Below are 142,985 nucleotides of genomic sequence, written 5' to 3' on the forward strand. Positions count from 1 at the left end.
GGTTGATATATTTTTTTAATGTTTGACCACATTGTCAGGTTTTAAATTTATCTAAGAATGAATTACCATGCTGTATGGTATTAACAAGCCTGTTTGTCACATTTGATGTTTTTTTTATCGTTTAAAAAGTAGTAAAACGACATTGTTGATTTTTTGAACAGATTTTTAGACGGCCTTACTCCAATTTATTTGGATTGAATTTTTCCAGAACGGAACCAAATGAAACCGATGTTAAATGTTGACAATTGAAAAGCGTTTTTTTGACGTTTAAAAGACACACAAATTCAAAACTCGGTAAAAAAAATTCGCCCAAATTGTAGGTTTGTACAACAGACTTGTGCGAGACGGGACGAAGCGGCCATATTGGGGGTCGGCGATAGCCGTGTCGAGTGTTCGAAACGACGCCCTACTCCAAAGATTTTTTAGACCGACGGGACCTTGATTTCGAGGGCGCGGACCAGTCAACACTTGTACGGATCCGGGACGAGTCTCGACAAGCAGATCCTAAAGTTATTATTATTTTTTTTTAATTGAAATTTCCTTCAGAAGCCGCTCGTCTCTCAGATAAATCCTCTTCGTCCCAAAGTATCTCTCGTCTTGGCGAAATACGCTGACATGTACGTCGAACGCCTTTTATGACGACCACTGGACACAGCTCATCCCGTACAGCCTTGATCCGACACAGATCCGTACATTTAGAATAGATGAGGAAAATGGAACGTACTCTGCTCATTTTGACCGCCGTTTTCACCTCTTTCATCTTAATGGTGAGTCGACCTATTACCCAATTAAGCCAGTGACTTTTTTTTAAGTTTAAGACGTATTTTTTTAAAGTTCAGTCTTGATATAACGCAGTTATCAGAAGCACAATGGTTCGATAATTATCCTTTTCCCAGGCACTTAAAAATGAAAAAATAAAAAAAAACGACTAACGGTCGATTGAACAGATTTTGAGGTAATTCCGAAATTGCTTGTTGTTTTGAAACTTGTTATGCTCACTAGAATTCCAAGGCGTTTTTATCGATGACGAATGATAAACTGAATTAGTTTATTACGTTGTACAGATTTTACATACTTTCTGTATAAATAACGTGTATAAGGAAATCTTTTTAAGTTTACGTATACAAGTGGGTGAATCAAGTACATTTCTATCATTTATGCTATCGCCTGGTCGATAAGCTTTTAGTTTTGGGTCGTGGTCATAGTAAACGAACAAAACAACTTTTCTACTCACCTTTCAATGATAAACAAGTTTCAGGGATGTACAGTGTAAATTTATACCTCAATTTTCTTTCCGTTTTTGGATCCGGACACGTTTTGTTCAACAATTTATTTTCAGTATTTTCTGAAATGGCCCATTGACGAAGACTTTTGGCATCGGGCGCCTGGCGTAAAAGAAAAGTCTTCGTGGATGAATGGGTGAGGCGCTAGGTGAAGTTTCAAGGATGTACAAACTTTGATTTTTTTTCCGTGTTTGGATCCAGACACGTTTTGGTCAACAGTTTATTTTCAGTATTTTCTCAAGTGGCCCAATCATAAATACATTTGGCCTTGGGCGCCTGCCGTCTTTGCGAATGGTTGGGGTGAGACGCTAGGTGCCAGGCGGCTGGCGTACAAGTGAGAGAAAAGTCTAGGTGAGTTGGGAAGATGCCTGGCGACAGAAGATTAGAGGGTATAGAGGTAGTTCATTTTGTTTTTTGGGGTTGTGTAGTCCCTTTGTATCAGTTCAAACGAAATGAAAGTGGAAAAACTTTTTGTTAAGCTGGGTTTCCACTATGCGATAAAATCATTCGTGCAACTAAACGCAAGAATTGCTTGCCAAACACCTTGGGTTAACCATTTCCACGAGGTGAAACAAGGTTGCGTGAGACAGACATGCTATTTATAACTAGACAAACTGCTGTAACAATGTTCGCTATCATGGCGATACTTTATGTGTTATCATGACTTTGATCCACTCTGACACCGGCTCTTCATCTCAGCCTACAACCTTTAGTATTTTTCCTCTTTTTGCCATTTTGAAATGTGTAATCAGGATCTGAATCTCAGCGTCTTATGAAGTGGCCATGGGGAGCTGTTAGCAAAGTGATTTCTTCTTTAATTATTACATTAATCTATACATGCTTAGTGGTAATAATTGACCGTATGAATTATTACAATTAATTATACTTTTTATCTAAGGTCTTGGTTGGGACAAAAAAGCTAGTGTCATGAGTGGGATTTGAACCCACAGCCTTCGGCTCAGTACTGCTGCTCTAACCACTTGAGCTATCGTGACTTCGGTCCACTTGGACACCAACTCCTCATCTCCATCTATAACCTTTCAAATTTTCCCTCTTTTTGCCATTTTTCACTTTTGTTTATTATTATTATTTTTTGTTTATTATGCATTTTATCTTTAGCATCCCACAAAAATGGGTAGCTGTGATACATTCGATAAGTCGAATGCAGTCTTCCTGGTTCATTCTCGTACTCGAGACAAGTAGTACAAGACAAGTTACACAGAGAGAAACAGACAACGCGACAGACTTTGATACAAAACTGTCAGCTATGGAGTATCCTTGTGCCAAAAGTTTTGCAGCCCCGGTTAGCTCTCCACAATGCGAGACAAGTTTCGTGAGTGAGTTTTGCGCAGTGGAATCTCAGTTTAAGAGTTCAATGAAAAATATAGAAACCCATGCCTATGGAAGGTGAAATCCAGAGATTACTCATATAATACATTAAGGCAAAAGGTATGGGAAGAATTAGTTTTGTTTTTGAAGAAAAAAAGTCAATCCGAGTGCGAATATTGAGTAATTTTATTCATAATCTGATTGGGTACCAAGTTACATGCCGAATGTAAATTGAGGTGCCAAAGCAAAATGTGGCATCACCGTGAATAGGGGAAGGAAGTTGGACTCCTGAGATGCCAAAAGTCCGGCATTACCGGAGGCCTTAAGGCATTACCTGTCTGGTGTGTACAGTCCTGAGTATTTGAATTAAATGAAAATCGGTATGACTTGTTGATGTACAGTGGAGAGCAAAACTTCTTTTTTCAATGTAAATGGCTTTCTTCTTTCAGTCTTGTCCTCCACTTTTTGTAGCAGTTTTCCATAAGCTCAAGGTGTTCTTGGATGTTGGAGAGAGTTTGGATATTATTCAAGTTAGAGAACAAAATTACGGTGTCGTCCGCATAGATGGTGATGTGAAGTGTGTAGATGGTCAGCAGTATGATATACAGGATCGGACCAAGAATGAGGACTCTGTCTTGTATCAGTCTGACTTCTGAGAACTCGTTGACACACCTTACTCTGAATCAGCAGTTGATTAGATAGTATTTCAGGATAAGATAAGAAGAAATGAGTTAAAAGTGTTTAAGTTTATAAACCAGGCCGGGTGCCTGACTATCAAAAGTCTGTGCTACATCTAAGAACACCCCTAGCAATACCCTATTTTTCTTGAACAGAAAAGATTGTGCGAACTCTGAAACCTTGTTGGATTGTCGATTGTGGACAAGCAGAATTAGTGAAATGGAATGATTTTATGAATATCTAGAAGAGCTTTAAAATGAGTCTTTTGATAATTTTGAACTTTGTAGGAAGAAGGACGATGGGTCTATAGGAGGATATGTTGGGAGGTTTGTAAGTTTTAGGAGTATAATGACAGAATATTTCCATAAGTGAGGATAGTAGGTGGTTCGCACAATGACGTTATGTATATTGTAGTTGGGGATTTATTAATTTAACTTCAGGAGGATTAAAAGGAGGAGGCGTCCACTGGAATTAGCATCTCTGCTTCCTCATTCCAGATGCTTGGCATTTAAATCTCGCCTAGATATAAACTATATATCTTAATTACTTTTTGTACAAAAAACAGAGACTTGTATTTTCATAATTTTTTCACGTTTTGAACCATCTTAATATTGGAATAAACAATGCAAGTCAGCTGTAACTCTAACTCTGGGGATGAGCTTTTTTACATAAAGTACTTTGGCTGTACGAATTTTTTCGTTGAGTCTCGTTGATTGAGTCCTCTGACCCTGGCTGACTGACAGTCCCCTCAGTGAGACTGTCGAATTTTCCACTACTTCCGAGGTGATTGACAGTTGACTATTTGTCCTGATGGCTGTATCTTTCCTGGCTCTGGCTGACTTGAGTTCTCTCACTTTCCGCTGCTTTCAAGATACTTGATAGTCAACTCAACAGCATCATCCTGCTCTCCTATGAACTACTTGATTTGGTCTCAACTTTTTCGGCAATCCTAAGTTTATGGTTATCCTCAGCTTCCCTCAATAAATAACCCATAGTTTTTATTTATTTATTTTTTTTATTGGGGGTTATTTACCTGTCACTTTTCTTGGGTAACATTTCTTTGCTACTAGGTGGGCGACGTAGTAGGCGATTTAAAGCACCTTACAAATCATGTTTAAAATTCTTTACAACTATGTTTAACTTCTATTAAAAACTATTCCTACTTTATACTAAGACCGCTTACAAAACTATGTAATATTAGTTTGCAAAATATGTGTTTTTGTAATTTTCAGTTGAATGCACATGGAAATCAACTAGGATCCATATTACTACATCAGATCTAAAGAACGTTTGTTACAGAAAAACTCTGACTAAAGTCATATTTCAGAAGTAACAAATTTTGTTTGTTTCTTTTTGCACAAAAACAAAAATCAACTAAAATATGCTGTTTTGAAACTGTTTCATAAACATGTAGCCTATTTACATCCAGACCTGTTTTACTGCTTGCTTTTACTTTATTCAAGTTTTTAGGCCAGGCTAGTGGAATCGTAATATATGTGATATCAATCACGGCAGGAAAAACCTAATCCACATATTGCAATTGTCCGACTGGATGAATTTGGATAATAATCTGGAAATTTTGATCATTTGAGGAAATGATTTTTTTTTTAAAGAAGCAACTGGTTCTACTTAGTGAACCAATTTTGCTGTTGGCAAAGATGGTATTAATTTGATCATGTTGAAGATGTTTGAATTATTTAGATGAAAATTGGCCCAGTTTATTATTATAAAAAAAGTAAATATTATCATACATTTCTTCTATTATTATCATACATACGTCTTAATTCTTATCACCCATTGGGTGACATGGACAAGGGGCTAAACCACTTTACAATACTTTTTTATACTATTATCAATCCGCTGAGCTTCGAGCCCATAGCCACTTTTGCGGCGAATATGAGTCGTATGCCCTAAGTACTAAGCTACTGCTGCCTTCATTATTGCCAGCACCAAGATTTAAAAAATACGAATATGATTAATTTATAAGGAACGATACCAAGAATAGTAAAGCTTGCAAATTGATAGGGTGAATCATAGCAAGATAATGCAATTTTTTATAACTTAACAATGACAAGTATCTGGTACACATTTTTCTTTCTCTGATAGATTTATACTATCCCAAGTACAAGACCTTTATAAAAAAAAAGTTGTTTTAGCCTCGTTTTGTTATTTTATTTGAATAAATTAAGTATGTAAATATTCAATTAATTATACACAATTTTTTTTTAATTTCGAAAAAAAATTGTGTATAATTAATTGAGTATTTATATATTTAAATAGAAGCTGATAAAATTTAGTATTAATCTAGAATCACACCTGTGAATCGTACACAGTCCCACTAATCTAGTATAATCGTTAATAAAAAGTGTTTCTATATGAAGCCACGATTTGCTTACAATTAGAATAAAATCGGGTAGTCGAAATGAGAGGTTTGTGGCATGGGTGATCGAAGTCACGGTAGCTCAAGTGGTAGAGCAGCGGCGTATTTAGCCGAAGGTCGTGGGTTCGAGTCCCGCCTGTGGCACAGATTTTTCATTTAGGGAAAAAAAATTGTGTATAATTAATTGAGTATTTATATATTTAAATAGAAGCTGATAAAATTTAGTATTAAATTAAGTATGTATTATCTTCATCATCCGTCCTGGGGATTTGCTCTATGTGGTCATTGTAACCCCATGGGCTCGGGGGTTTTGGGGGAAAAGGCCATTTGGAAGTTCATAGTATTTGAATTCAGGACTTCAGGAACTGGGGCCTTCCAGCGATGATTCACCTTGTCAATGCTTTAACCGTTGCAACCACCAGTACAGGTGTTCTTTATAAATAATGTGTGGTGATTAGTGACAGTTAATCGATAATTATTTAGAAATCGTGAGATGCGGTCTGGTGTGATGTAGGTTTCAGAAAAACATTTTCTTTATCGTGCCAACGTTTCGATCTTTATTGAGATCATCTTCAATCATCTCAAGATTTCTAATATTTATAAATAATAAAAGAAAATTGTAATATTAGAGTCTAACATAATTCTTTGATTATCTTCATTTTTGTTTAATTTAATTTTCCATTTTAACTAGTTAAAATACTAGAACCTATTCCGTAAATGTAGGCTACAAATTTCTATCGCCTGTAACTATTTTTAAGCCCAGTAATTCAATCCCTCTCAAGTACCAGTAAAAATTCAAAGTCTTAAAGTTGAAACTATAAGAACATCCAGCTTTTACTCTCTTCTTCCACATTTAGGAAAAAATAATGTACTGGAATAAGTGGTAATCAGAAGCTCAGGGCCGCAATAAGAATTAAACAGAAAAGTTCAAATTGAGTTGAGGTTGCCTAATGTGAAACGTGAAGTTTACAGGCTGTCTAGGGGAGTGTTTACAGGCTAACAAAGATGGTTATTTTTAGCAGAACAGTGTACATGACCCTCTTGAATAGAGATCAATTTATCATCAAGTGAGGCATATAAAATAAGCAATAATGAGTATTCTAGAATGATCAACTATCTGGCTTCATTGTTGAACTTTATATTTTCGAGTGATTTGATGAAATTTAAATCAGGATTATTTAAAAGAATTTCACAGTTTAACTTGATGTATGGATTGCTGAGGCAGTAGTCAGCTAGCTACACTGAAGCTCTTGAAAATTCAGTGCTCTGAAAGTGTGTGTTTAGTTGGAAAGTACTAGCTCCTACAGACCCATCAGCCTTCTTCCTGCAATATACAAATTCCTCAAAAGACTTTTTTTATAAGCGAATAATACCCATCCTAGAAATTCCTAAAATAATTCCATCTAATCAATTCAGCTTCCATCCTTATCATTCTATGATCCAATAATGTTGCAGTTTTGTCCTGTGCTCTAGAGAATAAAGAGTATTGTTTGGGTGCATTCCTCGATGTAGTGTAAGCTTTTGATAACTGTCACCCGGGCATGCTTTATAAATTTAAACTCTTCCTACCCAATCCTTGTCATCTTATCCTGAAATCCTACCGACTGCTGCTTCAGAGTGAGGTGCAGTAACTAGTCCTCAGAAGTCAAACAGATACAAGTCACATGAGGAAGCATTCTTGGTCCCATCCTTTTTATCATCTACATGTACACATCGACTTCTGACCGACCTATTCACCCTAATACTATCATCATCACCACTTGATGATACCACAATTTTGTTCTTTAACTTGATTCCTATTCAAGTTACCTCCAACATCCAAGAACACACCTTGAGCTTATTAAATACTCGTAAGTAAAATGTACTCGGCATTTGTTCACTTTGGGGGGGGGGGCAACAGTTACCCTTCACTATGCATCGACAACAAAGAGATCCCAATTTCTGTTCAAGTCAAAAATTTAGGACTATACCTATACAGCATACTGGCATGGAATGCCCACTTAGAGATTTAAGAGACAACTTAACATAAGACTACAAAGAATTTTAGGATGAAAAACTGGTTTGATCATCAAAACTAAACTAACCTTATACAAGACTGCTGAGACCACTTAGGTCATATGGAGTGGAACTGTGGGGTTCCACTGTCATCCAGCACATCCGATCCTTACAATCAAAAATTTTCGGACAGATTTTGAAAGCTCTTTTTGAAAGACAAAAGTTTCACACCTCTCAACACATATCGTCGATGACCTCGAGACCTTGCCCCTTAATCTTTCACATGGTTGCCAGCATTGGCTGGTTTCTCATGGTATATCTTCCGGGTGCAGTACTGACATTTAGTGTTAGTGCTGCGACTGAAAAAACTTTTTTGATCTCATGTAATATGTACAAATATACATAGGGAAAATAATTTAAAAGAGTGTTTATTTATGAGTTCTAATTGATTTCAGGTGAATGGTAACTGCATCTGGTATGGTAAATGCCACACCCGGCCAATTACTGGTCTGCCACTTAATTGCAATTACACTGGACCAGCAAAGAAACTGAATAATCCAAAGGGACTTGAGTACCTTAAGAAGTGGTGTCCTGAATTTGTCAGTGAGTAAAATTTATTCTCATCCTTATAATATATTCCAATTAATTATTATTTTTGTCTAAGGTTTTTGGTTGAGATGAAAAATTAGTTTTATTAGGTTTCGTGGTCCGCTTGTCTAAATGAATTCTTTTCAATTAATTAAGGTTTTTAGTTGAGATAAAAAAGTCAATGGCACGAGTGGGATTCGAACCAACGATCTTCGGCTTGATACGCCGCTGCTCTACCACTTGAGCTATCGTGACTTCGATCCACTCAGACACTAACTTCCCCTCTCAACCCCACCTTATGCCAACCCCAACTTATCTCAACCAAAAATCTTAATTAATTGAAAATGAAAAATTAGTGTTACAAGTGGGATTTGAACCCACAACCTTCGGCTCAATACGCCACTGCTCTAACCACTTGAACTGTTGGGATTATTGTTACGGGTCACGGGTTCAAATCTCGCGTGTGACACTTATTTTTCATCTCAACCAAAAACCTTAGACAAAATTGATAATCAATTGGAATAATTAATATGGTCAATTATGACCACTAAGCAAATATGAATTAACCTATAGTATATTATAATCATCCTTATGTATGCCTCAGTAATGCTTTTTGTACTAAAGTATTATTTGCATTACAGTTTTTAATTTATTGCAAATCAGTCTAATAATAGCAACTTTTTAAAACTATGTACTTTGATTGTGATATTTTTCATACATACAGTGCCATTGCTTCCTTTTTTTTACAATTTTTCTCTCTAGAGAAAATTGTATCTCTTTTTATGGTTTATGATGAATGTGTCTTCTCCCAACTGACTTACAAATCATTACTTCATTTGAAATTTATATTTCAAAATGAATAATTTTGATCTAGTTTAAAAAATGCAAGACGTTTTCGACTTCAAATCGGCGAGGCCACTGTATCTAATTGACTAAAGTATAACCCCCTTCTGCAAAACTTGGGATTACAATAGCATTTTCGTTTTTGCTGTGTAATTCTAAATCTAGATTTTTAAAACATAAAGTTGATTTTGTTTGGGCAAAATAATTATTAAAATGCTTTAAAGCCTTGACAAAATAAAAAATACAGGTTTGTTACTTTAATAGCTCTAAGAATTGCAAATTCTTAATCTATAATAATTAATGTTATTTCAACTTATTAAAATTAAAATATCTCGTACTTGCCAGCGTTAGACCTTGACCTTTCGTCCCTACTAAATCTTGGCTCTGGGGCTAACAACAACTAGGTCATTTCAAAAAATTTCAAACGATATATTCTGTATTTTGTTTTCAAACATTTTTTTAAATGAATTTTGAGACTTAGTTGAACTTATACATGCTCATAGGAAATAATTGTGTGGAGAAATGACAGGAATTAAAAGGAAATTTACTACTAATCAATGATAACTATTGAGTCATAAGCATTATTTTTATAATTAATTTCAAGCTTGTCTAAATTTGATAATAATCAATTTCAGATACTGCCCAAGAGACTGAGACTGAAATATGTTGCGACACAATACAATTGGAAGATTTTGATAAAAACATAAACATAGCTAAAAGTTTTCTTCAACGTTGCCCTTCATGTTTCCATAATTTTCTTGCTCATCTCTGTGCTATCACATGCTCACCAAGACAGTCAGAATTCATTAATGTTACATCGATTGAAACTAATGAAAAAGGAGGTAAATATCAAACAGTATTTTTGAATTAAACTATGTGTTAATTTAGTCAACACTAGTTAACAAATTTTATGTATTATCTTTGTTTTAGTCTTAAGACTAACTTTATAAGACAGAGGGCGGCCATTATGTTTCTTATCCCATTCACTGAATATGTTATTAATTATTAAATTGAACTCATTTATTGTATTTGTCATTGCCTTTTTTGTTAAATTTCTGATCTTAATCAAGAATTTAAATAATTTGAATGAGAGACAAAAAAAAATCCCTCATACTACATTCAAGATGCTGCTTCAAACTGCTTTATATACATAATACATTTTTATTATCAATTTTTTTGAGACGATAAGCCGCCAAGCAGTTAAACCTTTAGACTATTTTTATCGGAATTTATTAAAGAATTACAGTGCTCTCTCAACTATCTGGAAGAATCGTTATAGAAAGGTTTATTTGGTTTTATATTTTTATTGGAAACTTTATCCTATTACCTACAATATTCTATTACATGGAAATTTATTTTTATTACATGCCAACATTTTGATCAGTATTTAAAAATATGCATGTATGCCACTGATAACATAAATCTCTAGAATAAGCGAGTTCAGACTGTGATGTATTATTGTTATTAATAATTGTATTATTATCAATTGAGTTTAATACATTTTTTTTTCTTTTCAGTATCTTTTGTCAACAGTTTAGATATTTTTGTTACAACAAACTATTTGGCTGGCACATTTAACTCGTGTAAAAACGTTAATGTACCAGCAATGGGTAATCTGGCTTTAGATGTAATGTGCGGTGATCATAAAGCCATAGGTTGCAGCCCCCTGATGTAAGTAATTTTTATCTTGTTTATTCTCATAATTAGGAAAATCTTCTTGATTTCCTTGAGAGAACAAACAGTAAGTCAGTCATTCAAAATTATTGGTGCAATATTTATAAGACTAAAATAAATTAATTCAAAATTTTTACTAGGTATACAAAATTACTACTAATTCCTATATTAAATTTGTAGATTTACAATTATTTAGTTCTATAAACATTGGTGAAACCGTTAATGTAAATTTTGTATTAAGAAATAAAGATATACTCATGAATAAGTGACAATTAATTAAGGTTTTCAGTTGAGATGAAAAAAGTTAATGGCACGAGAGGGATTCGAACCCACGACCTTCGGCTAGATACGCCGCTGCTCTACCACCTGAGCTATCGTGACCTTGATCCACTCGGACATCACGATAGCTCAGGTGGTAGAGCAGCGGCGTATCTAGCCGAAGGTCGTGGGTTCGAATCCCTCTCGTGCCATTAACTTTTTTCATCTCAACTAAAAACCTTAATTAATTGTCATGTATTAATTGGTCAAGCGGACCACGAAAGTAGTGAACTCATGAATAAGCTTGGGCATGATGATAAAACACATTTATATTTAAATAATTTTTAAAATAACAGCAGATTAAAGTTTTGGTAATTAATTTCAAATAACTATTAATAAGTAATAGCTAAAATAAATTTATTTCATTCAGGTTAGTGGGTTAATAAATTTACGTTAGAAAATTTTGTATTATTAAATAATGAAAGTTCAATTATCAAGTGTACTATACTACAGTGAAATTTCCCTTTAACGGACACTCTTGGGGAATGAAATAGTATCTACTACACAGAGGTATCTGCTTATGGGAAAAAAAAGAAGAAAAAAGTTTAGTATTACAGGATGGGATCTGGACTACAAGGTATTGAGAACTTTGAAACATCGAGTATTTTTAGCTTGAGGGTTTTTCAAATTTACCAAACAATACTTTTGAAGTTTAACACTCCTTTGAGATGAAAAATTTAGAGACATGAGAAGGATTTTTCATCTCAACAATGAATAATTAATTGAACTAGCAGTAGGTTTTCAAACTCTCCCTTGCCATCTCAAGTGGAAAATATGTGGTTAACAAGTTCTGTTTTCCCACCAGCTATCAACAATACTTAGTCAACGGATTTCAACAAAATAAAACTCATTTAGTTCATCCATTTTGCTAGGAGGCAGAAATATACTATCAGAAAATGCACCCAATGTAACCACCTTGTTCTTAGGATTTCGGATGTACTCGTCAGAGCAAAATTTTGTCAGAACTCGCATCTGCTGTAACCTTAGCCTAGTGGTCTTAAAAGAAATCTTATGTTGTATGTTGTGCCAACTTGAAGATGCTTTAAAATTGATTTGCCCTAAATGTTTTGTTGGAGCTTCTAAACCTTGTCTCAGATAAGCAGGACCAAACAGTGGTATTTTACAAGCCTGAACGCAGTAAAACTTGGTCTATGGCTGAACAACCATTAGGATTGGTCATTTCCATGTTTGTAAAATTTAACCAAAAGTCCCTTTTTGTTTTTTAGAATTTCACTTCCCTGGATCATTCCAATGTAAAATTTTGCAGCCAAGTCTCGCATAGTTAGTTTTTTACTTCCACTCACTTTAATTATATTAATTTTTTCTTTAAGTATTACACACACACAGTGGCATAAACAAATTCTATGAATATTAAGAAACTTTTTAAAGGCGAACAAAACACTTAGGGGGGACAGAGTTTCTCAGTAAACATTAATATTCTGAAAGCTTCTGTTTGTTTTTAGGGATTTTTAGAATCAAAATAAGAACTGTCCATGTCCATTATTGCACTGTCCATGTCCATTATTGCGAGTGTTTGCTTTAAAGATTTTGATGTGGGGAAATTAATGTGATGTTGCAGGGGAATCAGAATTTGTCTGTTCAAGGGAGGTGTCTGTTATGGGAAGTTTCACTGTATATGCTGCAAGTGACTGGTTTTACCTAGGATTGCCGATATTTCCCTTGATAGAATGGTTTTATTCTAATATTTTCTGTATGAGGTACAGGATTTTTCCCCTTCTTACTAAGGAAGTTTTCTTAATCTTCGAGAAAATAAACTTCCGGCTTATTTTATCCCCCTGAGGATTGAACATTGTACAAAAAATTCTTGTTTAAGGTGCTCCCAGATATGTGGGATTTGCCGAATGCCAAGCAAAGCTTCCTGAATCTCAACTAGTTTAGATGGGTGTTCGGTTAATCACCTAGCAACAATAGTCCGAGCTCGGCTCACTCAGCTGCACAAATATTCGCTGTTCCCGCACAAATCGGGTAGTTGTACAAACCCTATATGTGTGTTTCTCAAATGCTAAACCGACACTTGGCAAATATTCATCATTGGGCGAATCCCGCATGTCTGGAGGCATTAAGGATTAAAATGAGGTTTTAATATTCCTTATATTTTTAGATGGTTTAATTTTATGGGAGATCCTGACAAGAATGCTTATGCACCAATCTTAATGAACTATATACCTACAGAAGAGCCTACTAAAAATATAATCCCATTTAATCCAAAAATAATACCTTGCAATGTAGCTCTTGATGTAAGTATAAAATAAAACATTGCTTGTTTTGAAATATTGCTAATAATTTTAACCAAGTGATTTTTTTTTTTTTTATATATAAGTTTATTTTTGCTTAAATTACACATTTACTTTTTTCTTTGTGCCTTTAGTTTCTAGTAAGCCATTTCCTTTCATATTTTACTTTATCCCATTTATTGATTTATCGTACTAGTGAATCCACATTATAACCTACACATCCAACCTATTTTCCTTTACTTTTCCCAATGTGTAGTAGCTAAAATTTAAAATGCTGCAACTCCTCGTACAATGATTTACTCCATATTTATTCACATATAATGAACCATGCTTTTTTACTAAAATTACGCTTAAAAGTGAGCTTAAATATAATAAAAAAAACATTACTCTTAAACGTTAAATAATTTTTTTTTAATTTTTAGAAACACACACCGCCTTGTAGCTGTGTGGACTGTGAACAGAGCTGTCCGTCACCTCCACCACCAAAGCCACCATTTGAACCATTTATGATTTTAGGCCTTCCTGGCTTACCACTTGTGATGCTTCTTATCTTCGTAGGAGGGACAAGTCTGTTTCTTTCAGCTGTTTGCTGGGGCTCATCTATCTCGGCTGGCATCGGTGAGATTTTTGTTGCATCATTCTGGTTTGTTCTAAATAATTAACAGCATGATGGGCCGCCCAAGGGAAAAGGGATTTGAGTATTAATTTGTTTATATTATTTCCTAAACTTTTTGATAAAATGCACATAAGAATATTTTGAGTTTTTAAATTTAATTAATAGGAGTGTTGATGACCTGCTTACTATAAAACTAATTTTTGATTTATTGATATGGTGTATCTATACTACCAGGTAACCGGAGAATTTTGTGCAGGTTTAAAAGATTTAATAGTTCTCATAATTAAAATTAGTTCAGAAATATTTTATTGAGCTAAACAGTCTCCATCAGCATCTATAACATTCTCCCGAGTTACTAGCCCAGTTATGCCCTTTGTTACCCCTCAGAGGAGATTTTTTCCTGGAAAAAATAAAATAATCGGCCAGCACACTGTTTTCTGTTTTTTAATCCTTTTTGGCAAACAGTAAACCCCCAGGGTGAATTAACAAAACAGTATTAAACCTCATCCCTGTTCTTTTCCTTTCATTCTAGAGCATCCATGGCGATGAGAAAATAAAGTCCCTTTTTCACCTTTCTTTTCAACTTGTCTGTGCCGACCTGTCCAAGCTCGATCTGTCCCCATTGGCCAGCCCCACTCCTCGCTGAGCCCTGGCTGGGCCTCCTTCAGCTTCCAAATATCGGCCATGTGTCTTCGGCCTCTTCCAGTCCTCACTCAACCTTGCCGAGTCTGGTCACCTCAGGGCAAAGAAAAAGTTTTACCTTCAAATTTTCACTTGTACACCTTCTTATAAAAGTTCGGATCATTCTCCAGCTGTTAATGATTATTGAACTCCTGATTGTGCATCCATTGCTAAGAAAAGGTGCAAGTCAGATGAGGTCAGATCCAGAGAGTATGGAGGGTGTGCTAGGATTTCCAGACCAGGCTTCATTATCATCTCCTTTATCGTTCTGGCTACATAAAGTCACGCGATGTCCTGGTGCACCTTGTTCATGAGAACAGGTTGATTCTGAGCCAGGGCAAGACCCTCATTGCAATTGGCTTGAGTAGATTTCTGCAGTATGGTCAGGCCATGTGGCAGGAGCTTTCTTGTGCACAATGCCTTGTATATCACCAAACACAAAGCAACACTTGTTGTTGGTGAATATTTGATTTTTGTGCTTATGGGACAAGTTCATTTGTGGACAGCATGTTGTTGTTTACTGGATCCATTATTTATCCCATATGACAATGCGGTAAAAAAAATTTCTACTTTGGGTCATGAAAGTAACGAAAAGCAAATGTTTAGATGCTGAAGTTTGTTCTTTCCTCATCCTCCATGTCTTTTCTCAAGTCGATGCTGGAACGAATGGTTTTATCGTTTCAACATTGGCAAGCTTCTGACATGTTTGACTCTAATCAAGTTCACTGGCTTCCCTTAATTTGATGTCATTCAGGGCAGAAGGTCTACCATGGTCCAGATCATGGTTCATCTCATTCCCCTCATCATCATTCCCAGAAGCAAACTATTCTTTTGAGCATTACACTCACTATTTCATTGCCGAACTCAGGGCAAATTTATGAGCTGCATCCACCCTAGTTCTGAGCTTAAAATCTTAAATAAGCGCTGGGTTTTGAAGCCATGAGAAAGAATATTTTATATTTTACAGACACTTTTTCTTTATGAACGATGCATTTTCCTCTTAGTATTATGTGATATAAACATCTAATCTTTCTATCTAAATATAAAATGATGATTAGTGGTATTAAAACAATAACGAAAAACAGTACAAACTTGTCTGGTTACCTGTTATTTTAAAAAATTGAGTAATGCTGTTAAAAGGTTAAGGGTTTCCTGGAAGGAAGAGTAGATGTAATTAATTTCCTTTATTTAACCAGATCATTTTGTTATCATGGTCGGAAAAAAAGCTAGTAAAAATGCTATAATTTCGATCACAGTTCATAAGATATACATATATCATATATGTCAAAACAGAAAGTCAACAAAAGTTAGACTTGTTATTTGAATTGTCCACATGTGTTAACCAGCTAAAAGTAAAAAGTTTTATTTAATATATTTTTTAACGAATATGATGTTGCAACATAAATACCATACCACAATAGTAAATGCATTTCACTATATTCATATTTTTTCATTACTAAATGTATTTTTATATTAAATAGAGCAGTATAGAGGAATTACTATAAAAAGTTCTATTTTTGCAAATATTTAAAAAAATTACAACTCTGTTGAAAAATTAATTAAGTTATACAATAATTATGTAGCCTTCTAAATTCACAACGTTCCCCGCCATGCTGAAGCATTTTTCAGGACAATTTTTCAAACATAGAAACTAAAGATAAATACCTACAAGGTAAAGATAGAACCTAATAATTAATTGTAGTCATTGCTATTTTTTTAAATTTATTTTTTATTTTTTTTATTTATTTATTTTTGTTTTTGCGATGTAATGTTTCCTGCTGATAGTAGTACATGCAGAGCAGTAATTAGTTTTCAGTGAGTATTTCATTCATTAGTGCTAAAATATTTCAAGAATATATCTTCCATAAATAAGACATATACGTAATGTTTTCATAGATAATTACATACATTTTGTGATCAGCTCAGCTCAAGCAATGGATGAAGCGAACATGGCCTTTAAAATGCCCTATTCAATTTCAGTGTAAGTTGTTATTGTTAATAGTTAACTCATTGAGGATGGTGAGCGTGATATCGCACTCTCTTCAAATTTTGACTGAAGTTTGAAGCAGAAGAACCTACGAGAGGTAGGGATGAGTGTGATATCATGCTCTCCCTACCACCTCACTCGGGGAACAAAAGCTGACCGTCCTGAAAGGGTTAAGTAAACTAGTTGAACGGATGTTGGGTGTCTGAACCACTTTTCAAATTTTTTACTCAAAAATTATTCTCGTATAAAATCAAAAAGGCTATGCTAGGATATTTTATATTTATAAATACCTGGAGTTTTATTATTTGAATATTATATTATGAAAAATGTATAAAAGTAATTCCTGTCATACTCATTGGTTGTTACGGATATCAAACCATTTTACAATACTTTCTTTTTACATTGTTTGTTCCAACACACGTCCAAACTGCGCAGTTGAGTTTGGCTGTTCCAACATGCTACAAATGCAAACTCAAACTGTCAAGGCTGTTTCAATATGGTTTCAGGCCAAGTTTGTAACCCGTTGACCGTCAAAACAGTCCGAGCGATCAGAAACTTGCACGGACCCTGTGCTTTTGCTTTCATCAACTCAGAAAATTCTTATAACTAGAGCCCGGTATTTATTTGCAATAACAGTCCTCAAAAGTGCAAATTTTCTTTAAAAATATTAAAATACCCAGGATAAATGTCAGAAACATTACCCAACAATAATCGAATATTTTCTTTTTAATATGCAGTGAAACTTCTCTTAGTAGACACCTCTCTTGAAGGGAAAAATACTGATTCTCCCATTAGTTTCTTCACATTAAAATCTTTCTTCTATAATGCAGACACTCCTAGTAACAGAAGCAGACAGCTTTTTAAACTATATTCTGACTGTAAACTCTCCCCAGAGCAAACTGAAGCCTCCAGAAAATGAATTGTTTCCTTTTTAGTGTTTTGTTCACCTTCCAATATTTTCCTAGTATACCTAGATTTATGCACTTTTCTAACATGTTTAAGAATTTCTTCATTGTGTTTGACAATTAAAGAAAAAATATAATTAAAGTGAGTGAAAGTTAAAAACCAAGAGTGCCAGATTTTCTGTGAAATTTTCCATCGGAAACACCCAATCAAATGAAATTCTAAAGAATAAAAAGAATCCTTTGGTTATAAAAAAAAACTAATAATCAGTGTTTCAAAGGTCTAAAATTCTAGTAATCCACATTGTGGTCCATCTTGTAATACTAAACACTCTTATCCCAAAAGCTGACACCTCTGTATAGTAGACAATATTTGGTTCCCCAAGAGCGTCCGTTATAGGGATGTAAGCATTTTTTTTTCCGGTCTAGTATATTCATTTTGAAATGAAATAGAAACTAATTACTTGTCACACAAAGCATATAATCAGAAAAAGGACGGACTTTTTTTTTGTTAAAATGAAGCCCCTATTTCCTTCAACAACTGGTATATTTTGTGAAAATTAATTTTTCAGGAAAAGCAAAAAAAAGCACCTAGAAGTTTTTGAAATGAGGAAGCCTCAATTCTGAAAATAAGATGCCAATTATTTCAAATTCTATTGGTAAAATAATAATAACAATTTCAAATTTGCAAAAATATGCAGTATAAAATTTGAACCATTGTACTTCGGAGTTATGATTTGGATAAATGTCTGATTAAAATTGTTCAGGTCTTCCAAATCCTTACTACAAAATAATAAACAGTGCACAATATATTTAATTTTTTATGTTAATTTATGTTTACAATCTTATAAACCATACAAATGTACAAACCATACAGTTTGACTGTAGGAGTCCGACATTGGAAAAAAGCAATTGAACATAGTTAAGAATCCACAGTTGACTGAAACTAGTTTGTGATTGGGTGTTGGAACAAACCTGTTATTCTCAAATAAAATAAAATTCCATGGTCTATGCCAGCATACAAACGCAGAACATATAGTGTGGCAAATACGAAATCGGTCGCTCTACCCACTTATTCTGCCTGTTGCATGTACCAAAAATGGTATATGTAGCATGGAAATTTACTCATAAATAGCTTGGCAGGGAACGTGTTAAAACTAACAAGCGGTCACAACAGTTTTATTCCGTCTTAAGTGTACATTTTAAATGAGTATCAGAGAATCAGTGAGTGAAAATATTGTCTTAATTTCTTGCATGCGTTTTGTACTCTTATCTAACTGAATGCATATTGCTTTATTTTATGTTCTCAGCATTTCAACAATATAATTTATTTACTAAAAATGTTTCAAGAGTTTAATTAAAATACGATTAATAAAAATAAATAAATAAAACCTTTGGGATACCATCATAATAAAAAAAAAAGATTAATTTTATTGACTTTCTGGTTGGTCCTTCATTTTCATGGCTCACATCCGAACAACATCATAAATCATTTCAAGATAATTTTCGCTTATGCCATCTCCATAAATAGGTTCACTTCATTCGTAGTTCTATCTTCATTAGGTAGTCGGAGTTAGCAAAATTTAGCTTAATTTTAAGAACTATTGTTATACACGGGACTCCTTATATTTTGTAGAACAATCCATAATAATGGGTTCCTCGAATAAAAGAAACAAAAAGCAATTTAAGTTTTTTTTATAACAAAAAAATATATACAAATAAATTTGCAGGATTGACTTTATATTGTATTCTAGAACAGTTACTTATTAGGCGAATTTGTAGCTGTAGCAGTCCTGAGGAGAAGGAAAGAAGACCATGCAGCAGGAAGTGTTGGCAGAAGGTTGGCTGGAATCAACTCACGAATTGCAATGGCTGCCGATGATGAATCGAGTCCTTTACAATCAAAGAGATCCAGTAGGTCTTTTTTAACAAAGAAAAATCTACGGATCAGACAAAAAAAATTTATATGCTTTACCCCACCAACCAGCTTATGTGATGTTTTGTGCTTTCTGATGTTGCTTACCATTTGATTTTGTCCGGAACATTAGTCTAGTCTTTTTTCCATATAGCTATTTATTTAATGTATGGGCCCATGTGTGTGTGAGTGTACGTACGCTTAGTGTACGCAGTATGCATTACGTTACATGTACACAATACAGAGTGAGAGAAAAATCAATATTTTTATACTACTGCACCTATTTCAAATTCTATATTCTTAATGCTTTTTTTCCTAATGCTTGAATGTTTTCTATAGATGAGCACCTGGAAGTTAATTTTGTGGAAATTTAATATTGGATACTCGTACAATTCATTGGAGGACTATATACATGGTTACATGGCATTAGAAATTTTCTTTATCAATATTTGATTACAGAATTATAAAATGTTATGGTTTGTGACTGTCTAATAGTGGTTATTTCATTAACAAAATGTGTAAATTGTTTAGACATATTGGTTGTGTGCATAAGTTTATCGGTTTTCAGGAAAAAAGTCAAACTTTTAACATATAAATTTATTTTATTTTTAATCCAAAACAAAATTTCCTTCATTTCTATAACATACTACCACGTTCTGGTGGCAGAAATAGCCACTTTCTCTAAAAGTCTGATGCATTAGGTGAGAAGAAACTTGTAAATCAGATTTTCAGAGCATTTTGGTTCAAAAATTCCCCACCTTTTAAGTTATTGTCTAGAGAGTGGAACAAGTAAAAATCGGAAGGAGCAAAATCTAGAGAATACGAGGGTTGGGCAACTGCTGCCAGCCTATCTTGCAATTTTACTCTATGTGGGACCTGGCGTCATGGTGTAACATGACATTGCGTCTGTGTACCCTTTTTTGGTTGACGTTATTCCTTCAATGCTGCCCCAACCTCTAGTACGTTGTAGAGGGTGTGCGCATCAACCCCAATAAATTATTCCTCAAATCATACCAAACAGACAATAGGACCTTTATTGGGTGCAGTCCTGCTCTTGATATCAATGGCGATGTTTCATATTTCTTACAAATGATCCTTCAGCATTTACATTTTTGTAAAAGGCCCACTTCTCATTCCCAGTGACCAAAAAGGAAATAAACTTTTACAATTTATACCTAGTCAGGAACAAAATGGTTTCTTCCATGTCCTGAGCAAAACTAGCCCAGAGTTTGTATTCTTCTTTCTATTGCTGTGTGACTTGCAATCTCTCCGACAGCTTTGCAGTTTGTCCTCATCCTCCTCCACTAAGTCGTCTTTAACTGTTAGACTTTCTATAATGAACTTTGAGTCTTTTCTATCCATTACGAAAACCCTTGACCACATACATTCAGTTAGCACGTTAACTTCATAAATTACTACAGGCATCCTCCATTCTATGCCCGTGTTCTAACTCGTACAGCGAGGAATGCCTCAAATTAATTTTATCATGTCTCCATATCATTCCATTGTTAAAATCTTTTTCTATAGGGCTTTTCCCACCTACCCAGCTAACAGAATAATAAAGGATCGCCCTTGTAAGGGCCGAAATTTAAAACACACACACAATACACAGGATGCATCAAAGAAAGAGTGAACAAGTAGTATTATATATTAAACAATACATTTGGTAGGATCGGGGATGTAATCCAATGAATGTTCTCGTGTCGAAACTACGCCAATCGTTCAGTGTTTTGTTTCATCTTCCTCAGAGCGAGATTCTTAGTGAGTATTTAAATTGTTTTCTCTTATCAATATGTATAAATCTTTTTCTCTTTTTTTTGTAATTTCTTATTTTTTATACTAAGTACAATGTTTTTTTAATAAATAAACCGCTTTTTACAAACTATTATCACAGATAAAATAATAAGAATGTAAACAAAGAGGACTAGTTTAAACTTATTTATTAAAAAAACATTGTATTTAGTATAAAAAATAAGAAATGACAAAAAGATAAAAAAAAGGTTTGTACACGTTAATAAAGGAAAAGAATTTTAAATACTGACTGAGAATCTAGCCCTGAGGAGGGTGAAACAAAATGCCGAAAACTTGGCGTAATTTCAACACCAGAACATTCATTGGACCACATCCCTGATCCTGCCAGATATATTGGTGAATACAGCTGGTCGATCACTTTTGCATCAGTATTTATACATTGATCAAATATAATTTGTTCATGTATCGTTTGAAGATAAAACTATATATTGTTGTATCATTTTAAAATACTCCTTGTTATGTGAAAACCCCCATAATATTCTGTTCAAAATTGCCATTTTTGCACTATTTTCTCATCAATTTTGACTTTTAAAGCAGAAATTTTCTTCAAAACTAGTACACTACACAATATCATTCTCATTTTCTGAAATGACCGGGTATTTATCACTCATACAAAACATGGTGCCATTAACAAATTGCTATAATGTGTCACTTAAAAAAAAGGAAATTTAAAAAAATTGGTTTTGTTATAAATTAATATTTTTGATGTCCCATCTGACTTCAGTTTATTTGTTGTTAGCATAAATAAACCTGGTTTAACTTCTTCAATCAATTATACACGATAGAAACTGAAACATTTACCCTTTATATATACAATTTTTTTTTCAAATGTGAATTTTAAAAACTTCAATTAATACACTTTCTTGAACTGAATAAGTGTATTGAAATTACCAGTGTTCAAATCAATGTTGTACTTCACTGAATGTTCCTGTTCAAAATTACAAAAGGTTAAATTTACTGAATTGTAGACAAAAGATTTGATTCTTCCGTTAAACATATGTCGTATAATGATTACTACTTGAATTCCACAAAATAGAAATGTATTTAGGCTAGAGAAATTCTATTACGAGCCTTTCCTCAGCAAGTCATGTGGCTTCTGCACGATAAATAGTCTTCGACCTATTGAAAATATTGATATGGCATTTAAAAACGGTTATTAATAAAAAACTGAGTTTGGAAGAGTAAAAAATAAGAAAAAATGTAAGATGGTTGGTTTCTGGACATAATCGTAAAGTTGTCTTCATGTTTGCAATTTGCATTTCTGACTTACCAACTTTACTTCTGTTTTTCTTTCTTTGTTGTTAAAAGTATTGCACTAAATTACTAGTAAGCTTTTTCATTTTATGAGCCTAAATTAAGTGATTAAATTTTCCAGTTTCATATTTTATTGTATTAGTTTTTATTTTATAATTATGTATAATTTCAAACTGGTTTTATGCATGTTGAATTTGTTTGCATGGGGGAGTAAAATACTACAATTTGCTATTGTTAAATCGTTTCTTTATTAAGCATTAGTATCTTTTAAATAGTTTGTTTCGTAGAATTAATAATGCTGTTATGCAGGTGTAGTGTCCTCGTCTGACGAAAGGCAGAATGAATCCCCTGCTGTAGCCGTCGCTCGACCGTCATCTCTTCGTGAGAGGTTGGGAAACCGATTGGAAATTTTCCTACAAAACTCTTTCAGGCGCCTCGGATTTGGTAAGTAGTATCAATTCTACATTCTGATTTACGTAAACAATATTCTATTAGTTCGTTGTTTTTTTTTTGTTTTCAGCTTGTGCATCGAACCCTTGGCTCACACTTTTCCTGGGTTTTTGTGTTGTCGTTGCGCTTTCTCACGGCATAAAATACTTGGAAATAACTACAAACCCTGTTGAACTCTGGGCTTCTCCTCATTCCAGGGCTCGTCAGGAAAAAGAGTTTTTTGATCAAAACTTTGAGCCTTTCTATAGGACTGAACAAGTTATAATAAGTGCTGTTGATTTATCCACTGTAAGAACAGTTTTGAAACTTTACTTTCACATTAAACTTTTAACTCATTATGTATTTAAAAACTCATAACATAATTATTGACTAACATATGTTACAATGAAGTAATATTTTGAACATATGGTTCAACGGAGTTGTTAGCTAACTGGACAGCATTCCTATCAATTCATAAACTTTTTCCCAATAAAAAAATTGATTAGGGTTGATTAAACTTATTAAAGTTTAATAATTATTGTCTGAATTTCATTCTAATTCAAAGCTTAATTTGTTCTTTTTATAGTGTGCTGATTTGAATTTTTGAATGTACAGTACTCACTCTCAGTAATGTGAACTCATTGCTGCAGGGGAGTATTCAAATGTTTGAAAAATTCTAATTACAGAGAGTGTTAAAAAAATACATGCAAATGAAAAAAAAAAAGAATACTGTCAATTTTTCTTTTTTCTTTAAAAGTTTTATTTTATTTTATTTATTTAACATTTTCTTCGTTGCTGCTCCCTCTTTTCGTAGGCATATCATAATTAATACAAGAAAAATTTCGAGTGATCTAAAGTGATCTTTTTTAGTGAAATGAGGTGAGGGATTCACTGAACAAAATAAATTGTCAAATTCTTACAGTCTAAGCTAGCCTTAGTCTTTCATATGACCCCTCTCACTCACTCTCTCTCCCTCCCTCCCTCCCTCTGGGAATTGTGATAAAATAATTTTTTATTTACTATATATTTAATATACACAAGTTAAAAAAAAAAAAAAAAAAAAAAAAAAAAAAACTGTGAAACAAGTAGGTTGAGGTTGAGTCATGGAAGCAGGGCGGTAGAGATTCCGAAGACTGTGGGATCTAATCCTATCTAAGTCCATGTCACTCTTCTTGAAACCAATTTTTGAACTCGATTAAACTGTTTATTACTGTTGGTACTAAATACTACAAAACTAAGTTAAATTTTTCATTAGTTTTACAAATTAAAATTTATTGTTGAAAAATTGTCAAATGTTAATTGCCATTTATACTTACATTAATAACAATTTTTGTTATAGGTGAAATACAATACATCATCCAAAGGTGAAGTGGAGTTTGGACCAGTTTTTCATAAAAAATTTCTGCTCGATGTTCTCGATCTACAACAATCTATATTAGCAGTATGTCGTTTTCTTATTGAATTTAATTTATTTATATTATTTTAAATATTTCTAAATCGTTTGGATTCCAACGAGGATTAACCCATTCCCATATTACCCATTTTTCACTCAAGGGCACGTTTACTGTTATGGCATTTTTAAATTTTGTGTAAAATAAAAAAAATTTCTTACCATAGCTTAATCTTAATTTTAAAAAGGAAGGATGATTTATTCTCAACTTAATATTTTAATATTCTCATGGGGGACTTAATTTTTCCTACTAAAGGATAGCCTAAAAATGAAATAATTTAATACAAATAATCCATAATCGTAACCAGAAAAGTTATTGCAGTTTTTTATCTGTTATTGTTTTAATAACGATAATCAAAATTTCATTTTGTAGAACAATTAGTTTACATCATGTTATTTTGATATAATATAGACAATGTGTCATTCATAAAGAAAAAGTGTCTTGAACAGTTCAGCATTAATTATAAAATATTTTCATTCTCATAGTTTCAAAATTGTTAATTCACGCATTCTTATTGTATGAAATTTGCACTGACTTTGGTGAAACAGCAAGTGTACTGTTCAAAAGTAGTTCAAAAAGTTTGCTTCTGGGAATGAGGGGATTGAAAATGAACCACGCTCTTAGTAGACCTGTCTTGAATGATGGCAATTTGAGGGAAGCAGCTTGCCAGTGTTCACCATAAACGATGAAACCATTTGCTCTAGCTTATCATCTTTGGAAAATGTGGAAGCTGATTTCCTAATAAATTAACTGACAATAACGAGCTTCAGTGTCTAAACATTGATCAGGACTACTTACGGCAGGAATAATCGATCTTGTACAGTAACACTGGTAGATCGTACTATTTCCTCTCATCAAATAACCCGACACGAAAACAAAATATTCACCAACAAAAGGTGATGCTTTGTGTTTTGTAGAGTACAGCAGGTATTGTGCTCTACAAACTCTTGCCACTTGGTGAGACCAACACAGAAATCTACTCAAGCCAGGTGTAACGAGTATCTCTTGCCCTGGCCCAGAAACAACCTGCTATCTTGAAAAGAAAAGGTAATTTTTCACTGGGACTAGAGAGACCTCATACAGCCAGAATGGCAAAGGAGGTGATAATGAAAGCCTGGTTGGGAATTCTTACGACACCCTCTGTACTCTCCGGTCCCATCTAATTTTTTACATTTTGTTTTTTCAAGCCTTTTTAGTTCATGATTCTATTTGAATCTATTGACATGTTTGCTGATGAGTCCTCTGGACCATCCCTTGGTTTTTGACAGATGGATAAAAGGAAATGTAGGAGTAAAGATTAGAGAAGGGGAATCCCCTGATAGCCTTGGATTTATTGATATTATGAGTCCATTTTCAACGGCCCAGGAACTGATGGCAAGATGGAGATTTGAAGGTCATGACGTGGAAAGTAGAGATGGATTTGATGTACCTACTACATAACTTGATCCCTGTGATGAAATAACAAGTTGAACAACATGAAACAAAGCCTAGTACGCACTGGGATTCTTTGTTCTAACTTTTGTCGCTGAGCTGCATCCGGGATTCATTTTCTTGCGGCCAGGACACTCCGCAAATGATTTCAATTCAATAAATCTTGAATCTGGTGTGCTGAATTTTAGTATTTTTTTGTGCAACATTGAGTCAGTGTGGATATGAATCAAACCGAGGGGACCTCTCAACCATTCTCGCGCATTGTTTTTTATTTTTTTAATTAATGTTTTTTTTGGGGGGGGGGTTCATTAAAATGCAGACAACAAATTCCACTTCACAATTGAACGATGATTTGCAAATGCGGCGATGTTTAGCAAATGGGACGATTCCTCGGAAGAATACAAAGATAGGGGAAAACAGCAGACACTGTGGTTGATTCAGCCCAAAAAGATGAAGTTAGGCTTCCACAAGAGCCTCCACTTGCGAGGAAATGAAGACTTATAGCTCGGCTGAAACTGGGACCCTAAAATTTGTCTCCTTTTTCGAAATGTGTGGACCAACCATTTCCAAAAGAAATTCGAAGTCGAATGGACTCATCATATTTCATATTTCTTACAAATGATCCTTCAGCATTTACATTTTTGTAAAAGGCCTACTTCTCATCTCGTGACCAAAAAGGAAATAAACCTTTACAATTTATACCTAGTCAGGAACAAAACGCAACGGTTTCTTCCTTTGTCCTGAGCAAAACTAACCCAGTTTGTATTCTTCTTTTTATTCTCTCCAACAGCTTTGCAGTTTGTCCTCATCCTCCTCCACTAAGTGTCTTTAACTCGTTAGACTTTCTGTAATGAACTTTGATTATTTTCTATCCATTACGAAAACCCTTGACCACATACATTCAGTTAGCACGTTAACTTCATAAATTACTACAGGCATGCTCCATTCTATGCCCGTGTTCTAACTCGTGCAGCAAGGAATGCCTCAAATTAATTTTATCATGTCTCCATATCATTCCATTGTTAAAATCTTTTTCTATAGGGCTTTTCCCACCTACCCAGCTAACAGGATAATAAAGGATCGCCTTTGTAAGGGTCAAAATTTAAAACACACACACACACAATACACAGGATGCATCAAAGAAAGAGTGAACAAGTAGTATTATATATTAAACAATATATTTGGACTCATCCGAACAAAATTTCAGAATCCCATTCCGTTTTCCAATCTCAGTGGGTCAAGATTATCGTGCCCATGCTTATTCTGATCCTTGAATATCCCATGAATCCACCACTCTGATGGCTTTTTGTTAGCTTTTTTTTTTACTATGTGAGAGCTACGAGTGCTACTGCAATCCCTGAGAGGGTGACCTCGTTTGACTCCAACTAGATGCAGACACGATTTCCAGAACAAAAATGTCACGGGGCAAAGACACTGTGACATGTATCCGATACTCTGCGACAAAGAGTCTGAACAAAGAATTCCAGTGCGTACTAGGCTAAAGTTAAAAATTCCCTCTCGATTTCTCAGTTAATCCATTTAATTTTACCATGGCTCAATTACAGTGGATTAAGTAGCAACCACTGTATCTAATAAGGGGTCGTAAAAGAACAGGAAGGTATCTTTATGCAAAATATACATGTAGGAAAAATAGGATTTTGCCTGATACACTTGTTGGGCTCCAGGATACCAGTTGATTATTTTATCAAATTTGTATAATTTTTTGCCTGTAATCTACTGTTGATTTAGCATATTTTCTAATCTTGATGTAACTAATAAATGTTGAAAATAATAAAAATTATACGTTTTAGATTGGTAGAGATGATGGTGTTGGTTTGGAAACCATATGCTTTGCCCCTCTTACTTCACCTTTCACAGGACCTGTTTTAGTAAAACAGTGTGCCGTTCAAAGCATTTGGGGCTATTTTCAAGATAGCGCTGAAGAAATTGAAGAAGATGGATTTTTTGATAAATTTCTTTCCTGTTCAAGGTATGTATGTACACCATTCAAAGATGATAGGGGAAAAAATTATTGAAAAAATCAAATATTTTTATATGTAGTTTGTAGTATTAATAAAAAACTTGGTTTTACTCAAAAATTTACAATTATCTTTTATATTCAGTATTATTAAATTAACATTTTATTATATTTTTTAGTAATCCATATTCACCTGAATGTTTGGGAACATATGGTGGACCCATTGATCCAGCGGTAGCTCTTGGAGGTTTTCTTAAACCTGGACAAAAAATAAGTTCACACTCTCAATACTATAAAGCCAACGCACTTATTTTAACATTTCTTATAAATAATAACCACGATAAAGAAAAAATAAGCCAAGCTCTTAAATGGGAGAAAAAGCAAGTTGACAATTTTTAAAAAAATATTTATAAAAAAATATATATTTGTGGTATAGAAAACATTTTGTTGTTTTAGATTTGTTGATTTTATGCTTAATTGGACACAGCATAAACCTCCCAACATGGATGTTGCATTTACATCAGAGAGGTCGATTGAAGATGAACTAGATAAAGAATCTAAATCTGATGTAATGACAATTTTAACATCTTATTTAATCATGTTTTTTTACATAGCAATTTCTCTTGGTCATATCAGACATTTCAAAACTTTATTGGTAAGTAGATATTTTCATAAATAAATCAGCAATATTAATTTTTTTTTTTTTTTCAATTGCAATTTATTAGATGGACAGTAAAATAACACTTGGTATTGGCGGAGTCATTATTGTTCTTCTTTCTGTGGCTTCTTCAGTTGGATTTTTCGGATTTTGTGGAATGCCAGCAACTCTTATTATTATGGAGGTTAGTAGACAATGACAGTAGAAAACAAAACCGATGTAGTAGTGTTTTGTAAAACCTGTAATCAGCCAGTTGTGCTTCTATTGAATAACTATCCTAATTTGTAGGGCACTAGAAAAAAAGTATTCACTTGTTTTTATTATTCCAATAACCTCAACACTAGTGTTACAATAAAAATATTTTAAAAAATTGGATGAAGCTGTATCCAGGGGACACAGCTGTTAGTTTAACATGAAATATTTTGACTAATATTTATACAATGATTAATAATACTAATTAATAATAATAAAGTTAGTTGAATATAGCAGGAATAATTAATATAGCTTGACAACTTAGGCTAACACTTTGTGAAGTACATGTGCAGCACTGAGGACAAACGGTGTATGATCTCAGACTTTCACGTTTGTCCAATATTTGTCGCCGACGTTGTTTTCTCAAGCTGGATTTGCTGCAGAGACTGATAGGGGAAGGGAAGCATTCCAAATTAGTTAGTTAATTAGTTTGATTGAGAAACTTCAAAACTACTGTTGGGCCAGTCCTTTCTTAACCAACAGAAATTACTATGTTCTTTCTTAATACATCTATACTAGTTAAGAATCGTTTATTATTGAAAAATAAATAGAAGTATATTCGATTCGTTTCCAAGCATCAAAAACCTCGGTCTGATTTTTGTAATTCGGAAGAGAAGCATTCGGAATTTTCGGTTCAGATTGAGGGACTCCAAGACTGTAAAGTTGGGCCAACAGAAATAACGCTATGTTGTTCTTTCATTATTAATATATTTATATTCGTTATGAATTGTTTATATTAAAAAATAAATAAATAGAAGTAAATAATAACTCTTGATTGATGATCAGTTGATTTACATACAGTACAGTTGATTCCGAATGTGTGGATGCTTGGAGTTCATCTTTTATGTGTCTATATTTGTGCACTTTGAAGCAGACAAGAAAATCAACAATTAACTGAGCAAGGCAAGCACCGAATATTGTTGCTCGGTGAATAACCGAGCACTCGTCCCCACTAGTCTGGAATCGGCGAACCTTGGCTTGTCATTCGGCAATCCCGCATGTTTGGAGCCACCTTTACATGAGATAGCACCCGAAGTCTGAAACAGTCTGTGGATTTGAATGAAATAAACTTCATTTAGCAGCTAAAATTTAATATTGTAAATAATACATTTGAATCTTTTTTACGATGCCTAGGAGTGAAAAAACTAAAAAAACAATAATTTAATTAATTAAATCTAATGAACGACTGACCAAAGGACCAAAGGCATGTAAAGAATTTAGAAATGTTTAAACTTTACAGCAATGATGCTCACACGGCTTACAACGCTAAAGACAGAAAATGAGGTAGGGAAGAAAGAGTTTTATTCCTTTCTACTTTTACGAGGCTAAATCTTCCGAAAGATCGCTCAGTCCTCTCATTTCGCCACTAGCCTTGTAAAACTATCTCCTTTCTTTTACAAAGAGGGTCTGCTCAGTGTTGGAGGAAGACACAAGAATTCCACCCTTTCTTTCTACACAAAACACCCCATCGTCCTCCCTAAAACAGTTCATATTTCCTCTTTATTATGTGATAATTTCAATAAAATCTCATTCCTTGCTGGTCCTAGTACTGTACAAGCATTTATCCATCAAACTTGGACATTATCCACACATGGCCTATTAAGAAAATGAATGCATCAGTGCCTCGCCTGCCATAAATTTTGAGCTCGAACTGTGACACCTTAGATGGGAGATTTACCAGCAGACCTTATTAAAAATTCTTTCAGTAAAATCAGTACCGGTCAGGCCTGAGGGTTGGCATAGCATTGTTTTTGGTTGGCGCAGCCTATGAAATTATATTGTCTCCTCGTGGTGGTTTTAAGAGAAATAGGAGAGTTCAATATTTGCATAGTACTTTTACAGTTTAAGAGCAACAAAAAGAGAACGTGCAATCACGACGGAGGTGTGAGACATGCAGCTTTCAGATTGCTTTACCAATGAACAGAACCTTCATGAATGGACCTTACCGGTTTTAATGAGGTTACTGGTGTAAACAGGCACTTTTCACTTGAGCGATAATGTCTCTATCAATTTAGGAAGATTGAAACAAAAGAAAATATAATCTTCTCAAACCATCTTGGCCAAAGTGATTAGTTAATGACAAAATTTCACGCCTATTTTAGATCCCTCTACATTGGCACAGTCTCAGGAGATGACATCATAAATGTGATTTTAATGAGTGTAAACGATCCAGAGTAGTCAGAAAATGTAAATATTTCATATGCTAACATAAATTGCGGGGTGTCAATGTCGACAAGTTTGTAGCTCATCAATGAAACGGGATCACCACTGTGGATAAATAATTAATAAAAGCCTTCTCTCAACAATGAATATAGCTTGTGTTGTCTATGACAGGATTTGGTAACGAGATCATTTAGCCAACAATAAATATTGTGCAGTTGTGCTTTGATGCCAGAAGGAGAAAAACAGGCTGGAAGGAGGTGGCTCCAGACATGCGGAATTCGCTGAATGCCGATTGTCACTAAATATTGCCACACATGGATGTGAGGTTCGTACAACCAGCCAGTTTGTGCGGAAACAGCCGGATATGTACGAGCCAAATGTCATGCGAGTCCTCAACTTACTACCAATTGTGATGGACAACAGTGAAACTGTCATTGCTGCAGCTGCCGTTACTGTTTTGTGTTGTGGGTACAAAGTCACAGATCAGTCACAGAGTACTGTTGCCCCATCTTACTTTCGACCCATTTCCACACATTGAAAACGTCGTTCTGATTATTGTGATTCAGAAGAGAAGTGTTTCAAAATTATTAGTTGAGGTTGGTAGAGATCAAGTAACTCCATGACGTTTGTTTGGTCAGTAACCTAACCAACGAAAAACACCATATTGTTCTTTCATCAATACATCTATACTAATTAGAAATTGTTTATTATTGAAAAGTAAATAGCAGATCAGTAAAAATCGTTTATAAGAACATCCAAGGCCCGTCTGAACTTGGTTCTTAAGTCCGATAGTTGCTATATCCGGTAATCAATTTTTTTGTTTAATTATTGATCAATTTTTTGAAAGTTGAAGGCTCTTTCAGTCATTCCTCTGGAACTACTTTTAAGGGGTTGAAATTAGCAATCCCATTTAGTAACAGGTTTGGAACTAAAAAGCGTTTGCGAATTTCAAGCCCTGTTTAATTATCATTGTTTAGGTTTTAAGATAAAAAAACAAAAAGATTAATCACAAAAATTTTATTTACTGCAAAACCGAAAAATAGTCTGTAATATTGGTTTGTTTATTTTATTTTTTTTATTTTTATGAAAGTAAAAAGCATTTTCTGTAATGGTGACAAGTTCTTTCACTGTCATTTTCATAGATTCCCCTGCAAAATTGTCATTACACGTTAAAAATTTATTTACCACATTTATAGCTGAGAACATTTCCTTCAAAGTGGGGCACGAAAATTCGCTTGAATCATCTGTTATGGCATTGTCTTCTTCTAAATCATTTTCTTCTGCTTTGACCCCTGCAACAATTTCTTCATCTGTGATGATTCCATGGGTAGTAAGTCTCAAGTCTACGTCTTCATATCCTTGAAGCAAACTGTTTTCAATGGGCAAATCTTGAGCCCAGTTTTGAAGTGTTTATTTTCTGCTGTGTGCTGTTATTTTCTCATGAAGTTCTTACAAAAGGTTTGTTTTCTCAGAAATACAATAACTGGTCACTAAAAGTGATATGTTCGTACTAACTATGTTCTTATAACCAGATATTTTATACATTAAGTTGCATTAAAGCTGGCCGAGAACTAGAAATTTTGTTCTTACAATCGATATGTTTTTACAACCAGTGTTCATTTAAACAATTTTTACTGTATAAACTTACTGTTGATGATGATTACAGTTTATTTATATACAGTACAGTTGATTCCCCGAATGTGTGGATGATTTGTGTACAGCTACTTTGTGAGAATATTTCTGTACTTTGAAATGGACAAGAAAACCGACAATTAGGCACGGATATTGTTGCACTGAGCACCCGTCCCCACTAGTTGGGATTCAGCGAACCTTCGCTCGGCTTTTAGCAAATCCCACATGTACGGAGCCACCTAAATGGTGTTCAAATTAAGTAATACATGCCATAAAAGTTTGGATATAGGCTAGATAACATCAATGTATTGTTTTATTGAAAAACAATTACATTAGTAGCCATGTCAACTAATCCCCCAATTTATTTATTTTTGTTCTATTGATAATTATGATTTTTATAAATATGCTACATAAGCCCAGCTGCACAACTGTTAATTATGAGATCATGTTGAACGCATTTGCATCTAGATGAATTTGTTAGGTCATTTCCTGAAATATAAATAAAAATTTGTTACACACTATTGAAGATATATATTTTTTTTCTAGGTCATTCCGTTCCTTGTGTTGGCTGTTGGTGTGGACAATATTTTTATTCTTGTACAAACTCACCAAAGAACAACTAAATTGGAAGGTGAAACAATACAGGAACATATTGGACGGGTAGTTGGACTTGTTGGGCCATCTATTCTATTAACAAGTTTATCAGAATCAGCATGCTTTTTCCTTGGTTTGTAATCTAATTAATAATATATTGTATTTTGACAATTTGTGGAAAAAAAATTGTTAACTGTCTCAGTTAATTCTAATAAAATATTTTTCATTGTTCATTAATGATGTATTTTTGTTGTAGGAGGACTATCAGATATGCCTGCAGTAAAAGCGTTTGCCCTTTATGCAGGAATGGCACTATTTCTTGATTTTATATTTCAAATAACTTGTTTCGTAAGTCTAATGGCCCTCGATGCATATCGCCAATCGGTAATTTGACTTTTAAATAAATAATTTTTTTTTAAACATTAAGTGAAATTGGGAGGGGATGTATTTGGAAATTTACATATCCTTTCAAATTTAATAAATTGATATATTCCACAGGAAAACCGTTTGGATGTAGCTTGTTGTTTTCATTCACCATCCAAGTATGAACTTCCTGCAACACCTAGTTTATTATATCGAGTTACGAAATCACTTTACATGCCTTTCTTATTGCACCAAATTACGAGACCAGTCGTAATGATTTTGTTCTTTGGATGGTTATGCATATCAATAGTCGCACTGCCGTCAATAAGCATTGGTCTCGACCAAGAACTCGCTATGCCTCCAACTTCCTTTGTACATAAATATTTCAGAGTAAGACACCAGACTAACAATTAACAGATAATTGTTAAAGATAAAAAAATTATTCGCACAATTTTATTTTTTTGTTTCAGTTTATCAAAGAATTTTTATCAGTAGGCCCTCCAGTATATTTCGTATTGGCTTCTGGGTTAAACGTGTCCAATTTTAACATTCAAAATTTACTGTGCAGTGGGAAAGTTTGTAATATGGACTCAATTACATCACAGATATATTTAGCGGCCAAAATGCCCGAAGTGTAATTTTTTTTTTTTTCTTCGAAAGTTAAGTAATTACAAAAATTACATTGATGACACGTTTTCAGTACCTATATTGCTCGGCCTTCTTCCTCTTGGATCGACGACTATTATGATTGGGCTTCTTCTGAAAGTTGTTGCAAATATTTTGCTGGCAATGAATCATTTTGCCCTCATACGAGTAAGTACAGAAAATTGATAATTTTGATTAAAAAAATCAATATTAGAAAAAAATTCCATTAATTTTTTAAAAACTTCACATTATTTGTAGATAACGACTGTACGCCATGTGAAATCGTTTTGGATAATTATACTTCACGACCAGAGCCAGTGAGTTTTGCAAAATTTCTGCCGTTCTTCTTGCAAGACAATCCTGATGAATCCTGTGCAAAAGGTGGTCATGCAGCATACGGTCATGTGAGTTGAACTAGTTAAAATTGTTTTTTACGTTTTCTGACAAGTGAAAATTGATAAAATTGAGTATTTGTCAAGAAAATTGTCTCCTTTAAGGCGGCAAGTGGGTTAAACAAATTTTGATGTTATATTTTTTCTTTATATATTAAACTATAATTTTTTCTGCATCAAATGATTTAAAAGATTTGCAATTTTGAGCACCGGAAGTGCTCAATTTAAAAATTTAAAAGGCCTACTCAAATCAGAATGGCATCTATGAACAGATAAATCCCAAAATAACAGGAGCCATCCAGCGGAAATGTCTATGTAGACAGAACTGTGAGGATTCAACGAAAGTGTGTTCAAAAAGTTGAAAATAGAACGTGCTAACTAAAAAAAAAGGTGGCGTTTTAAAAATTTGTGTTAATTTTTCTCTGCTTCTGTACCCATTCGGATCCCACTTCTGTTCAATATTTTGAATTGTTTATTTATTTATTTTTAAATTTACAATGACAAAAACAAATACAGGTTTGGCCGAGCACTTTTTTGTAAATAAAATTCAGGTCATGAGGAGATAAATGAAAGATAAAAATTAGGAGTAGATTTTTACAAAACGTTCAATGGCATTTAAAAAAAAAATATTTTTTTAAATTGCCTCGACACATTCTTCATGTTGGAGTACTTAAAAAAAAAAAAAAAAAAAAGTTGACATTTTTGTGAAAATGAATGTAAAATTCAGGCAATTTGTCGAAAAGATTAACCCCCTCCCCAAAGTGGTAATTTATTTTTTATAGCTGAAAATTTTGAATGGTTGGGCTGCTATAATTTTGTCTATATTTGAAATAGCATCAAATTTATTGTAGAATTTAATTTCAGGGCGTAAAATACACTGTAGGGAAAGGTGGAATGGCCACTGTAGGTCCTAACTATTTCATGACATTCCACACTGTATTAAAAACATCCTCAGATTACTACGGAGCACTACGAGAAGCGAGAGTTATAACATCTAATATGACCCAAATGATAAATAGCCATCTGAGTCATTTAGGTATTAACCAAGAGGTGACCGTATTTCCCTACAGGTACATTTATTGAGTTAATATGTTATAATTCGCAGATAAATTATTTATTTATTTATTTTTTGCAGCGTCTTCTATGTCTTTTACGAGCAATATTTAACAATGTGGACAGACACTCTTAAGTCAGTGTTTATATCATTGTTAACAATATTTTTAGTATCGTTCATACTAATGGGTCTCGATATATCTTCTGCAATACTTATCGTTTTAACAATTTTTATGATCATCGTAGATATCGGTGGTATTATGTACATTTGGAATGTTAGCCTGAATGCCGTTTCGTTAGTCAACTTAGTAATGGTAATTCAAATCATTAAAGTTTTATTTTTTTATTATTGGCAATTGCAATAAAAGTGTTGAATTTTTTTTTTAATTATTATTTAATATATAGGCAATAGGAATTGGAGTGGAATTTTGCAGTCACATAGTTCATTCATATGTTATGTCAACCAAAGAAACAAAAGTTCAACGAGCAGCAGATGCAATTACTAATATAGGAAGTTCTGTGAGTTTTTACAAAAAAATTTTAAATAAATAATTTAAAACTAACATTGTATATATATTATTGGTGTTTTTAGGTGTTTTCCGGAATCACGTTGACAAAGTTTGGAGGGATAATTGTCCTTTACTTTGCAAAATCTCAAATATTCAACGTATTTTATTTCCGGATGTACTTATGCATTGTACTGATTGGAGCAGCCCATGGACTTGTGTTCCTCCCTGTACTACTGAGCTATGCAGGTAAAGGAGCGAATCGTGCCAAGTTGAGAAAATAAAATAACAAATAGAGAGAATCTTGCAATTGTATAAGAACGATACAAGTCGACAATAACAACATTCTAGAAGATTTCCAATGTACCAATAATTGCATGCCAAGAATAGCCTAATTTCTTCTTCAGAAATTCTGCTAACCAACCAAATAAATAACTAATCACATTGGTCTGTTAATAATTACACAGTATCAGATTTTCTGCTTGAGTACTTGAACTCTTGAATTTGTTGACACAAAGCTTCGGGTTAAATTAAAAAAAAAATCAATGCATATATTTATCTTTGATAATGAAATTACCAAATAGGCAGGACAGTTCGTTTTTCTTTACAGGACATTGTGATATGTGATTCGCATCATTTTCAATATTGCATTGATGTGAATTTCATTTTATATTGGGTTGGTGCAAAATTAATGCAGGTTTTGAAAATTTGTTTTATTTTCGCAGGTGCTTGTCATGTAAACAAATCTAAAACCTCAAATCTAATTTATTGATTATAATAAATACTTTTATCTTTTTTACAAAATATTTTATTAAATTCACTAATTTCGTGGTCCACTTGACCAATTAATATATTACAATTAATTAAGGTGTTTAGTTGAGATAAAAAAGTCAATGGCATGGCTAGATACGCCGCTGCTCTACCACTTGAGCTATCGTGACCTCGATCTACTCGGACACTAACTTCCCATCTCAACCCCACCTTTTTAATTTAAAAATGGCAAAAAGGAGAGAAAATTCAAAAGGTGGGGTTGAAATAAGAAGTTAATGTCCAAAACTTGGGTGAAGTGCAGCTCAAACCTCTTGTAACATACAGTTTGGCTGGAGGGAAGCATTAGCGAATGCATGAAGTTCGTGGTAGGCTTTCAGTTGTGGATGACGACTGACTCAAAATGTTGATTGAAGAAAATTCGTGAAAGACAACATGGGAAATTGCAGAAGAGTTTATTGTTGACAAGTCGACCGTTGTCAACTTCAACGATGCTACAGTACATCTGGAGCAAATTGGTAAAGAAGCTCGACAAGTGGGTTCAGCACTAACTAACCAAAGCCCAGGGGGGCTGCGGTAGCTGAGTGGTTAAGGCGTCAGACTCTCGGCTAGTCGATCCCCACTCTCGCCTCTGGACTTTTTCTGATGCCTAAGGGGACCGGTGGCCGCAATTGAAAGAAATTGACATGGCACTCATCATTGGAAGGGGCGGGATAGGATCTCAGCGACCCTGAATTTGGTCCCAACCTCCTTCAAAAATGAGTTTCTTTGATGGAAGAACACTGGTACAACGGGGGCTCAAGTTTACATTTGTGTTGCGAGCCCTCCCCCAAAATATGGAGCCAGGGATAAAGTACAATAAGCTGTACAGCTCAGCTGCAGTGCTCACGTGGGAACTCCTCCAGTCCCTGGTATCCATTGTAAAAAAAAATAAAAAAAACCAAAGCCCAAAGAAATTGATGCTTTTTCTCTTCTGTTGTGCCACCAAAATCGAATCATCATGTCTGATGAGAAATTGATTCTGTACAATAACAGGACTGTGGTTGGACAACGATGAAACGCCAAAACAATCCCTGAAACCAAATCTGAACCCCCAAAAAAAGTCTGGTGGTGTACTGCTGGGGTTGTTCACTATAATTTCCTGAATTATGGTGAAACTGTTGTTACAGTCTGAATCCAGCCGAATAACAGTTGGTCCTGACGCTCAGTGGAGAAGGGGGTGAGTGAAGGAGAAATTTAGGGAGCAGGAGGAAATTGTTGAGCGTCATGGTATTTTTGGAAAAAGATAAATGCCAAAACCAGGAAAAAAAGGAATAGAAGTAAAGAAAGAAAATGAAAACTCAGATCGGTTTCCTTATTTGAACCCCAGCCGACCAATATAGCGCTTCTTGCTTCTAGCTGATTAAGTTGCGCTTCCACCAAAGGTTATACTATGGGAACTAACAAAATAAAGTTCTTCCTGCTTCTACAGGAGTTAATTTGTTAATACAAGTAATATCCTATATTTAGGGTTTAAACTATGAAGGAAAAAATTTAATACAATTATTCTATTTGGCACTAAATTAAACTTATAATAAAACAGAACATATGCCTAATGCCCAGAGTTCCAAATTATCAGGCCTGATAAAGAAATTTAAAAAGGAACGTACCCACAGGATTGCTCTTCCACTTCAGGTTATACCGTGTTCTTGATAAGCAGCGTACTGTTTGGGAAGAACCCTCCGCACCCGTAGATGAGCACCACTGGGTTTACACCTGGCACAGACCACACTCTTTTTTTTTCCAAATTTTTCTTTGTCCTCGTGGAGACCATTCTTACTCCAATAATCTCTCACGAACTCACTGCCGCCTTCTTTTTTCCAATCTTTAACCCAGAGCCTACTAGCCTCGAACCCAGTGCCCTCCGGGTTAGGATCTTCCAGGGTGCGATTTCCTGCTTCTCGCCTCGGTTCGATCTGTCACTATTTTAAGCTTTATCAATTTTTTTTTTTTTTTGCTGAGAAGAGAAAAAGAATGTAATATTATCACAGCAGAGAAATATTGCCAAGAAATTGACAAAATGCACGGGAAACTGCATCGTCTTTGTCCACTATGGGTAAACCATAAGGCCGATTCTTCTTCACGATAATGCCAGGCCACATGCCAACTATGCGGAAACTTGAGGGCTTAGGATAAGAAACCTTCCATATTCACCTGACCTCTCGCCTACAGACTTCAATTTTTTTAAGCATTTTGATCATTTCTTATTTTTAGAGAACGCGGTGAAGCCAAAAATTCCTTCCAAGACTTCATTGTAAGTCAAAATAAAGATTTTTATGTCAGTGGAATAAAAGTGCCTGTTAACGTTGGCAAAGAAGTATAGATTGTGATGGGAATTTCAAATAAATTTTCTTTATTTTATAAAAATTAAAAATAGTTTTTACTGCCTTTTCAAAACCTGCATTACTTTTGTACCAGCCAAATATTTATCTTTGTTAATTAAATTACGAAACAAAGGCAGGACAATTCGTTTTTCTTTATATTGCAATACACGATTCACATCATTTTCAATATTACATTGCTATGAATTTCATGTCATATTTTCTTTCTACATTCTTACAAGTGGTGAGGGGACGAAAAAGTTCAACAAAAATTTGAAAGATGTTTTAATCTAGACATGTTATGAAATTACTTAAAACTTGATAAGTGTTAAATATAATACTTGTTATTATATTATACAGTGCTCTCTCAATAATCCGAACTAATTACTGTAAGGGGGTATTAGGATTACTGAAAAATTCAGATTATAGAGGGTGTATAAAAAAATCCGTTTCATCAAAAAAACAAAAAAAAAAAAAACAAAAAAAAAAACACTTTCGTTGCTATACAAAAATCAACACAACACTATTATTATGCTATACACAAAACCTATTAGAGTACATATACTGGGTGTCCCAGTTCCTTCTGACGAAACTCAGGGAATCGATTCTACTCTTTGTTTGGAGCTAAAAATGCCTGGGAGAAATTTTTTGGAAATTTGTCTATTTTGAAGATATTCGTCAATTTAGGTTTTTCAACTTTTCACTACCTTACCACATAAAAACGCTTACAACTTCCAAAATGTTGAGACTGCAACAAATCTAATTACACCATTTGAAAGAATGCTAAATTTGCTGTAAGATACTTCTATTTGAAATAATCCGAATGACATAAAATGTTAGCCAATATCAGTTGGAACATGTCAAAATTACAAAATTTAAAATTTTGGTCGTGATTGCACGTTCTACTGAGGTTACCAAAAATACCTACAACTTGTCAAATTTCACAAAAACTTCTTCATCTAATATGCTTTATGTTGATATATCCAGGTTTTTAAATAATGTTCTAGTAGAGTTGAAAAATAACAATTGAATGTTCAAAAATGTGAGCTAAGATAAATTTGAAGGGGGGGGGTAGAAATACTTAAATCAATTAGAACTCGCTTTGTAAAATAAAAATGACACTTGTTTGACCGGTTGAATGAAAAATGCTGGATGGGATCGAAGTTTAACTGATATTGGCTAACATTTTATGTCATTCAGATTATTGCAAAGAAGGATCTTACAGCAAATTTAGCGTTCTTTCAAATGGTGTAATTGGATTTGTTGTAGTCTCAACGTTGTGGAAGTTGTAAGCGTTTTTATGCGGTAAGGTAGTGAAAAGTTGAAAAAACCTAAATTGACGAATATCTTCAAAATAGAGAACTTTCCGAAAATTTTCTCCTGGGCATGTTTTGCTCCAAACGAAGAGTAAAACCGATTCCCTGAGTTTTGTCAGAAGTAACTGGGACACCCTGTATACCATCAATTTTTTTTTCATCAGTTTTTATTAAACATTTTCTTTGTTGCTTTTTTTCTATTTTCACACATTTTTAAGCAGAAAGTATGTACTCCACACAAGAAAAATTAGATTGATCTAACATTTCATTTTTTAGTAGTAAAGGTCAGTCGGTGTGGGATTCACTGAGCAAAAGAAAATCTCAAAAATTCATAGTTTAAGCTGGTCTAGGTCTTCGTATGACCCCTCTAACTCTCACCCCCTCACTTTCTTTCTTCTCTCTCTCTCTCTCTCTCTCTCTCTCTCTCTCTCTCTCTCTCTCTCTAAATTTTTATTTAGTTATTATTATTGGGCCACCTTCAGCTTAATTTTTTAAAATTTTAAATATATAGAGATTAGTCACCGTTAATTGATAATTATTCAGATATCGTGAGATGTTTTTTGATGTGTGTAAAATTATTTTAAAATGTCTGTAGGTATTATGTTGTTACATCTCACGATATCTGAATAATTTTAAATATATACATATGACCATCTAGAAGCGCATGTAAGTTAAAATTGTAAAATGTTCATTTCTTGATGAGTGTAAGAAAGGTCAAATTGATCTAACTGAGAGATTTTTAAAAATAAATTGTTAAATCAAAGTGAATATCTCTCTCTCTCTCACTCTCTTTCTCTCTCTCTCACACACTCTCTCTCTCTCACACTCTCTCTCTCACACACTCTCNTCTCTCTCTCTCTCCCTCTCTCTCCCTCTCTCTCCCTCTCCCTCTCCCTCTCCCTCTCTCTTTTGCTCCCTCCCCTCACCTCTGAAGTATCGTTTCCTTTAAAATTATCACTTCTTGACCTTTTCTCCTGTTCAGGGATTAGGGAGAGAGCACTGTATATGTGTATTTATGCTATTATTACTTACAAATAAGGCTAAATAATAATATAATGGGTGTTACTAACTAACTAACTAAGGTCTTCTATGAGAAAATGATGCTTTCGTTGTTTTTTTTTTTAAATAGATGTCTCATAATATTTGTTTGGATATTGATTTTTTGGGTGTATATAAGGTCTGCATGATGGAAAATGGTTCTATCATTTAATCCCGTGCATCTTTCTTATTCTTGGTACTTTCCATTCATGCCCAGTCATACCCTAGATCATCTTATTATTCTATGTCACTGACCGTGTCTATACGTTCAATTATTTTCTACCACAAAAGCTGATGTTCATGCTTGGTTGTGGGATGTGATTATAAAATAAAAGGTTGTTAACCAAAGAAAAATAAATCACCGACATTTACATCACCAGGATTTTTGACCTGGTTTTCGCCATGTAGAGTCAAACTTTAACGATATCCAGCAATTTCAATTAAAGGAATTAGTACGGAAATAACCCAAAACAAGTCTCTTCGTACTTCCTTTTTGTGTCTTATCAAAATTATTAAAATCAAATCAAATTAAACTTAAAATTCTGACCTGAGCACATTATATTGTACCCTAATTAGTTATAATTGGTCAAAGCATATAATTAAATTCAAAGAAAATGTTTGATCACCTTGCTCTCAACAGGCGGAGGAATAAATCGTGAAAAAATGTTGCGACACGTGAAGGTGGCTCATTTGAAAGAAATGGATGAGCCCACAGAAACAGCGCTAAGCAGAGTAAGCCATATTCAAGATCAACCCTCTGGAATTGCTAGTGGAACTGATGGAACTCAAATTTCTGTGGTCAAAGCATGGCCGATGTGATTAAGCTTGCATGTTATAAGCCTAACCTCCAAGTTATTTGCAAAATAGAATTTAAGTTAAAATATAATATTTTTAAATTTGTCTACATTTAGAACAAAATTGTAGCTTAATTTTAGCGAATTATTTATATGCATTGAATGTGTTTGTGTATATTGTATATACATATAAACAGACACTTATATGTATGTTAACAGTAGAAATTATATCAAGCATGATTGTATTTATGAAAATTTATTGGTTACTGTTGGCTGTATTTTTACATTTTAGTTCCTATTTTATTTAAATATTTTTATATCAATTATTTTTGTTATTAGTTTGTTTGGTCCAAAGTTTAAAAAAAAGTTTAGTTTTTAAATGGTTTATATGTATATATATGTCAATATTATGTCATGCATTGAACTGAAATTAATAATTGAAAAAAAAAAAAAAAATGGCATTCTACTTATTTAATGGTTTATTAAGTTTTTGAGGCCGTCCATGCTTGTATTGATTATTTTTTGGAAACATTTATTTATAAATTGCATATGTATGAGCATAGTGACAACTTCCATACATCTGCATGGATTCCATGATTGCTTTCTTAAAAAGAAGAAGAAAAAAAGTGCCTTACTAAAAATAAAAAGTAAGTAAATGTAGCATCGCATTTTGTAAACCAGTTCAAGTCTGATTTTATGTTTGAAAATTATACACATTTACATTATTAAACCATTATATTCATTACTTTAAAAGGAAAAATAAAAACAATAATTAATAAATAATTCTATGTATATCTTCTCCCTTCATTTCCAAGCAAAAAAACAAAACATAAAATGGAATTACTAGTTGTTTTTTTTAATTGAATTTGCATGCATTTTTCAATTTTTAATATGCATGATTAATACATTTATGACAATAAATTCATATTTATATATTCATTTATTTATTTATAAAATGTTCCGGCCAGTCTTATTGTAATTGAAATGGTAATGAATATAATCTGCAGGGTCAGAAATGCTTTGTGTACGTTTTATTATCAAAAATGAATTTTTTCTATTGTGAATTTTTGCATGTTTGAATTCATGGCTGCTGGATTAGAATCCAAGATACAATTCTTTTTTTCTTTCAAAAATACAAACACCACAATGGTTCATATAACCTCGTAGTTGAAATGCCCTCTTACGCAGTTATGAAATTAATTTAATTTCCTTTGAAATTTTTTAGGCATGTTACAAGCTGAGAAAATTAGTCAAAAACCCGTTAAAAATAAACAGACCTTTTTTGACCCTGTCTATTCATGATCTCTATTTCGTTTACTGTAAGATGACAGTCTTGCCTCACCGTTTAGGACCACCTTGTGTAATGTTTATCACAAAAATTAATATAATGTATTCGTTTGATTTGAATTAACTTATTTTTCTCTATAACTTTTATTGTAAATGTATTTTGAGCCATGCTACACATCTTCCTCAATTCTTTTAAAAAGTTCTCAATTTGCCTAACGCCTGGAGGTATAGACTATATACGAAATATATGAATGTAGTAATCACAGTGTGGCTCGAAATGTATTTACAATACAAGGAGGAGAAAATTACTTAAAATCAAACCCCACATAATTAATAGTGCAGCGCCAACGAGCACAAATAAGCATTAACTAGGATCGACAAAGGACAAGATAACAGTGCAGTCTCGGTAATCGAAATTTGGGCTAATACGATTTTTTCTCTCCCCCTTCTCTACTAATAGTTGTTCATAATTCCTACCTGTAGTACATAATTTAATTTTATATAAAACTCAAGGATTATTTGAGAGAGAAAAAAATGCCGAACAAAATAAATTCTCTAAACTTTGTATAGTCTAAGTTGGTCTTGATCTTTTGTACGACTCCCTCTCATTCACTCACACACTTAAGCTCTCTTTCTCACTTGCTCATTCGCTTAGATCTCTCATTTTCACTCACTTAGTCTCTCTTTCACTCGCTCATTCTCTTAGATCTCTCTTTCTCTCATTTTCACTCACTTAGTCTCTTTGTTTCTCACTAGCTCATTCACTTAGATCTCTCATTCACTTAGATCTCTCTTTCTCTCATTTTCACTCACTTAGTCTCTTTGTTTCTCACTTGCTCATTCACTTAGATCTCTCTTTCTCACTCGCTCATTCNCTCTCTCTCTCTCTCACTCTCTCTCTCACACACACACACACAATTACTGAATGGTTTGGAGTACCGAAGGGAGATTGTATAGTGTAATTTGATCTTTACAGATCATCTTGGTCTGCCTATCCTTGCTGGGATGTCAAAACTTGTTTAGGATTTTCTCCATATTCAGTATGTCTATGCGTTTCTATTAATTCGAGACTCTTTTATAAGATAGTTGGTTGGGGGAGAGGCAAGAGGAAGAAGAAAGAGAAAAAAAACACTGTCCACAAAGGCGCTGGCAAAAAGTAAAAGAAAACGCCAACACCCAATAGTTAGTCGGGCGTTAAGTCCTCTGTATGACCGGAATTATTTTGTTAACTTTACATAACATTTTTGCATATATTTCAACTGATCTGAAATAACGAGTGCAAGCCTTCAGTTCTCATTATCATGTTTGGCTGTAATTAGTTATAATGGGAAGTATGTTAATTGAAATCGATTATCCAAAAATATTGGGTTGTCCGGAAAATAATGCAGGATTTTGGTATTAAACAAAAAAAAAGAAACTAGTTACTTTAAAGCAATGTTCTTTAATCAAAATAATTTCCCATACTCTCAATACATTTCTCCCAACGTGTTGGTAACTTATTAATTCCGTCTGAGTAGAATTCAGAATTTTTAGAATTGATAAAGTCAATAAATGCATTTTCCAGTTCCGTTTGATTTTTGAATATTATGTGTTGTAAGTAGTGGTCCAGGTGTCTAAAAAAATGGTAGTCAGTAGGCGAGAGGTCCGGAGAGTAGGGTGGGTGAGGCAAAGTTTCATAGCCAAGCTCCAATAATTTTTGTGACGTTACACGTGACACATGTGGTCGAGCGTTGTCATGCAACAAAATGGGCCCTTTCCGATTGACCAAAGAGGGCTTCATTACTGCCAATTTCTGATGCATGGTATTAATTTGGTTACAGTATGATTCAGCATTGATGGTTTCGCCAGGATTTAAGAAGCTGTAGTGTATTAAACCAAATGAAGCCCACCATACCGTAACCATTACCTTTTTTTGATGAGTTGGGGGCTTTGGAAAATGTATTGGAGCTTCTCCTTTGTCGAGCCACTGTCCAGAACGTCTAGTGTTATCGTAGAGAATCCACTTTTCGTCACATGTAACAATTCTGGCCAGAAATGGGTCATTTTTGTTTCGACAAAGAAGTGATGCACAAACATCAAAGCGCTGATTTTTTTGGCGATCGTTTAATGAGTGTGGAACCCAATTTTCGAGTTTTTTCACTTTTCCAATCGCCTTGAGGTGGTCAGCGACGGTCGTTTTACTGACTTTGAGTTGCTCTGCAAGTTCTCGAACAGTTGTTTTGGGGTTTTCTTCCACCACTGATCGCAGAACATCATCATTAAGAGAGGAAGGCCTTCCACGACCTTCTTCATCTTCAAGGCTGAAATCTCCCTCCCGAAATTTTTTAAACCACCTTTGCACAGTGCACTCATTAACACAACCCTCGCCCCAGACTTGGTTAATGTTTCTAGCCGTTTGGGCTCCGCTTCGGCCGAGTTTAAACTCGTAAAAGAAAATCGTACGAAATTCTCGCTTTGACATTATAAGGATGACTGAATTATTTCCAAGTAGCGGAATGCTACAGAGGTAAACAAACAATATCATTTGGAAGAGGATTAATAAGTGTTGACATTCATACAAATGAGTAATCCTGTAAACGTAAACAGAATATTTTATATAGATTTTTTTTAATGAAAACTTAAAATCCTGCATTATTTTCCGGACAACCCGATATCTGATTTAGACTAAACTGTTCATTCTGAGAATATGGTACAACAAAAATAAACCCGGATTATTGAAAATGAAGGTTGTTGTGTCTTACTCTCAGAACAGATAGGAATAGTTTTTTGGATAAGTGCCACAATTTTAAGCCATATTGAGAACTTGTAAAATACAGAAAGTGCTTAAATATTCTAGTACGCATGGTACCTTGCAAAATATTGTCAAGCTATTCCTATCAAGTAAGATAATCATCAAACCTAACGGACTAATTACCTTACATTTGTGAAGTTTTAAGTAATTTTCGGGTAGTAAACAAACGATATCTATTTAAATGTTATAGAATACTCATACACTAAGTCTCATTTCTTGGCAGCTTTTTAATTATTTACAGTACCAATTACCACATAATAATTATGTAAAAGCCAAAATCATTAAACTTGTTTCATGCAGATAAATCCCAAAATATATAATTTTTTTTTCAAGCTAATATAATAAATTATAGGTGCTTAATAAGCAAAAGTTTAAAAAACTTTTATCAGTAAACAAAAGAACTTTTTATACAAAACCAACAAACTTGAAAGAATTTGATCAAATTATATTAATAATTATGTATAGTGCTCTCTCAGTAATCTGAAGTATTGCTACAAGGCAGAATTTGATTTAAAAAATTAAAAACTTTATTATTATTAATTATTACATATTATGACCAATTAATTAGTCTAAGCTATCTTTCATGACTCTCCCTCTCACTCTCATTCATTCACTCACTCATTCTCTTGCTCATTCATTCACAAACAGTCTCTCTCTCTCTCTCTCTCTCTCTCTCTCTCTCTCTCTCTCTCTCTCTCTCTTTCTTATTCTTTTTCTTACTCACCCTTTTCATATGTGAAGAAAGATGAGGGATTACTGAACCAAAAGAAACTCATGAAAATTCATGTAGTCTAAGCAGGTCTTGATCTTTCATATGACCTCTCCCAACTCACATTTACTATCTCTGTCTCTCTTTTCTTTTTATCTTCTCTTACTCTTTTCACAGTTTTTAGTAGTAGAGGGATTTACTGAATAAAATAAATTCCCCAAAATTTGTGTAGTTCAAGCTGGTTCATTCATCTGGTCTCTCTCTATTTCTCTTTCTCTCTCCTCCGTAATAATGTTTCATTTGCATTCTTTAAAATTCTCACTTCTTGATTTTTTTTTCCAGTTCAGGTTACTGGAATGTCCAGAGTGTGGAAGTTGGATTTAGGGAGAGCACTGTAATATCAAATGATATCACTGCAATGTGATGTTCTTTTTCTAAAATATTTTTATAATGTATTTTAATATTGCCTGAGCTAAAATTCATTTTTTAGAAAGAAAAACGTAATAATTTAAAAAAAAATATTTTAAAACAATTTCATCTCCATCCTGTAAACATACAAACCTATTAAAACAACTATATTATATTCTTCAAAAATGTATAACTTAATTATTCTAGGCGTGATGAGGAAAAAAGGGGACTTGGTGCCTGAAAACTGGAGTAATACAACACAAAATTATAGAGAAGATCAAGTCGAAGAGATTGAATCTTTATGTCAAAACATCCCCGATTCGTACCAATCAATTGGCTGATTCTACTTTAAAAATCATATCAGGTGTTGCACAATTTTTTATTATAGAGTATATTTAATTTTTTATTATATTTGTTATTCTTCTATATTGTTTTTTTTATAATGGATTTATCTGAGAATAAATAATATTAATTTATGTAATATTATTGTAAATATTTTAATTGTACCTTATTTTGAACATTTTGTTTGATACGTTAATCTGTAAACTTTATTCCTTTCATTCCAATGGGAAAAAATTTCTAATTAAATAAGAAAGAAATTTTGTTTTGTTTAATGCTTATTTTAATTTTTTAATTTACCCAAAAAATACTGTACAACTGTGTAAATTTTATAATTATCAATAAAAACTTTTTAAGTTTCCACTTAAAGATTTAATATTTACCCATTTTAACTTCTTTATATTGTGAATAATTTAATGATTAATATGGTAAATTGATAAGATTTTCTATCAACGATTAAAAAAAATTAAATGAACACGATAATAAAATGTGAGATTTACTCTTGGGGTCGGCTAAGTGATAAACCTATAGTTTGGTCATTTCAGATTTTAGGACGTGTAACATTGGTTTTTGTTTGTTAGGTGTGTCCATTCAATGTATAATAACCCAGGACAAAGGCATGCAAAAAAATTCGTCAAAGGACCATAGTAAAAACTAATGGCAGAACTCTAACATTAGGACTGTAATAATTAGGATTTAGAACATTGCAGACTCCGAAATGGCAAAATACAGATATGCCAGGAAGGAGGAAAGAGCAGAACATGTCCTCTGTTGGTGCTCCTGGGAGAGGAAAAGCCAAAGCCAGAACGAACACACAGGAGTTTCTAACCCAGCTTTGGGATCTGGTAAAAATCCTTAAGCTTAAAGAGGAATTCTAGACAATGGAAATACCTTGATTTTCCTATTATACTCCCCGAAAAAAAATTGAACGATCCTACCAAGCATACTATATGAAAGCTTATTAATTTTTGGTAGTACAATCCAGTCATTTGGATTGCATTAGTGCCCTGTCAGGTATTGGTGAAAACAGCAAAAGTACTCTTATCTGCGTATCAGGGCAAAGGGCAGATTAGCCTTGAATCCTTTTGTGGCATACCAAAACGTACATCCAACAGAAAATATATATAAAAAAAAATAAGTCCTCTGTTCAAAGTATCCCAGGATACAGGCATGTGGAAAAATTTAATCAAAGGACAGTAAACTGAACCCTGCAGATTACGAAGGCATATACACAAGTATGTGCAATTGAAGAAAAAGCTTAACATGAAGGCTTATGTGGGCTAAGATTCTATATCTTGGAGAGGAAAAGCCAAGGATACAAGCAGTAGTCTGTAAAAAAGCTTTGGAATCTGGTAAAAAGCCTTAAAATTTAATGAGCTCCAGGCAACAATGGAGATACACAATAGACCAATACTTGTAGTGTGCAGGTCGTGATCAGTTCCTACTATAATATAATCTAGGTTTATGGATTAAAAAAGCATGCTTCCTCCTGAGCAGTTTGTATTCTGTACTTATCACTCAACACAGTATGCTTTTTGAGCATGTTTTGTCCACTTAAAAAATACTGGAACGGTTTTACTGGACACCAGTAAGGTCTGATTGTGCTTGGCATAATGGGATTGTTTACAAATTAATTTTTAATATTTTCCTCTTAGCTCTTATCTAATGGACTGTTTTGGAGTACAATGTAGGGGAGCAGTTTCTTAAGAATGTAAGATAAGAGCTGGGGTTCTTCAAGGTTCAGTGCTGGGACCAACATTGTTTCTTTTTATTCCACATTAAACACTCTATTTGCAGACGATGCTTGGTTTTTGAAACAAGTCTGTGCAATTGCCAGGAAAAAGAAAAAGCATAACATGTCCTCTGTTGGCATGAAGGCTTTTGTAAGCTGATTTCACTACTGGGAGAGGAAAAGCCCGGGCCTGAAGGTTACATGCAGTAGTCCTTAAAAAAGCTTTGGAATCTGGTAAAAAGCCTTAAACAAGTTAATCTTTTATCACTTTCTTCTTATGTAATGGACCATTACTTTATAATACAATGTGGGCGAGCCTTTTCTTAATAATTTAAGATAGCAGCTGGTATTCTTCAAGGTCCAGTGCTGAGACCAACATTGTTTCTTTTTATCTGTGTGATATGCAAAATTCCACATTATTGGCTCTAATTGCAGACAATGCTCACTTTTCTAAACAAGCCTGTGCAATTGCCAGGAAGAAGAAAAAGCGTAACATGTCCTCTTTTGGTGTGAAGGCTTGTGTATGCTGAGATTCCACTCCTGGGAGAGGAAAAGCCCGAGCCTGAAGGATACATGTGGTAGTCCTTAAAAAAGCTTTGGAATCTGGTAAAAAGCCTTAAACAAATTAATCTTTAATCGCATTCCTCTTAGCTCTTATCTAATGGACCATTGCTTTAGGGACCCCTGTGGGGGGTGCAATTTCTGGATAATTTAAGGTAGCAGTTGGTGTTCTTCAAGGTTCAGTGCTGGGACCAACATTGTTTCTTATTTGTGTGATATACAAAATTCAACATTATAGGCTCTATTTGCAGACAATGCTCACTTTTCTAAACAAGCCTGTGCAATTCCCAGAAAGAAGAAAAAACGTAAGAAGTCCTATATTGGTGTGAGGGCTTATGTAGGCCGATTCCACTCCTGGAAGAGGAAAAGCCTGGGCCTGAAGATACATGTGGTAGTCCTTAAAAAAGCTTTGCTATCTGGTAAAAAGCCTTAAATAAATTAATTATTTAGAAATCGTGAGATGTGACGATCACACCAGACCGCATCTCACGATTTCTGAATAATTATCGATTAACAGTCACTAATCACCACAAATAAATTAATTTTTAATCGCATTCCTCTTAGCTCTTATATAATGCCGTTGCTTCAGAGACCCCTATGGGGGAGCAATTTCTGGATAATTTAAGATAGCAACTGGTGCTCTTCAAGTTAGCTCTTATCTAATGGACTGTTGTTTTGGAGTACAATGTGGGGGAGCAGTTGCTGAAGAATGTAAGATAGGAGGTGGGGTTCTTCAAGGTTCAGTGCTGGGACCAACGTTGTTTCTTTTTATTCCACATTATAGGATCTATTTGCAGACTATGCCCGCTTTATGAAACAAGCCTGGGCAATTCCCATGAAAAAGAAAAAGCGTAACATCCTCTGTTGGCATGAAGGCATTTGTAAGCTGATTCCACTCCTGGGAGAGGAAAAGCCCGGGCCTGAAGGATACATGTGGTAGTCCTTAAAAAAGCTTTGGAATCTGGTAAAAAGCCTTAAACAAATTAATCTTTAATCGCATTCCTCTTAGCTCTTATATAATGCCGTTGCTTCAGAGACCCCTATGGGGGAGCAATTCCTGGATAATTTAAGATAGCAACTGGTGTTCTTTGAAGTTAGCTCTTATATAATGGATGTTGTTTTGGAGTACAATGTGGGGGAGCAGTTGCTGAAGAATGTAAGATAGGAGGTGGGGTTCTTCAAGGTTCAGTGCTGGGACCAACATTGTTTCTTTTTATTCCACATTATAGGATCTATTTGCAGACTATGCCCGCTTTTTGAAACAAGCCTGGGCAATTCCCAGGAAAAAGAAAAAGCGTAACATCCTCTGTTGGCATGAAGGCTTATGCATGCTGAGATACCACTCCTGGGAGAGGAAAAGCCAAAGATAAACGCGGTAATCCTTAAAAAAAAGCTTTTTTATCTGTTAAAAAGCCTTAAGCTTAATGAAAAGCTCTAGATAACAATGGAGATGCACAATAGATTAATACATTTCGGGGCTCCTACTTCAACCTGATCTGTCAGGTATTTCTACTTCTCGCCATCTTCAGTCATGGTCACCGGTGAATTTTAAACGAGAGACCAAAACGACGAGGATAAACTGATGAAAAAAAGATTGGACGCTATTAAATTACAGTTTATAAAGTCCTTTAAATCCACTTTAAACAGTTTGTGTATTTAATCTTGAGCATGAAATCTGTTCAACAGACAAAACAGTACAAACGTGACAATGCTTTATTTGAATAACATTAAATAAATACAATAAACAAATTGAAAACCACGACTAAACATTTTATTAAAACTCAACGTTCACTAACGCTCAGTTGGCTCGATTCGCCTTGGTGTGTAAAACGCAAGAATTAAATTCACCGACTTCCTTGGAGCATAAAAGAGGCTGTTGTTTATGTTTCTGAAGGCAGGAGAGTACAAGCTGAGTCCTCTCGTTGCAATCTTGTTGGGGCACTTTTTCAGAAACCTTCGGCAAATATTTCTCCATCTGTTGACTGATTTTTAAATATTCATGTTCTAAAATTTTGTTCGTATTTTCATAAGATTCTTTCTGTTTGGCCAGTTTCTCTTCCCAATAGGCGTTGTTTTTCTTGATTTCATCGTCTAGGGCTTGTTGGATCTCTTTTGTCGTGACGTACGGAAGGCCTTTGTATTTGATCTCCTCGCCGGCGTGGACGAAGTCGTTAACGGCGAAATTCCTCGTCCGTGATTTTTGAGGATGCGGTTCGGCAATTTTTGGCGTTTTCTCTTCTTCCGCCTCCGGCTCCGGCTCCGACTTCGCTTTCGAATTGCTCAGACGTTCGATCACGCCGTACGAGACGGAAATCAAGGGCGGCTCATCGTTTTCGACGGACACCACTCTCCTACTCTGTTGGCCTCCCATCCTACGGCATAAACCTATTACGATGTCCTATTTCGCCTCCTAACTTCACGATCACCAGTTTAATGTAACGATTAACAGGTCACAAATGAAAATTTACGTAACCGTAGAGGAAGGTTGACTAGAAGAAGGTAATAATCGTCGTGTAGAAATATCGACAATACGAACGAATTATTTTGTATCGATACTTTCCAAATTGGGTCATTGTACATTTCCCTCCTTAATTCGAACGTCTGTAGGTCAAACGTTCCATTAATCCGAATTGGAAATAAATTCAAGTAGTGAAAATTTTAAGGAAAAAGTTAAGTGTGGTGTTTAGTGACCGTTAGCCATTGATTATTTAGAGATCATGAGATGCGTGGTGTGACGTAGGTTTTAGAAAAACATTTTCTTTATCGTGCCAAAGTTTCAATCTTTATTGAGATCATATTCAGAGCCTGGTATTTATAAACATTGTTTAAATTTTACAAATACATGTAGGATGTGGAAAAAAAATGAATTTATACGATGCAAAAAAAATTTTTTTTTTTATATTCAATCAAAGTATTTGTACTCACTCAAAGTGTTTCTTTTCTGCGTAATTGTGTCATTCTTGTGTCAATAATGTTTAGATTTCATGCAATTATAAGTAGAAACAAAAAAACTCGAAATCAACGAAAAACCTCAAACTTTATGTACTTTTTAATTTTTTTTTTATGCGGTTTTGATTTGCTTTTTAGAGGCCAAAGTTATGCTATTAAGTGCAGTTATTTTTATTATTGTCATTTTTGCAATTTTTGAAGAAATCATTCGATCATCGGATCCTCGCTTTTACACTTTTTAATCATTAGCCGCAATGTCATTTATATAATTTTGAAATATATAACTAAACCATCGTTAAGAAATACCTAATTAGGCTAAATTAAAGGAAACACAGTTTGACACACCGATTATTTTGTTAATTTTGAGCAATAATTCTATTATTTGTAAAAAAAAACTTTTACGATGTTTGGTTTGGTTTTTGTTTTCTATTAGAGAAGGATCAGTAATTTTCAAAAGAAAGCCGTTAGAGATAAATCAGGGGAATCGTGAAACCTTAGAGGATGTGGGGGCTCGTTAAAAGAAGCTGTAAAAATAATGGCATTAAAACTACCGATGTGTAAAAAAATGAATTACACAATGCTAGAAATTTTAAATTCAATCAAAGTATTTGTACTCACTCAAAGTGTTTGTTTTCTGTGTAGATGTGTCATTCTTGTGTGTTGTGTTGAACCCTGAAGATGATCTCAATAGAGATTGAAACTTTGGCACGATAAAGAAAATATTTTTCTAAAACCTACGTCACATCAGATCGCATCTCACGATCACCAAATAAGAAAAAGTTAAACTTTTTTGAGGAGAGAGTGAGTGAGAGATAGCGAGAGGGCGAGAAAGAGAGAGAGGAAGTGAATGATTCAATGAGAGAGAGAGAGAAAGAGAGANGAGAGAGAGAGAGAGAGAGAGAGAGAGAGAGAGAGAGAGAGAGAGAGTGAGTGAGAAAGAGACGAATTTATAGCTAATAAATTACACGGCGCTGAGTTGCAATAGTTTTGCAATAACGACAGGTCATGAAGGTTTAGCATAATCGTACAGCCGTGAAATGGATCGAGGAGAGAGAGAATTTATGAATGAGTGAAAAGTGAGTGAGTGAGTTTAAAAGAGATAATTGTGAGGAAGAGTGAGAGAGAGAGAGAGAGAGAGAGAGAGAGAGAGAGAGAGAGAGAGAGAGAGAGACAGACAGACAGAGAGTGAGAAGTACGAATTTGTAGCTAATAAATTACACGGCGCTAAGATCATCAGTTTTGCAACAACGACAAGTCATGAAGGTTTAGCATAATCATACAGCCGTGAAAGTGGTCGAAAGCAGTGGGAGAGAGTGAATGAGAAAGATTGATTGATTGATAGTTTCAGTTAACCACGGAAAGTTAGGTCTGTTGAACCTTTCTTTCACTTAAAATTAGTTATAAAGTTTACATTTATTAAGATTTAGACTTAGTTGGTCTTTACTATGTATATTACAATTATAATTTATAATGAAGAGAGAAAAATTAAGTTTTTTGTTTTGTGTTTTACTAACAACTTGACAATATAATTTTATATTTTTTTATATTTTTGTTGTGATTTCATAATTTTGTAGGACATATGTACCAATAAAACAAAAAAAAAAGTTAAATAAAAATGAACAAACAAATTGAACTTTGGTAGGTGTTTGGGATAGTTATGTATGTTAGTTGGAATATGTTATGTACATCACTTTGAATTTATACAATTTGGTTACATTTTTTTTTAAATTTCTAAAAGCAGCTCATTATATAACAATTTACTTTTCATGGTAAACGCATTTTGGAAGGATTTTATTCTATGTCTTGGTTTAATATTATTGTCAGAAGAAGGCCTTATATTTTTATTATGGAAACTATTAGAAAATATATTTGATTAGCTGCAAATTGTGATTATTTATCATTATTGTTTTTTTTGTTATTAAAGTTGCACGCACTAATTTTTAAAAATATTTAGAACTAAATTTATAATATAATCTGTCATCAACTTAAGATTAAGTATGAATCTTACACAAGTGTTTAATAAATTTTGTAAATATTATTATAATTTGCATTGGACATAATTTGTAAAAAGTACATTAAATAAAGTTTTATTAATGTTTTATATATGTAATTTTAGGTTGATAGTTTTATATTTTAACAAGTTATTTATAATATAAATTTTTGAATATGCTTTTTTTCTAATGACATCAATTTGTTTCTGCCAATCCAAATTTGATTAAAAATAAACACCAAGACTTTTTACATGTTTTTTTTTTAATGTTTAGTTTTATAGAATTATTTTTATTTTTCGTGTTTTATTTATTTTAGTAGTAAGTTGAGCATTTCCTAATATTTTGCATGAACTCTTATTTGGATTAAATTTAATCAATGATTTTCTACTCCTTTCTGATATATGTTTTATTACTCATTTAAATTCTCTACAGACTCCTCTGTGTTTTGTAACTTGTTACTTTTATATATATTTAAATCATCAGCAAACATTAAACATTACATTTATTTAGAACATTTATTCGAGAGAGAGAGAGAGAGAGAGAGAGAGAGAGAGAGAGAGAGAGAGAGAGAGAGAGAAAGAATGAAAGAAAAAAGAAAAACCTGGAAATTTTCTGGACACTCACAACACGACACACAAGAATGACATATCTACACAGAAAACAAACACTTTGAGCCCTGAAGATGATCTCAATAAAGATCGAAACATTGGCATGATAAAGAAAATGTTTTTCTAAAACCAGACCGCATCTCACGATCTCTAAATAATCTTATTTTTTGAGTGTAGGTTCTCTTAAGGACACGATCCAAAAATACAAAAATATAAAACAGCATTTGAATGATAGAACAATAATTCAAAATGGAATGACTAAACATAGTCAAACCAGTGAAAGCCAAAACTGGGGGATGCACCCCTTTTTGCCATTTTCCACTTACAAAAAGTTGACAACTTGTCAAAAAACGGGATTTACAAACTTAATTGTAGGAAGTGCAATATTAAATATATAGGACAAATCGGCAAAGAAATTTAAACTTAACGAACACCTGCCTAAATCGAACAAATTTTCTGAATTTAAGGACCGTCTAAATGAGTAAAAATTGCAACATTTGCAGATGACACAGCGGTGATATCACTAGGACCGACTATATCACCCATTCAACCAAAATCCTTCAAAATGCATGTAATAAGATAAAAGAATGGACAAAAATATGGAAAATCAAGCTAAATCAGCATAAATCGGTTCATCTAATATTTACAAACAAAAAAGTGGACCATGTTTTGTTGCACACAATCGATGGAACTGCTATACCATACTGCGATACAGATAAATATCTGGTAATGACCTTAGATGCCAAGCTGAGATGGAAAGAACACGCGAAAAAAAAGGCCAGAAATAGGTTTAAGGTATAGACAACTATACTGGTTGATAGGACGTGGATCCAACCTTGCTATACAAAATTAAATATTATATAAACAAGTCATAAAGCCTATGTGGATATACGGTATTCAACTATGGGGTTGTATCAAACACAGCAATATCAAAATCATTCAAACACTACAAAATAAAATCTTACGTAACATGGTCAATGCACCTTGGTACATAAGGAATAAGGACTTACATAGGGATCTTAGGATCCCTGAAGTCACGGCGGAAATACAAAGATTTGCTGCCGAACACCAGGCTTGCCTCAGCCAGTACGAGAATGTGGAAGCGACCAAACTCTTACATAACCAAAACATGGTCAGAAGATTAAAAAGAACAAAGCCATATGAACTTGTGTAATTAAAAATTAATAGTGAATAATGAAATGTAAATCTTATTGTACCAATGGGTTTATAAGAATGTAAACATTTATTTATTCTATAATATTATTGTAAAATTAATGGTTGGTCTAATAAGACCAGTTTTAATAAATAAATTTAATTAATAAAAAAAGACCGTCTAAATGAAACAAAACACAATTTAAATTTAAATTTGAATAAAACAGTGTTAAATAGTCTCAACAAAGGGAAGGAATTAGGTTGATTTGAGAAATTTGAAATTAAAAAATGTAAAATTAAACGTAGATAGATGCATAAATATTATTATAAATATAGATGCATAGAATAGATTTTGATTTACCTCCTATTTTAAATATGTACATGAATAACATTTAGCTTTAATCATTGTGGCCACCTTCGCCCCCGACAAAGGTTTAAGTGTGCAAGGGTTTTGAAAATTCCTGCAAGGAAAAAAATTATATTTGTTTTGTTAATAAAATGTCCATTAACTTTATTTTCTAAATAACCCCGAATAAATATTCCCAATATTCCAGTTGGCTTAAGTAGTATAAACCAAATATCAAAAGCTAAAGAAGTAATTAATTTTTTACTTAAAAATAACAGTGAAGTTTATTTTTTTACAGTAAAACAATTAGCGTTTTGGAATCTGATTTTTGCATAATCTAATGCTTTTCTGAACCAATTTTGAAATACTTTTCACAATTTTACATAAATATTTAGAAATCGTGAGATGCGGTCTGGTGTGATGTAGGTTTCAGAAAAAGAACAAATAAAGATGTTTTTCTGAAACCTACATCACACCGGACCCCATCTCACGATTTCTAAATAAATATCGATTAACGGTCACTAATCACCAAACATTTTACATAAAGTCGAATGTACTTAATGAATCTGCAAATGAAAAAGTCAGTTACCATTGGAAAAGAAAACTTTAATTTTCAAACTTTTTTTCAGAAATTGAAAAAAAAAGTGTAATTTCTGCAATGTCTAAAAGTAGAGCTTAAACTTTTTTTCGAGTTGGGTAGTTTTTGAGAAAACCAGGAGGTACACTAGTAGTTAACTTATATATTATTATACCAATTCATTAATTATGTAACTTATATATTATTATATGCTTTATAGTAATCTAACATCAAATTTATGATAGGTATATAAAAAAGTTGTTAAAAAATCATTTATATGACAATTTCACTTTCTGGAATTGCTTGCTTATATTGAATTCACTAAAAGAAAAAAAGAAGCACTGTTCCCTTCAACAAGAAAATTTCAAAATATAAATAATTTAACATCTGTCTTTTCTCACAACACACACATCACACACCGAACACACATCTTTTCAAAATGATATAAGCCACCCCGTTTTCTCTTAGTATTCAGAGCGCAAAGGTCACATTTCAACCGTGCAGATGTAGCAAATTCAGAGCAATGGATCCATACCAAGAATTCCTCATACGTGAGATGCAGCGCTTGACAAACAGGTTGCTTGCGTGAGTACTGAAATTGTTTTAATATCCTATCAAAGAATCAATCATTCACCAATACAAAATTTCTTGAAAATTGGCCCAGGCGTAAAAGTATTTTTGGCATTGCATACAAAAAATTTTCTTTAAGAGGTTGTCATAAAACTGTAGAATAATTGAAATTATATTGGATATGCTGCTGCTCACTTAGATTTTAATGCTCAGTTAGTAAGGTTGTTGATACTTTACGTATTTGTAGATGTCAAGAAGAAGTGTGGAGAAGAAGAACAAAAGCGAGTCTGACATGTCCTCCGTTTCAACCACGTGCACCACGTCCAACGTCTTATTGTCTCCCTAGTCCTGCCAATCGTTTCTACAATTGTAATCGTCCTGGATGTGCTTGTAACAAACGTTCTATTAGCTGTCTTTCTACACAATTGACTCCTTTCCAGTCGCAATCTATGCTGCGTAACAAAACTGTTTTGCTTCCAGCAGAACTTACAAAGTATGAACAGAGGATACAGAAAAACACACCAAAGACAAGTTATCAGACGGAGTCGAAAGAATCTGACAAAATAATATTATCTCAAAGAGAAAGCCCATTTGAATCGACCAATCGTCTGATGAATGTGCAGACTGAACCATCGATCAGCCCAACAGATAGCATCGCATTACATTTAACTGCCCATTTTCCAAATCAAAATCAGAAATACAACTCTCTGACTAAATACAATCCTGCGTCTAGTATTCTGACTACGGCCAACCACCAAGGAACAATATTCCAACATTATATGCCTATAGAAACTAGTAGGTTGTATAAAACCCTCAATATGTCTTTAGGTAATATGAAAGCGCAGCAGTTTAAAAATCAAACAGCTTCAAATTCAACAATACAACAATCAAATAAAATTACAGTAATGCCAACCCATGATCAGTATAAAGAGCAGCAGCATAATAGTAAATTGGTCGTCTTACCAGCTAACATAATCTCAGAGAATAAGAATCTATGGGTAACAAACAAGGGCGACACAGTGACAAACAAAGTGAATAAAATGGTTGTAATGCCGAGCCAGCATTCGATGAAAACGTTAGAACAAGAGCCCAAAGAAATTGTTGGAAAGTCAAAAATAATTAATCACCAGAGGGCAAAACAAAACCCTCCCTCGAAATTGCCGCAAAGGAGCAATGAAGCAAAACCTCGTCCCAAATCTAATATCGCCACTCATTTTGTGGCTACATCACCCAGTGTACCGTCGGCAAATCTGACAAAAACCCAGTTGTCCCTAGCACCATCTTTTTTGACTAGAGAGATGAAAAAACACAACTGTCTTTCTATGCCTCCCAGAGTAAAGAATATAACTTCAAAGACTCAATCGAGCCACATGAGAATAAATAAGGAATCAATTTTGCCAAATTACCCTACACTTGGTACAAGTTCAAACCAAAACTATCTCAATCAACAATCACGTCAAAGCCAGCAATCAAAGAGTGCGAATTCCAAACACTCAATTAGAATGTCAAATAAGGATCAAAATTTCCAACATAATCAAGGGACGATTACAAATTTTAGTTCAGATAATATTTATAAAAGTAGTCAACAAATGATGGACCTACCGAAACCGAGGCCGAAGAGCTACCACGGTCCTAAAAAACAACCAGTAAATACTAAACAACGTCCAATGACCAATGTTGCCTCGAATCAAGGAAGGGTGCGGCCGAAATCACATGCGATCAACTCAATGCAAACAGTGGTGCATGAGGATTCGCGGAAAATAAAAACTGCTACTTCAAATAAAACTGTGATGAAAATTCCTAGCTCAAAGAAAATAGCTAGTTCTCAAAAAGTGATAACCTATATATCGTAACAAAAAATATCAACTAAAAACCTGGTACAATCAAAATCTCAAGGCAGAAATTTCAAACCAGGCCCTAAACAATTTGCTAGAACTAAAACGAAGTAGTCACCACTGAAAATCACAACACAACTAAAGTATAGAAATAAAAACACATTACCACTTTTATTAAATATAATAATTAATTAATATTAAATAATATAAAATAATAATATTAAATAAACTATATTTTGGTTGAAATTCACAGCAGAAAAATTTTAATTGAAATTCAAAAAAGTTCAAAAATCAGTTTAACAATCCCTTAAGATAATATACCACTGAGTTTAATCGATTATTCCATTTATTTATTGATGAACAAAGATGAAAATGCCAAAAAATTAGGCCTACTTAAAGATATTAAAGAATAAGCAAATAAAAGACAAGAAAAAGAAAACTAGAATATGACAAATGTTTTGTTATGTTAAATTATGAGATGTTTTCAATGAACCTGTAATTTGGTCATTATTGGTCATTTAGTCTGCCTATATTCACTGGTTTGGTCTGCCATGCCATGGTTTGGCTCAGGTAATTTGCGTCAAGTTTCTTTTACATAATTTTATTATGTGAGAAAAAACTTCTCAAAAATTGTGAGATTTCCTCTGTGTTCAGCGAGTCTGTCAGATGAATTTTGGCATTTTTCCATCTTTAACATTGTCAAGTTGTTGTTTATAAAATAAACTAAAATAATATAATATTAAAGAAACTTCACAAAAAATCATCCAGACCCAACAATGGTCTGACAGACCAACCCAGCGAGTATAGGTAGACCAAAATGATCAATAACAATGAAATTACACAAGTTTGTGTTTGAATTTATGTATGTACATGTTTGTGAGTAGCAAAATGTTAAACATTTATAAAGAACAGGAGTTTGAAGTGTCAGAAAATTTTAAATTCTTAAAGGGAATAGAATTTTTTTAAGGGCCTTATGAACTTTCATTTAAGCCAAGGAACATGATATGTGGGATGCGTTTTTTTTTTTTTTGGGGGGGGGGGTTGTGTGAAAAACTAGGCCAGGGGCAACAGTGGGAATCGAACCCAATGAACGTGGGTTCTAAATGTGAGGGTCTATCATACTGACCAGTCAGCTACCGCGTCCCCGTAGAAAATCTTTGATAAAATAATTCCTAAATAATAGATCTATTATCTAGTCTCATCTATTAAAAATATTACTGATAAGCTAATGACAAATTATTGTTATAAATATCCAGATTTTCAAAAAATAAAATTTTTTGAAAAGGTTCAAAGTTTTTTAGGAAAAATGTTTGATTCTTATTATTTTTCTTTTTGGTGAATCGTTGAAATGACTTTGTTTTAATTGAAACATGAACGCTCAGTATTATTGATATGAATGTAATTTACTGTGTGAGATTCTTAAAATTTTAGTTTAGAAAAATCAGCGTCACTCAGAAATGTTCCGACGAAAGATTGGTCAGCGGTAAAACACAAAGTGGATTGTCATCAATCCCGCAAGCTGCTCCGCCGGCCCAGAGTGGAGAAATTACCGCCGAAAATCAATTTACAAAACTATAACAATATGATTCTGAAAAAAAATTATTCTCAACGGAACAGCCATACCATTCAGGATAATCAGAGCTTTCCCAGCAACGTGAACTTCCAAAACATCAACAACCTACAGAACAACGCCAACAGCAGGATAGAAAACTATCAGATGAGCCCTACCCGCAAACACAACCAGAAAACCCACAACAAAAACAACTACAACAAAAACAATTACAACCAAAGCAATTACAGCAAAAATGATTACAACAAAAACAATTACAACCAAAACAATTTCAACAAAAACAACAACCAATTGCAAAATGATGCACTTGAGGGGTTGTGTGGAGAAATCAAATCTCTCATAACTCAGGTTGTAAATGGAGGTCAAAACAATGCACCGCTCAATACTGTAAGATCACCATTATAAATCACAAATTTATTAAAGAAATTACAATAATCAAACATTTCAGATACATGCACCTGGTTATGGGACGCCTCGTTCATATTATGAAAGAGACAACTATCCTTCTCGTAAACCGAGTCTATTAACACCTACCGTTTCTAATCTGCGATACAGACACTGCAATCATTGTGCTGATGAAGAGTCCTATAACCCTTGTTATTCCTTTCATGATAGGTAATTTTTAAAATTAAAGTGTTTAATTAGACAAAAAAATACTATCAATAAAAATATAGACCAAACAGCCTCAAGACTGAATTTTTATACGTGAGACAAACACCAATGGATGGGACAAATAACTGTGAAAATCAACCATATAGATATAATCAGGCTGCTGGAATAATAAAGTGATGTTCAATGGAAAGAAGATAAAGTGTAATAAATAATTTTTATACATTACAAACTGAGGTAAAAATATTTTCATTTTATGTTCACAGTTTCCATAAGAAAGAAATGTAGTTGGAAGACACAAATTTCCACGCGACTCTGATGTGCAACCAGAAACTCAGATTGCGAACAAAGTAACTCAGTAAACACACTCGCAATTTCTGATTTAATTATTAAATAATTAAATTTTTTTAGGCTGAAAGGATTAAACAAATTAAATGTTTTGTTGGACAATCTCAAACTGAGGAGAAATGTGAATACAGCGTTCCAAAAAAGTGCAACTAGAAGAAATACTGAGAGAAAACGGGATGGTTTTGAAAAAATGTGAATCTATAAATAAAACTTTTTTAAAATTGTATTCATGTTTATACCTAAGCATTGCTGATAGTATTAAAATCAATAAAATCATAAAAATCATGAAAAAAAAAAAAAAAAAAAAAAAAAAAAAAAAAAAAAAAAAAGAGACACGCAGACAATCTGGGACAAAAGGAAGGTCAAAGACACACCCTGTGCTTAGTACTATAGTTTATATTATATTTAGAGTGAATTATTTGTTATTTCAAGTGGTTAGTAGTTTGCTTCCAGTTGTTTTTGGATCTATAGTAAGCACGGGTACTCCGGACCTCCCCATTATATGGGTGAATACATGTTGAACACGTTCCAAAAATTTTGCATTTAAATTTTATCGAGAAGTTGAAATTTTAAAAGAACAATTTGGTTTTAAATTTCAATACTCTGACTCAATAAAACTGTATTTGGTATGTTAATACAAATCAATTTTTTTAACCGCAAGATAAAAAGCATAATTCTTTTCATAATTTTACTTTACGGTGCTAGATCGTTATATATGATTTAGTGAAAAAAATGATTTAACACTTGATACTAGATTGCAGCATCAGCTGTTAAAAAATAAACTGCTCAAAAAGTTTTATGCGATATTTTACATTTGGAAGTTGGTCTTGTTAAATGAAAAAGATGCTTTTCTCGTTGTTCCATGAGAAGAAGAGATTTCAAGTAACGTCGAGTGATTTTTACATGACATGCACAGAACCAAAAATCCTTGAAAAATTGCTTTTCGTCAATTTTAAACGGGTTTAAATATATTTTTAGAGTACATATTTCCTTTTTCACTATCATATGTTCAAATATCATGTAAACAAGAAACTCAAGACTTCACAAGCTATTTTTTTAATGTGAAAAAGTCAAAATTTTACATTTTCTCCTGGTGGATGTAACTTTAAAGCTGCAGAGGTAGTGACTTTGTAGTATTACCGTGTGAGTTTCTGTTTTAACGGACCAACATTGGCTATCTGACGAAATTAGGTAGGGAGACGTGTTGTACAACTGCCAATTTGATTTGCGTCTAAAAATGTGCAGGAACAATCGACCGAATGTTGTAATTTTCAAAATGTGAATAATCCTATTTCCAAATTTTTAGTCTATATAAAATCTGGACGAGTTTTAAAGCCAGCAGCAGGAAGGAAAAAAAATGACGCCGCAGTTCAACACTCATAAATAAACTTTCCCTTAAATAAGTTGTAATCACTATTTTCTCATCCAGAGAAAGAATCCAGAGTTAAAAAAATTTTCAAATATCTTTAAGAACAGCATACAAGATAACAATTTCATATAAAATATTTATAAGTGTATCCAAAATAATATTCCTAATGAGTTATATTATTTTACTGTATATTTTTTTAAGGTGATAGATGAATGAAAGAGATGAACGCCAACATGCGCCTTTTTTGTTTCACTCACCGTACTGAGTAAAAATATTACAAACTGCAGCTATGGTAGGATGCAGTCCAACGCGCCAAGGAAATGACAACAAAGTTCATGACTTTAACTGTCAAAGGGTTAGTTAAAATTAAAAAAAAAAGAGGAAATACTAACGGATTGTATTTATGTTTCAGTTGAGACAGTATAACACAGGGTTTTGTTCTGCTTTAAAACTTTTGGAAGGCGATGTGAGGGCTGTTTACTGTGATTCAAGACAATGTGATGGAAAACCTCCATATTCTCCTGCACCTAATGTAAAATATAAAAATGATTGAATCAGAACTATATATAATTTTTTTTTCAATTGTAGATAGAACTAAAACAGTTCTGTTTGTGCAAAACTTGTGCATGCAATGGCCCTGCCACGCCGACTCCGGGGGACTACTGTCTTGTTAAAGGGTGCAACTGTTGCAACCCTTGCTGTTGGTGTCCTCCCAAGTGTATCTACATCCCACCTGTAGCAGACGGGTAAGGACGAAATGCGTTAACAATCAAACTTGTTTTTTTGTTTTTTTTTTGCATCTATGTTTATTAAAGGCCGCATGAGGTGAGAACCGAGTTCTTCTACTTGAAACAAGTCCCGAATGGGACAGACGAAGAAGGGAATCAAAACTATTATTACTACGAGGATGGCGGATTTACGTACTTATGCCGTCCAAGGAACTCGAGGGGACAATGGCTCAAGACTTGCCATAAAGCTTGTTAACGTTTAAAAATAATGAAATATAAAAAAAATTGTACTCATTGATGTCATTTATGGAAAAAAACCTGTTTACAATTAAAAATTATTTGTTAGTATCTATCTTGGCAACATTTTATAAAGTTTTAACAGACTAAAAAAAGGAAAAGAAGTCACAAGAATATTATATGGTATTATTATATCACATTATTATATTATATCACATTATTATATGGTACACAGATGGCCCAAAATCCCATAAAAGAACAAGTCAGGAATATTCTAGGCAAGCCCAAAATATGAGCAAATAAATTATTACATACTAAATTCATGTGCCATAGAAAATCATAACGTTAAACAAATCCTAATAAGATCAGAAAGCCAAGCAGCCCTCCTAAAAACATTAGTATGTAAAAACATACAAATTAGACAACGAATTCATCCAAAATTATCAAAACCTGGGAAAACATTATCCGAACAAGCAGTTAAACTGGCCAGAGCTTCAGTGACCAGATCTATCAGACTCCTACACCTCCAGATAGGGGGGGGGGACAAGAGACAATATACTGAAACAGTAACGTAAAAAAATCTAAACACCAGACAAAATAAGAATCAGTAGTATCAGAACCTACACTCACGATAACAAGGTCATTCATAGACTCCATCTCTGAATGGATCCACAAAAAACAAAAGAAGTGGATGAAATTCAGAGGGGTCAGATAGTTAAGATTAAAGAACCCTCACCAAAATTGTCAAATACATTGCTACTGCTAGACAGGGTAAAGCTCAAGGTAGATATAGGGTTATCAGCCACTAGTATCAGAGAAAACACCTACACTTGGGTCAATAAATGATGACCCCCCCCCTTTTTAGGTTATGCAAGAAGAAACTGCCACCCAGATTTGAAAGCAAACTGCTCGATGGCATCTAGGGTACCAAGAAGACCCGGGGAAGAATTGCAGCAATGACAGTCTTACTACTTCTTCAAAGATGGTCAATTGAACTGAACTAAGGAACTAGGAAAAGTACTATTGTACTTATGATTCAATATGAACATGAACAGGATGTTTGAATTTAATCAAAACTTGCGAATAAACCTAGGTACCAAAAAAGAATGGGAACAAGAGGGAAACACCTCTTTCAAGAATGACACCATCCTTTGGCACACAGAGGATCTAGAACACAAGAAGGTACAGGATACCTGGAACCAAATACTCAGAACCCATGGGAAAATCCACCAGTATCTTCCAAGCTGAGATTCATGCAATCGAAAGATGTACCCAACTCAATCTAAGTAAAGGGTACAAAAACAAGAATATAGCTATCATGTCAGCCAAGCAGCCATCAAAGAACTAAGCTCAAATATCATTAGTTCAAGGATGGTGCTGAACTGCAAAACCAAATTAAACATATTAGGTACGCAGAACAAAGTCAGCCTCTGCTGGTCCCAGGATACAAGGGGGGGAAGGCAACAAGAAAGCGGACACCCTTGCAAGACAAGGTGCTGCTACACCGCTGACAGGACCTGAACCCTTATATGGCATAGGAACCTACACTATTAACGAATATCTCAAACAGAAGAAAAAAAAGAAAATGAGGGATCTATGGAATTCATTCATTAGACACAGCAAGCATCTTCTAACCAATTTTGGAAGGAAAGAAATTACAGAATGTGTCAAGGGAAGCGGGAATAAACTGTGAATCCTAATAGGATTCCTAACAGGACACTGGAAGTTAAATGGACACTTAAAGAAGATTGGAATAATCCAAAATGGCACATGCAGATTCTGCAAAGAGGCAGAAGAGACACCACATCTACTAACAAACTGCGAAGCTACACTAGCCCGCAGGAGGAAATATTTTGGGATGTATAATGTGACCATAGAAGAGCTTCAACCACTGAAACCGGGCCTGTTAAGGACTCACCGATGTGCTTTAGGCAGAGTACGAGGGATACAATAGCTCTTAAAGGGCCTCTATGATTCAATACATGCTACTATAGTCAAACAACAGTGTTTGGGAATGACAAACCCCCATTTACTCCTTATCATTCTCATCATGAAATGCCACCCACGTCATCTTTAAATGTGAAGCACCAGATTTATATAGACATAACCTAGGGAACCAAGAAGACCCCGAAGAAGAATTGCAGAAAATAAACTTCTTACTACTTAAAAGAAAGATCAAGTCAATTGAACTGAACTAAGAAACTAGGAAAAATACAACAAACTGCAGTGATTGGTAATTCTGAACACACGTTTTTTCATCAACATCATGGTCAAAGGGACAACAAGGGAACTTGGATTCCTCAAAAGCTTGACAGATGAAAGTCAAAAGTCAACTTCTTTGCCCTGCAGCAGGAACAATTTAATTTTTTATGATATTTTTAGTTGGATTTTTTTTACAATAGTACAAAAATGGTCAGTATTCATTCTTTATGATTTTAAGGACAGGTGTGATATGTTCCTTGCCTCTAATGCAATTTTTATATCCATGCTTGCTGAACAATTGATTCAATTGAACTGAACTAAAGCACACAGGAAAAGGAAAAAAAAGAAAAATAACCAAAAAGGCAGTAGTTTTTGGATAATATAAAACCCATTCTTCCTAGCATCCTTCACCTCATCATCATCATCATCATCATCATCTATAAAAAAGAATAAATTAAATCTTAAGTCTATAAAACAAAGTAACATACTCTTAAGAACCTTGGTGGCTGAGAGGTTTGGGTGTCTGGCTTGTATTTGATATGCTGATAACCCAGGGTTCGAATTCCAGCATAGCCCATAGAATTTTAATAGTGAACAATTATGAAAAAGTATTGTTAAGTGGTTTGACATCTCATCCTTGGCACCCTACACATTAAGCCTTTCTGTAAGACAGGAATTATTTACCTACCCACAAGAAGAATTTTTTTTTGTAAAAGACAACTAAATAGGGGCATCAGTGGCCACAACGGTTGACATGGCATTCACCACTGTTAGGTGTAACATCTTGGGTTCGAATCCAGTGGGCCTGAATTTTTTTTTTCAAAAACCCTGGCAACCAGAGGGTTGATATGACCTCTGTGTTGTGAACCCTTGTAAAAACATAAATTTAAAAAAACCTTCAAGCCCTATTTGTACCCTTAAAATAGTAAATATCTGAAGAAAGTACTGATCAAATGTATTTGGTATATTAGGGAAATTAAACTAATCTTCAAATATCAAATAGTGCTAAAATTAGATAAAGAATTTCTTCTAATGTTGTTTTTGATATTTGATAATTATTTTTTATTATTATTATTTATTTTTATTACAATCTGTAATTATTATTTACAATATGTAATTTGCGGATACATGAACTTATGTACAACTATTTACATTGAGGGGAGAAAATAATCAATGTTATCCTCCCTCTTCACTTTATGTTTTTTTTTACAGTTTACTCGGAAAGCAGGTCGCGGTGCCATTTCCTCTTAAGACGCCTTATGGGGTTGTAGGGATGGGTTCTATCGGACAGGGCTTGGGCAAGACTATTTGGATGGTGGGAGAGTTTTTTGTGAAACTTGGTAAATTTTTGGATATAAGGAATTTGAAGGTCGTTGTGGAGGGTAGCATTTGAGATATAATAAGGAGCATTTACAATGGATCTGAGGACTTTAGATTGAAAGGATTGGAGACGTTGGATATTGGAAGGTTTAGCGGTTCCCCACAGTTCTATTCCATACGTCCAAATCGGTTGTAGTAGTGTTTTGTAAATTGTAAGTTTGTTTTTTGTCGATAGTTTAGACTGTCGTCCTATAAGTCTGTGCAGTAGACCATACCGTCTGTTTAGGTTTTGTCGTGTCAGTCGTGTATGTTGATTTCACGTTAGTCTAGGTGGAACCCAAGGTAGCGAACGCAGTCGGATTTGGGGATAGAAATGTTGTTGTAGTATATCGTGAGAGGTTTGCTTCGGAGTGTAAATGTGACATGGACGCAAGTATTATCTTCATTTTTATCGATGAAGTTTATCTTCATTTTCCATTGTCTACACCAATCTGCTATACATGAGATATGTTCCTGCAGATCTTCCGAAGCAACCGCAGGATCGGAATTGGAGGATAGTACAGCTGTATCATTGGCGAAGGATGCAAGTAGGGTGGTAGGTTTAGTGGGAATATCTGCATATAAAGGATGTAGAGGATTGGTCCGACACACTGCCCTGCGGTACTCCCGCAGCCAGAGAGCAGTATAGTTTGAGTTTGATAATTAAAAGAAATACTTTTAAACTACTTTATGTTTTATTCGACAAATTCAGATTTACTTCTCCGTACAAGGATTTTTGGTGGTTTCTAAAATAATATCCTTTAATCTAATTATTTTCTTATGGTAGTACCTTCATTGAATATGTGTTAATATTTTTCTGAACATTCAATGTTATTTACTGCCAATGTGGGCATTTCTGTCTGTTTGTTAAGCATTAACACACCACTTTTTTAAAATTTTTTTAAAAATATTTATTCAGTTCTGTTAAAACTAATTGATTTTTTTTGTTTTTTAAATATGATTTTGTTTTAATATTTTTTCCCCACCATGTGTTAATTTGTCATTTGTTTTATGTGAAAGGAGTAACTCAAGTTGTGCTGTGGTAATTTTTTTATTTTTCTCATTTTTTACCTTTCTTTTTTAACATTTGTAGTCATAAATAATATTTCATTGGATTATTATTAAGCGCAATATTACAAATTAAATAATGTCAGATTTGGATTACAGTCAATCATAAATATTTTCTAAAGAAAGACTTCATTTTTCCTAATTTTCTGATTTGAAATAAGATCGATAAATGTTTATGATAAATTTATGAAATAGTAATATAACTCAAAGCGTTATTAAAGAAAATCTCAGTATTTTGAAAAAAAAATTCAAAATTTTATGCTAGAAATTTTCTTCAAATTTTTACATCTCAATAATAGATTATTTTTATGTTTTAATACATTCACAATTACCATTATATTTCTACAATTGTTTTAATATACTGAAATGAAAGTAAATTGTTTTGTAATATAAAGTTAAGGAGGAAGAAGAAAGGTACAATCCTAACTAGGAGCAAGACCGGCCCAAGATGTCAACCAAGAAAATCAATAGCTCCTATTAGGAAACGTTACCTGGGCTGAATGAACTTTTAATTAACTTCAAACTATAAACAAGTCCTAGTCGAAACCGATCAAAACTAGCCATGGACGTCGATTGCGCTAAGGCATGTCAAATAACATTTTAAAAATAACATTGAATTTAAGGTTCATTCTCGTTTAGCTTATAAAATACAACCGTGGCCTCGCGTGTGCCGTGGACTGCTTAAGATCCGATGCACACTCTTTGATGAGTGATGCCCTCAGTGTAAAACCAGGGAGCAAGCCTCCACTTTATGTAAGTTTGATTTTGTGCACAGTTGTAGGCAAAATAATAAATCAATGTCACAGCCTAGGGAGAAGGCGTTTTTACTCGCAAAAAACTGCGCTTGTAATGGGCCGGCGACGCTTTCCTCCGGGAACTACATCTGTTTGAAATGTTGTAACAACCCATGCTGTTGCTGTCCGAATAAACTGATGTATTGTCCTCCAGTGCCTGACGGGTAAGATGATAACAAAATCTAACAAATCCGACCTTTGTTTCATTTCAACGTTGTTATTCCAGAGACTGCAGAGTTAAAACGGATTTTTTCTACCTGAGACAAATGCCAAAAGGATGTACGGACTACACTGGAAAAGAAGAGTTCATCTACGCTCATGATCTCGGAACTGTTGAAATGTGTAGACCTCGAAATTCTTACGGTGAATGGACTAGGACTTGTCGATATTAACAATGAACACAGTACAATAAATAAATTTCTCCTAAATTGATTATTTATTTGGTACAAATATATCTAATGTCTAGAAGATCTACCTTAAATTGGGACGAGAAGTTGTATAAATCTATTATTTAAAAACCTTATAGAAATGGACTTATTTCATTTTCAGATAAAGTTGGATCAATTAATGCGTAATAAACTCAGGAACTGTTAAACCTTTGAATCTTATAGCTTATTAAATTCATTAGTTTCATGGTCTGCTTGACCAATTAATATCTTTTAATTAATTAAGGTTTTTAGTTGAGATAAAATAGTCAGTGTCACGAGCGGGATTCGAACCCACGATCTTCGGCTAGATACGCTGCTGCTCTACCACTTCAGCTACTGTGACCTTCACTAAAGGTCTCCGTGGTCATTCATTTGTCGCCGAGAATCAAATAGATTACACGACATTTGAAAAATGGCAAAAAAGATGGAAAATTCAAAAGTTAGTGTCCGAGTGGACTAAAGAGGTCACGATAGCTCAAGTGGTAGAGCAGCGGCGCATCTAGCTGAAGGTCGTGGGTTCGAATCCCACTCGTGACACTGACTTTTTATCTCAACTAAAAACCTTAATTAATTAAAAAACTTATTGCTTATGCCCATCCTCGAGATAAGGAATTTTTATAGATTTAATAAAGAAGTTTATCGTTGAGAAAAACTTTTAACATGTGATCAGGGATGAGGCAAAGGAATTATCGTATCCCTTATTGTCTTTTTTTTTTGGGGGGGGGGTTACGCTGGCATATTACCCATGAAGTTTTCTATTTTAATTTTACTGTCGAGTAGGATAGGCCGATCAGGTCCCCGCCGCGCGCCCGCACCCGCTCAGCTCAATCATGTTCTAAATTTTCATGGTTGAAGATAATCAAAAAGTAACGTTTATCGACTTTAGAAATCCATAGATTATGTTGAATGCTGATGGATTGTTGTTTGGAAACGTTTGGGACTTTGCTCAGATTTTTTAGCAGTTTATCTCTTTCATTTTCGTATTCTGGGCATTCAAAAATTATGTGGGAAGGATTTGAAGGGCAATCGCAAGTGGGACAGTTCGGAGATGATGCCAAATCGATTCTCTTCTTGTAGCTACCTCATAGGCCATGATTGATTTTATTGTCTTTTTATAACATTTAATACTAGCCACTAATTATATAAGTTCAAATTTGCATATGCATGTACATACCAGAGAGTTGAGCTTACCACTTCTTGAAGTACACCAGCAATTCCAGGTTTTGTAATTTATAATGAATTTCTGGTAGGCCTCGGTTATCACCTCAGGTGTTGGCAGTCCGAGGTCAGACTTTGGTCTTATTCATCCAGCCACCGAGGTTTGACTGCAGGTGCAGTCAATAGCTTGATCGATTCAGCACCCAACACATGCAGTTCCTAGATCTAAACCCATTCATACTCTCATTGTTAAATACATTCTCTTCTATTTACATACCATTTACTCAGGGTGGTGGAGTACTTGATATTTGGTCAATGGGGCACTCAATGTTCTTCCATCTTACAATACTCTCACACCAATAAATACATTCACATGCTAGGTGCATAAAACTATATACAGTAAAAAAAGAGCCCTGTTTCCTTTAAAAATTGTAGCAGGGAACCCAGATCTCATATCAGGTGACAGATCTTTAATGGAGGTGATACACATCGAGCAATCTTTTTCTATGGGCTTTGGTCCAAAAGTAAGTGGCCGCATCTGGCTTAATCAGGTGAAGATGACCCTTCCACAAGTCAGAACCTCCGAGGGCCATGTATCTTCTTGATACATGACAGCTTCTCTACCACGGCCACCTTCGTTTATCATCTTTTTAATGCATTTTTAGTATCGGGGGGGGGGGAGATCTGGGGGTTGGGACATCCTGGCCTTAGGTGCCTGATCATTCTCATCATGAAATGCCATCCACGTCATCTTTAAATGTGAAGCACCAGATTTATATAGACATAACCTAGGGAACCAAGAAGACCCCGAAGAAGAATTGCAGTAAATAAACTTCTTACTTCTTAAAAGAAGGACCAAGTCAATTGAACTGAACTAAGAAACTAGGAAAAATACAACAAACTGCAGTGATTAGGAATGCTGAACACACATTTCTTCATCAACATCAAGGTCAAAGGGACAACAATGGAACTTTTATTCCTCAAAAGCTTGAAAATCAAAAGTCAACTTCTTAGCCCTGCAGCAGGCGCAATTTTTTCGCAATTTGCCTCGTTTGCCTTTTTGTTATCATTCATATCTATTTGTCCAGGTGTGCACAACAACCACTTTTTTGATGAGATGCTCAAGTGCATGCCAGATAGCATACAATTCCGTGTAAACACTACAGTTGGGTGGGAGTGACCATGAACTATACGCAGCACTCGCCACACCTTCTACAGTCTTAGACCTAACTGTAAAGATGGGGCGAAAACCAGCAAACCTCAATCTAAGTTCCAAGAACTTAGCTCGGTAAACGTACTCAGTAATTAGTCACTAATTATATCACAAAAACTAACACAATATTGTAACATTTTTAGGTTTTTATTTGCAATTATATTTCAAAAGTTCAAAAACCTCTTTTGGCAAGCAAACCAATAGACAATTAGTGCAAACACAGAGAAATAAAAAGAGCAACAATAAAAAAAATTAATTTCATAGGAAATAACTGTATTATAAATTAAAATGTTTGTGTAACTATAATTACTATAATGAGAATGATGATAGTAATGATGATGATGATGCTGATCAATCTTTTCCTGAGAGCTTTCAAAGTTACATAATTTTTCAATTAAAATCAACAACTATACTGCAAACTGAGGTGCATTTTGTAGTAATTTAAATCCTACGACTTTAATTAACTGTAGAAATGTTAAAATTGGCCTTTAAAATATTTTTTTTCTTGTTTTAAGACTATTAAATAAAATTAATTGTGATATAATAATTAATGTAGCATTTGCAATGAAATCACCTGACATGTAGAAAAGAGTTATTTTTAACAAGTTTCATGTCCACACTTTACACATACACACACACACGACACAAAAACACACCATAAAACTGCATAGTGCAAATAATGTCTAATGATTGCGACCTTCTAAATGAATTGAAATGTTTGGTAGCTATATTAGACTGGTAAGTAAGAAATTTGATTTTTGAAGTTTTTTCTTGTAATGTAAGTAATGTTTTCATTAATCATGGTAAAAATAAATTTTTCAGCAATAGACCTGGACCAAGGTGTATTCCTTGCCCTCCTTGCCCACCACCATCGTTTTATCCCTGTAATCCCTGTGTACCGAGTGGCCCACCAATGTGCAGTCCGTGCCCACCCATATGCCCACCACCTTGTGGACCATGCGGGCCATGCGGGCCTTGCCCACCGCCGTGTGGTCCATGTGGTCCGTGTGGCCCTTGCCCGATGCCATGTGGCCCTTGTGGTCCATGTGGTCCATGCGGCCCTTGTGGCCCTTGCGGACCTTGCCCAATGCCATGTGGCCCTTGCGGCCCTTGTGGCCCTTGTGGCCCTTGTGGTCCTTGTGGCCCTTGCGGCCCTTGTGGCCCTTGTGGTCCTTGTGGCCCTTGCCCACTACCATGTGGACCTTGTGGCCCTTGCGGACCTTGTGGGCCGTGTGGACCATGTGGACCATGTGGGCCATGTGGACCTTGCCCACCTACTGTGTGTATGCCATGCCCCCCATGCCCACCTCCATGTCCTCCTTGTTCACCCTGTCCTCCAATATGTAATCCTATTTGTATGCCTTGTATGCCATGCCCTCCAAGAAGATCCATGTCTTGCGACAACATGTACAGCAATGGAAAAAATGGAAATGGTCGGAGATCTCAATCCATGAGCAGGGCCATAGACGAAAAAAGAAATGGCCTTCAAGGTAAGACGTTTACTCCTGCAGAGTACGCAGACCCACTGGCTAATTATTACAATAATTACGCCGATGTGCCTCAATTCAAAAACATCCCGATTGAATTATTCAATATAGCATCATTAGGGAATGGCAATGGAAGAAGGGGCAGTAAATCGTTGTGGGAAGAGATGTGCTGCGGAGGAAGGGTTCGTATCTCTTTCTTTTTGCTTTTAAGATAATTTTGAATAAGTTAAAACAATATCAAAGTACTTGTAGGTTTGTTGTTAACATTCGGCAATAAAGAATCCTCAGTGGCATGAAAATTTTTGGTCAAACCAATTAAATTGAAGGTTATTGGGAGAAAATAAACTAACTGAAGCCGTTGAGTGAGTATTTTCCATTTGAGAAAGTCTGACTTCAGTTTAATAAATGGAAAATAATTCGGAAAAAATCAGACAGGAAACAAATACACATACACATACAAAATTCTCGTTTTTAATTTGTTCGTCTAAATAAAACTATTTCAAAACGTCTATTGGTTGTTATTTCGTTAAACCGGAAGCTAGTCTTGAAAACATTGGAGCAAAATTGTTAAAATACATTCTGCAGTATCCCTACTATCTATGGGCTTCCTTCTTCCATTGCTTCACATAAGAATCCAAAGTTATCAAAGCTTAGTCAATAATGTTTTATTAATAATTCATTTTTTAAAAATTACTATATTCCATTCTACAAAATTTTTAATTTGTAATTTGAAATTATTATTATATAGGTATAAAAATCCTTTTTATTTAAGGCTGTACATTTGAAAACTTTGAATGAAAAGTAGTCTTAATTTGGCAAATATTTATAATTATTTCTTTAAAATTTTGAACTGGTTTTAAGTTTTTAAGATGAAATCATGGTAGATTTAATTATCTACTATTATATTATATTATTAATATAATAGATGTACAAAAATAAATTTAAACATCACCAAAGGTTATCACAAGGCAAATCTTTCCAAAATTGAATATTTTTTAATTGGATAAATGATGGTTGGCTGATGAAATTTTCATACCACTGAGGTAGCCTAGGTGTTAAGCGCTTCCTTAGAAACTGCACTTTTAACCAATTTTCTTTTTCAGTTTGTTACTGTTTTTTAATTTTATTTTATGGCATGATGTAAAAAATTTATTTTTGTAAAGAAAAATAGAAAAAAAAAATCCTCAACAATTAACATTTTCTTGATGACGAATAATAATTGTCACTCTTTAATTGTCAAAGCGTGAATTTAAACTGTTAGCTTTTAAATAATATGTAGAAAGTTAAAAATTCAAGAAACAATCATGAGAAGATGATGAATGTACAGAATTGCTGATAGCGCATATGAAGAACAGAAGATGTAGAAGATTACGACCGTAAGATTCATCCAGTTTTAAGGTATGTGAATTTTCCCAGCTCTGTTTTGCCGTTTCCACTCACTCTAGTAAATACTTCATAAATTTTAAGCACGCAAAATCTGTAATAAGGCATGTGGGAGGATAAAGAATTAATTTCAAAAAATATTCTTTACAAATTACATCTAATACTGTAAAAATGTCATTAATGTATCAATTTAACCAACATATTTAATTATTACTTTATGTAATTTTACACACAAACAGTTTGTCATACTTGTTAAGCAGACATGGACTAGTTTGAGTACTGAGTGGTTAGATTTTTAAAAATTCTGTCCTATTTTTTAAAATCAACTTTATTAATCTGTTTTTATAATCTTATAATTTTTGACAAATTTCCATTGTCAAATATGAGAAATAAAGAAACCTAAATTAATTTATTTCTCTTTATAATATCTTCCTTTTTATTATTTTATTTTTCCCTCTCTCTCTCTCACTCTCTCTCTCTCTCCTCTCTCTCTCTCCTCTCTCTCTCTCTCTCTCTCTCTCTCTCTCTTTCTCTCTCTCTCTCTCTCTCTCTACTACCTCTCCCTCTCCCTCATACTGACTTTCACTCGTTCTCACTATCTCAGTCTTTCAATCCTTTCACACACTCTCTCTCTCTCTTTCTCTCTCTCTCTCTCGCGCGCTCTCTTTCTCTCTCTCCCCTTCAATCCATTTTCACGTCTGTGCGAATTTGCTAAACCTTCATGACTTGTACTTATTGCAAAACTAATGATCTTAGCGCCGTGTAATTTATTAGGTAGATCATTTTCACGGCTGTACGATTATGCTAAACCTTCATGACTTGTACTTATTGCAAAACTAATGATCTCAGCGCCGTGTAATTTATTAGCTACAAATTCGTACTTCTCTCTCACTCCCTCTCTCTCTATCTTTGATCCACTTTGACGGCTGTATGATTGTGCTAAACCTTCTCAATTTCTCAACAAATTCGTACCTCTCTCTCTCTCTCTTCCTCCCTCCCTCCAATTATCTCTCTTAACTCACTCATCACTTTTTCTTTCATTCTTACACACACACTCTCTCTCTCTCTCTCTCTCTCTCTCTCTCTCTCTCTTTCTCTCTACCTCTCCCTCTCCCTCATACTGACTTTCACTCGTTCTCACTATCTCATTCTTTAAATCCTTTCTTTCCATTTTATTTACAACCATGTATTCAAATGGTTTTTTAAAGTAATACAAAAGTAACATTTTTGTTTATAAATAAGATTAAACTTAGCACTGGGAGAATTACATCCTGCCCTAAACACATGAATTTACCTCATGCTACAAGAAGGAAGCAGATAAGTTTTGCATTACTTAGTAGCAAATAAACTCTGCTTGCAGAAGGATTTCATTTTCAATTTTTTTTTCGTTTTCATATTGATTACAATTTAAATTTTATAACATCTTGCACCCACTTTGAACATGTGATTTTCAAAATAATTATTCTGCTTATTTTTTAAAGTAAATTTTTCAGAATTCACAATGGTTTGCCATTTATGTATAGATATTTCATCAAACTAATATTGAATTTTAAAGTTTAAAAGTATTAAAAAAAGAAGCTTAATAAGCTAAAAGCTTAAATTTACTCCTCTTCCTTTTTTTGCTGATGGTATCTGAATCTCTGTTAAAATAATTAAATCCCTTGTTATTTTTATTACTGTCTATGTGTCCCCCCCTCCCCCATGTTAAGGCTCCTGGGAGTCCATAAAATCCCATGTGATAACCTAAGGGTTGTGGGGTGGAGACTGGGCAGAAGCAGAACAGAGGAAAATTAACTTCTTTATTAAGAAATAAATAAGTACAGGAATGGGAGAGCTTATGGGAAACAGCCTTGTCACTTGTTAAAATTTTTCTTATGTACCTGGTGGGAGTGAAGGGTGTTGGTAAAGGCCTTATTTTGTAAAGAAGGAACAAGGGTTTTAAATTATTACACTCAGGAGATTTCTTAAATATTTTCTTGTAAACTAAAATAATTCCTGTTGTAACTGTGCTTAAGTCCAACGAATTGGGTCAAACCACTTTAAAATATTTTTTACACATTATTTTCAATTAAAAATCCACAATGCTGGTATTTCAACCTTAGCATAGCATGGGAAATACGAGTCAGATACCCTAACCATTCGGCTACAGCGATCCCCATATTTTCTTGTTTCTCCTCGATTACATTCTACTCTTCTATATTCATTTCAAGTATATCTTTCCTTTTTATATTCGGATAGAAGCAATAATATAAAATTTTGAAATTTGATTGGTTTGTCATAACAACTTAAATTTTAGACACTTTCTGAATTATATAGCTTTTTCCCCTCTTGATATACTAAAAAATAGCAACAAAGCATCAGAGTTCGTGAATTACTTGCATGCTATCAAAAAAAAATTTTTTTTAATCAGAAGTCAATTTAAAAAAAAATCTGTTATGGCTGTTTTAATAAATTTAATTAACCCAGCCCATTTTAAATTAAAAAAACAAAAACAATTGCAATATGTAAAACATCTGATTCATCATTGTTTAATCAAGTTTCTTCAAGTGACACACAATACCAAGCTCTCTCAATTATTCTTACATTTTCACAATTTTACACTAAAGGCAGCGTAAGAACAGTTTTAAGTGAAGCAATCTGACGTCAGAAGAAAAGCAATTAACAACTGAAAGCTATTTCGTGTAAGTTGATAAAAGAATATTTTTGTTTTATTCTCTTTTTGGAACATCCAATACCAAAATTTCTTTTTCATACTCAATATTAAAATTAAACAAAAACTCAAGAATCAACAATTAAAAAAAAAAATGATAGTCTTATTTTTACATTTTTGGTTCATTACATATTACTGGAAAAAATTTTCATTGTGAAGTTTGCAATTTCATAAATTTATATTCTATCTACCTTTGGTAATGGTTTGCTGGAAGATATTCTGCCTTGGCTTGTCCAACTGTAAGAACAGATTTTAATATTTTGGTCACTGTAAAATTTTTAAAAGATCCTTGAGTTTATTTTTATTCAAGAAGACATTTAGAATCTTCAATTTTTGATTTTGTGCATTATAAGAAAAAAAAGTTGAATAGATTTTTAACTTGGCCCATTTTTTCCAGGATATGAGCTGTTGTAGTCCCTGCCCACCAATGTGCTCGCCATGCGGTCCATGTGTCATTGATCCATGCAATCCTTGTATGCCAATGTGCATGCCTTGCCCACCCTGCCCCCCTTGCATACCGTGCAGCCCTTGTGGTCCTTGCGGTCCTTGTGGTCCTTGCGGGCCGTGTGGGCCACCATGCGGGCCTTGCGGGCCTTGTGGACCATGCCCTCCGCCTTGCAATCCGTGCATGCCTTGTAACCCTTGTGGACCATGCCCACCGTGCCCGCCGTGCGTGCCCTGCAACCCTTGCATTCCTGTGTGCAACCCCTGCGAGCCTTGTGTGCCGGTGAGATGTCTGCCTGACAAGCTTATGACTGAATACCTCTATGTACGACAATTGCCAGTCTGCGATGGATATCCTGGGGCCAACGGCAGCAGAGTCGAATGCCTCTCAGATATGGCCAAACAAATTCCTAAACTTATTGAACGAGATGCTTGTTGTAACCGTTATTGCTAAGTCAATGGAGGCGTGACCAGGAGCCTCCTTGAAAAACCTGTCCAACAAAAAAAAATCTAACCACTTTATCGCTGTAACCAATGTCAGAAGCTTATTTATATTACACAAACTGTCTGCTGTCTTTTCTCGCACACACCACAAATATACATAACACAGCATGAATTTGATATTTCTTTTCATAGCTAGTATTAAAATAGTTTTAAGATTGCAATAACAGATAAAAATATAAGTGCTGATTGCACTCAGTCATTAAATTTATGTGATCTTTAAATTAAAGAGTGACAAATTTTTAAATAATATAATCATTTTACATATATAAGTAGAATGTTCTTTTATTTGATGTAAACTACTTTTAGACAAAACTATTGGCAATATTCAAATGTAAATTGCCTTTTACCAAGTTTTGTTAAGTAATTTAATTTAGAATTATTCAATATCAACTTTTATTCTGTTAAAAATTGGAAAACTTTTACTAACATGTGATAAATTGTCATAAAAGTTGCTATAAATAACAGCAAATGTGAATATATCATTTGTCAAATATTTTTTAGAAGGCACAATTTATTAGCATATATTTCCTATGTATTTCATTTAGTGATGTTAATATTAAATTTAAGCATCTAATGTAATATAAATTCAATGTATTTATAATTTATAATTTAAATTCAATGTATTTATTTATAATTTAGTTAATAGTTAATCATGTTTAACATGCATCTATGAGAAAACGCCAAAAACGATTGCTTCCTGGTAACTATGTTAATATGAAAAGTACAGGTAAAATAAATATTTAGATTATCATGTAAAACAAAATTTCACTTTCAGGACGGAGCATGTTTTAATGGCTTTGGTCCCGGGCCAATAATATGCTGTTCCAATCCTTACGACCCTTGTTACCCCATCAAATGGAAGCCGCCATGCTTTGAAAAATTCATCCGAAACCAGTAAAGCTTGTTTGATTTTTTTTTTTTTTTCAATGTTTGTAAACTAACGCCTTTTTATAGTGACCCGTGCAGAAAAACGACAGAGTACCTGTTTGTAAAGCAGACACCTGTGCCTGCTCTTTACCCCGGGCCAGGCGGTGGCGAAGGAGCGAGGGTTGAAGATTTAGCAGACATGGCCCGGCAAATACCGAGGCTTTATGCTCAAAACGTTTGTGGATACATATGCTAGTTGTTAACACGTCAAACACACACAAAGTTCAGTCCAAAATACAAACAATTTTTATGTGTAGTTTGTGTTGCTTTTTTTCTAGGATAATTTCTTTTAAATTTAATATAAATAAAAATAAGGAAATCAAGAAAATCCAAAATTATCTTGATCGTTTTGACTTAGCTAATCAGATTTTCTGAAGTTTTTATTTTTTCAGGGCTTGGTTTGAGTATTAATGAGAATTACTCATCTCAAACCTTGTACGGTGCAAAAAATTGGCTTGACAAATAAAATAAAATTCAGCGCATATATTTTAGAAAGAAGTTATTAGTATTCTTAAAGTGGGTATTGGTATGAGTTTGAAAATGGGCCTTCCTTCGCGTCCAGTAGCTGCAGTGTTCACACCTAAATATTTTCCCGTGTACTTTAGCGTGGCGAGTTATCATGGCAAACTTTTTGGTCTTATAGCCGCACATACAGCACAAATAATCTGAAATATTTTCTAATCTGATGACCGCTCGACTTCGGTTGGGTTTGGCCATTTTAACAACCAGGCTATTTTCCGAGGTAAGATTCTGAAAAAATGATTCTACGGAAGCTAAAATTATGATATGATTGCAAAATGCTTTTTTTTTATGACCACATTTAATACGTACGTCCATCTAAAAATGGAGGTTCTTCTGTTTTACTGCAACCCACACCATATTCGGTTACCCCTAAAACAGAATTTTTAGAGCAAACTTTTCATTTTAAAATTACTTCCAATGATATAACTTTAAAAAAAATTGTCAAAATGTTTATTATGGATAGACTTTTTTGCTTAACTTGGATTCTCAGTACCTTTTGGAGAATCCAAGTCATTTAAAAATTTTTGTATTAATTCGTCGAGTTGCTCTTCAGAAATATCATCTCCAAAACCGTTCATTAAAGTAGCATTTTCATTTGCTTCTTGCGCCATGAATCAGTACCGAAAAAAACTCTTGATAACAAAAACAATTCAACAGTAACAAACTCAACAAAACTCAAATAGGAAAACAAAAAACATGCTGAAACACGCATGTGATTTTGTAATTCAGCTGAAAACGTTTTGTCATGTTAAAAATTTTTTACTAGATAAAAAACATTTCAATAAATTAACAACCAAAGTGATTCGATATTACCAATTTTTTATATTTATTTTCAGTTCAACATATTTTTTGGTAGTTTGTTTTCGTGATGCAAACTCACAAGTAAAGATCCCAACGGACAAAACTGAGACTATCGCTTGATCCAAATTAAGAAGTGCAAATTTCTGATGATATTTTAACAAAAGTTCTTTAAAAATTAAAAATGTATGTATTAAGATGTACAGGAGGGCTTGATGTCCAACCACCCATTGGATATGTCGCAAACGAAGGGTCAAATGATTTTACAAAATCAATCGTACAATATCGATTAAAAAGCCATGGACTGTGCCGGGATTTGAACTCAGAACTGCTAGAGTTACAAATATGATTTGGATGCCCTAACTACCATAGTCTCTAGCATTAATCTGTTAAGATGAAACCAAAACAATATTTAAAAACTATTATTGTTTTAAAAAGTAACTTTTAAAAGTATGTTAACAGAAAGTTTGTGATGTTTCACAGGAAAAGAAAAAACAAAAAAAACCAGTTATCTTGGCCTCATTGTTCTTGTCTATCAGGCGCCTTTTCTGATTTTTGCAAAATGGGAGGCTCTGATGATGCTCAGACAGTCGGTCTACATCTTGAAAACCTCAGGACAATATTATTAATACATTCAATTAATTAAGGTTTTTAGTTGAGATAAAAGTCAGTGTCACGAGCGAAATTCGAACCCACGACCTTCGGCTCAACACCGCTACTCTACTGCTTGAGCTATCGTGACTTGTGAGACACTAAATTTTTCAGTTCAACCAAATCCTTACATAAAAAGATTAATTAATTGATAGATTATATTAATATGTTAATTGGTCTTAGCTGACCAAAGAACAATTATTCAAAGTGATTTATAATTTTTATTTAAAGTGTGATTGAGATGAAAAGATTAGTGATATGAGCGGAATTCAAACCCACGACCTTCGGGTTGATACGCCGCTACTCTACCACTTGTGCTATCGTGACTTCGATCCACTCGGACACTAACCTCCCATCTCAACCCCACCTTTTGAATTTTCCCTCCTTTTTGCCATTTTTCAAGTAAAATCTCAACTAAAAACCTTAATTAATTGAATGATCTTAATTGGTCAAGCGGACCACACAAACTAGTGAATTTAATAAGTTTAAATGAAGTATACCTTCACTAAAGCTCTCCGTGGCCATTTCATTTGTCGCCAAAAATCAAATAGATTACACGACATTTGAAAAATGGCAAAAAGGAGGGAAAATTCAAAAAGGTTGTAGGTTGAGATGGGAAGTTAGTGTCCGAGTGGATCTAGGTCACAATAGCTCAAGTGGTAGAGCAGCGGCGTATCTAGCCGAAGATCGTGGGTTCGAATCCCGCTCGTGACACTGACTTTTTTATCTCAACTAAAAACCTTAATTAACTGAATGATATTAATTGGTCAAGCGGACCACGAAAAATAGTGAATTATTAATACAGAATGATTAAATTTCTCATCCTCACCAGATTAAGAATCAGCCATGTGAGGTTTACATCTGATATACGTGTCAGGCAGAAGTTGGTTAAAATGTCCTATTTAATTCCTTGGCTTATATAGAGTGCGTAGGAATGCAGATGTGAGAACTTTACTTGAGCACAACAGCGATTATTTGGATCTTCTGTTCCGATTTTTGGAGGAAACAGGGTTGTTTTATTGTATATAGTTAAAATAGTTTGTGTCCCAATCGTGTATTAAGAGTAAATGTATTTATTAGCATGAATATATAGTGTGAGAGGGCCAATTGTGGAATATTCAGTACCCCATTGAACCTCAATTAGATTAATTATATGTGTAAAGGGTGAGGAATATCGAGTACTCCACTACCCTAACTGAATCAATGGTATATAAATAAGTAATTATTTATTTAAGAGAGTGTGAATGAATTTAGGAACTGATTGCTGAAATGACTCAGCTATTGACATCTGGAGTGCAACCTCGGTGGCTGGATGGATAAGCCGAGGTATAACCAACATCCAGGGTAGATGATTCTCAAGCTCTGACGGTGATTTATTGAACATTACAAAAGCTAAAATTGAAATGATAAGATCAACTCTTACACATGTGTTTGTACATGCCGATGTGAGCTTATATAAATCTATAATCATTAATCAGTAATCATTTATTTTGTTGAAAATACAACTCAGTTTATACAATCACATAATTACAATAACAATAAAAAATATCACATTTCGAGTGGCATGAGAAAAAGGGTTGTTCTTTCTCTCCGAATGTTACTGTAAATCCTAGAATTATCTATCATGCTGTTAAATTTTTTTTTATAGTCTTTAAATTTAATCTTTTTCTATTAGCATATTAACAATAAAAAATCTGTGAACAATATGAATATCGTTTTTATATTAAAATTACATTCAGTGATGATGAATATGATAATACAATGAGGTTAAACTGGTTTGGATTTACATTCTTAAGCCGAGGACCATAGAAAGGAATTGCTCGTAATGAATTGTAATCACGCCATCCTGGTCAGTGTCGAATGCTCTAAAAGCACTTGTTAAAGTCTAAAACATATATTAATATTAATAAACAATTAGTAGTTTTAAAATTAAAATTCAAGTGACTTACATGAAGGACAATGCAGCATTGAATAAAATCGTCGAAAAGTATTGTTCCGTGTCCATGCCTATCGAACTTGGTCACCATCAGGTTGACAATTTGCGGCGAGAGGCGGTATCCGAAGGTAGTGAGGGCAGACATGAGCTCATCGCGGTTTATGTTGCCCGAACCGTCCCTGTCGAACGAGCGGAAGCATGCCTGCCAATCGGTCACGTACTTCCACAAAGCTCCGAAGTCGGTGAAGTTGACCTGACCTTTGTTTTGCTTGTCGAACATCCCTGGTTCGGAACAAATCAAAATAGTTTATAAATTATTAATCCATTTATGTTTAGCGGTCTAATTGACCATATTAATTATTTCAATTAATTATTCCTTTTATGTAAGGTCTTGGTTGAGATGAAAAAGTGTCACGAGAGGGAGTCGAACCCACGACCTTCAGCTCGTGACACTAACTTTTTCATCTCGACCAAGATCTTACAAAAAAAGAATAATTAATTGAAATAGTTTATAAAATTTGTCAAATTTGTTGAATAGATAAACGCAAAGCTAGAAAAATCAGCATACTATATAATTGAATTTGGATACAGTATGGAGCATATGCTTTATTTTTAATGTGTTTTCATTAGGATGTGATTATAAAATTAAATAAATGCACGTTCCTTTAAAAAATCTAAATTTGTCTACTACTTTTTTTTTCTTTACTAACTACTCATTTAGTGTAATAGTTTACATATTACATCATGTTGATATTTTCAAGAGCCACGTTTCAAATCATTTTCTCTACTTGACAAATTGAATCATCTGGTGTTCGGTTTCTTTTTTCCGTCAAGTTGTGTAATCTCTTCAAACGATGACTCATCAATCTAAAAGTGTTAATTGCCTTTTTATCAAAATCATTATTAGTTTTGAAAATGAATAATAAAGTACAATAATGTATAAATAAAGTATGGCCTCGTTTATTTATTTACCACCTGAAAAGGTATACTTTTCATTTAAAAAAAAAACTAGTTTTTTTGTACCATCTTCAGAATGTCAGTTTTTAATCGATGAACTAGGAAAATTTCAATATCCACAGATATTTTATGCCACTATTTCTTAAGAAAATAAATGTACAAAAGAATGGCTTTTAACAATGAGTTGACAAATTATACTTTACTTTATTCTTGTGATATTAGATTAGAGATCAGATTTTGATTTAGGCTGTGGTTTTAAATTAAATTTCATACTGAAATTTGGTTTTAAATTTTTGTCAGCATATCCTTGCTGGGGCGACCCTAAGGGCCTAGCTAGAATAGATAGACAAAAATATCAATAACGACCAAATTCATCACCCTGCAGATAACATTGACAAATCTTGCAATGTAATTTTCACATTGTTTGAACTTCAGTATTTTTGTGGTTGGTTTAAATTCTAGTGGGTACTTTTGTAGAGTAAACTCAAGATTTACTCATTAAAAAGAGGTTATTAAACTTTAATACAGTCTTAGTTAAGCATTAAAAAAAGTGTGTTTAATCTCAAAATTTCTGATATTTTGCTTTATGAGTTAAAAGCGACTTTTGCAAAATATGATGCACTCTGTTAAGAAGGGGCAATTTTGGTTTTGGTCTCTTCAGTCATTCTAAAAATTATTCATGGTCTATCCCTTTTAACCTCAATACCTCTTAATCACCACCTGAAATTACACGTATCAAAAGTTGTAATAAGAAAAAATATCGCTTTTATTAGTTCTGCTTGAATTAAGTGCTGAAAAAAAAAAACTTTTCTTCTGGGCAGAGCTGTACAATGGACTGTGAGCAGAAAAAAATCATAATTTCTGCCTAAATTGTATTCGGCGGCGAGCTGATTAATTTATGTATTATTTTCCCTTATTATACCGATTTTACTTAAATTTTTTCTCAAGCATTTGTCGTCATTTATTCATTTGAGTCCAGTCAAAGTTTGTAAGTTCACAAACGAAGTTTTTGTTTAAATTTAATTATTTTTGTTCCATTCATTTCACCCAACCTTGAAAATCTTCTGGCCCCAATGAAAATAGCAAGTTGTGAGTGACAATCAGATCTTTATTTTCTTCTTACTAGAGAAATAAACCCCATAAAGAAACTGTACAAATTAACCGATGCCAATAAACTAGTTCATTTATTTAATGCCTCTTCTTTACCTTCTGGCCCAAAAACAGCCCCATTTCTTCGAAAGAATTCAAAACTTATGCTGAAAACACATGTGTACAACACAATTTAACCAATGCCAATAAATCATGATTGATAATACTTTTTATCTAAGGTTTGGGTTGAAATGAAAAAGTTAGTGTCACAAGCGGGATTCGAACCCACGACCTTTGGCTGAATATGCCACTGCTCTATCACTTGAGCTATCATGACTTCGATCCACTCGAACACCAACTCCCCATCTCAACCTAAAACCTTTCTAATTATTCTTCTTTTTTGCCATTTTTCAAATGTGTAATCAGGATTCAATTCTCAGTGACTTATGAAGTGGCCATGGGGGGCTGTTAGTGAAATTATACTGATTTTACTTATTAAATCCCTTAGTGGTCTAATTGACCAAACTACTTCTTATAATTAATTATTCCTTTTTATGTAAGGTCTTGGTTTTCATCTCAAATTTTATGGACATCTGTCCTGCACTAAAAGAATTTAGGGTGGAATTATTTAACAAAAAGAACCTAAATCTGAAGGAGCTGAGACACATTTTAAATGTATCGGGTTGGCAGGAGCTGGTAAAATATTGAAAGAAAGCATGGCAGAACAGATACATCATCACATGCTTTAACTATTAGATTATTAGAAAAACGTTGAGTAGATTATGATTAAATTCGTTTAAAGATTGGGATGCTCTGTCAGGTAGGTATGGAATATAAAAATAAAAAAAAACTACATTTTTAAGTATGCCGACATTTTGTCAAATTTATCAACATCCTCACGCAGGTACTAATTGAGTTTTTCCTTCTTCTTCAAACCTTCATCTAGTAAGGTTGACTGAAGATCAATTAATACCTCGCCTAGAGGATGTCAATAAATATGACGAAACAACAGTATACTTCAAAATTTAGTTTTTCTTTTCTTTTATATTCCATTTTAAATCTTCACCTAGCTTTCGGAACTTTATTGTACCATATAATAAAAGGATATATTATACATTTTAATTTTGGCCAATTTACCATCAAGTATATATAAGAACAAGACACACGTTTTTGTACTTACTGTTCTTTTATTTTCATGTTAACACTGAAAACCTTTTCACTTTCTTCTTCACCTTTTCAACTAAAGTTTATATACTTCTGACAAAAAAAATCAGTAAGTATAAAAATGAGTGTCTTGTGTTGAACTGGGTTTTATAACTGAAAGAAAAAAATCCAAGAGTGGAGACAGACACAGTAAGTGGCCGTGTGCCAGTTCAACAGTTCACCGACTCGCAGACCAAAACCCATCATCTACTATGTGTATCTTGTTCTGCAAATACACATAGTATTTGTAGAATTGTTAAATTAGTCAACATTAAAATGTATAATATATCCTTTTGTAGAGTCCTGAAGAAGGAACAATAAAGTTCCGAAAGCTAGGTGAAGATTTAAAATTAAAAATATATTTCTTTGATCACATCTGTGATAATAACCAAGAGAACATTATCTGCATAAGTTGGCCGATAAATGTACAAAACATTTTATTCCACATCTACCTGACCGAGCATCCCAATCTTCAAACAAATTTATTAAGAGAATCTTATTTATGTGTAATTTTTTTTAAATTTTCTTTAATTTGGTATTACATACTTTATGATTACTTTATTATTAGCTGTAACTTTTCTCTCTCCTAAATTATCATGCAATACATACATATATGTGATGTAGGTTTAGAAAAACATTTTCTTTGTCGTGCCAATGTTTTGATCTTTATTGAGATTATCTTCAGGCCTGGGATTTATAAACATATTCAAACAATGTTTATAAGTCCCATGCCCTGCAAAAAGATCACAATATTGGCAAGACAAAAAAAGAAAAATAATAATAAAAATAATAAATAAAAATAATAATAAATGTTTGAAGACCACAACCCGAATCCTAATTCAACATCGATGTGAGCAGTAATATCTTAAAGCTAGCGATTATTTGGAGATCGTGAGATGCGGTCTGGTGTGATGTAGGTTTAGAAAAACTTTTTTTTTATTGTGCCAACGTTTTGATCTTCTTGCAGGGCCTGGGATTTATAAACATTGTTTAAATATGTTTATAATTCCCAGGCCTGAAGATAATCTCAATAAAGATCAAAACATTGGTAAGAAAAAAAAATGTTTTTCTAGACCTACATCACACCAGACCGCATCTCACGATCTCCAAATAATCGCTAGTTTTAAGATATTACTACTCATATTGACATTGATTAGGATTCGGGTTGTGGTCTTCAAACATACAATGTTATTATATCAACATTAGATCCCCCGAAGAAGATAATAAAACTTGTCGAAAGCTTGGGCGTTGATATAATAACATTGTATGTTTGAAGACCACAACCCGAATCCTAATTCAACATCGTATTGAAGGCTGGTTGATCGCTTAGCAAACACTACTCATATCGTTATGTACCAATATGTATAATTGATTCTGAATATGTTTCTTTTTATGGTTATGTTAAATAACAGCTATTATTACTATTAAAATATAAAGGCTGTAAAGACTGTGTTCCACCTTTTTTTACGAAGTTGTGGATAAGGGGTATTTAACTATGAAGTTACGAGGAACATTTTGAATATTATTAATGCATATTTTACGCATTAACATGAACATTGTAACATGTGCGTTATTTTAAATTGAAATTAAATAAAGTATAAAAAATGGCCGAATTATTTAATAGGGCAAATTCGATGTAGCTTATCTCTTCAAAAAGGAAGATTGTGTGCCCCCGATCAGTGTAAACTTTGATAAAAATGACTTTCACCTTGAGTCATTGTTAAATGTATTTTTTGGGGGGTTAAAAACATTAATTTATTGTTTAATATTACCTATCATTAGCCTGATAGTTTCTGGGTTGAATGGGGTCCAAGTACCATTGCTGAGAGCTTGCTGTAACTCGTCGGAAGATATGTAACCACTTCTATCTTTGTCAACCCTGGAAATTGAAATATTTAAAAAATAATAATTCCAAGAGAAAATGAATTTTTTTTATTTACCTTTGAAACACGTTCCAGAGGAACTCCTGGCTTGGCATCGGAGAGGCGAAATGAGACATTTTACGTCAAAACATGCAATAAAAGGGTATAAAAGTAAGAACAATAAAACTTGTGCAAACCGAAGGATAAATAGAGTGGATAACCGCTGTATAACCTCTCAAAAGATACTTGATTTAATTCCACATTCCATAAAAAATAAAAAAAATAAAATATTAATTTTGTTAAAACCATTTTAGCTACTCGTAAAAATAATAAAACTTAAAAAATGAGTTTAATTTTTTTAAAATTTTTAAATGTTTCAGAATAGAGTAATATTGATAGCATGACAGGGGGGATTTCAATGTATATCTTTTTTTCAAATTAACAAGTAATATTTTTTTTAAATGTTTAGACAAATTGCAAATTTTTGATAGATAGCTTAATTAATAAAATCTCAATATTCTTTAATTAGTCTTTGTTCAAAATCCGACCGATTTGAAGGATTTTAATGTTGTCTGGCATTGAGCACTTTGGTGCAATCAATTATAAAAATAGTCAAATGTTATTTCTCTCAATTTTCTATTGTTGAGTAAAATGTTGGTTCTGCAGATTTTAATTTACGCATAGAAATGTTAATTTATTTTTTGTTTGTTTTACGGTCTGAAGTTTGAATTTCGTGTGCAGTGTGACACACTGGTCAGAGGAGGATCGGCAAGGACATACGTAGGCCCCAAATACTTGGGATAACAGAAACAAATACAGAATCCTCCATCACGAAATGGGTCCAAATAAAACAAAAAGAGAAGTGGATAAACTCTAGGGTGTTTCTCAACACTATAAAACCACTTCGATTACATAATAAATTTTTTATCCCTACCCGGCAATAGACTACCGAAGATCCTTGCCTGTAGATGGGAGATAAAGAAAGGTTTAAGGAAATAAAAAGGATGCAGCTTAACTTGGACTTGTGCCTAGACTGGAACATCAGCAGAATTGAACTGTGGAGGAATGGTTTGAGGCTAGACAGTCCATTTGTGACAATCTAAAGAGACAAAATTGCACAGCTTTGGCCAATTCAGGCAGTTTCTCACTCCATAGAGAGCTCCTATTCAAATCCCCAAATTATCTAATAGATCTCTCTGATAGCATGCGGTGGATGATTCGTCACAGAAGATCTGTTTAACTTAAATTACACTCTTCAAACAGCAGGGTATTAACTGTAAACTTTGTAGTGGTACAGAGCAGGAAGATTTGTTCCATTTCTTGGCAAATTGCCCTGCATGGGTCACTGTCTGGAAACAATATTTTGGTAGGGAACTCTGTCTAGAGATTCTGTTACAATATATTAATGGCAAGGATTGGACTGTGTTGGTCAATTTCTGCAGAGGCTTATTTTCTTAGAGTCAGAATCAGAGGCACTTGGTGAGGGTGAAAGTGGCTTCTCTTGGCAGATTCCCCTGTATAGGTGAAAAGCTCATCCTCAACTTAAATATTTTATCATAAACATTTATTATTTGTTTTGTTTTTTAGTATTATCTCTTGTAGTATATAATGTACTTCATTATTATTTACTTTTACTATCTCCATTTATTTTATTGATTGAGTATGTACATTATAGGTAATCATAAATAAGCGATGCACATATTTGCAATTATATTTCTGCTATTATTATTATTCAATTATGTTTATTATTACATTGCTGAAATTTTTGAAGAAAGTATATATTCTTTTTTGTAAATACTAATTATAATTACTTGTAACTACCCAGAGGAGAGATTTTAATTATTTAAGGTTATGTGCTAGGGTCCCTCAGATGGTTTTAAACCATGAACGTCTTTCTTGTTTTATAATATATATTGCGGAATTGTAAACTTTGTACATACATTAAAGAATAAAGACATATAAGTAAACTTATGCTAAAAAGTCCTCACCAAGACTGGCGAATTCACTGCTGCAATTGGAGAGAGCCAGGCTAAGAGGAGTGATACGACTATTAACTGATCACTGGTATCTGTGAAAACATTGTATACATCCCATATGTAAATTATGCAATGAGGACGAAGAAACAACCACCCATATCGTCTTCGAAGCAAGACTCAATGTAGACATAACCTAGCATACAGAAAAAACCTAGGAAATGAAATTGTATCAGTACAGCCAATGGCCAAAACTTCAGAGAAGGATAGTCAATTACTCTGAATCAGAGAACTAGGAAGATACATACTTCCCTGCCTTCCCTTTATCGATACGGACTCAGGGTTTGTTTAACGTCCATACCTGCCTATTGCTAGACCTATCGGATGCCCAGGGGTGCCGAAACACCCCCAGGAGTTTGGTGGCTTCCAGTGTTTCCACCTTCTGCCACCCCCTGGAGAGGTAGATAAGGGTAGCTCTACCCCCGGCTCCTGTTGGCCGGTACCCTCCAGCTGAGGTACAAACCATGACTCAAACTTCTATTGGGGGCTGCTTGGAATCATCCACTCCCGTGGTTCAGTAATATTTTTAAGGTGAGATTGATTGCCCACCCAGGGGTTGCCCTCATACTGTTTTCACCTGTCGCTCGAGGGGTGAGGGTTCAGTAATCCGGGAAGCCTCCACCAAAGTGGAAGAGGAAAAGAAAGGAGTTAAGGAAAGGAAAGGATAAGAATAAGAAGGTAAGGGATTTGCCTCCATCTTTGGTTACTCCTAGATGCCAGAGCTGATGACTCTGAGCTGGACTTTTGTTTAGGCCCATAGGGGAGAAGACTGATATATATCTCATTTTGTTTATATTGAGATTGATTGTATTTATTAGCGTGAATGTGTAGTGTGTGAGAGCAAGTGGTATCATATCAACACCCTACTTGAGAGAATGGTATATAAATAGGAAAGAAGGGATTCTTTGACCCCCAAATTCACATTTGATGTAAAATTTCCAATTGAAATACCTGGTACCCAGACTAGGGTAATTTTGTTATTTTCCCCACCCTTCTGACAAGGCCCTAATGCAATCCCAAATGACTGGACTTTACCGCAATGTGGAATTATCAATTGCCGCCTGGATGTTCGAATTGATGGCTATTTTTCTGCCTACAATATCTTGCATTTTAATCTCCTTGGCACCATGTTCCATCACAACCTTCACTTCAAATACAGTGGCATATTGCCCAAGGCTATGGAGTCCTTGGTTTATGTTCATAAATACCAGCTATTAACCCATATTCAGAACCATCTGCTGCTGCTCTTTTTTGCTGCTGCTGATTTTGTTATCAAACCTAAATTTAGGGGTCAAAGCTTCAACAGGCATCCCTAGAACTCTGCCTGCCTGGCATCCCTAGAACTCTGCCTGCCTGGCATCCGTATAACTCTGCCTGCCTGGCATCCGTAGAACTCTGCCTGCCTGGCATCCGTAGAACTCTGCCTGCCTGGCATCCCTAGAACTCTGCCTGCCTGGCATCTCTAGAACACTGCCTGCCTGGCATCCCTAGAACTCTTCTGCCTGGTATCTCTTCCTTTCGATTTTTCCTACCTTTCACTCATTTCGGGTGTAGAAGTGTATGATATTCTACCATAGGCTCTCACACATTCATGCTAACAAATACAATACCTCTCAAAATACAGAAAATGAGATATATATGAATACTGTTTACAATAAATACAGACTCTAATACTCGCTATCGTTCTCCTACACGCTCTCTATATGGAGCCATGGAATGATACCCTTCAATTAAGTGATAAACATACATAAAATGTGTAAAATGTACATTATGTATTTCACACAGTCTGTTGTCATTGTAAGGTTCTGATAGAAAATAAATAATACTTATACAAACGTAAAACATGTATAATTTTTCTAAATAAACAGTCAAGGAAATCAACAATAATTAATGTAATTAACAAAATACAAGTTGTGAATAAAGTAGTAAAACTGAACATTTGAGAATTTTCAACGGCAAAATACTTAATATTTTGTTAATATTAATATAATTAGTCAATTTTTATATAACAAAAAAAAAGAAAAAAAATATTTTTTTGGCTTTGCATTGTTTATAATTAATAAAGTATATCACATTACTTTAACAAAAAGAGCAGTTTGTGACTAAGGCATTTAAATTAAAATAAATAAATACTAGACAAAAAATATCACAAAATTAATTATGAATCAGAAATAACATTTAAAAGGAGCAAAGAAATTTTCTCCCCTCGTTTATTTATTATTTTGACAGAGACCTTCTGCCCGAGGTGCAGTTTGACACGGTTCGAAGCTGATTCCGGAATCAGAGCTGATTTTCCCACACCGATGTCAACGAATGAACCAAACGGTGTAACATTTTCAACCCGCCCAGTAACAACAGATCCGATTATTAAATCATCGATGGATTTGATTTCAGTTTTGAATAAAGGAGCGTCCGATTTGCTCCTGATGTCAAAATCCAAGGGTTTCGAGAGAGCATCATAAATCAGTTTAACAGTCGAAGAATGAGTCTTGAGTTTTTCACCGATGTTTTCGATGTGCTGTCTCTTCGAAAAAGATTGTATTTTCTGTATGAATTCAGGTGTGCCTATATCTTCAATACATACGCCTGCCATATTCATTATAGATTCTGCTTTGTCATAATCATCAGGATGGATGATCGTCTGATCTAGTAGATTAAAATCAGGTCGCATCTTCTTTGCTTTCTTCGAGCTCGTAGCCGTCAAGCTGGTTTCAGGGACAATTTTGATAAAACCTGCGCATTGCTGAAATGTTTTAGGCCCGATTCCTTTAATGTCCATCAACTGTTTGCGAGAAGTGAAACCGCCGTTCTTCTCTCTGGTCTCGATGAGCTTTTTCGCCCGGGTTTCTGTAAGGCCAGCTATACGTTTTAAAAGCTGGATAGGTGCTGTATTTACATCGACGCCAACATCGCTGACACATTCTGATATCACTTCTCCAAGCTCTTCGTCTAATTTTTTCGTGTCGATGTCGTGTTGATACATACCAACGCCTAGATGCTTGGGCTCAACTTTGACAAATTCACTTAGAGGGTCGAGATGTCTCTTAACCAAAGACACTGCACTGATGAAATTCGGTTTCATGCCTTCATACTCTTCAACTGCTTCTTTACTACAACTATAAATCGACACACCTTGCTCAGGTACTATGACGTATTTGATGTTTAGCTTTTCCTGTTTGATCAATTTACTGACTAGCATTTCTACTTGACGACAACCCTGCCCGTTTCCTATAGCTACCGTGTTTACGTTATGCTTGAGAATCAAGTCCTTGAGCGAACTTTTAAATTTGTTGTAATTGTCCAAGTTGAAAACATCCAATTCAAGTATCTCATGTCGAACGTTGACCACTGCGATTTTACATCCATTTTTAAAACCCGGATCGATACCGAGGACGACGTATTTATCATGGGGGCGCACTGGCCGTGTTAGAAGAAGCCATTTCAGATTCGAACTGAATACATCGAGCGCGACCCTTTCGCCATGTCTCGTCATATCGACTCGTATCCTTTTCTTCACCTTTGGCAGGATCCTCTTAGAGAGCAAAGCTTTAATGGACAGTTCTATAATTTTGGTACGGTATGGATACTGGGTGCCTCGGATTGACCACTTCTTCCTGAGGAAATTTTCGACGGATCTGTTGAAACTATCCGGAACTGTTAGTCTGACTGAAAGCTGTTTTCTCTTCTCACCACGGTTGATGGCCAAGATCTGATGCGGCTTTACAAACTTGTAGTAATTAGAAAATTCATAGTAGTTCTCGAATTTCTCTTCGAAAGATTTTTTCGAATCGGTTTTGTTTGGTTTATCAGATTCGGTTTTGATCGGCTTGTCTTCTTTTGCAGTTTTCTCTTTCGCCTGCTTGCACTCGAGCAAGATCCTCTCTTTCATCGTAAGCTGGGAAACTAGATTTTCCAGTTCCGTATCGCCGGATAAAATTTCTGAAATCATTTCTACAAGCATGTCGTCAACAGACTTTGGACTTTTTAAAAGCTCGTTTTTCTTGTCGACGAGAGATTTCGGTTCGACGACCCCTTCACCGGAGAGGAGCTTTCTTGCGACCGTGTCAAACCCGACTTCTTTAAGCAACGTCGTCTTGGACTTTTTCTTGCTTTTGTACGGGGCGAAGATATCTTCCAGTTCCGGAAGGGATTGGGCGTGATCGATGCAGTTCCGAAGTTCATCCGTCAGTTCGCCTTTCGCATCGATCTTCTTTTTGATACTCTCAGCTTTCGCCTTGATCGACTTGGCGAACTGGTACATCTGCTTGATAAAGCGCAGATCCTCAGCAGTCAGGTCACCTATCAAATGTTTTCTGTACCTTGCTAGAAAGGGTATCGTAGCATCTTCTTCAAACTGTTCTATGACAGTTTTCGCCTGGTCGTACTCGATATTGGCGTATTTCGCCACCAAAATCGTCTCGTCCATAATTTTCTTTTATGGAATCCAAAACCTGTTTTAAAATAAAAATAAACCACCTGTTGAACAAAGAAAAACACGTTGGTCCCGAACAGAAAACGAAATATCAGATAACAGTTTAAAAATTGAAACCTCCCATTAAAAATCTCCAAAAATTCACATGCTCCACTAAAAAATACGTAAAAATTCTAAATAATTTAAGAATAAAATCAAAAATGAAGGTAAAACCTTTCAACACTCTTTAAAATTCTTCATTGAAAAATCTTCAAGCATTACAGAAACACAAAAACAAGTTAGCCCCTGTATTTATGTTTTGAAATATGATACAAAAGTATGATACAAGTTAAAATCAGTTGTTAGAGTTTAACGGTAGAAAAAAATAAATAAAGCAAGTTAGATTTTCAAAATTGACATAGTTTGGATTTTACCCTTTTCAACCGAGAAGCTAGTAATGGGGAAATTTTGGAGGGAGCTTTTTTCATTGGAGCTTTTGGAAAATAACCTTCTCTGATAAGGATTTAGTGATAAGGAGGGACTCGTGATTCTCTTGGAAACGAAAAAACACATAAATAATAAAAAGTCTTGGTGAAATAATGGTAAGAATTTAGTTAACTCTCATTATGTTATAATTTTGGTTTAGACAAAAAAACAAAACAAAAAACTTATATTCAATTATTTTCCAAATTAACTAGTGCGTTATTAATAAATATACTCTCTTCAGATTAAAAATAAAGAAAATCAGTTCAATTTCATGCTTTCTAGAATCAAGTTGAGTTGATTTTCAAAAGGATGAATGTGAATAAAGCTGTTTATTACTTATTATTACTAAAGGCTTTATTCACATTCAACCTTTGATAATACTTCCATCATAAAATTACAACGAACTTTAATCCATTTATATTTAGTGGTCTAATTGACCATTTTAATTATTTCAATTAATTATTCTTTTTATGTAAGGTCTTTGTTGTGATGAAGAAATGACAAAAAAGGGGGAAAATTCGAAAGGTTGTAGGTTGATGGGGAGTTGGTGTCCGAATGGATCGAAGTCACGATTGCTCAAGTGGTGGTGAGCCAAACGTCGTGGGTTCGAATCCTGCTTGTATTACTAAAGGCTTTATTGACATTCAACCTTTGATAATGGAGTTTCACCACAAAAGTACATCAAACCTTGAAAAAATCATGAGTTTATTTTTTTATTGATTTTTTTTTTGTGAAACAAATTTGAGTTTTCTTAAAAGTGTGGTTTTAAGCCGAGACGATCTCCTCTGGGTGGAGCTTTAGTCAGTGACAGATGTCTGTGACAGCCAAGTGGTTTAGGGCTACCGGAAGTTTCAATCGAAGAGAAGATAGTCGTTGACCACAATTTACGACTGTTAGAGACAGGTAGAGGGTTTCTACGGTTCTTCATCAGGAGGCTGTTCAGGCTGCCTCAATACGCCCCCACAGCCTTCCTCTATGCTGAGATGGGTCTCCTGCTGATTTTTCTCTACACTATAAAACTTCACTTTGATTACATAATAAGAATTTTATCCCTACCAGATAATAGACTCCTGAAGATCCTTGCCAAGCAGATTGTAGATAAAGAAATGTATTGCTTTAAGGAAATAAAAAGGCATATCATGCAGTTTAATTTGGACTTGTCCCTAGACCGGAACAATATCGACAGAGTTGAACTGTGGAAAGATGGTTTGAGACTAGTTAGACGGTCCATTTCTGACAATATAAAGAGACCATACTACACACCTATGGTCAATTCAGACAGTTTCCCACTCCTTTGAGAGCTTCTATTCAAATCCCCAAATTATCTAATGGATCTCTCGCTACCCTTAGATAGCATGCGGTGGATAATTGTCGGGGGGATCTGTTTAACTTAAACTGCAAACACTTCAAGCAACAGGATATTAACTGTAAACTTTGTAGTGGTACAAAGCAGGAGGATTTGTTCCATTTCTTGGCAACTTGCCCTGCACTGGCCGCTGTCAGGAAACAATATTTTGGTAGGGAAACTCTGTCTAGTGAGATTCTGCTAGAATATATTAATGGCAAGGATTGGACTGTGTTGGTCAATTTCTGCAGAGGCTTATTTTCTTAGAGCGAGAATCAGAGGCACCTGGAGAGGGTGGAGGCAGCTTCTTTTGTTGGATTCCCCTGAATAGGTGAAAAGCTCATCTTCAACCTGAATATTGTATCTTAAACATTTATTATTTGTTTTGTTTTTTACTATTATCTCTTGTGGTAGATAATGTACTTCATTATTATTTATTTTTACTTTTATTATTTCCATTTTCTTTACTGTAGTTTATTTTATTATTGAGTTATGTGCATATAAGTAACCATAAATAAGAGATGTATATATTTTCTATTATTAATGCTAGCTATTATTATATTATTATATAATTATGTTCTATTATTACATTACTGACATTTTTGAAGAAAGTATATATTCCTTTTGTAAATACTAATTATAATTACTTGTAAATACTAAGAAGAGAGATTTTAGTTAATAAGTTTATGTGCTAGATTCCCTCAGACGGTTTTAAACCATGAGGAACGTCTTTCTTGCTCTGTAATATATACTGCTGATTTGTAAACTTTGTATATATATTAAAGAATAAAGACATATAGTAGTAGTAGTAGTAGAGACAATCTTTTTATCGCTCTTACTGCATATCGAAACTATCACTTAACAGCTTCTTTGATTAGTCAATTCAAACTGGCTGTAATGCAAGGATGAGCTACATAACAGTCATCAAAATGCTTCGTAAAATCACCATGTTTACTTTCTTAAAAATTTGTATCCAAATGCTTCTAACTGGATCTATTTTTTGACACTTAAATATTCGACGTTTTATATTTTGTTCATCTAGGTAGTATGACTGGTAGGTGGAAGCCTCCGAAATGATGAGGATTGGCAGATCGAAGAAGATCAAGCTATTTTTGAATTGTTTTTTTTTTTCAAATATTGATTTTGCACAAATTCTCTTAAAAGGCTTTCAAACAATGCTTTAAATAAATTCACTAATTTCGTGGTTCGCTTGACCAATTAATATGTTACAATTAATTAAGGTTTTAGTTGAGATAAAAAAGTCAATGGCACGAGCGGGATTCGAACCCACGATCTTCGGCTTGATACGCCGCTACTCTACCACTTGAGTTATCGTGACCTCGATCCACTCGGACACCAACTTCCCATCTCAACCACACCTTTTGAATTTTCCCTCCTTTTTGCCATTTTTCAAATGTGTAATCGGGTTGGATTCTCGACGACAAATGAAATGGCCACGGAGAGCTTAAGTGATTTTTAATCATTAAATTCACTAATTTCGTGGTCCGCTTGACCAATTAATATATTACAATTAATTAAGGTTTTAGTTGAGATAATATTAAAATTATTAATTATAATTGAAAAATGGCAAAAAGGAGGGAAAATTCAAAAGGTGTGGTTGAGATGGGAAGTTGGTGTCCGAGTGGATCGAGGTCACAATAGCTCAAGTGGTAGAGCAGCGGCGTATCTAGCCGAAGATCATGGGTTTGAATCCCGCTCGTGCCATTGACTTTTTTATCTCAACTAAAACCTTAATTGCTTTAAATAAAATAGATACATTGCAGATTTTGTCTTGATAAATGGCACATTTTTTTAAATAATTTAATAATTAATATATTTCATGCGTGTGATGATATGAGGTATTTTGTTGAATTTGGATAAAAATAATCAGTTTTTAAATTTTTTATTTTTGTTTTCTACTTTGGGATGAATCTTAAAACCTAATAAAACAGTTATATTCTGTGTATTTCTATAAAATAAATATTTGTCAATAAATTTATTTATCATTATTAGAGACAAATTTAAGAAATAAAAAAAAAACTTTTTCAGTTCATATTTGAGAAAATATTTTATTTTATCTGCTTTTAGATGTGAAGAAAGTGAAAGTCTTGATGTTTGGAAAAAAATCCGCCGAGCCTGTACCCGGACCTTCTGGACTGGTGTGTGTTAATTTTTTTAATATATTTATTGTCTACCCTCTTAAAGAAGTATGCCGAACATATGCCTCCAATTTGGTCAGTGCGGCGGACAGTTGGGCTTCGAGATATTCGACTGTCTCAGCAAAGACAGTGTCCCGACGAAAATTTTCAGCCGAAAGTACATCGACAACCATGTAGAGAACGATTGGTTCTCGAGGTACGAGAACGACCGGCTTGAAGCTCGTTCAGTCATTGTTGACACGGAGGTAAAAGTCATTTCTGAGCTAGAGAGCAAAATCAAGGGCAGATTGTGGAACTACCCCAAGGAAAATGCAGTCACGACCAATACCGGAGGATCGGGGAATAACTGGGCAAGAGGTCATTATGAAAATGGTCCTATAGTCAGGGATGAAGTATTAGAGAAGATACGAATCGAAGCTGAGAAATGTGATCGCTTGGATAGTTTCTTCTTGCTGATGAGCTCTGCCGGTGGGACCGGATCTGGCGTTGGTACGTACATATCTAGATGCTTGAAAAACGACTATCCAAAAAATAACAACATCACTGCACTTGTACTCCCCAACACCTCTGGAGAAGTCACCGTCCAAAATTACAATACAATGTTCACTGTCGGTAAACTTTATGAATCTTCTGATTCTATTATTGTTTTTTCAAATGACTATCTCTACAAGATCTGCTCGCAGTTACTCCAGATAAAACAAGTAAATTACGAGAACATGAACAATATTATCGCAGGTCAGTTGTCGTGTATTTTTAGCGCGGCGGTGCCTTCCAATTGCCTGTCGAAATTCCTCCCAATGATGACAGCTCATCCCGATTACAAACTGTTGCACATGAAGTCCACCCCTTATTATCCAGAAAGTAGCCAGATTTTTGAAACCCCTCTCAAGTGGGATGCAATCCTGCGCCACATGAAAATGATGCTTGTCAAAGCTGACGACTGCCTCTGGGACACAAAGCCAACTTGGCAGTTCAACAGCAGTTCCAAACAGAGAGCATATGTTTACAACAAATGCATAGCTAACCTCGTAGCTTGCACCGGTAATGAAATAACAGGCGCCGGTCATTGTATGGAATCGCTTTTTGGTTCCGACGAACTCTACGTACCATGGGTCCCTAAGCGGGATAGGTGTTTCAGCTTACAGAACAACAGGGTCATCCAGGGCAAAGAGAAATTCTGCTCCCTCCTTTGTAACAACGGGATGTACATTGGCAAACTGGGCGAAATGATTGAAAAGGCGTGGAACAGCTTCATCCACCAAGCTTACACCCATCACTTTTACAAACATGGATCCAACGCCGAAGACTTTGTCTACACCTTTGCCAAATTAGAAAGTGTCATAAAAAGTTATACTTCAATATAGTTTGAGTATTATATCATTTTACATTACACTGATTTTTTTTTAAATTTTAAATTTTGTATTTTTTTAAATAATAAAGTAATTTATTTTTTAGTTATAATTTTAACATATGTTTATTTTATTGTTTCCATTTCTTTTTCTCTCTATCAAAACTTGCAATTTTAAAAAAAATCACATCTGGTTTTTAATATAGTTGCGTAAAAAAAGTTAAATTACTGTAAATATTAAATATTTCGGTCTTTTCTGTACAAATTATAAACGAAATGATGTTGAAGTTTAAAACTTACAGCAATAAACTTACAAAACCTTGTCTTTTTTTATAACTAATGCGGCACAAGTTTATAAAATGAAAGATTGAACTTTAACAATGTGAATACTTACATCAAATATTTTTTACCTTGAAAATTTATACCTTTGCTGTATAAGCCTAATAGTAAGATTCTTTAAACATTTTTTTTAATGATTTATTTTATTAACTTTCTAAACAGATTAAACTCATTCCTCCCAATCTTAAGTATTTCCAAGGTTTCTAGTCATTTTCTCTGACAAAAGGTAAGCAAGCGTTCTTTAGCAAGAAGAATTACATATGGTTTGCTTGTCATTTCTTTAAAAAACAAACCTTTTTTTTAAGTTATGAAAAGGCAATCTACATATGCGTGTTATTGCCTTAACACTCCTAATCTCTACTTTATGACAGGGTGATTGAGCAGCTCGGGGAATGGGCAAAAAGGTGAGCTCTGACGACAACACCCCCTTTCTGGTATTCCCTTTACTCCAAAAATTGATACATCTGTACTTTAATTATTATTGTGCAGATCATCTGAGGTGTTGCATATCACTACTGACATCCACACCCTTCCAAATCTCGGGTGCCTGCAGTGACCCGAAGCTCCCAGATGGGTGCGCACCCACCAAGCCCCGCCACACCCACACCCCAAGAACTTCAATCCACCCCATAGCTGGCTAGATTAATATATATTTTGAGCAGTAATTTAGAGGCTTGTAGGATTGTTTTTATTTGAGAAATCACCAAGAATTTCTGGCCATGTGGTGTTATCTTCTAGCCTAGTCAGTCTTTAGTCTGACATGAGTTGCATGAGAAATTAATTCTCTAGCTACTAGATATCCATGAGTGAGCTTATTCTCAGACAAATCAAGATTGTTTTGTTGTCTGACAAGAAGTTCCATTGTGCAACATTCAGCTTTATCTCCCTTAATTTGTTGTTATTTATCTCAGCCTATTGCCATTGTAGATATAGTTTCGGGGTATAGTACACTGCGCCCTTTAAGAGCTATTGTATCCCCTGTGCTCTGCCTAAAGCACATCGGTGAGTCTAATTTCATCATGAAACTTGATTAATAGGCCCGGTTTCAATGGTTCAAGCTCTTCTATGGTCACATTGTACATCCCAAAACATTTCCTCCTGCGGGCTAGTGTAACTTCGCAGTTTGTTAGTAGATGTGTTTCTGCAGAATCTGCATGTGCCATTTTGGATTATTCCAATCTTCTTTAAGTGTCCATTTAACTTGCAGTGTCCTGTTAGGAATCCTATTAGGATTTGCAGTTTATTCCTGCTTCCCTTGATACATTCTGTAATTTCTTTCCTTCCAAAATTGGTTAGAAGATTCTTGCTGTGTCCAATGAGTGAATTCAATAGTTCCCTCATTTTCTTTTTGTCCTTCTGTCTGAGATACTCGTTAATAGTGTGTGTTCCTATGCCACAGAAGGGTTCAGGTCCTGTTAGCGGTGTAGCAGCCCCTTTTCTTGCCAATTCTCATTGCCTTCTGGTCCACATGTCCCGGGGCCCTGCAGTTGGATTTGCAATTCAGCTTTGAGCTAATGATATTTGAACTTAGTGCTTTGATGGCTGCTTGGCTATCTGACATGATAGCTATATTCTTGTTTTTGTACCCTTTACTTAGGTTGAGTTGGGTACATCTTTCTGCTTTTCTTCTTTTTCTTGCCATTGCTGCTATGTCCTTTTTCTACTTTGAGCAATAAAATCAGTACTTGGGGTGAAGTGTCAATGTCTACATTTTTATTACCCAAAACACCGGACTTCTTAAATTAAACCTCCTGTTAACTAATTATTCACTTTTTTGTTTGACACAAATATATTATTGAATATAATGAATACTAAATATTTCACTGCTTATCTATCACGTTATTCATTCATCATGTCATTCAAATTTCTATTGTGATAATACTTTTTGAATAAGGAAAAATATTAGAATAACTTTCACTCTTTTTTAATAAAATGCATTAAAAAGAAGCACTACGAGCTTTTATATGTGCTAAAAGTGAAATTGTTTATTTTTCTTGTGGCATTGTTTTGTTATTTTGAAAAAAAAATACAAGTCCAGTTTGCTAAACTATTTACTGTAATAAATAAATTAATAAGCAATAAATTACAGAAAGTCACAATTTTAATTTTTATTTCTTCTTGAGGTCTACGAGATGATGAAAATGTAACTTGGTCGTTTCTGATTATTTTGGCCTGCCTATTCTTGCTGTTTTGGTCTGCAAGACAAAATCTGTGAAAAAGCCAAAACAGGGAGATCAAAATTATTATAAATGATTTAGTTACATTTACAATTCGTTTAAGGTTAAATAAGAAACTTGGACAATTTTTAGCAAATCATTTTTTTTATATTTTAAATAAGCTCCACTCTGTACATATGTGTACAGATTGAGCTTACCAACTTCTTATGGCTTGTCGAGGCTTGACCACTTCGGGTTGCTTGGACTTCATTCTTACCAACCATCCACTGAAGTTATTCTTCAGGGGCTGTCAAAAACTAGGTCATTTCTGTCCCCAACACATACAATTTTTAAATCTAGACACCTACATCGTATTCTTTAATCAATTTGTATGTACATATGGTTCACTCAACCAAGTATGTGGAGTATTTGATATTCCAACATATTCTCTTCACACAAACTGTAACTATGTAATTAAGGGATGATTAGGTTACTCAATATTCCACCATTACTCCTCTCACCATACACATTCACACTAATAAATACATTTACTCTCATTATACACAAAAGGGAACACAAACATTTTGTGACAGAGGACTCAAAAACTCACATATCGGGTAGCATTCCTACATGCTTTCTATATAGAGCCATGCCACTATTAAATTAGGTGGGACATCGAGCAAACATTTTTTTTGTTTTGGCCCAAAAGTAAGTGTCATGCGTCAACTTTGCCTATTCTTACCCAAGTGAACATGATCCCTCTTCGACGATAATGATCCTCCAAAAGCCATATTGACTGGTCTTGATACGTAGGAGCTACTCTACTAATTTGATCCACTTAAGCTGAGCTTATGTCAGAGGACTGGATCTTGATGGTCTGGTAAGGAGGTTGAGACATCCTGGTCTATTCTTTTTTTAATTTAAATATTTCAGAAACTTTTATACTGCTGCATGGCAAACAAAAATCAATATATTTTTCAAATTATTACTTATTGGAATTATTAGATCACGTAGGTAATTTTTTTAGGCCGAGTCTTCAAAAAGGACCAGGAGATTGAGGGTGACATCGCCCTGTACTGACAAATACAACAGGAAATGGTCCGTCGAGGAGAAGACCCAACTGCTCGACGCCCTGAAAACAATCGGACCGAAGGATATCGACCAGATCGCCACGCACGTCCCTTCTAAGCACAAACACCAAATTACGACCTTCATCAATTACCTGAAGCGAAAGGCCAAAGTCATCCGAGAGATGCGACTTCAAATGAAGTACGTCGACAAAATGTCAAACATCAAAGAATGGATATCCTGGGCCAAGAGGACGTCAACCGTCGACTCAATTGGAGAAAACCTGCCGCTTTTGTTTTCAATACTCGCTATTTTAAAATTTGAAAAATTCCCCAGTATGAATTATTCTGACAAGGATTTTACTATTAATTTCAAGTTAGTTAATTATGGAAAAATTATTTTTTTATAGAAAATAAATACAAAGAATATATTTATTAATTATTATTATTTTTTTTTTACAGTGAAGCATATTTGTTTCTGTTTTATCTTCTCAACGGAAATAAGGAACAGATGAGAGTGGTTTCTGAACCAACGAGATCATTCGTGTTTGAAAGTATTAAAATGGCTGCAAAGTCGTCTGTCGTCCATTCTGAAGCGTTGACCAAAATTTTCAATGGGAAGATCAATCCTTTGCAGTCATTCCTTTATGTAAGGCCAAACAATTTTTTAAAAATATTTTCATTTTTCAACAACAATTGTATGCAAACATGAAAATTTAACTTTTTTTTTTAAAATCCATTTTGATTTTAGCCTAGAAAAATGAATGACGAGAGTGTACAGGAGACATCGCATGATCAGGTTTGTTAAACATATATTTTTTCTTTCTAATTCTAACAAATATGCTTTGTTACACTGCGAAAATATGTAGTATGTCATTATATATTTAGTTTAAAAAATTTTTTTTGTATAAAAAATTACATAAACCTTATAAAACGTTTATAACGAGCTATAAAAAAACTATTAGACATTTATTTTTTCTTGCGTTGATTTAAATTTTCAATTATTCTAATCTTAATTGTCAACAAATTGTGCCCTTAGCTCTTGCAGCAGAGATATAGTCGAATTATCATCATGTTTCTATTTTTCTCCATGCAAATTGCAGTTGTTTGACCCAACTAAAGATAAACTTTTTACTTATCGTTTTAATTACTTTCCTTAATTTTGGAAATCTTCATCGGATTATAACTATAATTAAATTAAAACAAAATAATTGTATGTAATAATAAAATATCAGAAGAGTGAGAATTTATATTCGAATTTGCAACACCTCAGGGACAGGGATAGACTCCAAAACGGCCAAAAATCTAGGGGTCACATTAGACCAGAGGCTTACATGGAATTCGTATCTAATTAAAACTATTCAAAGATCCAAAATTGCCTGGAGGAGGTGCAGAAAGAAAGTTCTGAGCTGAAAACAAAATGACCCTATAGCTCTATACCTGCGTTATTAAATTAATTTTTGACATTTGGCTTGGTGGTGTAGTGTACCGTCAGGCTATTAGTTGGCGGCTGTTGACAAGGAGGTTGACTAACAGCCTGAAGCTTCTCAGCGAAAAAAAAAAAAAAAAAAAATCAAAGAGCACAATCTTCCCAACTCATTTGTTCCTATCCCTATCCCTAGGACCTCAAGAATTGAACCTCTTATCTTATAAGAAAAGAAAGATAAAGATTATATTGTCATTGTCTTCCTCTAACAACAATAAATTAAATTTGTAAACGATGCCAATTATAACCTGTTTTATTTATTTTAAGGAAGTATTTCTGGAATCGACCGTCAACAATCCATTAATGTTCCCTCGCCATACCGTCGAAGTGAATTCTGATTTAATGAACCATTACATTGAATTAAAATAATTAAAAAAAAAAAAAAACTGTCTATTTCTGACCTTTTTTCCCAGTAATTTTTTCATACAATTCATTATTTTAATTTTTTTTAAATATCTTCAGGTGCAATGTTAAAAACAGAAAAGGAGATCAAACAGGGGCAGAAGATGCCTCCAAAAACTATAACTATGGTAATATTTCCACAAGATACCAAAACAGTATAGTTTATTTCTAAACAAAATTATAAAAAAAATCCATACAAAATTTGCAGTTTTAAATATCTCAACAGGAAGTTGTCTAAGAATTAATATCATGGCTCACTCTTGAACTTCTCTTTTCCAACTGACTAAATAATAGAGGCAAGGAAAACAAAGGCTGCATTGTCATTGTGAAGTTCCACCATAGCTGAAATCATCAAAAGGCAAACGAGATAATTGTAACGTTCGTAAATTGCTGACATTTACACAATATTGAGATAATTTAAAATTGTTTTAGTACATTGAAAACTCGTCAGTTGCCTTATATAAATCTGGATAACTTGTTATTAGGACACAAACACACCATTGAGGATGGCAAAATGAATGGTTCAATGCCTTGCAAAACGACAAAATGTCAAACAATTTATTATTAGAATTATTCACAGAAATATTTTTTTTTAAAACAGGCAAGTTTTTTCAAATGTGTCTGAAAATCTTAACTACGATAAAATCTGATCAAAAGAAGGCACGAATAGGCACAAAATGACTAAGCTGAGACTAAAAACACTTTAAAATGTAAAACCAACCAGGTTTATATAACAACTTAAAGGTCTGGAAAATTACACAGTTAATGGCTAAAATTTTTGTCTTCAAATTTAGCTTGGTGAAGGAAGAGGTCTAAAAATGTAACCAGTTTTTTGTGAAAATCGTAAGACCACCGGGAAAAATAAAATAATCCGAAAAACTTCCTGGACTACTTGCTAATCTTTATCTTTTTAAAACAATGGCCTTATTAACTTTGCATATTAGCCAAGGAACGTTATATCTCATATGCGATGCGTATTCTTTCTTTGGTGGTGGTGAGGGGGGAAGGGTTGTGTGAAAAAAAGGGCCGGGGTGATGGTGGGAATCGAACCCATGACCATGGGGTCTAGAGCCGAGAGTCTGATCATGTTGATGAGAGGAAACTAAAAAGCTAGATTTGGTATTCCCCAAGCTCTGCAATGTTTTTGCTTATTGTACTTTTCCTTGTTCCTTAGTTCAATATTCTCAATCTTTATTTTAAGAAGTAGTAGATCATTGACTTCCATTGCTGAAATTCTTTTTCCTGGGTTTCTTGATACCCTAAATTTCATTAAGCAGTTTTTTGCATATGGTTTAGTTAGGGGTTTTTGGTGGCTCAGAGAAAAACCTGTGTTATGGGTGGGGCTGATGGTCGAAGCTTGTAGCCTGATGTTGAAGGAGCAGGAGTCAGTAGACTGGTAGTGGGTGAAGGAACTCGTCAAAACAGCTGTCGGCTGTTGAGACTGTGAGACATGATGCTGCAAGTTCCTTGCTGACATTACTCCATTAATGGGATTTGAGACTTCGTTGACGAGTCTGAAATAAGCTTGTTGAGCTTCAGCTTAATAAATAGGGCTGCTGCAAGCTCTGGCTGAAGCGTGGAAGGCGAGACCATTGTTGAAGCAGTGGTGACACCTAACTTTGTATTTTAGTGACTGGGAGTTTTTCAAGGACTGCCAAGAAGCCAAGTACCTAGGACTTAACATAGGAGCAGGCATGAGTTTTAAGAAACATATAGAGGCAGTAAAAGATAGAATATCAACAACCATCTGTCGTATGAATGCATTAACAGGACCATCATGGGGCGTTCGATTTCGTCAAAGAAAAACAATAGCCACGGCTGTCTATGCGTCAGTCATCTTGTATGCATGGACCCCAATCTGGACAAGTGCTGGAGCATCAGCCCAACGAAGAACGTTAGAAACAGCGCAGCGAAAAATATTACTAAAAATTACTAGAGCATACCGTACTGCTCCTACGGAAGCTCTCTGTGTGATTGCCGGAGTAATCGCAATTATATTAGAAGTTGAAAAACGGCGTAGAATCTATGAAGAAACGCAAGGAATAGAACCGGCGGAAAAGAAAGACATTATCAACAGAATTCTTCTGGACACAATTACGCGATGGCAGAGACGATGGGATGAAACCGACAAAGGCCGTCGTACACATCAGCTTATGCCTTCTATAAGTGACAGACTAAAACGTAATATGTCGAGACAGACCATTATATGACCCAAATGTTCACGGGGCATGGTGATTTTGGGACGTATTTGTGTAAATTCGGCATGCGGAACACGGCGGAGTGCCCTCAGTGCTCTAACGGTTCTGAAGAGACACCAGACCACACTTTTTCGGAGTGCCCGGCTTATTCTGCTGCAAGAAGCAGATGGTTAAGGGAAACGTGCTCCATAGAGTGTGACGTCCGAGCCATATCCAGTGCGATAATGTCAAAGGAAGGATTCGCGGCCACCAAACGCTTTGTGTATCAGGTGATGACAATAAAAGGATGGCCAACACCACCCAACATTGACTAATAAGTGTCAGTGTAAGTGTTAAACTAAGTATCAGTGAGTTTAATTGTATATATAAACATATTGTAGTTTATTGTATATATAGTATTAGTATGTACGTGGGGTGCCCACTCTCTTTCTCTCCTGGGCGGGGTTCAGTGTACGGGGAGATTGGGCACCCCTCATTAGCACGTAAGCTATTTGTAAGGTGCGACCCTCACGTCATATCCCGACCAGGCACCTCCCCGTGATCCATCCTGGGCACGGCTGCAGCCGTGGCTAACGCCTGGTGACGTGAGGATTGGGCCTTCAGGTATGGTTGCACGACCATCCTGTGTAAGTCCTGAAACGGACATAGGAACAGTCAGCCTTAGACCTATGAAGGTAGTGACACCTAACGAGTGCCATGGTAACTGTAGGTTCCCACTACAGTATACACAGGTGGTCACCATATACTCCTGCAATGGTTGAGCTACTCCAAGCAGCAGTCCAATGAAGAGTGGCGTGTTCTCCCAGTTCTAAAATGTTCTCAGGAACATCTCCTCGGGGTCACCACTTTAGATCCCTGAAAAAGATCGGGTTATGGGCGGAGCCGATGGTTCAAGTATATTAACTGATATAGAGTAGGGGGAGTAGGGAGTACGGGACTCGTACAGCATGCAGCTACCTCACCTGTTGAGAGTATGAGAGACGATGCTTTGAGTACCTTTATTACTGAAGCTTACTAGGCTAGATTAGTTAGAGTTGAGATTTTGATAACTCCACGCCGAGTATATATACAAAGCTGCTGCAAGCTCATTTGCTGCATCGAGGAAGGCGAGAACATTGTTGAAGCAGTGGTGACCTAGTGCCAGTGCATAACTTATCCACTGATGTTAGGTAGATGTATATATTTTCTCGAATAAAACAGAAAAAAGGCCTTATATCTACGTATAAAACGTCAGGATTTCTTTTGTATTCTAAATTCTCCGATAGTGTTCGTTATCGGTGGCGTGATTGACCGGCGATATGTGAATAGCGTACGGTCAATAATGAACATTTTTATTTTTTCTTCTCGAAGAGTGGTTTATTTTGAAGTTTTTATGAGCAGCCTGTCTATTGTTACGTCTGAGTAAAAGACGATTTGCTACAGAACGCCCCTTTGTTGTCCTGTTTCGCCAGACGATTCCTTTATCTCATCGCATCACGCCACAATTGAAAATAACGTGTTTCTTATTGCTCAATTTTATTTATTTCTCCTTATTGTACAGATCGACATCGATTTAAAATTGTATTCAATGCTTAAACTATTTCTTGCTGTTAGATAAGACGTAGTACTAAAATATATCGCATGTCCATCCATTTGCCTCTCTACTTCGTATTTCTTGTTCCCCCTGTTTTTGATCAGCCATTTTCTAAAGACGAGTAAAAATCTAAAACGTCGAGAAAAAAAGTTCAAAATATAAACAAATAAAATGATTATGATACAAGTTTAATAAATTTTCTTTATTTAATATTTGTTAGCTTTTTTTGCGAGAAAATTCTGAATTCTAAAGCTCTATTCTGATTTGTGTGGTGATTAGTGACCGTTAGTCGATGATTATTCAGAAATCGTGAGATGCGTCTGGTGTGATGCAGGCTTAAGAAAAACATTTTCTTTATCGTGCCAACGTTTCGATCTTTATTGAGATCATCTTCAGGGCCTGGGATTTACAAACATTGTTTAAATTTAACAAATAAAAAAAATTTTGCATTGTATAAATTCTCTTTTTCCACATCCTACATGTATTTTTTAAATTTCAACGTTTGTAAATCCCAGGCCCTGAAGATGATCTCAATAAAGATTGAAACGTTGGCACGATAAAGAAAATGTTTTTCTGAAACCTACATCACACCAGACCGCATCTCACGATTTCTGTAATATATTCTAATTAATTAATTAATGTTTAGTGGTCTAATTGACCATATTAATTTAATTATTCTTTTTATGTAAGGTCTTGGTTGAGATGAAAAAGTTAGTGTCACGAGTCAGATTCGAAGGTCGTGGGTTCGAATCCCGCTGAAGATATAGATCTGAATATATATTTGAAATAAATTATAATTTTCTGTTCTGAGATAGAACGCCATATTCGTTCGTATTGTACGATTATAAATTATCTCGTTTAATTATTAAAAGCGGGTAATTGGATCATTACTGACGATAATTGTTATGACTATTAATTGTCCAGTCTTTACTCCTATCTGATGTTGTACATACGAATATAAAATAAAAACGATTTTTCCCCTCGTCAATAACGTGACCATTTTTCTTGTTTCCCAAACAAAGAAATATGCCACATGCTTTTTTTGTTGTAAAATTTTTTAAAAAAGTTTTCTATTTTTTTTATGGATTTTAATTTTTAAATCGTTAACCTCCTCGTTCAATGAAGGGGCCAATTTAAATTTATTCAAATACGAGCAAAAATATTTAATGATTAAAAAAAATTAATATTAAACATTTTGTGTGATTTATTTATTTTGTATTGATCGATTTATCAATACTATATCTGACAAAGTTATTAAAAGACAAAGTATCATTAAGGACTACATAAGTGGAATTTGAGAAATATCCCAATGTTTAGTAAACATTATTGAATAATAGACCAGAAATAATACATTTACGAAAAAATCTAAATAATAATCGATTAAAGGATCCAGAGTTCATCAAGGATCTGTGCTAAGGTCAATTTTGCTCAATACACAAATAATACGACAAATTCTGGCTCTAGAGACTAGTGTATAAACTTGATTTGATGAAATATTTCAATGTTTTGTACATATTATTGACTAATTGGCCACAAATGGTGTGCCAGCAAAAAGTTCTTCGTCGTACGGAGTGATTTTTATTGAGTAAGGTTAACGGCCAATTATAAAGCGATAGTGATAAAAAGATTAAAACCCCTTCGGGGAAAAAGTACTTTCAGGTAGTCACTTCTTGTGAATACAATTATAGTGTGGATGATGACCATCGTAACATAGACTGCTGTACAGATGGTTCACTTATCAAAGGTAAAGGGAGTGGTGCAGGAATCTAACCTAAATTAGGTATCAGCATCTCCTTCCCTCTTGACAATAACACCTTCGTTTTTCAGACGGTAATTTGGGTCATTAATGTGTGTTATAGAATGGAAAATAAAATCAAGGGAAAAGATATTAGAATTTTTTCTGACAGTCAGGCTAGTCTTAGGTCATTACAAAAAGATTTGTCGACATCTAGTCTGGTGGAGGAAATTGTAGATCTTATCAATAGGATCTCTTCCAGGTTTGAGAACAATGTAATCTTTATTTGGATACCAGCACATAAAGGACACTATGGCAATGAAGAGGCGGATAGCCTGGTCAAAGAAGGCTCTAATTCTGCGTTTGTCAGGCCACAACCGGTATTACCTCACTCTATGAGAACAGCGAAAGAGAGTATTTAGGCAGAGGGTATGAAACAATTCCTTAAGGAATGGAATCTATCCCCGGACACAGGCAATCGAAAGAGTTTGTTAAGGAGATCAAGCCAGCAGAATCGAAATGGCTATTCTCTATCTCAAGGAAGGGAGTTCGGAGGCTGATAGGTATTCTGACGGGCCACTGCCCACTGAGAAAACACCTCTTCGTAATGGGTATTCTACCAGATCCTTTTGCCGTTTTTGTGAAATAAAAGAAGAAACGGCAAGGCACTACCTCGCAAAGTGTGATAGGTACGCTAGGTCAAGATTTGAAATTTTTGAAGGAGAGGACATCACGAAATCACTCCCCGAGATTAAATGGTCCAAAATCTTGGGGTTTCTGAACAGGTCCAAGAGGTTTATGCAGGTCACGTGAGCCATGACACGTGAACACTGCAGCTGTACAGCTTATTGTACTTTGCTTACTTTGTGAATTGGAGTCCCCGGTGTGCCGGTGTTCTTCCATCGAAGAAACTCATTATTGAAGGGGGTTGTGACCAAATTCAGGGTCGCTGAGATCTGATGCCGCTCCTTCCATTGATGAGTGCCGTGTCAATTTCTTTCAATTGCGGCCACCGGTCCCCTTAGGCGTCAGAAAAAGATCAGAGGCGACGGTGGGGATTGAACCCAAGACCACGGGATCTACTAGCCGACGCCCGACAGTCTGACGCCTTAACCACTCGGCTACCGCCATATATATACCAGACCCAACGATTTTGGTCATTTTAAAGGTGAATATAATCTATGATCTAAAGAGTAGGTAGTTTTTCAAAATTAATAATTTATGTTTATTGTTAACACACGTCAAACCTAGTAGAGTTCATTTCAAATTGCCGATCGTCACATGTTAATAATTATTTTAAGAAAAATTGGTAATTGGGCTCATCAGTACTAATTTCGAATTTTGAACGTTTCTAGTCGTTAGTCGGTTGTACGTAGTAATTGCCTTTGTGTTATTTTTAACGTCAAATCCTCTTTACTGCGTAATTGTTAAATTTCCTTTGAAAATGGATCTAGGATGTTTCCTCGTTTAGCAGTTGTAGTCGGACTGCCTTTCGTTTAATCAGCGGAGGATAGATATCAGACTGTATGAGGAAAATGTACCCAGCATACATTTATATTAAATAAACAGATTTGCCCTATTATGGAAAGGAGTTTCCGATAATTCAGATACTAAAGACTATACCTAGACCCCAAAATGACATGAAATCATCACCCAAGACAACAACACCTGGGTAAATTCGAAGACTTCTAGGTCTGAAATCTGATTTGACCAAAAACTTTAATAACTCTATTCGTCTCGTCTTTACGGACGGGTCCAAGTCCGGCGAGGGTGTGGCGTGCGCCGTGTATAATGGGGGTTCGTCCACTTCTGGGCACTCCCGCGGCACTGCACCACACGGCGGAACTCTATGCGATCTGGCACGCACTCGGGGTGATTCGAGACGATGAGAGCTCTGCCTTCCTTGTCTGTACACGGACCCCCTGAGTGCAGTATCGGCAATCCAGGACAGATTCGCCACGGACCCTCTTGTCGTGCTCCTTTTAGAAAGATATGCTGAGCTGGAGCGCCTGGGAAAAACGGTAGTAGTTGTCTGGGTACCCGGAACGCAACGAACGTGTAGACGAGGCAGCGAAAGCTGGAACGTCTCGCCCTCCAGACCAAGCTACCGCGATTCGGCCCGGTGACGCTGTGCGAGCAGTATAGAACGCTGTGGGAAAGCGTTGGCAGCGTCAGTGGGCCGGGTCGTCCGAGAAGCTCCTGCGAGTTAAGGGCACGACTGAACGATGGCCTCATGAGAATCTGAAACGAAATGAAAGGATCGTGTTAACTCGGTTGAGGATTGGCCATACCCGTCTGATACACGGACATCTGCTTCTGGGTCAAAACCCGCCCAGGTGTCCCGGTTGTAGAGAAAGGTTGCTCAGTGTGTCTCATCTGTCGAGGAGTGCCGTGCCTTGACCCCCCACAGGGAGCGAGTAGGCATCAACCCCGACATAAAAACGGTACTCGGGCGAGCAAGTAAAATGTTGGATCCCCTATTCCGCTTTTTAAGAGAAACGGGGGTGTTTCCTCACTTGTAAATAGTGTATAAAACGTGAATATCTGTAAATAAGTGTATCTGTGTTGTGTTTTATTGTGTCGTGTATTTATTTGTAAGTAATTTATTTATTTGTTTGTTGTAAGAGTTTTATTTGTCTTTTAGACTGTAGGGCCGATGGCGGAATATTGAGTACCCCTTCGGCCATAACAGTGCAGTGACAGGGGGCTGAAATGACTTTATTGTTCGAAGCACCCGGGAAAAAAAAACTCTATACATGACTGCGACGCGACTACTTTGAACTTAAACAGTTGATCTATGAGGTTACGTCAAGCCATCCAAAAAAAGTCCTACGAATACTCCAAACTCCAGCTATATCACTAACCTAACAATCAACAATGACATTAACATTCCTTCCTTCCACGAAAAATGAATATACACATATACACATATACATATTCACAATAAAAATAATCGGAAAACGACCAAATTACCGTTCAAATGTCAAAAGGAAATCTTAAAAATTTTCATTGTCTTTCATTGTGGCAATGGAAAATTTGTCCTGAATTTGACACTTGTGTTTGGGCCTTAGTTTGTACAAATACGATCAACAATCCAACCTAAAAAAATTGTATTAGTTAAATTTAAAAGTGTCCTGCAATGTCAATAGATTGAGTACTACCTTGAAAAGGTTTGTTGTTGGTGGTCCGCGGGGGTCGAACCACGACCAGGGGTCATCTTTTATCGAATCCCCGTTCCAGATTGCAGGGAGGGCTCACGTGGTGTCGAACGTGTACACTTCAACTTGCGACCTCGCCTTTATCAAATGGGCCAAAATTTATCCAGCGTCGATTTTTTCCATAACGTTCGCCCCAGTTCTGAGCCATAGTACGACAGAAACATCTGCGCTGTGGGTGCTATCGGCCGAAACGTAGATAAATGCGGTTGTCCCTTCAATGGCAACTTATCTGATCAGTAAGAAAATTTTTTGTTTGTTTTGTTTTTGTCATTAAAAGTTTGTTTTTGTTCTTTCGTCCTTTCCTTGCAAATTGGTTATATAACCTAACCTATAAAGGCTATTTGCTCTCCATGCACACAAGAGGAACACGTGCTATGTTGAACCCAACAAAAAAGGTAATTTAAATGAAACAATTAATAATAAAACATAGATTACTCACTCACATCTTTGGAAAAATAAATAAAAATGAAAAACAAGCAGTTTTAGTACGAAACGAAAATTGATCACAATTACAAAAATGCTAAGAAAAAATGTAGGAATGAAGGGAATCGAATTTATACTCACTTTAGCCCTGACCTTGGTCCTTTAGGCTACTACCTCTTCTAGCAATGGCCTATTTCGCCATGGGACAAAACAACTTAACATGATTTCTTATATTAAAAACAAATATTAACTTAAAAAGTACTTCGAAATGATTCAGACTTATTACTGTGCTTTCAATTCTCGTCGTTTTTTTAAGTTGCACTCATACTCGTTTCATACTTCTAAATTACTTTTCCCTCCTTTTTAGCCTTTTTATCTTGACTAAAAACCTTAATTAATTGTAATATATTAATTGGTCAAGCGGAAATTAGTGAATTTAATGAATTAAATGAAGTATGATTCACTAAAAGCTCTCCGTGGCCATTTCATTTGTCGCCGAGAATCCAATCCGATTACACGACATTTGAAAAATGGCAAAAAGGAGAGAAAATTCAAAAGGTGCGGTTGAGATAGGAAGTTAATGTCCGAGCGGATCGAGGTCACGATAGCTCAAGTGGTAGAGCAGCGGCGTATCTAGCGGAAGAACGTGGGTTCGAATCCCGCTCGTGCCATTGTCTTTTTTATCTCGACTAAAAACCTTAATTAATTGAAACTTATTTATAGTTAACAATCCAACATTTTCAAAAAAAAAAATTCCAAATTTCAACATTTTTGTTTTTTCAGAATTTTTCGTGCAGAATTTTTTCATCGATTCTGCAATATAAATAGGTATTCTAACAGAAAATTTAACGTTCTTTCAGGTGGGACACACCAGATTTCTCTACAGTCAGAATTTTTGCAGTTTATAAGCAATTTAGTGGACCTAAGTCGAAAAAAAACCCCCAAAACCTGAAATTACTTCTTTACCGTTGAGATTTGGACAGGGGTTTATAGGAATTTTTTTGTTGCATATGATGATTAGAAACATCTCCTGAAATTTTCGACACTTATAGGGTTGGTCTAGTACAGTTCCTTCATTCATTTGTTGGAAATACTAAATTCACTGCCGGGTGTTTAGACTTTCTTGTGAATTACTTTTCGCTGGACTGGTTTAGATATTTCTTTTATTGCTATTAGATACCTAATTTACTGCTCAGTGTTTAAACTTTATAATGTAGCTACTTAATTACTTGTTACTTCATGCCAGTTTCTTGTTTAGCTGTTGAAGATATTTAATTTTCTGTCAAGTGACTGTTGCCCTGATGTAGCTGTTTAATTCCTAGTTACTTCACTTGGTCTAGTACCTTTCGAAAAGCAGAAATTCATCTGACAGAACAAACCAGCGAGCATAGACGAACAAGAACGACCTGAATTGATTAAACTACGTTACATCACTTACACACTTCAAGAAGAAATACCTCACTTTTTTCTAGCTTAAATTTAGCAAAAACCCAATTCGTTGGTTAAATTTAGCACTCTTGACACGTAATTCGACTGGGTCGTTGTAATTGTTCCGTTTTCGTCTCTCTGGGCAATTGAGAAATTTTCTCAACGTTCCGATTCGTCGGACAATGACGCGTTTGTCTTAATTGAAGCATTAACGCACGTATGTACGCCAGTAGGTAGAGTTGAAGATTATCCTGGTAATTTTCTCCTTTGACGTCCATTAATGCGCGCCCAGGCTCTACACCTGCAATTCAACCACTTGCGTCATTGTAAATCATAATTGACGATTGTTTGGGACGATTAAAAAATTTGTTTACACTCTGCCCGATTCACAAATGTCATACACACACGTAAACGTGACAAATAATCATATTTACGGTTGGACATAATGTTATTATACATCTGTCAATTTTTTTTATATTATTATTTTTTTACCTTGTATAAAACAATAATAAGCAAGTTCATATAAAATGAGATTAAATATAATAAAAGTTACAAAAAAGGTAGGAAATTTTTTTTAAAACAAACAATTTGGATTCTTTATAGATCTTCTTTGTCTTGCTAAACAAAATTTCAACGTACGCTGCTAAGTCCCTAACTTAGCAGCTAGTAATAACATAGATATCGTAGATTCCTTTCGTATATTTTACCCGAGTTTCGTAACAAAGTGTAGACTAAAATATTTTTCGAGCGAGAAACAGTTGAAATTTTTTACCGCGAAAAAACCCTAAATAAATGGATATATGGTAATGGCGTTAATGTCAATGCCAAAAAAGCGCTTAAAATGAACCGATTTTTTTTAAAATGAATAATTTTGATTCCTTGTAAGCATCCTTTAAAGCCCTTAAACACAAGCCAAACTTTGTAAGACTAGATTGTTCTATTTTCAGCCCTTTTAACAATTTTTAACTTCGTGTCGTTTTAACGAAGAAGCAAATATACAATCGAAAATTTAATTTTATATCTCTGGTTGTAATTTATTTTTTGAGTAAAGTTTGCCCCATTAAACGTAGTTTATATTTTACAATTATTTAAGGTTTTCAGTTGAGATAAAAAAGTCAATGGCACGAGCGGGATTCGAACCCACGATCTTCGGCTTGATACGCCGCTGCTCTACCACTTGAGCTATCGTGACCTCGATCCACTCGGACATCAACTTCCTATCTCAACCCCACCTTATGAGTTTTTTTATGAGTTTTTTATTTGAAAGCCAAGATTTAATTTCGTTGGTTTTTTTCATGCTACAAGTTTATTCTGAGTTATGTTTGTTTATTTGTTTGTTTTTCATCTGTTTATTTCTCTGATGATCTCCAAAAACTCCTGCTGTCTTGTACAAGCTTTGCTTTTTTACAGCAGGCAGGGATGTACCAAAATATCTATTGCATTTATATGTAATGCCCATTCTTGGAAAAAAAGATTTATTATTATTATTTATTTATATAAAAAAACGGCCTGTCATGAAATATTAGTATTAGTGAGAAAATGAGGTAAATCAGTTGTGGCAGTATATCAACTTAAAGCTCAAAAGGAAAGCTTTAAAGTCATTGCTCATGTGATATACATATATAAAGTACCTGTTAAGTTTAGTTGTTTTATTATTTATTAATCTAATAAATCTAATCCATATTTATTTTCATAATTGACTATATTAATTTTTTCAATTAATCATTCTTTTCATCTAACGTTTTTGGGTGAGATGAAAAATTAGTGTAACGAGCGGGATTCGAACCCATGACCTTCGGCTCAAATCGCTGCTGCTCTAATCACTTGAGCTATCGTGACCTCGATCCACTCCATCAACTTCCCATCTCCAAAAGGAAAATGGCAAAAAGGAGGGAAAATTCAAAAGGTGCGGTTGAGAAGGGAAGTTGGTGTCCGAGTGGGTCGAGGTCACGATAGCTCAAGTGTTAGAGCAGCGGCGTATGAGCCAAAGGTCGTGGGTTCGAATCCCGCTCATGACACTAATATTTCATCTCAGCCAAAAACCTTAGATAAAAAGAATAATTTATTTTTTAAAAATATTTTTACTATTTATATTGTTAAAACGGATAGATGGAGTATTGTTATTTGACAAACCTGTTTGTTGACAAAAACACCCTGAGGGTTGATATAAGCTCTGCTATTGCGAACCCTCGTAAAAAAAGAAGACAATAAGGGATTTCACCTTGGATATAACTAAGGTCACTTTTGAGGTACCAAGTATAATTTTTCTCCAAAAAAGGTAAAAATTTGAAACTAGACTAAAATATTAATTAAACACGTATTTTTTTTATAGCGTCATTCATTCAAGAGAAATTTGGCCATCTAAAAAGGACACCTTGTAGATGAATTAGGACTGTGGGGTTATAAGTCATCTTTAGAAAAGTTTGCAAGTTGTCGGCCGTGGAAATTTATTTTGTTTTCCCTTTAGAAAAAAAAAAAAAAACCAACCATAACGGGATCGATAAACCGTCCAGTTCCTTGGAATTTGAAGGAGGAAAAAAGGTCAATTAAGCATTTGATGCATGGTGACTTATCGGTTCGTTAATCGCCAGATATTGTTTGCCTTCGTCCAAACTGATGTTTACTGTTTAACGATGGCCAGTGAACCACAAACGCCCTTTCCCTTATCTCACCGTCGTTGCTCGATCCCTTTTTAATGTTTTCAATGAATTTTAACGAAAGGGACGGGAAGAAATCAATTAAACTAATTGGCATCTTAGTTGCGTAAGGGGTCGTAAATGATAAAATTCGATGAACGAGGCGACGTGGAATCGTTCAAACATCGCTGTAAGTTAGCCTTGAAAGACAATGTTTATCCTTCTTTTGGTACTGGACCATGACAGTAAAAATATATCGTTAAAATTTAAAATAAAAAAATTGACCTTTTTGAAAAAAATACAATTTTATCTATTCGTAATTTATTAAAAAAAAATTAGCTTGTGTTTAATTGCCCACCAACCTAATTAAATAGTGTGCCAGGCTAGCTGAACCTTTCGTCAGACTAATTATACAATTTGCCAAACCAATTAAACCTTTTATCAGAGACATTTTGAATTTTTTCAGCAGACTAATTTTTCAATATTTATACCTTTTTAAAAAGCTATTTCAAGAATTTTTCTCAAAACAATTACTGTAAGTGACTAAAAACAACAACTAAAATTAAGTAATTTTGAAACGTTAAAAAGTTCTAATTGGTAAAGTTTTAACTGACAAAAATGTTCCAAAACCAATTTCTTGATAGAAATGATAAATGATGGAGTGAGTGTGGTGTTCAATCCTTTTTAAAAAGATAGTTCCTACTCACAGTAAGTTGTTTTGCAACGACCGGATTTCGAGCCTTTTAGCTCATCATCAGATTGAAGGGCTTCTACAACCACGTCTCTCGACATGAATTGCCAAAGTGAACCCGCTGATACCTCCGCCAACGCGACGTTCCAATTATCAGCTGATTTTTTTAATGGCGCTCAATTTGATCTACCTCCCATTTTAAATATGTACATAAATAATATCAAACATCCAAATAATTAAACTAATTATTTTAATTGTTATTATTTTTATAGTAATTTAATAATATTAAGTATTAACTAGTATAATATTTATTTGTGTTATAATTTCCGCGTTTCGCACGTTCAAATTGAGCCCATTAAAAAAATCAGCTGAAGCTAAAAGGCTCGAAATCCGGATCGTTTCAAAACAACTTACTGTGACTAGGAACTATCTTTTTAAAAAGGATCCAACTTCTTGATGTTGATGATGAATATGGATACTAGGATGGCGGGTGCTTTGGTGTTAGTAGTGACGTGCGATACCCGAAAGTATTCGATACTGGTATCGAAAGAAAAATTCGATTCTATTCAAGTATCGACAGAAATTTTTCGATACTAACGAGTACTTACTCATATGAGTACTTTTTCGTTTATTTATAAATGATCGATTTATTATTGTGGACTTTGGTTAAAATACGCTCATGCGTTAAAGTAAACAAAAAAATTGCAGTTTTTTTTCATTTTTAAGTATTTTTTTCATACAGTGGGTAAGTAGGTAAGAACAAGGAAAAGCTGCCAACACATTTCAACATAATTGATATTATCTATTAGGTTTCGTGGTCCGATTGACCAAATAAATGATTTTCAATTAATTAAGGCTTTGGTCGAGATAAAAAAGTCAGTGTCACGAGCGGGATTCGAACCCACGACCTTCGGCTAAATACGCCGGTGCCACTTGAGTTATCGTAACTTCGATCCACTCGGACACTAACTTCCCATCTCAACCCCACCTTTTGAATTTTCCCTCCTTTTTGCCATTTTTCAAATGTCGGGTAATCTATTTGATTCTCAGCGACAAATGAAATGGCCACGGAGTGCTTTAGTGAAGTATACTTCATTTTCCTTATTACATCTATTAGGTTTCCTGGTCCGATTGACCAAATAAATGATTTTCAATTAATTAAGGCTTTTGTTGAGATAAAAAAGTCAGTGTCACGAGCGGGATTCGAACCCACGACTTTTAAAAATCTAGATTAATTTTAACATATGCCGCTAGTAGGCGCTTTTAACAGTAATTAGTCAATGCCCAGTTTGATGGAAGGTATGTATCGAACGAAAAATATCAATTCAATATTACTTGAACACTCGACGAAAAATCTATTTGAGTATATGTTTCGATACAATAAAAAGTATTCGATACAGTACTTGTATCGAATGACAATATTCGATACCAAAATTACTCGGTATCGAAAAAAACTCGATACTTAACTCATATCGATTAGTATCGCACGTTACTAGCTCTTAGTTCAATGCAATCGACTCGATTGATAATGGGAAATACCAAACAAGCTAAAAATTTGGCAGGTAAACTGGAGTGAACTATATTCCTATTTCTGGCATGTGAGAAAACATCTACATACTATGAGTATGGTCAATGATGACTATATTTGTAGGTTATGCATTAAGGAAGAAACCTCCACACATATCTCCTTCGAATGTGAAACAACCGCTCAGTGGAGACATAACCTGGGATACAAAGAAAACCCAGGGAAATTTTAGCAATAATAGTCAATGACCTATTACCTCTTAAGCGACACTATGATGTTTTGACAATAAAGTTTCAGATTCATAACCTCTCAGACATTACCTAATATATTACAATTAATTAAGGTTTTTAGTTGCGAAAAAAAGTTAATGGCACGAGCGGGATTCGAACCCACTATCTTCGGCTTGATACGCCGCTGCTCTACCACTTGAGCTACAAAGTCAGTGTCACGAGCGGGACGTGTCGATAACTCAAGTGATAGAGTAGCGGCGTATCAAGCCGAAGGTCGTGGGTTCGAATCCCGCTCGTGCCATTGACTTTTTTATTTCAACTAAAAATCTTAATTAATTGTAATATATTAATTGGCCAAGCGGACTACGAAATTAGTGAATTACCTAATATCATTATTATTTTGTTAAACTAATCAGCACTTGACCACTCTACTAGGTCTGTCTACTTCGCTACTGCTTAGCCATTTTGAGTTAGGATCTCTTGAAATAACATTACTTAATTCCAATATAGATCAGTTTGAGCAATTTTTGTAACAATAATTGTAAAAGTTAAAATATGTCTAAACTGACTGTACATCATAAATCTTTTTTCTTTTAATTAAATCAACAGCTCTTGGCTTCATATGCTCATATGCCACGATGTTTTTGGGCACAACAAGTTTCTGAGTCCACTGCACTATTATTTTTTCCTTCACAAGATCCTCATTCTTTTAATGTTAATTTCTTAATGTTTAAGCTAATGGTATTTATTAGAGTAAATGCATGGTGTGAGATTGCATTGCTTAGATTAGGTGTACATTATGTATTGAATCCATTAGATTTCGTGGTCCGATTGACCAAATAACATTTTTCAATTAATTAATCTTTATGTAAGGTATTGGTTGAGATAAAAAAGTCAGTGTCACGAGCGGGATTCGATCCCACGACCTTCGGCTAAACACGCCGTTGCTCTACCACGTTATTTGGTCAATCGGACCACGAAATCTAATGGATTTAATAAGGCAAAAAAGGAGGGAAAATTGGAAAAGTTTGGTTGAGATGGGCAGTTGGTGTCCGAGAGGATCGAAGTCAGGATAGCTCACGTGGCAGAGCAGGGGCGTATTGTGCCGAAGGTCGTGGGTTCGAATCTCGTTCGTGACACCGACTTTTTTATCTCAACCAATACCTTACATAGAGACTATGTATTGAGTTGCCTCTCTATCTGTAGCAGTGAGGTTCTATCTGATTTGCTATACCTTGAAGAGCAAAAAAGTTATAACGGTTTTAACCTAAAACAACAGCGTTTTGGAGAAAATAAATTAATAAATATATCCGAAACTATTGAGAATTTCTAAAAACTCCTTGAGTTACGCGCATAGTTTGTGCATCACCTGTTTACTTCCTTTATACAATGTCATAATGGTTGTCACTAATTAATTCTTAAACAGGGGTATTAATGCATATTATTTTCAAACATTTTGTATTACAGAACAACAAAAAACTTTTTAAACTTTTATAGTTCGAATCCCGCTCGTGGCAGTAGCTTTTTCATTTCAACCAAAACAAAGCAAAGCTTATTGTGTATAAAAGACCAAGTATCAAAAAAAGGACTAATCAATTTATGATTGTTCGTGATTATCTCGGGCAATGAGATGTTAACAAACCGTCTATTCGATTTTAACGTTCGAATAAACGACCTATGGCCAGACTAATAAAACAAGATTAACTATCTATAAAGAGGTCAGTTAATAGTCTGGTGGCAGGCTGACAATAGGGGATTTCCGAGGGTAAAATCGTTGACATTATCCTCGTCAATGGCCCCATGTTTCAATTTAAATGACACTATCTGTCTGTGCCATCCTCTCTCATGATTTCTGTTTCTTTCTCTATCAGTTTGCTTTTCTCTCTCTCTCCCTCCCATTCACTCTCACTCTCTCTCTTTCTTTCTCTCTCTTTCTCGCTCTCTCACTATTTCTGTTTTTTGTCTGTCAGTTTGCCTCTACTTCACTGTTTCTGTTTTTGTCTGTCAATTGGCCTCTCTCCCTCTCTCTCTCTCTCTCTCTCTCTCTCTCTCTCCCTCTCTCTCACTATTTCTGTTTTTTGTCTGTCAATTTGCCTCTACTTCACTGTTTCCGTTTTTGTCTGTCAATTGGCCTCTCTCTCTCTCTCTCACTATTTCTGTTTTTTGTCTGTCAGTTTGCCTCTCTCTCTCACTTAGTTTTTAGTTTTTTATATTACTATTTAGTGAGTAAAGTTTTAGTTCTAGATTTATATTGGCAATTTTTAATTTATGATTTTTACTGTATTGTATTGAAAAGTATTTTTGTTGTTATTTTATTTTTTTTAGTAATTTTCTTTTTCATCGCTCAATTGTTATGTAAATTAGAATATCTATTTCAATAGGGAATTTTAAGTAAATGCATACGTAGGTCAATGTAAAACGAATGGATAACACATTGAACAAAAAAATAAGTTTATCAGAAGTAATTAATGTTTAATAAATTAGAAGTAGACTAAAATTAGTAACCGTTGCATTTCACATTAGATGTAAGAATGGTACTTGAGACTAAATCTTGTGTGATTGATAAATAAAGGGATCATGATCATCATCACTTTTTTTGTTTTTGTCTCTCAGTTTACCTCTCTCTCACTACTCTCACTATTTCTGTTTTTTGTATGTTTTCTGTCAGTTGGCGTCTCTCTCTCTCTTTCTCTCTCTCTCTCTCTCTATTTCTTTTTTGTCTGTCATTTTGCCCCTCTCTCTCTCTCTCTCTCTCTCTCTCACTAATCTCATTATTTCTGTTTTTTCCTGTTTGTCAGTTGGCGTCTCTCTCTCTCTCTCTCTCTCTCTCTCTCTCTCTCTCTCTCTCTATTTCTTTTTTTTCCTGTTTGCAAGTTGGCGTCTCTCTCTCTCTCTCTCTCTCTCTCTCTATTTCTTTTTTTGTGTGTCAGTTTGCATTTCTCTCTCTCTCTCTCTCACTAATCTCATTATTTCTGTTTTCTCTCTCTCTCTCTCTCTCTCTCTCTCTATTTCTTTTTTTGTGTGTCAGTTTGCATTTCTCTCTCTCTCTCTCTCTCTCTCTCTCTCTCTCTCTCCCTCTCTCTCTCCCTCTCACTGTTTCTTTTTATATGTGTGCCGTTCACATTGCCTGTTTTTTGTTGGTCTCCGTCCACCATTTTTTGTCCCTTTAATTTTGCTTCCTTAATTAATCTGTGTCCACAGCCCATGAAATTTAGTAATCCGTTTAGTATAATGAGTACCTGACGGTGAGTGAAAACACATTAAAATAACCTGACTCTCTAACCCTAACCCTAAACCAGGCATAACCCTAACCCTTCGCCTAACCTAACCTAACCCGTTCCTAGCCCTAATCCAACCCTAAAGCGGCCCATAGACGGTCAATATTATTGTACAATATAGATTGCACAATAATTTGACGGTTGCCCCTTATCGTTCAATAATATTGTACAAAATTTTGTTTGTGCAATGAACTTGAATAGTTTGAAGGCGATATTGAAGTTTGTGCAATATTTTGTGCACTTGTTGATACTTCACAAACTGACTGGTATTGCGCAATAATGCAATATTTTGCATGACGGTGCAATATTTTCCAGGTTGTACAATATATTTTCAACTTTTCGTCAATCATGCAATGTATTGCACAAACTTTCAATATCGTCTACACACTATCAATTAAATTACACAACCCAAAATATTGTGCAATAATATTGATCGTCTACGAGCCGCTTAACATAACCCTAACTGTTCTTAACCAAATCCAAAGTAACCAAACCCGAGACATGCCTCCTCTCCGAAATCGATGGCGAGAAAATGACTGAAAAAAAATTTGAGCATCTAGCACAAAAACAGGTCGGAGATAATAGTTATAAGATTCTATACGAAATATTCTAAAAAGTCGAAACTATACAACTTTTTAACTAAACTATACCGGCTATTAAAAATTTATGCTCTCTATTTCCTATAATAAACCTAAAATACAAATAAAGGATTTGGTCCAAATTAGACGGTTAAAAAGATTCATTTCAGTCAGTAGTACAAAATGTAAGTACGATATGATTTTTAATTAAATAAATGAACGAAAATTGAAAAAAAAGTTCAGTTTTGTCGATATTGACAGTTCTTTGACGACACGGCTATGTCCCCATGTAGGTCATCAGGAAGTTTAAATTACAAAATTACAAAAATGCCACTTTTATTTTATAATTGGAGGAAGGTCGATTTTGAAATGTGAACAAATTATTAATATACATATTTTGTTATAAAATACAAAATATGTGATGCAAGGTTTAGAATAAGGACAGGTTTTTGACAGAACTAGATCTCCAAATAATATTGAACAGACTGATGTAAGTTTCAATAATAAAAATTGACTATTTTTTTCATAACTGGTCCAAAGCTGATTCTTACTCTGAAAACGAAAGAATCTTTTACAAAACCTTCCTTGTTGGTTGAAATTTGGTCTGGCAACATTATCCACCAGTTGGATGGAAATTTATTGCAACAGTGAAAAATTCCAAAGGGCCATTATTGCTCTACGACGGAACTAGACTCTTCCTAACAAGTCTATACTGGAAGTTCAATTATAAAAATTGACATTCCATTTTATAAATGGATCAAGGTCGATTCTTAAAGTGAGAACTGATAATGAATTGCATACGAATAACCAGAAATATTAATTTAAATGTTAAATATGGCCGCATTTAAGATAATTTTCTTTCAAAAAAGGTGTTCGATTACAGAACTGTGTGGATAATTGGTATTTTATTTGATAATTGAATCAATGGTCATGGTATAGAACTATTCAGGAATTAAATGTAAGCTTTTTCAATTAAAAGTTAGAAAAAAAACCCAAAAGATTCTCTAAAGTAGGAAAAAGCCAATTGAATCCCTTATTAAACAAACTGCCCGGAAGTTTCTATTATTAAAATTGACGTTTCTTTTTATAACTGAACCTTAAAATACACACGGTGTACAAGATTATGCGCACTTAAAATCCTAAAGAGGGAAATGTGTAAAATTAAATAAATAAAACGAGACCTTGCGATAACCAGGGTATATTACGTACTTGGATTTCAGAAAAGCCCACGTGGATTTTTTCATGGGTAAAGCAGGAAAGCCCGATTTTCCTTAGTTTCCTTTCGTACCTTCCTGGTAGAGTTCTTGTTGCAAGGAAGATCGGATTGGCCACAGTGGACTTTTTTTTCTCGGAGAACAAGGAAAACACGTTAAACTATAAAGTTCAGCCTCGTGTGGTGTATAAATTAAGTCTAGTCTGAAATGCTAGTCGTATGTCAAAGCTCGTCGCCGCGACTCGCCGAAAGCCAGTTGGAACTGGACAATCCTGTTCGGACGACTCCTGCCGACTTGCGTTTCGCATTGTCGCGGGCGAGGGTCAGTCGGTCGAGTTGATTGACCCATTGACGTCAATGCCGTGGGGTAGGACGGCCACGAATGTCTTTCACTCCAAACGAAAACAATAGTTACATAAATAGCGGTAAGGGCATGGTCAGTATCATCAGTTCATCGGGATGGTGCAATAACCGTATTTATTATGATAGGTAAGCTCTTAAACTTTTCAACTTTAGCCTTCCTGTAGGAACTTTTTGTCTTAATCATTTAGTTTAAAAACTGGTTAAAGTTAATATCGGGACCGCGGTGGCAGAGTGGTTAGGGCGTCCATGGTTTTTTAATTGACAATAGATTGAAAAAGGTATTGTAAAGTGGTTTGACCCCACGTCCGCAACCAGCAATAGGTAGGTTGGAAGTTAAAAAAAATTCACTAATTTCGTGGTCCGCTTGACCAATTAACACATTACAATTAATTAAGGTTTATCTCAACTAAAAAACCTTAATTATTAGTTTAAAAAAATGTCGGGCTTTAGATTGGTCCTGCCTTCCCTCGCGCTGTTATCGTCAGTAAATCGCTTTTGGTTTTCTTGCCTTCTGGTAAACTTGAATCTCAACCTTAACGGCTAGAGATTAGTTATTTTGAAATAATTTGTTTGAGAATTACACGGAAAAATAGAAAACGTAGTAAACAAAAGTATAGGAAAAGACCAAGAGAATGAATGTAGTGCATTAAAAAGTCTCGAAAATTCAGAGCCCGAATGCCTCTTTCAATTAACGAGAAAAAGAAAGAAAGGAAGAGAGAGGGATACAAAGGCCCAGAGAAAAAGGGAGAGACATAGAGAGACACAGAGAAAGTGAGAGAAAGAGAGAGAGAGAGTGGATGAGAGGAAAAAAGAAAGAGAAGAAAGAGAGAAAAATAAAGAGAAAGAGAGAGTGAGAGAGGGATTGAGAGAGGGATTGAGAGAGAGAGTGGTTGAGAGGGTAAAAGGAAGAGAAGAAAGAGTGCAAAACAAAGAAAAAGTGAGAGAGAGAAAGAGAGAGAGAGAAAGAGTGAGAGAGAGAGAGAGAGAGTGGTTGAGAGGGAAGAAGGAAGAGAAGAAAGAGAGCAAAATCAGGAGAGAGAGAGAGAGAGAGATATGGAGAGAGAGAAATTGGGAGGGAAAGAAAGAGAAGAAAGAGAGCAAAACAAAGAGAAAGAATGAGAGAAAGGGAGAGTGAGAGAGGGATTGAGAGAGAAGAAGGAAGAGAAGAAAAAGAGCAAAATCAGGAGAGAGAGAGAGAGAGAGAGAAAGAGTGAGAGAGAGAGAGTGGTTGAGAAGGAAGAAGGAAGAGAAGAAAGAGAGCAAAATCAGGAGAGAGAGAGAGAGAGAGAGAAAGAGTGAGAGAGAGAGAGTGGTTGAGAAGGAAGAAGGAAGAGAAGAAAGAGGAGAGAGAGAGAGAGAGAGAGAGAGAGAGAGAGAGAGAGAGAGAGAGAGAGAGTGGTTGAGAGGGAAGATGGAAGAGAAAAAAGAGAGCAAAATCAGGAGAGAGAGATATGGAGAGAGAGAAATTGGGAGGGAAAGAAAGAGAAAAAAGAGAGCAAAACAAAGAGAAAGAAAGAGAGAAAGGGAGAGTGAGAGAGGGATTGAGAGGGAAGAAGGAAGAGAAGAAAAAGAGCAAAATCAGGAGAGAGAGAGAGAGAGAGAGAGAGAGAGAAATTGAGAGGGAAAGAAAGAGAAGAAAGAGAGCGAAACAAGGAGAAAGATAGCGAGAGAGAGTGGTTGAGAGGAAAAAAGAAAGAGAAGAAAGAGACCAAAACAAGGAGAGAGAGAGAGAGAGGGAGAGAGAGAAAGACACAGAGAAAAAGGGAGAGAGACATTCAGAGGCACAAAGAAAAAGAGATTTTGATTTGTTTTTAACATTTTACTTTTCTCTCAAAATTAGGTCTCAAGGATCTTTCTTACATTTAACGAAATACATTGAAATTAAATCATGTTATGCCGTACATCGTCTTCACAAACAATTTTTACAAATCGAAAGTATAATTGTTTATATAATTATTCCTTCTTAGTTAATTAAGCTCGATCTTACAAACATAAACAGCCTCAGAGCCTTTTATTAATGTTTTAAGTAAATGGTCTTCCTTTTGAACAGATTTTATTTTACAACTGTAGATTGATGATTTATCGTACACAACTTTTATCAAAGCACGTGAATATTTACAATATAACAAGTTAACAAGAAGAGTTATATCATAAGTTCGTATCACCTTTGATTGATTAACAAATCAACAAAACTCTACATCAAGTAAACAACGATCACACAAACGTTTTGTGTTCAAATGTTTGGGGATTTGCAAAGCGAGCTGACCTCGGGCGATGTAAACGGCACAAAGCCCTTTCATTGCTTCTTTTCAATTGAAATCAGACGAAACCTTTTCATTTAAAATAAAGTTCCATTCAAACGGGCTCACTTCACCGGAAGGAGTTCCGCTTAAATAATTCCAAAGACAAATCGGGCAAATCACAGGAGGGCATTGTAATAATATAAAAGCCGTGAAATAGCTAAGAAGAAACATACTATTAGATAAATCTACATTAAATACGAAAAAGTGACAATAAAAAAATCATATGTTTAGTAAGACTTTTGTTCTCAACAAGAGCGCTTAGAATTTGGGCTTTTTCTTATTTGTAAAGCATGAAGGGCCGTTTTGGTCATTCAACCCGATAAATCGTGTCTCCTGGCTTCTTTCTGACCCCAGGGTCACCGTTAACATTTGAATGGCGATTCGAAAAAGCACGACTGCCTCAACTTGACTTTTATCACTTAGATTAACTTACAATTAGTCGTTACAACAGTGACCCGTTGGAAAAACAGTCGAAAAGAATGACAATACAATGATAAATCTTTTCAAAAACATTCCCCGGCTCTATCGTGTTTTGAATTTTCAAGGTTTTTTTGATTTTTATTTTTTAAAGTAGTTAACTTGGTGAAAGGCGGAAACTTACTGAGAGATGACGTCAATGGAACTCTGGAGGACTTTCTTCGCCATTTGGTCCACTTGTAAATTTATTTTCTACCCCTTAAACACCCAATCTTGCAATTAAACTTTTTCTTTAGACAGGCAGGCAAATAGAAAGGCAAAACTGTTAATATTTACGTCAGATCTGTACTTTATGTATGTCGGTCTCTCCTCACTTCTCTCTTTCCAGCTTGGGTGTTAATGAAGGAAAAGAATTTCCATCCTGCGTCATCTAAGATGTGGGCAGTTATCCTCGTTCATAAAAAAAGTCCCAAGCTGAAGGATTAATACCATAAATTTAATTGCTTAAAATATTTATTAATTTTTTGTTGTAAAATACATCTAGACTTTATAGGTTGGTTAATTTATCACGCAACCTATGTACTCTTATCACAGGCTTTTATTAACAAAAACTGGCAAATAAAATACTCCAATAAAATACCTACAAACAAAAACGTTACCAGGGAATATATTTGAATAATAACTATTAATTTTTTTAACACAATTTTATAAAGTTTAGGTTTTTTTTTGTAAACCTAATTCATATTAATCCATATTTGCTTAGTGGTCACAATTGACCATATTAATTATTCTTTTTATCTAAGATGTTTGGCTGAGATGAAAAATTACTGTCAGAGGGGGATTCGAACCTACGACCTTCGGCTCAATACGCCGCTGCTTTAACCACTTGAACTATCGTGGCTTCGATCCCCTCGGACATTACCTCTCCGTCTCAACCTACAACCTTTCGAATTTTCCCTCTTTTTGCCATATTTTCAATTCATATTTTTTGTGCAACGCTTCGACATTTGTGCGTCATCAAGGACTTTAAAAATTTTGAATTATTTTTCGTATTATTGAATCTAGAATAGACAAATGATAACTAAAAAGAAGAAAAATTAGATCGTAAATAATATATATATATATATATTTTTAAACGAGGCTTCGCAACAACAGAGGTAATATCAATAATTGTTATTATCTATTATTGTGTCAAATATAACGTTTGTTTTCCTTGTTTCTGTATATTCATATTTCTCTTAAAATAGCGCTCTTTATCTCTTTTCCTCCGTTCTTATCTCTCATTCACTCTCTCTCTCTCTCCAAAAGATATAACTTTACGTGTTGAACTAAGACATTGCCAATCAATCAATCATTCTCTCACCTCTCAATCAATCAATCAATCGCCCAATCAGTCAGTATATTTATCTATCTATCTACCTTTTTATGTATTTATCTAACTATTGTATATCCGTTTACAAGCTTCTGCCTCAATTTTTTATGTCACTACCATTGCTTCAATCACTCTCTCTCTCTCTCTCCCGCTCTTTCTCTCTCCCTCTCTCTCTCTCTCTCTCTTTCTCTCTCCCTCTCTCTCTCTCTCTCTCTCTCTCTCTCTCTCTCCAAAAGCTCTACCTTTACGTGTTGAACTAAAACATTGTCAATCAATCAATCATTCTCTCACCTCTCAATCAACCAATTAATCAATCAGTCAGTATATTCATCTATTTATCTACCTTTTTATGTTCTTATCTATCTATTGTATATCCGTTTATCTATCATTCTTCTGTCTCAATTTTTATGTCACTACCATTGCTTCTCTCTCTCTCTCTCTCTCTCTCTCCAAAAGATCTACCTTTACGTGTTGAACTAAAACATAGTCAATCAATTAATCATTCTCTCACATCGCAATCAATCAATCAATCAATCAACCAAACAGTATATTCTTCTGTCACTACCATTGCTTCTCTCTCTCTCTCTCTCTCTCTCTCTCTCTCTCTCTCAAAACTCCCATACTATCTTTCTAACCATTTATCACTATCTGTCTTTGTAGCCTCAACGGTTCTATATTTCTCATACACACTCACTCTCTATCTGTCTATGTTGTTTTCATGTGCATATCTGTCATTGTCACTATCATTGTCTTTCCCTTTCTATCTATTTATTTAGTTATCTTTCTCTATATATCTATCTTTGTATCTAAACTGGTGAAAAATGAATGATATATTCTTTTTAGTTGGATAAAACCAAATAAAAACAAAACAAATGTTAATCCTCATTAAGAATAGTAAACATGAAGATTTCTCATTTTGTAAACAAACGCCTTTTCTCGTTTTGATACAGCAGTATTCTCTTTAATCATGGAAGGACATCATCTTGAGCCAGAAGTTCCAAATTTTGTTGTGGGAATGAGTCATCGAGGTCACCGGCTGGTGGATATCGCAGAGGCAGTTGGCGTTTTCAGAGCACGGTCTCCCGGAGACTGGCAGTGCCACTAGGAGGACTGGTAGTGGATCTCAGCGCATTACGACTTTAAGGGAGGACAGAAATATTGTCATTGCTGCAAGATGGAACCCATTCCAGTGTGCCCGCCAGATCCTAAATGAAGTACAAGATGTTTTGGCAAGACTTTTATCGAGTCAAACGATTCTTAATCGTTTGTGGGAAGTTGGCCTCATATCGTATACCTTTTTGAGATGATCTGCAGCAACAGCCCGCCACCAGCAACTCAGGAGAATATGGTGCTTAGCACCTAGAAGACAATAGAATGATTCTATGCTTACTGATGAGTCGCATTTCTGTCTGTGTATTGATAGCAGGTGCCGAAGAATCTAACGAGAACAGAGGATGCGTACAATGCCCCAGTTCGTGCAGTTTGGAGGAGGCCGTTTAATGGTCTGAACTGGGATTTACACTGGAGGACGAACTGGTCTCCAAATTATTGAAGGCAACCACACCGAAGTGTCTCCAAGAAATTATCGAGGAATACGTCCATCAAACCAGGAATCTTATTGTCAGGGATTTTTGATTTCTGGATGACACTGCCAGACCTCATAGAGGCGGAGTTGTTCATCCATGCTTAGAAAACCGTTTCCATCTGACCCTTCCTCCCCTTGTCAGGAGACCTCAATCTCATTGAACACATGTGGGATGCGTTTTAGATAGGCTTTTCGATCATCATCCGCAGCCAGTTGACCTGCAACGACTGAGTGCAGCGTTCCAACACCCATGCAGTGAAATTCCTTATGAAATTAATAAAAGCCTTATTAACAGTATGCCTTACAGATTTTAGCTAACAGAGGACGGTGTACACGGTATTAATTGTATAAAAAAAATATTGTATCCAATAAACAAAATTATGAAATTAAAACCTTTTATGTATGTGTAATTAGGCAGTTCAGACTAGTTTTCATTTTTAGTAAAGTTTCTTGAATCTGTAGATATTTAAGGGTAGTAAATCTTGAAAGATGGATGTGGTGGGTCCGATGGCCATGTGGTAGGTACCATTTCCATTATTTGAACCATCAATATACCATAGATGCCGGAAATAAGTTTTCTATTGTTTTATCTTTCCATTTTTCTCTTTTTTTATACATGATGCTGTATAAGTAAAAAAGCCACTGTAGTTGGCCTTCATTAGACCAAATCTCGTCTGACGTAATAAAAGTCTATTTTGGAAAAGACAATTTATTGACTACCCATAAAATTATTTGTAAACGCCGGTTTTTTTTGTAATTAGGCAGTCCAGACTAGTTTCCAGTTTGAGTAAAGTTACTTGAATCTGTAGATATTTAAAGCTAGTAAATCTTGAAAGATGGATGTGGTGGGTCCGATGGCCATGTGGTCCCATTTCCATTATTTGAACCATCAGCATACCATAGAAGCTGTAGGTAAGTTTTCTTTTGTTTTATCTTTCCTTTTTTTAATAATCAGTCTATTATTATTTAAAAATCCAAAGATAGTTTTGCCAATGAAAATCTCTAAATATTTATTGGTGAGTTGCACTAAAGATGTATGAGACACTGCTATAAGATAAATGTCTCCGGTTTTTCTTAGTCAAACATAAAATAAACGCAAAAAAGCGGAACTTTATCAAGTTGATGACAAAGCGTGAAATTGTGAAATTGTTCGGAAGAAAAAGTTATTTTGCAGATCTAAGCGTCGCCTGAGCTCCATTTATTATACTTGTGACTAACGAGCTTAAAAAATTATTATTTTTATATATTTGTTTAAAAGTAGGTATGTACTTATTAGAAGTTAGGGTGAAAAATAACCTGATCTGGTTTGAAAAGGGTGTGGGAGTCGAGTATCGACCAAACAGGAATTGTCGTCCGGCTCATTAACCAGGCTTCGATACACCTGTTATTCGTTAATCTGGCTTTGCATAGTGAACGATTTTTTTTTCTTCAGTTCCTTCCTTTTGGCATTTGATAAAATTACAGGCTAACCTTTTCGGCGTTCCTTCTTCCCAAACGAGATAATCGTTGGCAAAACTTTCCGAAGAATTTTTGAAATAAAAAATGTACTATGACCGGCTTGTAAATTTGCGAGAATTTATAATTGAGGGTCCCCTTTTGGTGAGAAAGGCACCGGAAGATCGTATTATCCTTCATACGTTCACTCGAAGGATTTCCTTTTGCAGATGTCTTTCCGAATTAGTCTTTTTTTTGTCAAGTAATATAAATTACTCCTTTTACCTAAGGTCTTGATTGAGATGAAAAAGTAAGCGACACGAGCGGGATTCGAACCCACGACCTTCGGCTAAGCCCATGTAAAGAATCCGAAAGTCGTGGGTTCGAATCCCACTCGTGACACTTACTTTTTCATCACAATCAAGACCTTAGATAAAAAGAATAATTAACTGAAATAATTAAAATTATCAATTATGACCGCTAAACATATACGGGTTAATAGAGATTACAAAGAAATTTCGCCGTTAAAAAAAAAAAAAAAAAAAAAAAAAAAAAAAAAAAAAAAAAAAAAAAAAAAAAAAAAAAAAAAAAAAAAAAAAGGAATTGGACAAGAAAATAGTTTTTTTTGACCCTGCTTAGTTTCGATTATTTTTCTGTTGAAGTTTATTGCTTCAGCCAAACAACTTATTTTTACTGACTAAATTGGACATTGAATTTTGGGTGTCTAAATGAACTACTGATTGAATTATCCAAATTGAAAATTAATACTGCATACAACCTGATTAATAGGGACTAAAACTTAATGATATTGGTTTCCATAAGGAAAATAAAAACAAGGTGCTAACTTTGTTAATGGATATCTAAAATCATTAGTAAACAGGTTATGTAGTAGAACGAGTGTAACAAAAAAAAAAAAAAATCTCCTCCAGAGGAAGAAAGATTTTATCAACCCATAACATATATATCAGACAATTAATTAAGGTTTTAAGTTGAGATAAAAAAGTCAGTGTCACGAGCGGGATTCGAACCCACGACCTTCGTCTTGATACGCCGCTACTTTACCACTTGATCTATCGTGACAAAGTCATTGTCACGAGCGGGATGCCTCGATAGCTCAAGTGGTAGAGTAGCGGCGTATCAAGACGAAGGTCGTGGGTTCGAATCCCGCTCGTGACACTGACTTTTTCATCTCAACTTAAAACCTTAATTAATTGAATGATATTAATTGGTCAAGCGGACCACGAAAAATAGTGAATATATATCAGATATATTTAACAAATTAAAACTACTATTAGGAACAAAAATAAATAATACAAAAATAGTGTTTAAATTTAAAAACAAGGTTGGTAAAAACTTCTACACAAAAATGAAATGTAAAGAATCTCTACTAAAAACACTTTAATGTTGTGTATTGCATAAATTGTACAAAATGTCCCACTATCTTGGTTGAAAAAAGCAGATCTATAAGAACGTATTAGACAACATCATCATGACTGTAATTATGTTGAAAGGCAAGGAACTGCATTATCAAAACGCAAAAACAGTAATAAACATAACTTTAATTTCGTTAATGTTGTTACGACTATTGAGCATAACATGGGCCGAAGGGTATTAAAAGAAATTATGTACATTTATCAAGAAAACAAGTCTTGTAATTTAAAAACAGACCTAAACGATCTAAGTGTTATTTATAGTGAAATTTTATAACAAGAACGCCCTCTCCCTCAAGAAATCAGAAAAATTAAATTTTAAATAATGAGAACGAAATATAAACAATTATTTATGAATCATATTTCTCAGGCAGAACTGCAGTCACAAATAGGCCCAATTTTGTTTCTTTTATGTATTAATGATTTTTTGAAAATTAAATTCTCTTGAAAAATATTTATTTATGCAGATGATACATCTATCATTTTCTCAGGTGATAATTTAATTAATTTAACCCAAACTATAAATAATTGTAATAAAATGATTAATTTTTGATTAGACTCAAACTTTCTACTTTTAAACACAAAAAAGTAATGTATTACACTTTTCATTGTCAAGGAAAATAAATGTTAAAAATTTAAAATTTGCTTTTCATTCTTGTGTTGATAATGATGTGTTTCCCTTCTTGCCTATCCTTTTGCTTACAGTGTTAGATATTTTGATGTGACATTGGACTCGAATTTGAGGTTTAATGTACCTATTGATTCCTTGGTTTCCCGTCTGAGAAAGCCCTTTTATAAATTTAGAATTTTACGCAACTTTATGAAATTGAACTTTTAAGGGCATTATATTTTTCTCTTTCACAATCCATAATAGCCTATGGTAGAGGGGTCGGTGGACGCAACGGTTTAGCGCTCATACTGTAAGGTAAAGGTCCCGGGTTCGAACTCGACATACAAATGGGCTTTTTTTTCAAAAACACAGGCACCCCGAGGAGAGAGACACAATTCATTGGCTAACTCACTCTTTTACAATGTAAAAACTACGAAATATTATAACTTTTCATTAAATATGGCATTTCGTTTTTTTAATAAAGAGAAGATTATTATTCAAAATTTCAAAAACTACAAAGAAGGCAAAAAAATTTATAATTTCAAAAATTTTAAATTGTAGTTAAGATATTTTAAAGCCAAGATTTAATTTGGTTGGTTTTTTTCATGCTACAAGTTTATTCTGTATTATGTTTGTTTATTTGTTCTTTTTCCATTTATTTCTCTGATGATTTCCAAAAACTCCTGCTTTCTAGTAGAAGCTCTGCTTTTTGACAGCAGGCAGGGATGTACCAAAATATTATTTTTTGTTTTATTATTATTATCAAAATATTAAAACGTTTGTTCGTAGTATGAATATGTACCACACTGGCTCTTTTTTAAAATAAACTGTTATAAAATATTAATGACTGACGACCACTTTTTTAACCATTGCGTTAACTCACCTGAGGAAGGATTAAAATAAATCCGAAACGTTGTGGATAAAAACTGGTTGTGGTTTTTTTTGAGATGACCTATTATCCCACCTACAAGAAGGAAAAATCATAAGTTTAACTGTTGAGGTCGAAATATAAGAAAACATCTTTATTATTATTATTATTATTTATTTAAATTCACTAATTTCGTGGTCCGCTTGACCAATTAATATATTATAATTAATTAAGGTTTTTAGCCGAGATAAAAAAATCAGTGGCACGAGCGGGATTCGAACCCACGATCTTCGGCTTGATACGCCGCTGCTCTACCACTTGAGCTATCGTGACCTCGATCCACTCGGACACCAACTTCCCATCTCAAGTTCATATTCAAAAGGTGCGGTAAATGAAAATAATAATTAATTGGAATTTATTATTCTTTTCATGAAAAGTTGTTGGTTGAGATGAAAAATTAGTGTAACGAGCGGGATTCGAACCCACAACTTTCGGCTCAAATCGCTGCTGCTCTAATCACTTGAAGTCACGATAGCTCAAGTGGTTAGAGCAGCGTCATATGAACGGTCGTGGGTTCGAATCCCGCTCGTGACACTAATATTTCATCTCAGCCAAATACCTTAGATAAAAAGAATAATCAATTGCAATTTATTATTTATATTTTTCATAGTTAAGTTTCCTATTTATATTGTTAAAACGGACAGATGGGGTATTGTTATTATTTGACAAACCTTATAATAATTTATCATTTCGACACAAGTATCTTTAAGTTTTCAAGCATGTGTGATATACCTATGTGTATGTATGAAAATTAATGTAAAAATAATTTTTTCTGACCACAACCCTAATCCTAAGTAATTATTAGAAAGGTTGTAATTTGAGTATTGTCCAAAATTTTCTTTACCCCTCCAACCTCACCATGTACAAGACAATAACCAAGCAAAAGCCAACTTATAAATCCACCACTACCCCAACAACCTTTTCAAAAGCTAATTAGAACTTCTGTTATGCGCGTCTGTTATATATGAGGTTAATAACCCGACCGTCAAAGATGTTAAGACGAATTCCCTTGTCAGCCGGGTTGTAATTATAAAGGATACCGGTAAATTAAGTAAGAATTTTGAAGAATAATGCCTGGTGGGCATGTGAAAGATCGATTACCTTCAATTCTGCTTGTCAGTGTCAATTTGTGTAATCATGACCTGCATCACCTTTCATAAATGCTCAGCATTTAAATTTTCCTTTCTGTTCACGAGTTAATTTTTGACGTTTCTGCCTTGTGCTGTAACATGTGAAACTTCATCATGTCAAAATTATGGGCTTTTTTAAATATTTAATGGTCAAAATGAAAAAAATTCTTATCAGTAATAATCTTCTTTATTATGATTATCACACCTCTTTGGGTAGCGTTAGGGGGTAGTAACAGTTTTTGGTGCTGTTTTTTCTCTTTTATTTTATTTAGCAAGACATAAACTCCAGAGATTTTCATTTTGATGCGAATTTGTTTTTCAAGTGAATACATACGTTCTGTTGAAGCTAGAATAGCCTAAAATTTTAACTTATTTTAGCCATTTTTCAAGGTCATTTATTTGTTCAATGAGTGCAAAAAGTTCCCATTCTTCGTTACGATTATCTGAATATATGTTTTGTCTAATATAGCCACTTTAGACATTATTTGTGTTAGTACAGTACAAATTTGTAACCAAGGTTTAAAAGAAAATGAATCGTTAATTTTTGACAATAATTTCAAATGTAACAATATATTGCTTATCATATTATATTTTGTTTTATAAATAAACATTATTTCTCCTATTTTGAACGGTTGAACAAACCATAATCCATTCTCTCTCTGTGAGATGAGAGACATCTCTCCCTCTCTCTATGGCTAAGTTTATTCTTTCTAAAGGTCTTCCACGCATGCTTAAGGCATAACAAAGACCTAATACACCTGATAGAGAAATAAATAAATGAATATATAATGCATGTATTTATATTTCTTTCTTCATTTTCTTTTATCGCCCTGTATTGCTCTGTTCCTTTTTCCTTCCTTTTCCAAGAGATAGAGAACGAAAGCGAGAGAGTGAGAGAGTGAGAGAGAGAGAGAGAGATTCAGTGAATGGGAAAGAGGAAGAGAGCAAAACAGGAAGAAAAAAAACAGAAAGACAAAACAAGAGAGAGAGAAGGGAGGAAAGAGATAGAAGAGAGAGAGAGAGAGAGAGAGAGAGAGAGAGAAGAGAGAACAAAGAGAGGAGAGAGATAAGAGAGAACAAATAGAGGAGAGAGATAGAAGAGAGAAAAGAGAAGAGAGATAGAAGAGAGAAGAGAGAGAGTGACAGAGAGATTCAGTGAAAGGGAAAGAGGAAGAGAGCAAAACAGGAAGAAAAAAAACAGAAAGACAGAACAAGAGAGAGGGAAGAGAGAGAACAGAGGAAAGAGATAGAAGAGAGAGAGAGAGAGAGAGAGAGAGAGAGAGAGAGAGAGAGAGTGATTCAGTGCATGGGAAAAAGGAAGGGAGCAAAAAAGGAAGAAAAACAGAAAGACAGAGCAAGAGAGAGAGGGGGAAGAGAGACAGATGGCATGAGAGAAAAAGAAAGAGAGAGAGAGAAGAGAGGAGAGAGATAGAATATAGAAGAGAGAGAGTGGAGCGAGGTAGAAGAGAGCAGAGAGATAGAAGAGAGAGAGAGAGTGATAGAGAGAGAGAGAAAGAGAGAGAGAAGAGAGAGAGGAGAGAGATAGAGAGAGAAGAAAAATAGAAGAGAGAAGAGAGAGAAGACAGTGAGAAAAGAAGTGTAGAAGACAGTTCTGTTTACTTCAAAGTATCTAACCTAAGTTTCCATGTCTTTAAATCCCACTAAACTTTTTCTTTGGATGTGTTTTATTCAACTTTTTATTTTTGGACACTTAGGCAGTTACTCAAACCCGACCATTACCAGAAAGCGCTCATTCCATAGATGGCAAAGTAGGTTAGTTTTGTCTAAAACATCTAGAAACTTCCTTGGTTTCCTGGCTTTTTTCTTTTTTCTTCCAGGTGTACACAAAGCAGCCAATCTAGAAAACACTCATCAATGAGGGGCTTTCTGGAACAATGTGGACTTTTGGACTAGGGTTTAGTAGATCTCGTCGTTTTAATTACAAGGCTGACTCATATCAGTGTCAATGACAGTAATCATTTAACTGGGTCCGTCTATTCTCGCTGGTACAAGTAAAACTCTCTTCTAGTAAAGTGATCCGATCAGATGGACATGCATCACCAACCTTATTGCACTTCGCAAACCAGCAGATCGCAAAACATAACGGACCTAATGACCACAATGCTTATGCTCACTCTCGGCCGTTGAATTCCAAATAGAACTATCATTGATTAGTATCATTACGTGCCACAGTGCCTTTAAAAGGAAGACTGTCTAAAAACAGACTGCCGAATACATAACTTAAATGAATCGTTTTCAGTAGAGGAAGTCATTCGTAATGACCCACTATTGTTAATTTAATATAAGGCTGTTGAATTTTTATGAATGATCAAGTTTTTATTTATTGTTTAATTGATACAAAACTGTATTTTTATGTTGTCTCCACTCTGTTGATAATATTTACAAAATCTGAGTAGGTCTTCCTCTTGCAAGATTTGTAAAACCCAAGGGGGAAAACGTGGAAAAATCATTGTTATTCTTGTTTTTAAAAATACTTATCATTAGATATTTTTAACTCAAATTACTTTTAGTTCCGTGTTGTTATAAGTGGGTGGTTAAAATGATAAATGGGAGTAATTCCATGCGAAAACCTCTGGGAAAATCGAGCGTTAGGACGAGGATGAAGGCCAATGGCACAGATGCAAGCTCCACGCCTCCCCATTGACGTCAATAGGAGGAATTCAAGCTTTCTGAGGAATCAGAACGCGCCAGCCTGAGAACAGGATTCCCGGTGGAGGTTGTGAATAATTCGCGACCCGCTGAGGGTAATTAATAAACCATGGCGTCGGTTTAACTTGGAAAAAAAACTTTTTATGCCGTTTATTAAAAAACATACAGTCTATTAAAACAACCGGCAAATAATGGTCTAAGGTAAAAATCTACCTTAGGAAGTGATCCGTGCAAAGTAGGTTTCTGTATTGGTATTGGGAAATTAAGGAAGGAAGAGGACGCTTGGGCAATTGATGTAATTAATCATGGGAAATTTACGCGAGTAATTTATCACCAGGACTTCTGTCTGTAGTTACCTTAGACAAGTCTAATTCTATAAATCATCATACAATCCTTGGAACTATTCAGTTAGTGTTTTAATAAACGCTGAACTACAATAAAAATTTCTACAGGCTTAAAGTACTAAAATCAACCCTTCCACCTATGTCTTTTGACATAAACATTTTCATTTTAAATAACGTGAATTAGTATTTCTAATTAACAAAGACAGATGGAGATAGATATTGAGAAAGATAGATAGGTAAAGAATAAATAAATGAATGAATGCGGTTTTATTTAATGTCTCAGAATTTGGACATCTTCTGACCACACTTACATTTAACGACATTAAGAGACATAGAGAGAGAAAGAAAGAAAGAAAGACAGACAGAGAGAGACAGAGAGAGAGAGAGAGAGAGAGAGAGAGAGAGAGAGAGAGAGAGAGAGAGAAAGAGAGAGGGGGGAAGAGAGACAGATGGGAGGAGAGAGAAAGAAATAGAGAAAGAAGACATATAGAAGAGAGGAGAGAGATAGAAATGAGCAGAGAGATAAAAGAGAGAAAAGAGAAGAGAGAGAGAGAGGAGAGAAATAGAAGAGAGAGAGGGAGAGAGAGAGAGAGAGAGAGAGAGAGAGAGAGAGAGAGAGAGGGAGAGAGAGAGAGATTAACGATTTATTTATTGAAATACACGCAAAAGTTAGGTCGATAGTACCTTTCTTACACTT

General features: G+C 34.6%; 12 protein-coding genes and 1 long non-coding RNA gene across 25 annotated transcripts; 8 read left to right on the forward strand and 5 right to left on the reverse strand.

Moving 5' to 3' along the window:
• Positions 1–311: 311 nt before the first annotated feature.
• LOC106674102 (Niemann-Pick C1 protein) lies at positions 312–48,066 on the forward strand. 5 transcript variants are annotated; one of them, XM_014406611.2, is made up of 26 exons: positions 313–767; positions 8,121–8,268; positions 9,732–9,938; positions 10,614–10,767; positions 13,211–13,346; positions 13,766–13,961; positions 19,312–19,443; positions 22,820–22,954; positions 23,031–23,248; positions 24,279–24,380; positions 27,633–27,811; positions 27,979–28,179; positions 28,256–28,454; positions 28,525–28,641; positions 33,051–33,231; positions 33,355–33,482; positions 33,597–33,851; positions 33,932–34,095; positions 34,162–34,274; positions 34,365–34,510; positions 35,363–35,568; positions 35,634–35,865; positions 35,957–36,070; positions 36,144–36,306; positions 42,180–42,271; positions 47,736–47,829. In XM_014406611.2, exons 1-26 carry the CDS (start codon positions 705–707, stop codon positions 47,739–47,741), a joined length of 3,987 nt encoding a protein of 1,328 aa, XP_014262097.1. In that variant the 5' UTR covers positions 313–704; the 3' UTR covers positions 47,742–47,829. The 5 variants fall into 5 exon arrangements, with proteins under 5 accessions (XP_014262096.1, XP_014262097.1, XP_014262095.1 ...); XM_014406609.2 differs by lacking the exon at positions 47,736–47,829 and having other exon boundaries at positions 313–470; positions 547–767; positions 42,180–42,945; XM_014406610.2 differs by lacking the exon at positions 42,180–42,271 and having other exon boundaries at positions 312–767; positions 47,736–48,066.
• A 3,792-nt stretch (positions 48,067–51,858) lies between these two features.
• Positions 51,859–52,666, reverse strand: LOC106674313. The gene has a single exon (XM_014406956.2). The coding sequence runs from the start codon at positions 52,529–52,531 to the stop codon at positions 51,959–51,961; it is 573 nt and encodes a 190-aa protein (XP_014262442.1). The 5' UTR covers positions 52,532–52,666; the 3' UTR covers positions 51,859–51,958.
• A 5,486-nt stretch (positions 52,667–58,152) lies between these two features.
• On the forward strand, positions 58,153–62,941 carry LOC106674255 (GATA zinc finger domain-containing protein 14-like). Of its 2 annotated transcripts, XM_014406874.2 has the most exons (6): positions 58,153–58,368; positions 61,620–62,145; positions 62,207–62,373; positions 62,433–62,571; positions 62,634–62,717; positions 62,779–62,941. In XM_014406874.2, exons 1-4 carry the CDS (start codon positions 58,307–58,309, stop codon positions 62,545–62,547), a joined length of 870 nt encoding a protein of 289 aa, XP_014262360.1. In that variant the 5' UTR covers positions 58,153–58,306; the 3' UTR covers positions 62,548–62,571; positions 62,634–62,717; positions 62,779–62,941. The 2 variants fall into 2 exon arrangements, with proteins under 2 accessions (XP_014262360.1, XP_014262359.1); XM_014406873.2 differs by lacking the exons at positions 61,620–62,145; positions 62,207–62,373; positions 62,433–62,571; positions 62,634–62,717; positions 62,779–62,941 and adding an exon at positions 58,601–60,367.
• A 563-nt stretch (positions 62,942–63,504) lies between these two features.
• LOC106674016 lies at positions 63,505–65,102 on the forward strand. 4 transcript variants are annotated; one of them, XM_014406446.2, is made up of 5 exons: positions 63,505–63,597; positions 64,286–64,439; positions 64,497–64,616; positions 64,673–64,830; positions 64,900–65,102. In XM_014406446.2, the coding sequence occupies exons 2-5, from the start codon at positions 64,374–64,376 to the stop codon at positions 65,066–65,068; spliced, it is 513 nt and encodes a 170-aa protein (XP_014261932.1). In that variant the 5' UTR covers positions 63,505–63,597; positions 64,286–64,373; the 3' UTR covers positions 65,069–65,102. The 4 variants fall into 4 exon arrangements, with proteins under 4 accessions (XP_014261932.1, XP_014261928.1, XP_014261930.1 ...); XM_014406442.1 differs by lacking the exon at positions 63,505–63,597 and adding an exon at positions 63,701–63,834; XM_014406444.1 differs by lacking the exon at positions 63,505–63,597 and adding an exon at positions 63,705–63,906.
• Positions 65,103–69,569: 4,467 nt separating this feature from the next.
• On the forward strand, positions 69,570–70,907 carry LOC106674015. The gene is made up of 5 exons (XM_014406441.1): positions 69,570–69,652; positions 70,074–70,261; positions 70,318–70,431; positions 70,485–70,636; positions 70,699–70,907. Exons 2-5 carry the CDS (start codon positions 70,241–70,243, stop codon positions 70,862–70,864), a joined length of 453 nt encoding a protein of 150 aa, XP_014261927.1. The 5' UTR covers positions 69,570–69,652; positions 70,074–70,240; the 3' UTR covers positions 70,865–70,907.
• A 2,899-nt stretch (positions 70,908–73,806) lies between these two features.
• Positions 73,807–80,982, forward strand: LOC106674191 (DBF4-type zinc finger-containing protein 2 homolog). 2 transcript variants are annotated; one of them, XM_014406775.1, is made up of 5 exons: positions 73,807–74,009; positions 74,094–74,761; positions 74,870–74,940; positions 80,575–80,693; positions 80,754–80,982. In XM_014406775.1, the coding sequence occupies exons 1-5, from the start codon at positions 73,951–73,953 to the stop codon at positions 80,920–80,922; spliced, it is 1,086 nt and encodes a 361-aa protein (XP_014262261.1). In that variant the 5' UTR covers positions 73,807–73,950; the 3' UTR covers positions 80,923–80,982. The 2 variants fall into 2 exon arrangements, with proteins under 2 accessions (XP_014262261.1, XP_014262262.1); XM_014406776.1 differs by having other exon boundaries at positions 74,879–74,940.
• LOC106674192 (cornifin-A-like) lies at positions 78,570–79,911 on the forward strand. Its single transcript, XM_014406777.1, has 2 exons — positions 78,570–78,822; positions 79,249–79,911. Exon 2 carries the CDS (start codon positions 79,252–79,254, stop codon positions 79,747–79,749), a length of 498 nt encoding a protein of 165 aa, XP_014262263.1. The 5' UTR covers positions 78,570–78,822; positions 79,249–79,251; the 3' UTR covers positions 79,750–79,911.
• A 193-nt stretch (positions 80,983–81,175) lies between the features above and the next one.
• Positions 81,176–81,946, reverse strand: LOC106673988. 2 transcript variants are annotated; one of them, XM_014406397.2, is made up of 3 exons: positions 81,742–81,946; positions 81,558–81,617; positions 81,176–81,499 (listed from the first exon to the last, which is right to left on the reverse strand). In XM_014406397.2, exons 1-3 carry the CDS (start codon positions 81,857–81,859, stop codon positions 81,201–81,203), a joined length of 477 nt encoding a protein of 158 aa, XP_014261883.1. In that variant the 5' UTR covers positions 81,860–81,946; the 3' UTR covers positions 81,176–81,200. The 2 variants fall into 2 exon arrangements, with proteins under 2 accessions (XP_014261883.1, XP_024082448.1); XM_024226680.1 differs by having other exon boundaries at positions 81,179–81,490.
• Positions 81,947–84,292: 2,346 nt separating this feature from the next.
• On the reverse strand, positions 84,293–89,972 carry LOC106674007 (programmed cell death protein 6-like). Its single transcript, XM_014406429.2, has 4 exons — positions 89,823–89,972; positions 89,655–89,761; positions 84,647–84,915; positions 84,293–84,582 (listed from the first exon to the last, which is right to left on the reverse strand). The coding sequence occupies exons 1-4, from the start codon at positions 89,879–89,881 to the stop codon at positions 84,481–84,483; spliced, it is 537 nt and encodes a 178-aa protein (XP_014261915.1). The 5' UTR covers positions 89,882–89,972; the 3' UTR covers positions 84,293–84,480.
• A 3,704-nt stretch (positions 89,973–93,676) lies between these two features.
• LOC106674158 (S1 RNA-binding domain-containing protein 1) lies at positions 93,677–96,304 on the reverse strand. The gene has a single exon (XM_014406722.2). It carries the CDS (start codon positions 96,201–96,203, stop codon positions 93,936–93,938), a length of 2,268 nt encoding a protein of 755 aa, XP_014262208.1. The 5' UTR covers positions 96,204–96,304; the 3' UTR covers positions 93,677–93,935.
• A 29-nt stretch (positions 96,305–96,333) lies between these two features.
• On the forward strand, positions 96,334–107,063 carry LOC106674160. Of its 3 annotated transcripts, none has more exons than XM_014406726.1 (6): positions 96,334–96,790; positions 100,108–100,178; positions 105,049–105,464; positions 105,551–105,737; positions 105,840–105,887; positions 107,037–107,063. In XM_014406726.1, exons 2-6 carry the CDS (start codon positions 100,131–100,133, stop codon positions 107,046–107,048), a joined length of 711 nt encoding a protein of 236 aa, XP_014262212.1. In that variant the 5' UTR covers positions 96,334–96,790; positions 100,108–100,130; the 3' UTR covers positions 107,049–107,063. The 3 variants fall into 3 exon arrangements, with proteins under 3 accessions (XP_014262212.1, XP_014262210.1, XP_014262211.1); XM_014406724.1 differs by lacking the exon at positions 107,037–107,063 and adding an exon at positions 106,842–106,965 and having other exon boundaries at positions 96,339–96,790; XM_014406725.2 differs by lacking the exons at positions 100,108–100,178; positions 107,037–107,063 and adding an exon at positions 106,842–106,957 and having other exon boundaries at positions 96,700–96,790.
• Positions 100,185–101,593, forward strand: LOC112126097 (tubulin delta chain-like). Its single transcript, XM_024226672.1, has one exon. It carries the CDS (start codon positions 100,229–100,231, stop codon positions 101,540–101,542), a length of 1,314 nt encoding a protein of 437 aa, XP_024082440.1. The 5' UTR covers positions 100,185–100,228; the 3' UTR covers positions 101,543–101,593.
• Positions 107,064–115,466: 8,403 nt separating the features above from the next.
• Positions 115,467–128,169, reverse strand: LOC112126827. Its single transcript, XR_002910244.1, has 3 exons — positions 127,699–128,169; positions 115,644–115,929; positions 115,467–115,581 (listed from the first exon to the last, which is right to left on the reverse strand). It is a non-coding gene; the product is annotated as an uncharacterized LOC112126827 (long non-coding RNA).
• Positions 128,170–142,985: the final 14,816 nt, after the last annotated feature.

Source organism: Cimex lectularius, unplaced genomic scaffold, assembly GCF_000648675.2.
Source record: "Cimex lectularius strain Harlan isolate CLEC.00 unplaced genomic scaffold, Clec_2.1 scaffold89, whole genome shotgun sequence".
Lineage (NCBI taxonomy): Eukaryota > Metazoa > Arthropoda > Insecta > Hemiptera > Cimicidae > Cimex > Cimex lectularius.

Excerpts from the sequence above, each read along its gene's own strand:
- LOC106674313 (XM_014406956.2), bottom strand. The coding sequence starts at position 52,531 with ATGGGAGGCCAACAGAGTAGGAGAGTGGTGTCCGTCGAAAACGATGAG.
- LOC106674016 (XM_014406446.2), top strand. The coding sequence starts at position 64,374 with ATGGTAGGATGCAGTCCAACGCGCCAAGGAAATGACAACAAAGTTCAT. Across the intron at positions 64,440-64,496 it reads ATGACTTTAACTGTCAAAGG|TTGAGACAGTATAACACAGG; the intron begins GTTAGTTAAAAT and ends TTTATGTTTCAG. Across the intron at positions 64,617-64,672 it reads CATATTCTCCTGCACCTAAT|ATAGAACTAAAACAGTTCTG; the intron begins GTAAAATATAAA and ends TTTCAATTGTAG.
- LOC106674160 (XM_014406724.1), top strand. The coding sequence starts at position 100,131 with ATGTTTGGAAAAAAATCCGCCGAGCCTGTACCCGGACCTTCTGGACTG. Across the intron at positions 100,179-105,048 it reads TACCCGGACCTTCTGGACTG|GCCGAGTCTTCAAAAAGGAC; the intron begins GTGTGTGTTAAT and ends TAATTTTTTTAG. Across the intron at positions 105,465-105,550 it reads GATTTTACTATTAATTTCAA|TGAAGCATATTTGTTTCTGT; the intron begins GTTAGTTAATTA and ends TTTTTTTTACAG.
- LOC106674255 (XM_014406873.2), top strand. The coding sequence starts at position 58,307 with ATGGATCCATACCAAGAATTCCTCATACGTGAGATGCAGCGCTTGACA. Across the intron at positions 58,369-58,600 it reads TTGACAAACAGGTTGCTTGC|ATGTCAAGAAGAAGTGTGGA; the intron begins GTGAGTACTGAA and ends ACGTATTTGTAG.
- LOC106674102 (XM_014406608.2), top strand. The coding sequence starts at position 705 with ATGAGGAAAATGGAACGTACTCTGCTCATTTTGACCGCCGTTTTCACC. Across the intron at positions 8,269-9,731 it reads GTGGTGTCCTGAATTTGTCA|ATACTGCCCAAGAGACTGAG; the intron begins GTGAGTAAAATT and ends AATCAATTTCAG. Across the intron at positions 36,307-42,179 it reads TGTACTACTGAGCTATGCAG|GCGGAGGAATAAATCGTGAA; the intron begins GTAAAGGAGCGA and ends TGCTCTCAACAG.
- LOC106674192 (XM_014406777.1), top strand. The coding sequence starts at position 79,252 with ATGAGCTGTTGTAGTCCCTGCCCACCAATGTGCTCGCCATGCGGTCCA.
- LOC106673988 (XM_014406397.2), bottom strand. The coding sequence starts at position 81,859 with ATGGCGCAAGAAGCAAATGAAAATGCTACTTTAATGAACGGTTTTGGA. Across the intron at positions 81,618-81,741 it reads TGACTTGGATTCTCCAAAAG|GGGTAACCGAATATGGTGTG; the intron begins GTACTGAGAATC and ends ATTCTGTTTTAG. Across the intron at positions 81,500-81,557 it reads ACCTCCATTTTTAGATGGAC|CTTCCGTAGAATCATTTTTT; the intron begins GTACGTATTAAA and ends TCATAATTTTAG.
- LOC106674007 (XM_014406429.2), bottom strand. The coding sequence starts at position 89,881 with ATGTCTCATTTCGCCTCTCCGATGCCAAGCCAGGAGTTCCTCTGGAAC. Across the intron at positions 89,762-89,822 it reads CTCTGGAACGTGTTTCAAAG|GGTTGACAAAGATAGAAGTG; the intron begins GTAAATAAAAAA and ends TTCAATTTCCAG. Across the intron at positions 84,583-84,646 it reads AATGCTGCATTGTCCTTCAT|ACTTTAACAAGTGCTTTTAG; the intron begins GTAAGTCACTTG and ends TATATGTTTTAG.
- LOC106674191 (XM_014406775.1), top strand. The coding sequence starts at position 73,951 with ATGTCTAATGATTGCGACCTTCTAAATGAATTGAAATGTTTGGTAGCT. Across the intron at positions 74,010-74,093 it reads TTGGTAGCTATATTAGACTG|CAATAGACCTGGACCAAGGT; the intron begins GTAAGTAAGAAA and ends TAAATTTTTCAG. Across the intron at positions 74,941-80,574 it reads AGATGTGCTGCGGAGGAAGG|GACGGAGCATGTTTTAATGG; the intron begins GTTCGTATCTCT and ends TTTCACTTTCAG.
- LOC106674015 (XM_014406441.1), top strand. The coding sequence starts at position 70,241 with ATGGACGTCGATTGCGCTAAG. Across the intron at positions 70,262-70,317 it reads TGGACGTCGATTGCGCTAAG|CTTATAAAATACAACCGTGG; the intron begins GCATGTCAAATA and ends ATTCTCGTTTAG. Across the intron at positions 70,432-70,484 it reads GGAGCAAGCCTCCACTTTAT|CCTAGGGAGAAGGCGTTTTT; the intron begins GTAAGTTTGATT and ends TCAATGTCACAG.
- LOC106674158 (XM_014406722.2), bottom strand. The coding sequence starts at position 96,203 with ATGGACGAGACGATTTTGGTGGCGAAATACGCCAATATCGAGTACGAC.
- LOC112126097 (XM_024226672.1), top strand. The coding sequence starts at position 100,229 with ATGCCGAACATATGCCTCCAATTTGGTCAGTGCGGCGGACAGTTGGGC.